Consider the following 121,603-nt stretch of genomic DNA (forward strand, 5'->3'; position numbering starts at 1 on the left):
TTTTTTAGAAACGCTAGCTAATTTGTAAAGTAGTAGCCTATGAAGATATACTGGAGGGAGGATATGGAGGTAATCAATTGCAGTCATCAATTCCAACTACGCAGAAAACACTGGCTGACATTCACAAAAAGTTCAACCATGGGACAAAAGCTATTTTTACAGAGCTATTTTAACTGAGTTGTGAGTATGGATGAGTAGTGGACACCCCAGTGCGTTCAGCTTCTTCCTATCCCATGACTCCCTCTGGCGGTTGCTTTTGTCAAATTGGTACTTCGTGTGTAGCATGCACGCTTGTTTAGATAAAAAAATAATCAAATGATTGGGAAATAGAGCTAATCTTTAGCTCTAAATAAAAGTACATTTAGGGCATATCACTACAAAACATTGACTGGTGCTCAAGTCTGGTTAGTTAGGGCGATTTGTTTGCAGTCTTATTAGAACAGCCTTTATCGGGACAATTTGAGAAAAATACTTTATGACTTTTAAGGTAAGGGGTGCTGCTAGCTCCACCCTTGGCCTCCCCAATGCGCCCCATTATTACAGCACAATTTAAAATGCTATGTAAGCTACTTGGCATTTGACAAAAGGCAAAATGGGGGACTCAACACACAAACAGAAAAATGGTCAACCGGATACCATTAAATTAAACCTGATGGTCTGTACTTTGTGTCATATTCATCTTTTTATCTCAAGTACAAATGTCTTAAGTTAAGTATATAGTGAAAATAACTATATATAAACCTGTATAACCTGTAAGCTCTCTTGGGTATGTGCTTATATACATATCTAATCTGATATGTCTTTTTTGTGGTTCAGTTAGGGTTAGGGTTAGGGGTCTTGTGATTTTGTTTGATTGCAGTGAAGAGCAAACAGGTTAAGATAAACTATCTGTCATACCACGAGGAAATGATGCCATATGAAGTATTTAATATTTTTAATTCTACTGTAGAAATACAAAACTGTTATTTCCATTGAACTGGATCTGGATTAGAGAGGCCCTATGTGATTTCTTTGGCAAAGGTGGTGGCCAAGTCAAAGTCGATATTTATTAAGATGTACCTATATCTACTTTTGGTCATAACTCCTTTCCCATCGCACAGTAATAAAAAATATCTGTCACTCACATCATATCCAGTTTCAGCATAATGTCATGTTAGTATCATAATTCATACCTTGTGGATTATTGCCTAAAATGCAACCAGAATAGGGAAACAGTTACATATGTTGCAACTAAAATTGAATTAGGTAAATCTGAATTTATATTTCATAATTTGAAATTGTATTGATTACATTGAATTTGTATTATATAAATGAAAATTGTATGTACAACTAAGGTTTTTAACTGAATGTTGTGATTTGAATCTGAATTTCAAAAACTTCAACTTTCATGGATCCTCTTGAAATTAAGTTTTTTCAATATTCATTTTCAGTTAAATTAAAATCTAAATTTCAAACTTGCAAGCTCTGTTTAGCCTTTCAACTCTTAAAAGCCATGATTTCAAATTAAAATCTGATTATGATAGTATATGTGATTGCACACTTGCAACAAATTATTTGCATGATACAATGTCTTTAGCTTTAACCTTATCATCTTCCCAGCAGTTTGGCATGCCATCAACATTGTTTAGAAAATGTCAGGCTTTTCCCGCTTATCTCAATAATGTTTGCTCATCTTGATGTTCAGTCGTGTTCCTCCCCTTTGAACTGATTCCCATTTTTGCTTCTGCCAGCATCTAGGTCTGGAAGGTGCTACTGGATGCTACAGAGTCCAGTCCTAGATACTCGCTCAGTGATACACAAGTTCACTCTGACATGGCAGTACAGTTGTTGTGAGGTAAAGCCTTTTGTTGAGTATATTGTATAAATCAGGAGGGATCTAAAAAATTATATTTAAAAAAAAATCCTTAATCAACACAATCCATGGCATTCTCTTGTTAAAGTGATAAAAACCTGCCATTGCCAAGATATATAATCTCAATCTTAACTGTAGCGTGTGGAAAATGCTTGTATTTTCCCAGTAATTGTTTGAGACAAAAAAAAGGCAACAAAATACTAACAAACATGGATGTGATAAGTATTTGAATGCATTTGAGAGTTCAGATTTCTGAAACCGCCAGTCTGTGGGTTTGTTTTCCTGTCGACCTACTGAGAGATGTTCAGGCCCTCATCTCTCCTCCGGAGGAGGTTTAGCTTTAGAGCTAGTGTAAGAAGCAGCTGCGGCAGAAGTTTCCACTCCAACAGCATCAGCGCTGACATATGATGCTGACGAAGTCATGGCAACTCCTTATTTTTATTGATTTATTTTTACTTCCTCACTGGAAACTGGCAGCTGTGTGTTAAGCTGTGGAAAGCACTCCAGATCCAACAGCAGTTGCACAGAAAACAGTGGCGTGAACGTTAACCTTAGCAATAGTGATAGGCACGCTTTCTTCACCTTCTCATTGCATACACAATAACCTAGCCAAATCAAGTGTTGATGAAATATGTCATTAATATAGACAGAATCAGTGGTAGCACTGGGTGTACAAATGCTGGCAGGTTTAACCGCAAAGAAATGTGTTTACAGCACAGTGTAAACACCTTTACTAAAATTCTTTATAAAACCATGTGACAGTACAGGACTGGCAGGTCATGATGTTACAGCAGTATGAATATAATTAATTAGCCTAGCAGGATTCTCTGCCTCTCTTAACTCCCAGTGCAGTTGCCACTGCTTCAGCCAAGCCCAGTGTTTGACCGCAGGGCTCGCTGAAGACATGGAGCACATTCAGGGCCCCAGCTGTTCTGGAGGCTCTCTGCTGTCTGCAGGGTCACTGGACTGAGTAAATGCAGGTCCCTCTGCTGTTTGACACCCACACACATGCATAGACACGCTGCAGAAGACACAACAGGACACCCATGCGCATACATGGCTTTTGTCACACAATAGCCAGTTAGCCTTGCACGTACATTACATACACACACACTGGACACTGGAGACAACTTGAAAAGAAGCACAATAACAACCAGGTCATTTGAAATGAAACTGATATGTTTGAAAAGACTGACAGAAAGTCTGCATGTGAAAATCATTCTGTACAGCAGACTGTGTCACCATGGTGACATCACTTGACCACTAGAACATTTTTTCAACCACAGACAAAAGTGGACAACCATATCAAGATAAAGCAAAAACAAGCTACAAAGTTTTATTCTGTGTAGCAGGCTAGCTGAGTAGTATATAGTTAGTACCAGTTTAGAATGATAGATTGATTTTCATTTTATCTGCATTTTATTTATATCTTTCATTTTTGGTTCTCAGAAATGTACCCTAGGATCTCCTATGTATGGACCTCCTATCATATTAGAAGTCAGATTCAAATTTGAAGATTTTTCTTTACGCCAGTGAACTTCATTCCTGGTCCTGGCGGGTAGCTGGGTCTACGGGTTTTGTTGTTTACTCGGTGTCTCATCAATCAATTAAAGCAGTTGATTACACAGTTAAGTCACCTCACCTGGTTTCTTGGGTCTGAATTCGTTGCTGATATTGAGGTGAAAACAAAAACCAGCAGACCCTGTGGCCCGATTGGACCAGGAATGCAGATCGCTACTTTACTTTATCATCCGAAACTCGCTGCTGATGTGTGAAAGCATCCCTGTTTTCTCATTGGCTACCTCTGCGTGTGGTGTGACAGTACACAAATATGTATTCAAAACAAGGTGTCTATAAACAGTGTTGTGGAATGTGCCTTTCGCCGAATATAGATTCTACTGAGCTGTTTCATTGTGTTGACGCCCTTAAGAGAGGTGCCACTCACTCCCATCTCTTCTTTCTCAAAACTAGCCCGGGGAGGGCATGACTCATAGCTGGGAATGCATACAATGAAGCAAGAGCGAGAGACATTGATACTCTCCTCGTAATTGCTGTAGCTGTGAAAAATCACTGCAGCCGAGAGGCACGTAGAGGCCCATACGAGGTCACAGGCAAGGCCAGGAACTGAAACTGTAGGGGAAAAAATCAGCACATAAAGGCTGCGAAAACAAAGCAATAACCTTAAACGTCCTCGTAACCGAGGTGTCCATATTGACAGTGGCTGCTTAGTCACAAGTGCATGCGGTAATTTTACTTGCTGAACAAATGCAGAACTGATAGACGTCTCCTGATATCACTGTATATTCTGTCTATCGTATAAACATGAGAGGGAGTTCCATATAGTCATAACAACACACAACAATGCATTATTAGGCTTTCATTGCCAATTTTTTATGTTTTCATTTAAAAACAGATACAAACTTAACACAGTTATCTGAAACAACAAATACATCTAAAATCATGAGGGGATGCCTACAGGTCTTTTATAATAATTTAATACTATATCAAAGAAAATCTTTGAATGCTTTTCAAATAAATATACGTGTAATTTAAAGAAAAAGATATACAACATAACACATTTAGGAAATTATTTTTAGTTTTTCCTGTAAAATCAAAGAAACTTTCATTTCCTCCACACCCTTCTTCAACCAGTGTAATGTGCTCTCTATAGCTAGTTATCCTCTACATTCCTGAATTCCACCTCCATCCTTCATTCTGTCCCTCACTGCCATTGCAGCCGGTTTCCTTGGTCTACTTCACATTAATTCCCACCCCCCACACTCCCTGCCAATGAAATACGTTTTTGTTGGTTATTACCATGTGAACCTCCCTCTGCCATGAAACTTTCAGATGCTTTGATTCAGTTCCATATCTTTTTATCCCAGGGCTCAGCCAGGAGTAAGAGGTCAAGTTTCCTTCAGTGCCAAGTTGCCTAGTAGTGGGCCTTTAAGAGCCAGAGCTGAAGACCCTGCTTGTGTAGTTTGCACCTCTTCCTGTGTGTGTGTGAGACATCTTCAGTTATTCACACTTTGAAATCATGCCTGTTGAGAATACGGTGCAAAACCACCACTCTTTCTCTGGCTCTTCGACCCTCTGAGTCGAAAGTATAGCAAAGTCATTTCTGCGTCTCCTCTTTAATCGGCTCATGAGTCCTCTGAGGTCAGAGGTCCAGTTCGTGTTGTCACTTCCCCGTTTCTCATTGCGGTCTGAAAGGCCGATTCAGCACCACGTCCACCGGACCAGGTGGAAGTTTCTTAATCAAGTTCCAAGCTTCCAACCGCCGCAGTCCCTGAATGGTCTGACCTTCAATTTCCAGGAGCTCATCTCCAGGAAACACATGATCCACTGGGCCCCCTGAAGGAGAATTAAGGGATAAGGTTCAGGATGTGGAGCACATGCAGCAAATAAAGACTTGTTCTATCCAAAGCAAAACTATGTGCATGTCCCCTGTGCTGAAATGTGTTGATAGCCTCGTTCTCACCTTGGAAGAGCTTTTTCACAGTGAGGGGTCTATCTCCTGTGTTGGAGCCCAGTCCCCCCTCCAGACTGAAGCCCAGGTCTGTGCTGAATTTGTTCAGCACCACTTGAATTGTCCTGCCTGATGGGGGAAAAATTTGGAATGAATCACCCCTGTCCAGCTTGTGAATGCCAGTGAAAACCGCTACACGCCCTAATCTCTTTTCAATGTGATTTGCATTAAACCGTGTGCAAGCCCAATCCACCCGACCCCCCTCACCCTTTTTTGCAGTGTGCTGGTCAACCGCTGCCTGACAACAATCAGCACTGTTTTTCTTTGTCTCAGTGGCGCCCCCTTTCTGCAGCACCACAACAGCCATGGGCCGAGTGCGAGCCCTCCTCAGAATGCGCAGCGCCTCCCAGTGGGCGGAGTCCTTCAGCGCCGTGCCATTAATGGACAGGACCTGGTCACCCTCCCTCATTGAGCCCTCTTGGGACGCCAGACCAGAAGGAAACACTTTGTGAACCTAGACAAGATTTTAAGAAGTTCAGCTTTACAAAGGCAATCTTCTATTAAATCTTCTAGATTATATTGTGTATGAAAAACATAGACTTCCTATTTGGTCAGTGTCTATTGCATAACTAAATTTTACAAATATATTTAAAAAAGGTCATTATTTAATAATATTTTAAGAATACAAAAAACAATTAACAGTTGCAGAAAACGTGACCATAATGCCTGACTGATACTGACATTTTATTTTGTATTTAGGAGCATATACAGTGCTACACTACTGCAGAGTAGACGCAGAGTGCAGGGTGCCAGACTCACGGTGATGGGCTTGTTCTGATCCACTCCTCCAGCAACAGTGAAGCCCAAACCACAGCCCACCTCTTTGTGCAGCACAACCACCTGCACGTCCTCATAGTTCTGAGTGAGCAAGGACCACACAAACAAGAGCGAGAGAAAAGCAGAACGTTAGGGGAGACTGGGTGTAAATTGGAGCTCGAGAGTGGGAGACTGATGCCTTCATTTTGTATTTTATTCCCATAGGATATTAGGCAAATACAGCAATTTATTATGCACATATTTATGTTTGAACAAACTAGTGTGCATGTGGGTGAGTGTGTGTGCTGCATATTTTTGTTACAGAACAGATGACGATGCATACCAGTAATAAATCTTTCCTGTAAAATATGTAAATTTAGACACAATAACAGATTTTTTGTGAGGCTGTGAAAGAGCATAATATTTAAGAAGGCATTTTGCACGTTCTGCTTTTAGAACTAAGGTAGAACCACTCATTGTCTGAAAGCAGGCCAGGATTTACCTGCAGAGTCTCCTCTCCTAGACCCTTGACTTCGTCCAGCAGCTGATCCAGCTCTTCCGTGGGCATAATGGAGATGGAGGAGAGCGCAGAGATGTCTGAGCTGAGCGAGGCTGTGCGGTGTGACAAGCGACCTTCCACTTCCATGTCGTCTGGGTCGTCATCCTGGCCCTTGTAATCCAGTGCTCCAAAATTACACAGGTCAGCCAGGCTGCGGGTGAAGAGGTGGATTATGGGAGGTGAGTGTGAAATCCATGCAGAATATGATGGATGAGCCAGCTGTGTATTCTAAAAGTTGTTCATACTGAAATCTTCTGAGACTTAACTAATTTTATAATTATTTAAATGCATAAATTCAAGATGACTCACAAAGCAAAAGGTTACAATGGGGGAGGATCTACTATTTATTAAAAAATGAAGAAACCCTGGGTAACATTGTGCACTGGAAATTTCTTCACGGAGTCGTTCAACATAGTGACAGTACCCACCTGACTGAGAAGCTCAGGCGATCCGATTGGCTCATGTTGCTGGTGATGGTCACCGATGATTCTCCTGAGTCTGAGTCATAATTGGAACCTTTCTCTGTTCCTTCATCATCATCATCATCGTCCCACAAATCTTCATCGGAGCTCCACCTGGCCAAGGCGGCACCGTAGGACTCCTTGGGGCCCACGGCCTGGTTTTGGTGAGTCACTTGACTGTAGAGTTGAGGATCAGTGGAGGAGGAGCTTGTGGCTGGGTGAAGGAGGGAATTCTTTGGTGCTGACTCTGGGGCTGGTGTGGAGGAGGCAGATGGAATGCCGTTGACCCTGCACACAGGAGGTGGAGCTGCTTCTGTGGTGCTTCGAGTGCTTGCTGAAGTTTGAGGTATTCTTTCTGAAGCTTTATCAGGACATGTGCTGCCAGAAGTGCCATAGCTCTTGTTGTTGGAAATGAAGGGTGATCTACTGGAAGAGTTAATGCGCGTCTTGTCCCCCTTGTCAGTCTCAGATATATTTTTTGAATCACAGGTATTCTTGCCACTGATATTTGTTATGCCAGTGACTCTGCCAACCCCATTGGAATTGGAGTTGTTGTAGTTGGTTTGCAGTGTGGGCATCCGGTCTTTTGTAATAACTGGCTTAGAAATCTCTCCTTGTTGTCCTGATGCATACTTAGTTTCATGTTGGCTGGCCCTGGAACTGTCTGGCTCATCTGAAGGAGCTTTGAAATCCCTCTGTGGTTCTGTATTGATTGTGGAGTTGTAAGAAGCATCTTTATAAGCACTCCATTTTGTTTGTTGGGGAAAACTGATCCCACTATCCAAGACCTCTCTTCCTCTGAAATCTCTCCTCTGTTCCCCTTCATCCACAGAAGAAGACCTCACCTCCCAGTTTCTTCTCACCCCTTCATCAGCCTCTCCTCTCCCTACTCTCTTAAAGTATTGCTTCTCTGCTGGGCCCACTGGTCCTGGTCTTCTTATCCCACCCAAAGCTTTGTCTGAATTACTCTTCGTAACCCCTAACACCTCCGTAGGGTGGTCAGGTACAGACAATGCCCTCCTAGACCACAGCTGGTGATAAGGAGGCATCGACCGGCTCTGTTGGGACAGCGTCTCAAATCTGTTGATCTTACTACGCACGTTATCCGAAGACGTGGAATCAACCCCTGTTTTAAACTCTCCATTTGGCCTGTTTCCCGGAACCCTGGGTGTACTGTTCAGTCTAAAAACATCATCCTGCTCTTCACCCTTTTCCTTATGTCCCCTCCAGTTTATTGGCTGGGATGATTTGAGTGTAGGTTGAATGACTAAGCTATATTCAGGTCTGCCTCCTGGAAAGTCTGCCAAGTCTTGTTTTGACTCTTTGTTCACCCCTCCCAAAGCTGAACTTGCTGGCTGTGATACTGATGCCAGTTTCATTTTGGGGAGCGAGTCCGAAAATGAGTCCGTTCCTTCACAGAATTTCACTGCAGGGCTTCTCTCAGAGAAAGCCTTGGCTTTGAGCGGTTTGGGCTCCTTGGTTTTGCTGCAGCTTTGCTTACTTTCCTCATGTTTTGTTAGCTTCCCTTCAGTCTTTCTGTCACAAAACCCTCCCTCGTGCCTTATCTTGTTCCTCTCCTCCTCTCTTTCTGGATCCAGATCTGACCCCATAACCTTCATTTCCCCTTTTCCTTTTTTATACTCCCTCTCTTTCTCCCATCCATCTGTGACAGCCTTGGACTGAATAGTCTGTGGAAGATCTTTAACAGTTATTGCTGCACTGTCTAAGGTAGACTGTACCTGCTGTTGAGGTGATGTGACCTTTGGTATGCTTATCACAGATCTGGGTTTAACTGAGAAAGGTTGACTGTTCCTGCCTCGGTCTAATAATCTGTAATCCTTTTCGTCCCTCTCAGTCAGTGAAGTCTGAGTTTGCTGTCGTCTCCTAGGAGATCTGTCCCCTGACCATTCAGACCATGCCATGGCTCTGTTTGAGCTCCTCAAACTGGAAATATTGCTTCCATCGTTACCATTTCTGCAAATCCAGGTACTTCCTGTCTCACAGTCTTTCTTCTCCTCTTTGCTGTACCTGCGAGGGAACGTTCCTCCCTGCCTCCCCTCGTATGGCACGCCGATCCACTGACGTGGCGGTTCTGACACCAGCACGGGGTCATTCGAAAATGAGCTGCGGCGGTGGCTCTGCTCGCCCCCCTTCCTGTACTGAGACAAGTCCTCAGCAGGCAAAGAGTTTCGCTTGATTTTCAGCCTGTCTGAACCAGCATCACGTTTTGTGCTCGTGTCTGATGTCACTGAACCAAAAATAAATTTGTTTGAAGACACATCCCCAGCTATCCTTCTTCCGCTCTGGTGAAGACCCCAAACACTGATGTCCCCTTCAACTTCACTGTCACTCAATCTTGGTTTTATCCGAGATGGCAAAGACTGACCTCTATTGTCCATCTGCAAAGGCAATGACACTGGTCTGCTTCTTCTTAAAATCACTGGCTGGTCAGCAGACACGATCCTGAGGTTCTTCAGTTCTACTTCCTCACCTAAAATGTACTCGTTGATCCTGGATGAAACACTTGTACAATTTTGGTCCAATTTTTTTGTTGTTGGGGTAGTCATGTTGTTTCCACCTCTGCCTCTCTCGAAACTTTCTGATCGTCTGGGTAAAAATCCACCACTGTTATCCCTGTATCCCTGTAGCCCTGTCCTTTCTCCCTTGTCCATGTGAGATACTCCACTTCCCCAGTCCAAACTCTTACTCCTGTTTGAGGAGTTCACTGTCTTCCATTCTGACCTCCCCCTCCTCCCTGTCCCCTGCCCTGATTGGCCACCTTGGCTCATGGGATCTGTTGGTTCAGGCTTCACTTCACGTGTGTAATCAGTCCGTCTCATTTGTTCAGGAGCCGTAATTTTTGGCTGGTTTGGGTTCTTTGGCCAGGGCTCACTTTTGGATGTAATCCAGGTATCTGGTATTTGTCTGTTCATCACCATGGAGACCTTGTGGGTGGGTGTTCCCACTGCACCCTCCTGACTGTCTGCTTTGCTCCCCCTGCTGATCTCAGTGCCAGTCCCAGGCTCAAAGATACTCACAAGCTTCCTCAGGTCCTTCTGCTTGTTCCGAGTGCCCAAGTCGAGGGAAAGGCTTTTGGCAGATCGAATTATAAACCTTGGAGCTGTAGACTGCACGAATCCAGCTGTGGGGTGGGTTTCAGTTTTTGCTGGAGAGATTCTGGAGACCTGTTCTGCATCTACAGGTGCTAGAGCATGGTTGCTGGATTCAGGCAACAAAGTAGATTCCAAATACAAGTCCATCTTTACAGGAATCACTCCCCTTGTTATCAGTAAATCCAAATTGATAGCTGTTTGTAACCAAAGAATAAAAGGGTAATTCAAAACCGAGTCCCCAACAGTGTGAACCAAGCATTGAAGTCCTTGTAGCACTGCTTAAATCATTCCAGAAGTTACAATAAATCTGAAAACTTTTTAGAAATTAAATTTTAAGTTTATTCCATGCACATACCAGGTTATTATATCGACATCGGCAGATCTAGTGCTCCTTCTGTGGAATTATGTTTTCCCTTTTTGCTTCTCCTTTGAATCTCAGGCTGCACGCAGTATTCCAGCCAGATTGGCTTCTCCTGAAGCTTGGATGCACATGTAATATGCTGCTGCTGTTTTTTGTACTTCTGCTCATTTCTTCCTCAGGGTGCCTTTAGTATGTAAGTCCCAACACAACCTCTTTCACTTTCTTTGTTGTTGTGTGTTCGCTTCTCTTTGGTTCTCGTCTTTAGGTTTTCTGGTAGAAATGTTGTGTTCACCAACGCCCACGGCCCTGCAAAAGATAGTCATTTTCTTGAAATCCCTTCCTTAAAATAACCAATTGATTCTCAGGAATGCTGGGATAATTATAGCCGGGTCACTCTGGAGCAACACCCCACAAAAAAACGAATTACTGTGCAGTTACAAAACAAGGTCGTTTCTAACCAATAGGCAGACATTACGGTTATGACAGCAAGAGAATCAGAGAAGAGAGGGAAGAGTGAATAGTGAGGCTGAGGGAAGGATAAAACAAAGTGTGACTGGTTACAGTATTAAAGGATCAAATGCATAGTCATTACACGACATCAAAAATCAAAATATGAAACCAAACATACCTCAAATTCTGGAACTGCTGCCCGAAACTGACTTTTTCAAGAGACAAAGCTGCCCAACAAGGGCCTAAGAATAGCATGTCAATAAAATAACAAAGTACTGCACATGCCTTAAACAGAAGCAGACAGCATTTTTTGGGCTGTATGTCATTAATACTTCCAACTAAACCTGACTTGCAAGGAAGGCAAAGAGAAAAATTACAGCATGCTACATGTAGAACTATGTACCCACTTCCCACACTGGCAACCCCAGCTCCACTGGCACACACCACTGAATCCAGAGTACATGGCGAAAAAGTGTGTAATTAAATGTGAGCATTTTCATACTGGAAAGGAATTCTGACTGAGTGATTGATAGTGAACAGTAGTTAGGCATTACATCAAAAACACAGCAAAGATTATTCACTTATTTTGATGGTTTTGTTGTTAATATATCCAAGTTATATACGAGAATTATGTAGGTGTATCAAATTGTTCCAAAAATTGTACTTCACCTTAAGTCAAATACAATGCTATATTTAAGCTATACATATATTCCATTCAAGATGACAGCATAAGCGTATTCAGTTGCGGAATTTGTATTCGTAATACATTCATCTATGCACAGAAGATTGATACTGTATTCATTTTAATTCCATCAAAATGAACAGAGGTATATTTGAAAGTTTGACAGCATGTTTTGTTATAGCATATTCAAGGCTGTCGTGCCTCTCATTAATGCACAGACACCAAGTGTTGGCTTACAAGGACACCTGTGCTCTAATCGTTACTTCCCTTCCACTTCAACTGACAAAATACGGTTACTCGACACACCGCCAAATTCTAAAAGGAAATGCACAGTACCTTTCAGCGACACCTCCTTGTGGGGGCTTGTTCCTTGGTTTCTGTCCCTCAGAGAGAGACAGCGAGAGAGGGAGAGCATATTCCCCTCATCCTCCGCTTTCTGAACTCTTCTGTCATTTTTGTACGGTGCATCCGAACAGCAGTGTGAAACCTGTCCCACTGGTTCCTCCTCTCTCCCCCCCCCCCCCCCCCCCGCTGCATTGTTTCTCCCTCCCTCTTGCTTAGTCTCACAGAACAGCATTCCTGACACAGGTCTCTTTGTGGTTCAGCTTACAATAGGCAATAGATCATTTCCTCCATGCAAAAACTGACACGCCAACTGAGAGCATGCTGTTCAAACCAGTACGTGACATTTAGGGCCAGAAATACTTGCGATAAACTGTTCAATCACGAGAGGCTGGCGTTTTTTTTCTTTCTTTTTTGTATCATCACGTATTTCTGCATCCAGTTTCAGACCTCATTTAACCCTCTTGCTTGACCTTAGCCAGGGGCAGGGATAATATGCATGCACTGGTGAGAGATTTGAGAGGGATGGAGGGAAGAAAGGAAAATAGAGGGAAGGGTAAAGAGTAGGACATGATGCAAGGGAAGACGAGGGAGAGAGAAGAGGGTGTGGAGGGCTGTGTGTGGGGGGGGGGGGTCGGTCCTGGAGGGCTGTGGTCTGGCAGGTTTGCCAAGTCTTCATCCATAACATGAACTGATACTGGGAGCAGTTTCTTACAGAGAGGGATGGGGAGTTTGTATTACCCCCTCTATGAAAAAGGGGGCACACTTAAAAGGTCATGGAAAGATAGTGGAGAAAACAGGTAGCAGGTGGGGGGGTTTACAGAATGAAATGGCAACTATCAAGGTCTCTAAGGAAATTTCATAAGCAATAATTATACAGTGTCTTCCTGAAGTTGTGGTAACAGTAGAGTGAAATTTCTTATTTTTGCTATAGAATTAAGGCATTCAGATTTGAGATCAACGGATGTATTATGAGACTAAAGTCCAGACAATCAGCCTTTATTTCATGGTATTTGCATGTGTATGTGTTTTACCATTTTACAGAAACAGTTGTTTTTGTGTTGAATCACCCCATTTTCAGCTGTGCAAAATTAAGCTAATGGATGCTTGACAGGTGCTAACTGATGCTCACGCATTTTCTTTTGCATGTATTTTTGACATATAAAAGAGCAGTTGGTATTATAGTCTTGGTTTTAGCCTGTTTTGATCTGTGGAGATTGCATTCAGTCAGAAGGCATGAATGACCAGAGAATTAACTCTGGCTGAAAAACAACTAATCTGTAAGAGGAGAGAACAGAAGAATTAATTTAGAAGGATAGCACAGAACCTGGATATATCAAGTTCTGCAGTTTGGAAAGTATTGAAAAAGAAAGAAACCACTGGCGAAATAAACACTGCACAGAATGGCCCAGGAAGACGACTGCAGTTGATGACAGACAAATCCTAAGCAGTGAAGAAAAACCCAAAAACAATGACCAGTGACATCACCAGCAGTCTGGAGGGGAAATGTCACGAGCCACAGAATACTTGGAGAGCAGATCTATAGAGGTTAGACTGCGAGATGCAACCCCCTCAGCAGCAAGAATTGAAAGGTCAGATTAGAAAAACACAGACATGAGTGCGTTTTATGAACCGATGAGACCAAAGTAACCTTTACCAAAGTAACCTTTACCAAAGCAACCTTTACCAAAGCGACGGAAAGCCGAAAGTGTGGCGAATGACTCCTCCTGGAGCAGGCTCACTCGTCGTTATTAATGATTAATGGAGGATGGCAGCAGTAGGACAAATTCAGAAGTATGCAGACATATTTTAGTCTGGCTATGTACAAAGTAATTCCTCCATCCTCATTGGTCTGCGCTTTATCTTGCAGACACACAGTCTACACAACCAAAGCAGTCATCAATGGGGAAAAGTGAAGTCTTGGACTGGCCTAGTGAGTCACCCGATTTAAATTTCGAGCATGCAATTCACTTGCTGAAGAGGAGACTGAAGACAGAACCCCCCCCCCCCCCCCCAAAAAAAAACAGAGATCAATTGAAAGTGGCTGCAGAGAAAGCATGGGAAGGAGATACCAAACCAAACCAAGTTACCAAACGTTTGGTGCCATGAATGGGTCATAATAATAACTGCCTTCAGGCAGTTATTACTTTTATGGCCTATGCAACCAAATAAAAGACTTCATTGCTCTGATTTACTTTTAAGTTCATCTGATAACTTAAATTTGTAGAAGCTGAAAATGGGGGGACTCAAAGTGAAAACAGAAGTTTCTGTAAAATGATAAAACATACAAGTGTAAATCCCATGAAATAAAAACAAATTCTGTACTTTTGTCTCATATTCATCTTTTGATCTCAAATCCAAATTCCTTAAGTATAAAGTAAAAACACCACATTTCACTATCGTTACCATACTTTGGGAGGGCACTATATATTTTTCACACCATTATAAAACTGACTGGCCCTCATGACTGACAATGTTGGTGATGGAAAGGCACTTCCTTCCTGGGGAGACACTACTGTGAATGATTCAACGTATCTTGTTTAACAAGGTCCCTGCACTACTAAACTGAACCAAACCTTAAATACATACACTTTACACTTTTAATGACAACCCAATGACATATAATTCCTTAACTCAGGAATCTCTCAATATAGACCATTACTACATATTAAAAAATAACCATGATCCATTTAGTTTATTTCCTACATCTATAGCTTTGGGGTTTAGTACAATCTTTCCAAAAGCATTAACTGCCAACTCCATAATCCAGTTTGTCCTCAGTTTAGGACATCTTTCACAAATCTCGCAAAACAAATGTGCACAATGTCCAGCCTGTCAATGTTCAATATAGCATTAACTATGAATTCATGCAGTTTTCATATGATATTCTTTTTGCTGGAAAATCTCAGTAACCGCAATGAAGATGTGACCTTAATTATCAATTGAACAATGGGAAAACTCTGAAGAAACTTTCTTTCAACACAAAATACTCTTCTCAGGATAATGTAAACAGGAAATGGTGTTGAAGATGTTAATATTAGGAGATGAAAGTGCCATAAGTGAGCACATTAATAGCACACGCCAAAATGAGATGCACTGGTGAAAACACCAAACGGCTTCTCTCATAACAAATTATTTCCTCTTAAGAGGTTTGCGCCATATTTTCACTTTGAAACTTCCCCCAGTTCTGCAACCGTTATACATGCATTTAACACTTTTCTACAAGACATGGCGCCCACAGTATGTTTTTTAATCATTTGGCGACGCTACTTCAATGCATTACCTCGAGCTCCATGGTGGTAAAATATCAATGTACCATTCTTCATTCTCATCTCACACTGCTGAAGTCAGCATGAACCTTGTGGGTTTAGCTAACGTTCGAACAGCGACATTTAAGGAACACGAAATACCAGTTCTGTTGAATAACTCCTGTATTATGATGTAGAATTTCACATTTGAGTGGATTATTTTTTTTATAAATGAACTAATTCATAAATACTACAATCAAAGTAGGCGGTACAAATGCAAAGATATAAAAGTAAAGCACTATACCTTTGTGCCTTGTGGACTTCTTGCATCTGCAACATCAACAGAAACGAAAGCAGCAGAGAACCACTTCCTGACAGCTTCACAGCAGTGCACATACATGAGGCACTGTGCTCACGAGCACCGTCTCTGTGGGTATCTTAAAAACAGGCCACCATCTGCAGAAGCTGATAACGGATATCCTGCCCCTACAAACGGTAATCTCCTCTTTATGTCACCTATGTGTATATCCAAAACCCTCATCTTAGGACGTTTCCTCAGGGAGGCTAGTTACTAATCGGAGGTGAATCCGCATTACACTGGAATCGGTCAGTTTGCTTTCTCATCGATTGACACAAGGAATGGACACTGAGAGGGCTGTTAATGAAGCGACCCTGTCATTGAATGCATGAGCTTACCTGTACAGTCAAAACCAGTTCAAACTGTATGCTTAATTACCTGGGGCTGGATGAATCATCTTGCAATTGGATCAGCAGAAAAAAGTGAATGCAACTTTAAGGCATCGGTAATATGCAAAGGTCCACTTTTCCAAGATCCAGGAGTACATGGATGAGTTAATGTTTTAGCAGGTTCATGCAAATTTTAAATGTTACAAATGTATGCAAATTTAATCATTTATTTTTCATGCAAGCACCTAGGAGTTGCATGAATTGCAAAACACAGATTCCGAAGTCTGGCATTCCTAGTTTCACTAAATTATTGGCAAAAGCGTGCTGTTGTGATTTACAAAACGCTTACATACGACATTGTGACTTGAATCAAACATCATAACACCCGATGCGACAGCCAGAAAGGAAACAGGCTGTGGTTTTGCGGGTGGCAGAACAGTCAAAGCAGCCAACTACAGCCCTTCCTCATCCTGACTGATCAAGAGTTTAGTGGAGTTTATTCATATCAGAACGGCACCGTGCAAAACTATGCAAATAAGATGAATGACAGCCAAAGGCAAAGTGAGCAGTTGTGTAGAAAAACAAGCACATGCCATGGTTTGATTTGTACGTCTCTGAGAATTATTCACTTTATTTAAATGTCTTAACCCTGCCCATCCCAACCTCCCTCCCTGGTGACTTTGACCATTTATGAACCCAAAACAAGGAAAATTACAAAAAACCTCAACTGCTTCCGAGATAAAAACCAAAACAAAAACGCCTGCTATAATTACAAGCAATGCAAGCTTTAAAAATACATTAAAAAACATTCACATCCCTATGATGAAAACGTCTTTTCTGGTTGATTTCCTTAATATTTATATAGATGTATATATATATATAAATATATATATAGTTTACAAAATAAAAAGGAAACAAAAAATGTAAGTTGTGAGAGTGAGGATCTGGAGAATACAAATAAAAAATATTAAGCCATCAAACAAACCAGGACTACAGTACTTCTGTGTGTTTTTATATATACAAGTTTATCCATTTAAATTCTTTTTAAACGCACAGTACAAAAAAGGTCACTGACAAAAATGCAGAAAAAAAACATTACAATTCTGTCCATTAATCAGGGCTTTTAAGTATCCTAAGTAATAATAAGAGGGGAGATGGGAGAGAGGGAGGAATAGAGAAGCACAACACGTTTACATGGGGTGGCTGCCGGTCGATTCCACTCGACACAGAAAATGCACAAATGAACAGATTAAGTGAAGGAAGCCCACCCTGCGAGAACTGATTCAAATGAAGTTCAAACTGACAACTTGATTTCAGGGCAAAGGGGGAGGGGGAGGGGTGAACTGGCTACCAGGGTAAATAAACACAATGAACAGGTGGAATAGAGAAGGCTGCAATGTTACCGCAGCCCAGTGAAGGTAAGCATATGGAAGGGGGGAGGGGGAGGGGGAGGGGGGGTGGAATCTGCCCGCCCACATTGGCTTCCATAGGAACAGTAAGAACACAGGAGCAGGACTCCACCCCCCAGCCCCACAAAGGGGAGGGGCCTGGAACAGTTGGTCAGCTCCCCTCCAAGTCCAGTCAGTTCACAGCCACAGGCACACATGCACACCACTTGCTTCCACATCGGGGTGCGTGCACACCATATAGATATACATGAGATATGCTGACCTTTAATGTAGAGAATCTCTCTGTAAAAAACAAAATCTGATAACATCCAAAAGATGAGAAGAAAGAAATTAAAATCATTTTTTGTTTTTTTTTGGGGGGGGGGGGGGGGGGGGGGGGAGAAAGGCTAGGAAAGAGAAGGGGAGAGCTACGGGATGGGGGTGTGAAATCACCAGACCTCCCCCCCCATCCTCTCAAGCCTCTCCTTCCCAAAATCAGTCAAAAACCAAAAAATAAAAACAAAATGCCTTCATAGAAAAACAAGGTCCAAGTGACATACAAGAGGAAGAGATGTTGAGGGCACCAATTTTAAAAAAAGGTCTGTGATTTACCCTCCTACCCTCTCTATTACACACCCTGCTCTCCTGCCACAACACCCACAGTGTGGGCGCTGCCGCAAGGCTGGCTCCCTGTGTACGGCGACACCTGTGGCCATGGTGGGAACTGCAGGGGAGGAAGTTGGCGGGGTTCAGCAGGGGACACTCCAGGGCAGGCGGGGGGGGGTCAGGCTTGCGTCGGGCTCGGACAGGTGCTGCTAGTTGGCCCCCCAGGTGTAGCTGTTGTAAGCAGACTTGTTGACCTGTGACTTCTGCTGAATGGAGGAGTTCTGGCTACGCTGGCCAGAGCCGCTCTGTGAAGTGGAAAGAGACAAGAGCGCGGTTCATATCCCAACTGCCACAGTCCCCTCCCTCAACCCACTGGCAAACAGTGTCTGCAAGGGAACAGGGAGAACACCGACACTCCAAGCCCAACTGTTCTTTATCCTTCTCTATAATGCAACACAGGCACGATCTCACAAGTTTGCATTGTATATAGACACATTAACAAATACACCACCAAATATGAGACCCCAATGTAACGGTCACACCTTTTAAAGTACAAACACAGAACTACAGGCAATTAAGTGCTAGAAGATGATTCAAATTCCTTGGCTATGACATCAGCAGGGACACACTGGGGAAGTACTGTATGCTGCACTAAGGATCATTCCAGGGTTTAGCTAAACCAGGTTCCAAACTCCCAGCAGATTCTCAGCTCTGTGTTCCTAAAGCTGAGAGTTCAGTCTCCCCAACACCGAGGCTGAAACGTTTCAATTTGATACGCCTCATGAATATTAATGTAAAGGGGTGTGACCAAGCACAATACCGTGATAATGGGAATGAACAATGTTTCCTAAAATGAGTTCACATTAAAGGGGCTTCACATGGTTGTTAATGTGAAAACACATTTTAGGACACAATGGAGACAGCACGTCCAAAATCTCCCGACACAGATCTAGCCCACTGAGCCTCACGGGTCACATCAGAGCTACACTCATTATACATGCTGCTTATAAAAAGAACTCTAAACTCAAATGACTACTACTTTACTTTTTCCAGCAATGTGCAATTATCAGCAATAATGAGCGCAATTAAATATGAACTACAGCTCCCCCCACATATCTAAAAAGATTTTTTTTGTCCTAGTATATCTATTTGCGGCTGAACTCTGCAAGAGCCAGCTTGCCAGTGGTGTCTTATTCACTAGTGAAATATCCCATTGTTAATGCTTTGCGCTGAAGAATAATGGGTCACCCGTCTCTCTTATTCGCAGACGCACACCTCCCCGCTACCCGTCAGGCTAACAGAAAAGCCGAAGGCTATGTGGATTACTTTTTATGATTCACTGCATAAAAACTATTTTAAACTTTTCTGTAGTGATTGCGAAAACAGTATTAGAGCAGCAGTGTAGTATGATGGGTAAGGAACTGGTCTTGTAACCTGAAGGTCACAAGTTCGATTCCTGGGTAGGACACTGCTGTTGTGCCCTTGAGCAAGGTTCTTAACCAGCATTGCTTCAGTATATATCCAGCAGTATAAATGGAAGAAATGTAAATGCTATGTAGAATGTTGTGCAAGTCGCTCTGGATAAGAGTGTCTGCTAAATGCCTGTAATGTAATGCAATGTCTGCTAAATGCCTGTAATGTAATGTCTGTGCAAAGTGGCTGGTACCTGGCCGTCCTGCTGCAGGTGGTGGTGCAGGATCTGGGAGTGGGGCTGCTGGTGCGGGGCCAGGATGTGCATGAAGGGGGCGGGGGCGTAGCCGGCGGCCGCGGGGGGGTTGATGGGGCCCGCCCCACCCAGGGCCGAGGGCAGGCTGAAGGAGGCCGCCGGGGTCCCCGCGTGGAAACCCTGCTTATCGAACGACTGGAGGGGGGGGACAGTAGGCACATCGCTCAGTCAAGGGGTCAAACTAGGGGTGTGGGGTTGTTTATTCTGCTTTTGGTCCAGCCAATTGCTCTGGCCTGCTTCTCCATTTTATACTTTTTTTCCCTCGTACTTTGGTTAAACGTTTTCACCAAGGATATGCGCGTGGTTTGCAGCTTTAACTCATGACTTCAAAAGTGGCAGACGGGGGAAAAAAAAGAAAAGAAAAGAAAAAAGTAACAGGTGAGCTGCACAAGAGGCACTCACTCAAAAAGGGAGAAGCATTTGACAGATCATTTTTTCCCCAAAACTTTCACATTTAAAAATCACCATTTCCATTTTTGGGGATGACTTAAACTATTTAAAAAAAGCATCAGTGTGATGAGCGAGTGAGAAATTCCTCTGGGTACTGGAGAAAGGTGATGAGAACATTTCTGGGCTGCGATTTCAGAGGGTAGTGTTCTTATTAGTGCCACAGCCTTCTCTCAAAGCTGCAGACCGTGTAAGAAGCGCACTACACAGACCACAGGACTCAGGGCATGCGGGTCGCTTGACTGCCCTTCTGCTAAAGGACAGAGGCGTCATACTGGCTACCTTCATTTATGTGGGCATAATTCAAGAGCTGATTATGTGACCTTACTTCCTGATAAGAATCAAAGCTTGTGTTCTATAAACACTGTGGTTGTGAATTGGCCTTACGACAGGGCATGTTGTACGCTTCCCTGTATTTACGGTTTATGGCCTGGGGAGGGGAACAGCCATGATTCAGGCTCTGCAATCGCACTGATTCTTCATTGCAGGCGACACATGTGAACATGAAAACAGGTGGAAATGGATACAGATCTGCCTGCAGCAGGCACCGTGTGTGTGTGTGTGTGTGTGTGTGTGAGTAATGCCATTTTGTTTGCTTATTTTAGTTTAAATCACTTATCCGCACTTCCACAATCCAGCTGCTCAGATCATATTGCTGATAAAGGCAGATCTACGCGTGTGCGAGATGACTGACATTCCAAAATACCAGGAACAGCTCACCTGTGTCTTTGTGTAAACAGACCCTGAGATGTCCGGAACCCCAGTGTTGCTGGACGTCACAGAAACTCCTGGAGAAACAGAAACGGGCGAGAGGGTTGGAAGGGAAGCGAATGGGAGGAATGGGGATTCTCACCTCATAAGGACTGCCCTATGACCTCTCACGATTCACACGCCCTGCACTCACCACCAGAGGGAGACAAAGCGCATCTAACTAAATGCTGCCAGTCTTGGGCAGAACATGGCATAAACGCGTGTGCACAGAACACAGAGGGTAAGGATGTGCGGGGGGGGGGGGCAAGGTGCTGTGCATGATCACCACAAAGGGGGAAGAGATGAGAATGAGGAGCAGGGAACAAACAGAGGCAGGGGAATTCAGTTCAGTACGCCGCTGCACATGCAGGCCTGACCCTATCCGAAAGCAGCTCCTGTTCCCGTACAGCCAGACCGGGTCAGCTGGTGTGTAAGAGTAACGCAGCGAAGCCCATTTCCAGCCCAAAACGACACCGCCCCCAGGCGGAATCCATTCCCCTGCAGCTGAGCGCTGAGAGTCTGTCTGTAAACCAGGAGGACCAGCAGACCCCAGAAGCACTCAGGCTGGCAGGATCCAGATCCCCCCCCCCCGGATAATTCCCTCATCCTGACATTCTGAACCTGATTACAGGAGTCTGCTCCAGCTGCACTGGGCTCAGCAGAGCCTGCAGTTTAACACACAGTGATGTGCAGAGGAGAAGCATCTCCTGCCCAGCCACAGCCTGATTTCAATTACCTTGCTGCAGCTCTGCTGAAGATTTACAAGCAGCGAGGGGCTCGCTCAGTAGGGAGAGATTTCATCACGTTCGGGGTGTAAAAAGAACAGCTCTTCCTCAGGTGGGATGATGAGAGCGTGACTGAAGTGCAAAATCAGATCCAGCCGTAAATTCTGTGAGGATCTCAGTCATGTTCTCGCTGCCATGGGGTTCATTCCAGGCGTGTGCCCGTGGGGCGGGCCGTGTGCACGTGGGGTGGGCCGGGGCGTGTGCACGTGGGGCGGGCCGTGTGCACGTGGGGCGGGCCCGTGTGCACGTGGGGCGGGGCGTGTGCACGTGGGGCGGGCCCGTGTGCACGTGGGGCGGGGCCGTGTGCACGTGGGGCGGGCGCACGAGAGGTGGGGCGTGTTTAAGAGGGGCGGGGCCCAGCCGGCAGAGGGACAGCGGGGAGAGGAGAGGGGCGTGTGCTGTGACTCTGTGGCAGGTGAGGGACAGTGACAGACTCACCCACTCCAGGCCCGGTGACAGAGCTGGCCGGCTTGCTTTGTGCAGAAGCAGCAGCAGCAGCAGCAGCAGCGGCGGCGGCGGCGACAGCAGTGCTATATCCACCCTTACAGAAATCCCCACTCCCAGAAGCCTGGCCCATATCCTCATACCCTGCAACAAGCAGACACACACAGCCAGGGCCCCCACATTACACACACAGCCAGGGCCCCCACATTACACACACACACACAGCCAGGGCCCCCACATTACACACACACACACAGCCAGGGCCCCCACATTACACACACAGCCAGGGCCCCCACATTACACACACACACACACACATAGCCAGGGCCCCCACATTACACACACACACACACACATAGCCAGGGCCCCCACATTACACACACACACACACACACACACACACACACACACACACACAGCCAGGGCCCCCACATTACACACACACACACACACACACAGCCAGGGCCCCCACATTACACACACAGCCAGGGCCCCCACATTACACACACACACACTCAGCCAGGGCCCCCACATTACACACACACACACAGCCAAGGCCCCCACATTACACACACACACACTCAGCCAGGGCCCCCACATTACACACACACACACACAGCCAGGGCCCCCACATTACACACACACACACACAGCCAGGGCCCCCACATTACACACACAGCCAGGCCCCCCACATTACAAACACACACACACACACACACACACACAGCCAGGGCCCCCACATTACACACACAGCCAGGCCCCCCACATTACAAACACACACACACACACACACACAGGAGAGGCAGGGGGACAGGGGCTCTCAGCACGACACTGTGCTGTACTCTACACTCCACTAAGAGTGAGGGGAGAACTGTGGGGGTTTCATTTCAATGAGCTGGAGAGGGAGACAGAGGGAGAGGAGAAATCAGAGATAGAGGAAGAAGAAAGGGGGGGAGAGTGACAGATAGAGGGAGAGAAGAGAAAAGGGGGAAGAATGATAGAGCGAGAAGAGAGGAAAAGAGGGAAGACAGACTCGTAAGCTCTACAGCATCAGCAGTGAGGGGAAGGATGTAGAGGCAGGAGGAGGACACACTGAAGAGGTGGATAAAAGGACAAATGAAGAGATGACTTCATAGCAGCACAGGAGGGGAAACAAGAGGGTGGAAGGAGTCGCTATGGGAACAGGAAGCACCAATGACTGGCTCTCTCTGAATAACGCTCTCCAGCACCAGTATCAACGCTTTGCACATGGCCTAATCGCCACTGAACGACTACAACTAGCTACCAGCAACTGAACCAGAATGGACAAAATCAGTTAAGGCCGTGCTCTCCCCCCCTGTCCCACACTGGCCACGTTCTCTTAGAAACACCCGGAAGCTCCCGTGCCAACATGCAGAACCCGAGGCGTGAGGGTGAAGTGGCGATGTGGGGCGGAAGCGAGTGACGTGCGGTGGCCCAGGCAAACCCGACCCCCGTCGGCCGCATCGTGTGCGGGGCGCCGCGTGCGGAGCCTCACCAGTGGTGTACCCGTGGGAGCCGTAGCCGCTGGCCTGCTGGAAGGGCGCGGCCGACGCGTTCACGCCCACGCCGTGCTGCTTCGATGAGGTAGGAGCCACCTGGGGACACAGACACACAGGAGGTCACTGAAGCTGAGAATTGCTGCTGATCTATGGTAGGGGACCTTAGGCCTAAGGACTGAGTGCTGAAGCATGAATCTTACGCATATCCTCACTGACAAGAAGAAAAAACAGTGTCCCAATTAGTTTTCTTGTTGTTATTTTGGGTTTTTGGCATGTATTGAAAGTCCTTACCAAGCTTCTATGTACCATCAGAGTTGCCTAATTCAAAAACTGATACAACTGGTTCAAAGCCTCAGGTGACTAAACTGAACTATAATACTAAATGTCGAAATTAGGATGTTTTTGTTCTTCCAGAAAACTGAGATCGCGATACTGAGAAACCTTGGAGATACGAGGTTTTGCGCAACACTTGCCACATACAATATGCTAAGTGAACACTAGGGGCTGTGTATGCCTCCTCAATGAGCTCACTGCTGGGCTCTCGGGGAGTTGTGCTAGCTGTGGGTGCGGCGCTACTCAGAAACACAGTGGAGCTGTACTGGAAGGTGCTGGGGTCAGGGGGTCAGGGGTCAAGGGTCAGGGGTCAGCAGACGGGCGCGTGGCTCACCGGAAACACGGCGGGGCCGTACTGGAAGGTGCTGGGCAGGCCGGGCACGCCCGTGTAGTAGGGCAGGCTGGTGTAGCTGTAGCCGGGCGGGAGGGCGGGGTTGAGGAAGGGCTGCTGGGCCGTGTGGTGCGTCTGCGTCTGGCTCTGCTGCGGCTGCGCCAGCGTGGTGGCCGGAGCCGGGGAGGGGGCGTCGCCCCGCCCGAACTTCGACAGGTCGCCCGCTGCGGGAGAGGGGCGGAGACGTTAGAGGGGGGGCGGAAACAGAACGCCACACACACACACGCACGCAGGCGGAGATGTGAGAGCGATTCCGCTCGGGCTGACCGCAGCGCACGCAGGCCTGTCCGTACGAGGAAGCGGCTCCTGTGTCTGTAGCACACACTGTCCCCCTGCACCGCCACGGGCAGCCAGACAGGGTCAACTGGTGTGCAGGGCCTGGAGCCCCCAGAGTTACACTCAACTACTCTTATATTCAGCCGTCTACCCCAGGGGTGTCCACTCGTACCCGAAACAGGCCACAGTGGGTACAGGTATTTGTTTTAGCCCAGCACACCAAGACACACGATTCTACATACCAAGGTCTGGACTGAACATCTTGATTAGTAAAGTGGAATCGTGCGTTTTCGTGCTGGGCTAGAACAAAAAACCTGCACCCACACCAGCCCTTTTCAGACAGGACTGGACAATCCTGTTCTACACAAGCACTGATCTGAAATCACTTTCATGCCACAAAAACCAGCTGTAATTCTGCGAGATGGAGGACCCATCACAACGAGGTGACGGCACAGAATTTCCAACCAGGAAACTCCAGACAGAAGAGCAGAAATGACCTGAGAGGAGGGCAGCGTGCGCTGAGCGCTCACCGGAGTAAGGGTTGCTGGTCAGACTTCCCTCTCTGCCGGTCAGTGCTGTGGTGGGGGCGGCGAAGGGGATGCTGTAGTAGTCCTGATAAGAACACAGCACAGAGACAGCAGTTAGCACAGGGGCATTTAAAACAAGCCGCTACAAACTATGAACCAAATAGTGTGTCAAACCCTGGAGCTTCTACACCCGAGTAAACCCACCAGGGGGATGGATTTGGCTCTTCAGCCAAATACGAGCTGAGCTGAGCTGAAGCTGTCTGTAGCATGCTGAGATAGAAGGACCTCACACTGCAACTACAGACCCCACAAACTAAACATGAGCTCTGCACCCCAACACCGAAAGTTCCGTCCACTGAGCGCTGAAACTGAACATTACCCAGGACAAAACCATGGCACTGATACTCTACCACTGTACATCTACACACACATCTCTACGTACATCTCTCTACTCATAAACTCTAAAGCACCAGTAGCTCCTCCGACCAGCCAGCAGCGGCCTGCCGTCAGGATGTAGTAGTTCGTAGGTGACTTAGTTAATGCACTGGTGTCTTTAACTACTGCTTGTATTTTTGCATAGACTGCGTTGTTGCTGTTCTTGTTTGTGTTAATCAGTGTAACCTACAGGGTACAATTTAAACTATGCGGTTGTTCCCCGCACGTGGAACGGTACAACCCTCCAGGGTTTTCGACACACTTGTTCCTGGTTATGTTTATACACTTTGTTGTACGTCACTCTGGATAAGAGTGTCTGCCAAACGCATTCAACACCGGGCTGTGAAGGTCGCCGGTAGGTCAGAGGGGACGGGGTTAGGGACTCACCAGCGGTATCCTGGTCTGGAGCATCTGCAGGTCATCGTAGCCGTACATCTGGGGCTAAGAGACAGCGAGAGACCACTGAGCTTATTTACCAACCGACAGACACCAGCATGACTGACACGGAGCCTTTCCCAGCATGCTTTGCAGCACACAAGCGATACAGTTAGTGGCTAGGCCTAATTACGTTACTGCAGTAAAGGAGCAAACCGCCATGGACTGCTAGGCAGTCGATACATTTTTAGAGCAGCACATTTTTACCACAGAAATAGCAGAACTGACCTTTGTAAAGCAAGCTGCTAAATATTACACAGAATATTTTTTTATTTTTTAAAAATGTGGCTTCACTTTGAAATAGATTTTGCATTTATTTAGCTGCTGAAGGTGTAGACTTATTTAGACTAATGTTAGCACATGGGAGGAAAATGTTCATTTATTTGAAGGAACGCAGAGCAACAGACGTGCTAAAGGTCCCCCTCTCCATCAGTTACTCAAAGAAAACATAGTTCCATGTTTCAGAGGCTTATTATAATGAATGTCTGGGTATAAGCAAAGAGTCCAAAAAATACCCTGCGCATGTAACTGGGTACACCAGTACTCACTGGGTAGGCGTGTAGTAACCCAGGGGTCATGATGTAAGGGTTTGGCAAAAGGGGGGGCACTCCAGGGGGCAGGTTCGGAGGTGCTTTCCCTGCAGAGACACAAGAGAGGCCCAGAACATTTCAGAAACGTTCACGTTTCCATCTCTAACCCGAAGTCCAGCGACGCACAGAAGGACCCGTGGAGCTGACCTGACAGCGCCGCCGAGCCTCGCGACAAGGAGGACATGGCGGTGGCCCCCGAGGACGAGGAGGAGGAAGAGGCGGCGGGACCCGCCGAGCTGGAGCCGCCGAGGCCCATGGCCAGGCCGCTGACGGGGCCCAGGCTGGGCGGGGCCGAGGCCATGCTGGCGGAGGGGGGCGGGGCGCTGAGCGAGGAGGCGGGGCTGGAGGAGGCCACCGTGACGGAGGAGGGGAAGGAGGACGAGTGAAGGCTGGAGTCGCCGTCCACGCTCGGGTGCTGGAGAGGAGGCGGAGGAGTCGGGGGGGAAAAGGGCGGGAGGACAGGAGGAGACGCAAGTGTTGACAGAAAGAATAAGATTGAACACTGAACAGCGAATGAGTAGGGTACTGTTGACAATTCAGGGCTCCTGCAAATAGCAAAATGTGCCCCTGCTCTGAGCTACACTCACCAGTAGACTGGAGTTAGTGGTGCGGACTGTGGAGGAGGAGACCAGGCTGTTCTGTTGAGTGGAGAGGGAGCTGGAAGAAAAGAGGAAAAGCATGTCAGTCATCTCTTGTCGTCCAATCCTCCTCGTGGCCCAACCCCCTTTTAGCCATCAGCCAATCGCATCTTACTTGCTATGCTGGGGCTGGGTGACTGCGTTGGAGGCGAGATCGTCGCCGTGTCCCAGGGCGCTGAGGGCCGACTGGCTGGGCGTGGTCAACAAGGAGGCGGGGCCTGTGACGCTGTCCATGACTGGCATGGAGACGGCGCCGCCCGCGTCGGCGCCACCTGCAGCCGCGGAGGAGACCAGCAGGGTGAGTTTCACACAGACGCCACACAAACAAGCAGGGGCTCCCGTTTTAAATTTCACACTGACCCCAATCACTCACTCACTCACCTTCCAAAGACTGCGCGGCCTGCATTGAGCTGAAGCCATTCTGCAAAACAGCAACAGAAAAGGGCGTCACACTCGTGCACTGTCCCCATACCAGCTCAACACGGCTGCAGCCAAGTGCTATTTTACAGGGGGCGGGAAATGCAAAGTGAAACCCTAACGGCCATTAAAATGTATCCTCATCTTACTTTCTCAACCAGGCTAATCTTTACAACCTCGTTCAAATCGTAAATGAAATCGTAAATTGTTTAAGGTGTCTAAAACACTGGGTTAGGCTGCTGTGCCTGATAACCGAAGACAAGCGTTTAAACTGCATTAACGAGTGACTAGGGAGTTCATTTGATTGGCATTCATTTGAACTGTAGAGTTCTACAGATCTCAAGAGTTTCACGCCAAGGAATTAAACCAATGAACAGAAAAGACAATAAAACCTGCCATTATTTTAATTGGTTTCGCTACCCTTCGAGCAGCTTAGTTTGGACACCAGCGATCTGCAACAAAGCAAAGCGGTACACACCCGTCAGTGAGAACTACCCTCAGGTAAAAGCAGAGAAGGCGGCGGTGTTAAATGACTTCTCAAACATCAACAACAGGCAAAATGTTACACCCAGCAGCCCTGGATCTTAACATCTACCAAAACTCTGTCACAGCATTATTCATGCCTTTTCCACCTACAGCCAACTAAAAACTCAGTTGCACTCTGGGAAAATAAATTCACTCACAATAGACAAGAGAGCTTAATTTAAAAAGCGGGGAACAATTTAAACCAGCAAAGCAGATTTTCAGCTTAATGAAAGCAACTCAGTCAGGTATATGCCCAAATGGCCTACACAGCACAGTCACAGGAGGATTTCAACACACCCGTTGCTCTGCTAAATTTCCATTGGAACACCTTCAAATTGGGGGGGTTCAAATTGTGACCAATCACTGAGTTCCAGCTCATGTAGCCACACCCAGGAAAGCACGTGCTCTCATTTTACAGACGGTCTTATCCTGGACTGGTACTCTGTATGAGCCAGTGATGATGGGCAGCTGTACGGTTTTTCTCCAGGCCCAGGACGGGAGACCACAGAGAGACACCTCCTGCACGCACACAATGGATCCCCAAATCACCTCCACTCACACCACTGCTGCTCCACTGATTTTACATTAGAAGTGAGGGAGGGGAAACAAAAAAAAAAAAAAAACAAGTAGAACGTCTCAACACTCTTCAGTGGCCAGAATCCCAACCCTTTTCATCTGCACCCACTCCTGGAGCGCAGTGAAGACCACACTGATGGATCCATTTTAACTGTACTGAAGGCTGAAGAAGGAGGGTTGCTACGATACACATTCACAATCAACACAAAAACCGAAGGGGAGCCAGAAGCTGCGAGACTGTCAGGGAAACACTGCAGTTCAGAAAGCCACCGCACATGCAGGCCTGTCCGCGCGAAGCAGCAGCTCCCCGTAGCACACACTGTCCCCCTGCACCGCCACGGGCAGCCAGACAGGGTCAACTGGCGTGCAGGGCCCGGACGGGCGATCCTAAAAACAGTACGGCCAGACTGAGCTCATTTTCCACGTGACTAGCCATTAGCCAATCAGGGGAGCTCATTTAAAATGGGCGCAGGTTAAAGACGTTCAGACAAAGCGTTCCTTTGAAACGAGCCACACTGGGTGTCGGAGGTCATGCAAAGTCATCAGTGATGGGTAGCTGGGCGCTCAGCTCAGACTCACCTTGCTAGGCTGCATGTCCTTCTGTGGGGAGGAGGAGACAGAGGGGGGGTACCGGCGGGTCTGCGTGGCCCTCTGCTCGTACAGCGTGGGCTGCCCCACCCCGCCCGCCGGGCCCGTCTGAGGGGGGTACGAGGGCCCGCCCCCGGGGAGGGAGCTGCCCTGATACGCTTGGTCCTGGCTGGGGTTTGGAATGGTTGGCATGGACTCGCTGGAAAGAATGATTGACAGGTGGGAGGCTTAACACACACAGTATGCTACACAGTGCACACTACAAACAGATACGTTTCAGGCTTGGCCTAATGTAGTTCCACAGCCTGTAACATTACTGAAACCACATAGTAAGGCAGTGTATTTGATGGGTAAGCGGTGGTAGAGCAAAATACTTCACTAGCCAACAGTGCAGAGATCAGGGTACACCTAAGTAACTGTAATAGAGAAGAACAGCCCAGAGAGGAATTGCAGGGGCAAAATGACTTCTTTTTTGTAGGAAACAGACAGCCTACCTGCTCGTGCTGGTGAACAGGCTGTTCTGTGCCTGGCTGGCAGTGGCGCTGGTCACCGGGGCGGAGTCGTACTCTGGCAGCACTGGTTCTGACCCGAACTGCAGGGCCCCGAACTGCAGGTTCAGCCCAGACATGTCTGCAGAACCAGGCATCTCCACCGCAAGCGCTGGGATCTGAGCAAGCCAAAGTGTGTGTGTGAGGAAAAGGATTTTCACATCACTGACACAGGCACCCATCGGGCAGCTTTTTAAATAATGATCATTATGTTCTGTCACGCCTATTTTGATCCGGGCTGCAAAAATTATCCGGGTGACGCAATGACATTCTAAAACAGTTGTCACACCCATTGTGCTGTACTTAAAGTTTCATTGCAGCCATAGACGGTAGCGTTCGTTGCTATGCCGACGCTGCCAGCCTTGCAACATTCTTTGGCGATGAAGATTCTAAGACAACTCAGCAATTTCTCTGGTTAATGGGTTATTTTCCAGCCTGAAATGCGATTGTATTAGTAAATGGCTACACACGTCATCTAACTTGCAAGTAGTTAGCGATCTCTCTGGATATGAATTAAATGTTTTAACAGAAAATAATAATAAATGCGATTTTATCCAGGGAAATGGCTAAGCAAAAAGGCTAAATAAAAGTCGTGGTCGCGAGCGCCGTCATAGACGTCAGAAGAAAATGTCACTGACAAAAAATTTTAAATTCTTTTTGTAGTGGTTTGGGCTGGACACGAGCTGTAAGAGCGGAATAAGCCCCCGAAGTGAAGCACAACACTGCCTACTGATCGTAGATGAGATCGCTGTGAGGTTGATTTCCGGCGTAGAGGATTTCAGCTGCATGCTCCCATATTCCTGAAAATGCTGCAGCCTTGGCTAGCTGGCTATAAGTGCATACCGCCGTATGAGTGCTGTGTGCAACAGCGATCGCGACCACAACATTTATTTTGCCTTTTTGTATAGTCATTTCCGTGGATAAAATCGCTTTTATTATTTTCTGTTAAAAACATTTAATTCATATCCAGGGAGATAGCCAACTACTTGCAAGTTAGATGACACGTGTAGCCATTTACTAATACGATCGCATTTCAGGCTGGAAAATAACCCATTAAACCAGAGAAATTGCTGAGAGTTGTCTTACATTACATTACTTTGGCGATAATGATGTCTTAGAATCATTATAGCCAAAGAATGTAGCAAGGCTGGCAGCGTCGGCATAGCAACGGACGCTGCAAGGAAGCTTTAAGTACGGCACAATGGTTTTAGAATGTCATTACTTCACCCGGATCATTTTCGCAGCCGACAATTCCACTCGGGAGCGGCTGAGTCACCTAGTGGTAGAATTCGGTATTACCGGCCCGGTCCGGCATTTGGCTTAATATCAAACCGGTTTGAAAATGATTACATCAGCCCAACCCAAGCCCTCAGTGAATCATTCAAAGGAACCTGTCAGATATGGGTGGGGAAAACACAGTCTGCTTTGATGAGCTTAAGCCATTCTCGCGCCAACATGGATGAATACAGGAAAACTATTAAGAATGAGGTTGTGCTATTCCCTGCGTAAACTATAATAAATGAAGCGAACTGGGTAGGAATGAGATTATGCTATTCCCCGTGTGAACAGAAATAAACAGAGTGAACTGGGTGAGAGTGAGGTCAGGCTGTATTATGTTGGTTGTGTACCTTGGAGGCGATGGCGGTCCTCTTCCTCTGCTGCTTGAGCTTGTGCTGCTGCAGGGGCTGGGGGCTGGAGGACTGGTTGTCGGAGGAGGCGGGAGACATCTGCTGCCCGGAGACGGGGCCCGCGGGCTTGGGGAGGGGAGAGACGGGGAGCGCCGGCGTGTGCAGGGAGGAGGAGGCCGAGGACGAGGAGGGGGCCTTGTCCTGGAGGAAGGCCTCCATCATAGAGGAGGCGGAAGAGGAGGCGGGCTGGTAGGGCTGGCGCTTGGTGAAGGGGCTGTGAGCTGCAGCCTCAGGCTGGGGCTTCCGGTCTGGAGCCGGGGGAGGGAGGGAGGGAGAAAAAGGGGGAGAGAGAGACAGACAGAAAGAGAGACGAGGTAAGAATGTAATCTCCACAAAATTAAACAACCTCCCCAATGGTAGTACAGCATTAGCCATTCCCCTGCCATTAAACATCACAGCTCTAACTCAAACAGAGAAACATTATTTCCGAACACTGAAAACAACCTCTATTTGTAAGATTACGTTTCTTTAGACCCTTCAAAATGTGTCTTCCATTTAACCCCCATAATAGGTAAAATATAATTTGTCCAAAATGCATTTCAGATAAACATTTTTGGAACGCACAAGATTTCTAATAAAAGTATAAATGAACAATTTCCATGAAGTTGATCCCAGGGGTCTACTGACCGTACTGCCCCAGAGAGGCGGGGCTTGTGTCCCAGGAGGAAGAGGGGGGGTTTTGGGGTGCGGTCTGAGAGTGCTGAGCAGCCAGCTGGGCCAGCGCCTGGGCCGTCTTGAACTGCTCGAGGAACTGCGAGCCGCTGGTCGCCCCTCCGTTACCCCCCTTGGGGTCCACGACCTCGCCGAAGCTTTTGCTTAGCATACTGGCCTGTGCAGGCAGGGGGGCCGAGGGGGGATAAAGAGGGACAGACAATGGAAAGGGTGAATGAAAGAAATTAAGAAAAGGACAAGGAAAAATCTTTTGTTGAAAAACCTAAATAATCTAAACATGGACTGAAAGACACGCACAGATAGACAGACACACACGCACAGACACACACACACACACAGACACACACACACACGCACACAGACACGCGCGCGCACACACACACGCACGCACACGCACGCACACACGCGCACACACGCACACGCACACACGCGCACACGCGCACACACACACAGACACACGCGCACAGACACACACACATGCACACAGACAGACACACACGCACGCGCACACACGCACACACAGACACACAGATAGACACACACACAGACACACACACACACACACACACACAAACACGCACAGACAGACACACGCGCACAGACACTGACCATGCTGTGCTGGGGGTAGGCAGTGCTGGAGGGGGGCTGGGACAGGGAGCTGCCCTGCTGGGGGCTGCTGAAGACCAGTGACTGTGACAGGGCGGGGGGCTGCGAGCTCTCCAGACCGCCGGCCTCCGGCTCAGAGGACGAGGGGGCGGGCGTCTTGCCAAGAAGCACCGCCAGGTCGATCCTGCAGGGGGCAGTACTGAGCATCACCAACAGGGCCCGAGAGAGACAGACTGCGGAATCCAGCAGTCTGAGGCCTCTATTCACACTCCATTTAAAGATGGAGTTTTCAGAGACTCCTGAAGAATGAGGGGAGTGAGAGATGGGGGGGGGGGGGGCACACCTCTGTCCTGCAGTGATGGTGACACTCTCCTGGGCCAGGGGCACGGGCGCCACACTGGAGGCTGTGAAGATCTTCGTCTCTGTCAGCTGAGGATAAACAGGCAAGGGCAATGAGACTCCACCTCTAAAAGTTCCTCATTTCAAAGCCTTTAACAAAGCAGTTAACAGCATTTAAATAAAGGACCTGCAGCCTTGCTCCCATCATTACAGACTGCCCACACACTACTGCATGCAGCGTATTAATCACACATTTCCCACTGCTGTACTCACGTCTTCGTTCCAGTCCTCAGTGCCCCACTCCTCATTGGCTGTCCTCCAGGCACCTGTGGACGCAGGCGACACCGTCACACAACCTCACCAGCAGAGGTCACCGCTAACTACCGCCACAGGCACCCAAAGGGCCAGACAGAACTCTGCAGACTGAGCTGGTGCATTGGTTTAACTGGGAAAACCAAAAGTGCAAGCAGGTTTCACTAATTTCATAATGAGTTTGCATAGAGGAAACACCTGAGTTTGTGTGGGTCTCAACCTCCAAACCTCCCAGAAGCGCATCAGAAGGGAGAGCTTCTGCTTTCCTCCATTACAGCATGTAAAAGCTCTCATATCGGAGGGCTATATAAAAGCTACATAAATCATGATTCCTGGAGAACTGAAGTAAGGATGAGTCTGAGTGAAGATAAGAATGTGATGGGCCTGCAGCAGAGAACCTTGACTGGCTGTGCCGCTTCGCTAACCTGGATCAAACCCGCACACTCCAATTCCATGCATTACACAGAAAAAGGTATAAATGGAAAGGGGGTCCCTGGTGTTATCCCATAACAGTAGAAATGAGATGAATACTTCAACAGATATCCTCAGAATGTCAAAGGAAAGAACAGAGAATAACACAAAAAGTCTATCACGAATTAATTATGAATTAATAAATACTTGGGAGTATTTATTAATGAAACAACTGCTTCAGAATAAGAAAATAAAAAAAAATGAAATTAAACGAAATGAAATGAAATCATACCATGAGCAGAGTCAAATTTTCGGGGATAACTTGTTCCCTCAACCCCAGGGAACTCAAGCCCTGGAAGGAGAGAGAGACGAGAGGATCCAATGAGGCGCAAACAGAAGCCTCGCAATCGCAGAGAGAGAACTGAGCGTGCTCAGAGAGAGAACCGAGCGTGCTCACAGAGAGAACTGAGCGTGCTCAGTGAGAGAACCGAGCGTGCTCACAGAGAGAACCGAGCGTGCTCACAGAGAGAACTGAGCGTGCTCAGTGCGAGTCTCTCTCCCTCCCGCTGAGCAGCCATGGAACCCCGGCGCTAGAGACTCAATCCAGCAGGGCTCAGCCCCTCCGGCAGCTCCAGGGGAGCCCAGGTGGCCGAGGCAGGAGAACAGGGCAGGAGGGACATCACCACAGACACCACCACATCACCACAGACAGTCTAACACCTTTATTCTTAGACACAAGGACAGGTCTCAGCTTGCAGCTTTCCCGCTGCTTTAAAAACACAAGAAGGTTGCCCCTTCTCTGAACAGACTTTATAGGTTTGATCTTAACAGCTACAATGGAAACAATGGAAACAAACCATTCACTGTGTGTGGGAGGAAAGTGGTACGGCAGCCCCCCGAGTCTAAATGAATTCAGCAGGACAGGCACAGCACAGGGAAAGACACGGCAGAAAAGCCAGACTACAACATGCTGGATTGAGCTCTAGACTTTTGTTAGTACTCCTCCCTACACACACAGCACACCTGTGGATATACTGCAATTAGACAACCAAAAAAAACAGAATAAATGACTCAAACCCTAAAAAAGATGCTTGTGAAAGCTACGCATGTTAATGAGCAATGGGAAACTAATAGGGATGCAAGGAGGCTTTTAAAACTCGGCCATTATGCTGTGTGTTGCAGTTCTACGTAACAGGAACAGTTCTAAGCTCCAGCAACAGCCGTCTGACTGAAAGAGCAGGGAAACGGAACAGCCAGTAAACACCGAACAGTGCGTCAGAGAAAAACACTGACAGACAAGCACGAGACAAAAAGGAAGTAGGGAATACGGGAGATGAGGGACACGCAACGTCCACACAGAAGAATGTTGTGCAAGTTCCACAATTACATACATCTGCACAGAGACAGAACGAGAGAGAGAGAGACAGAACGAGACAGAACGAGAGAGAGAGAGAGAGACAGAACGAGAGAGAGAGAGAGAGAGAACGAGACAGAACGAGAGAGAGAGAGAGAGAGACAGAACGAGAGAGAGAGAACGAGACAGAACGAGAGAGAGAGAGAGAGACAGAACGAGAGAGAGAGAGAGAACGAGACAGAACGAGAGAGAGAGAGAGACAGAACGGGAGAGAGAGAGAGAGACAGAACGAGAGAGAGAGAGAGAACGAGACAGAACGAGAGAGAGAGAGAGACAGAACGGGAGAGAGAGAGAGAGAGAGAATGAGACAGAACGAGAGAGAGAGAGAGAGGGACGCACATTATAAGTCACAGGGCAGGAATGAATGGATGATGGACAGACGAGAGAGAACAGAGACGGATCAGAGGAGAAGGACGGGGGGGGGGGGGGGGAACAGTGAGCCAAGCGGGGGTGGCGGGAGCGATGAGAGACGCAGCAGGGCGGCGGAGAGGGACACTGACTGGTTCCGTCATCGGGCTCCAGGCCGGCCGTGCTGCTCCAGGCGCTGCCCCCCGCGTAGCCCTCCTCCGCCTGGGCCGGCTCGGCGTAGTCTGCCGGATTAAAGATCCTGGAGACGGGGGGGACGGGGGGGGGGGCAGAAGAGGGGGCGGGTCAGCCTGATGCGGGGCGGGGCGTCCCTGGATTAGATTGTGCTCTAATCTCAGCAGTGCCCAGCGTACGGGCAATGGGGTGGAAGGGGGCAGCAGTTTCCCGAAAGGTTCGGATTAGGACTCATTCAGAGCCGCTGCGGTGCTCCGAACAACTCTGCCGAGACAGAGCGGATTCACAACGCAAGGGCAACGAGCCGCTATATCAGCGTGAGACTGATGGGACACCGCGATTCAGAGTCACAGAGCAGAACTCACACACACTTGCTCTCACTCCTCTACGGCTGTCTCTCACACACACACACACACACACACACACACACACACACACACACACACACACACACACACACACACACACACACACACACACACACACACACACACACACACACACACACACACACACACACACACACACACACACACACACACACACACACACACACACACACACACACACACGCGGGTGCGCAATATGGTGATCTTAGATCGTGAAAGATCAAAACTTCTCCACGATCTTCCTTTACAGAGAGGTCGGAAGTATCCTGCTTCAGGGCTCCTGTACATTATATGTCAGAACACACATGGAAGGCGGTCACTTTAAAAATGCAATACTGGATTGGGTACCCGTTTACTTGATTGCCATTCTTTTCCAATTCCCCTCTAACTTACAAACATACCCGCGCCATGGCTGACACAGACGAAGACTTCAGTTTCCATAAAAAAGGTCCGGTTCAGTAGTGTGGAACTGGTTTGGATTCGCGAAGTCAAACAGTGTTCAAAGTTATTTGTACAGTCATCTGTAGAGTTTACAGAGATAAGGTTTGTACGTCGGAGGGCAAACCTTCTTAATCACCTGAAAAGAAAACACCCCCAAAGCGCATGCGGAAAGTTTAACATGCGCAGATCCCACGCTTGTCCATCTAGCTCAGCCACTTCTTTTTGTTTGTCTCTGGTTAGAAACCGGATGTTTTGAACAAAGCGGTTTCGTTTTGAGTGCACCGGCGCCCGCACAGTCAAAGGACTTCAGAGGACTTGCAAGTGTCCAGTGCTCGTTTGTCATGGCACTTTTGGGTGCTGCTTTTACGCACAACACAGCTGGGCTTTACTGAGCACAAAACGTACGAATCACATCGTAACAGTTCAGTAGCCTCACCAGTGTAGCTAGACGTGCGACACTTGTTTCCTTAAAAAAAAATAAAAACAAATCTCAACAGGTACCAGACAGAAAACTAATCATAAGACACAAAAATAGAGTCTGCACACTGCACATGTAGCGACACTGTCACCCTGGGAGCAGAATACAGTGGGCGGACTCCACTTTAACACTTGTTTCATAAAGCAGGTCAAAGAAGCTGGAGGCTACTTCCTTCTGCCTGACTTCAGCTACTGATTCAGCTGACAGTGTTCACCCCCACCACCCACACATACACTGCCCGACACACAAGTCACAGTCCACACAGTCCATTAATTTCTCTGCCTTTTACCAACCAGGCTTTAGAGGAAAAACAACTTAAACGATTACCGCAGCCAGAGGTATCAGTGGGACAGCAATACAAGCACAGAGGGGCAAGGAGATCTGCTGGGGCACATGAACCATGTCAAGCCAGTCACTGAAAGATCATGCGCAATGGAGATGATGCATATAATGCATACCGACTGGCATTCCTTTGAGTGGTTATTGTAAAATGTAGGCGCTTGTGCAAAGCACACAGGGCAATCAACAGTCGAGAAAAGCACTGTCTGGCAATGAGAGAGTCTGAGTATCACACGAAGGAAGGAAGAGCCGTTGGTTTAAAGGCATGAAAGGGAATGTACAGTGGTTCCACCTTTGTGCACAGAGAATTCATTCAAAGAGAAGTCATTCAAAAGCGGCTCAAAGCTAAAAAGTGTAGGGTATAATGTGGCCAAAGCCAAGGAGCACAATATATTAGACATCAAAATGCACTACAAAAATCCATTACTTCCACACGTAACAGTGAAGCATATACTTGCATTAAAATAATTTTACATTTCATATTTCATGTAAGAAATAAAAAATATTAATTGTACTGCACTATACGTGCTATAAAGCCATTTCATTAACAGTAGTGGGTCGGTTCCATTTTTAGGCAAGAAGCTGTACAATGGTTCTCTCAACAATGGGCCAGTATGAATTTCAGCGATACATATAGAACAGGGATACAATTACAACTTTGAGCAATCAGTAAAAACTATGCAAAGCTAAGCTGAACAGGGACTATTTAGGCCAGCACACCCAACTCAGACATAGTATATGTGCAACAAGCTCTATTGTCCCAAACAGACTCCTATTACACCAGAATGTCCACTTAAATTTAATCAAAATTACAAAACACAGACATCACCAAAGCTGCTGAGCAACAACACACAACAAACCATCTGGGAGCTTCAAAGCCCCATACCATAGAGTTTATCGTGAATGGCGCCACTAAAGACCAGAGCTCAGACACGCCACCACTTCAGACCCCGATCGCGGGGAGCCTTGGTGCAATTAAAGAGCCAATTAGCGGACATTTTGCATTTTCCTTCCCCGCGCTTCTCTACACCGCCCACGGAACGCAGCAGCCAGGTCAAGGTTCAGTCATTAATATGCGCAGCTCGTCACCACCGCTCCAGTGGCTTAACCCATCGCTTTAACGAGCCCCTATGACAGCCAGATACGCCACGTAAAACCGCACACAGATTCATGAGCTCGTTTGTTTAACCTCACTGCTCAGCGGTTTCAGCGCTTTGAGTTCATCTAAATGACACACAACACGTAAACAAAACACATTATTCTTATTACTATCCTAGCCCCCAGCACTCTCATTTTGTGGGCAATTAGACCACCGGTGCACACAAGACACACAAGTAATTTGAATTACAAATGACTCTCGTAACAGATGCATGCTGACAGTCCCGCGATGACCAATGAGAATTCGGAACGCAAGCGCTCCAGGACGAGGGTTAGAGACAAAGCAAACCAGGCTTCCTTTTTAACAAACAATTAGTCTGCAATTGCCCTCCACGGTCAGGAATGTGTGCTATTCACAACCCAAGTCATAATAGGTGTTTTTTCTTAGTCTACCATTTCTCAAAGTGCCAATTTGTTAAGTTATTGTGACATTTGAACAATATTTTCATTCCCCTCCCCCAGTCCATGGCTCTGACACAGCTCACACATCGTTCAGTGGTCAGGAACCTCCCCGCACACAAAAGTTTAAAAAACAAAAAGGACAGCAAAAAGAACACAAGGCTGCCACTACTGCAGGCACAGCGGGTCACACAGGGAAAATGAAGCAGCTATAGAGACAGAACAGGCTACCTGAACTGCCAATAAGAGCAGCTGAATGCACAAGACCTGGGAAGCAGCAGCAATACCAAAGTGATCCCGCATCGACTACGACGCCAGGACTTCAAGCCTTTAGGCTTTAAGCCTCCTCGCCACTGCACAGTCTGAGGTATGGGGTGCAGGCGTGCGCCACTGTGAATGAATCTCAGTATCAGAGGACGGGGAGATGCGCCCCACCGGGATGCGGACGGGTGAAAACTTACCCCATGCCCTGAGCCGAAAACCTGCCCCCACGCCTTCCGGAGGCTGCTGTGGACAAGAACACAGCAAAAACACGGATTACAAGGAAGGAACTTTGCTTTCAATGAAATATTGACAATATATCTTCACTTTAAGTTACAACAGCAGCCAAAATGAAACCAAAAACAGTATACGGTTGTGTGTGTAATGAAGAAATCATTATACGCACAAAGACTTCCCACACACATATCAGTAATGCGCTCCCCAGACATCACTGCACACAGGGTTGTCGTTAAAACCCCAAAGTGGTGCCAAAACCGGAGGATAACTGAGGCACTGACATGCTTACAGCTTCATGTGCTAACTAATGTACACCTTAATCACTCCTTGGGAGATTTCTGATCGGATAAATTAGCATCTCACTGCTTTCCTCTGCTGTAGTGAAGATTTGACTGAAGCACTTCTACAGCATGCATCAGCAGTGGGCTAAATCTGAGGAGGCTAATGACAGCTCCTAAACCTGAGGAAGCTAATGGCAGCTCCTAAATGTGAGGAAGCTAATGGCAGCTCCTAAATGTGAGGAAGCTAATGGCAGCTCCTAAATGTGAGGAAGCTAATGGCAGCTCCTAAATGTAAGGAAGCTAATGGCAGCTCCTAAATGTGAGGAAGCTAATGGCAGCTCCTAAATGTGCGGAAGCTAATGGCAGCTCCTAAATGTGTGGAAGCTAATGGCAGCTCCTAAACCTCAGGAAGCTAATGGCAGCTCCTAAATGTGTGGAAGCTAATGACAGCTCCTAAACCTGAGGAAGCTAATGGCAGCTCCTAAATGTGAGGAGGCTAATGGCAGCTCCTAAATGTGAGGAGGCTAATGGCAGCTCCTAAATGTAAGGAAGCTAATGGCAGCTCCTAAATGTGAGGAAGCTAATGGCAGCTCCTAAACCTGAGGAAGTTAATGGCAGCTCCTAAATGTGTGGAAGCTAATGGCAGCTCCTAAATGTGAGGAAGTTAATGGCAGCTCCTAAATGTAAGGAAGCTAATGGCAGCTCCTAAATGTGAGGAGGCTAATGGCAGCTCCTAAATGTGAGGAAGCTAATGGCAGCTCCTAAATGTGAGGAAGCTAATGGCAGCTCCTAAATGTGAGGAAGCTAATGGCAGCTCAAAACTACCAACCAGCGCTGGCTAAAGGCTGGTGCGCAGCCGGACGGCTGAACCCAGGGAAGTAAGAGTAAATGGTAAATGGTAAATGGACTGCATTTATATAGCGCTTTTATCCAAAGCGCTTTACAATTGATGCCTCTCATTCGCCAGAGCAGTTAGGGGTTAGGTGTCTTGCTCAAGGACACTTCGACACGCCCAGGGTGGGGTTTGAACCGGCAACCCTCCGACTGCCAGACAATCGTTCTTACCTCCTGAGCTATGTCGCCCCATCAGCCCCAAAAGTGCTGAAGCGTGACCCACCTCTGCCTCTACCTCTGCCCCGGCGACCCCGCTCCGCACCGCGCTCCACACCTCGCTCCGCACCTCGCTCCGCACCCCGCTCCGCACCGCGCTCCACACCTCGCTCCACACCGCGCTCCACACCGCGCTCCACACCCCGCCCCGAAGGCCCCGCGCTCTTAGCAGCGTCCAGACCGTTCTCCTGCCCACGAACTGAGAGAGAGAGAGAGAGGGGGGGGGGGGGATGTAAGAGACAGAAATTCAGCAAAAGGACAGGGAGGTTGACCAGAAAAGGGGGAGATGATAAACAAAATTGAGAGACGCAAAGAAAGAAAGCATGACAGGGAGGGAGGAAAGAGAGGTTTACCATGAGCAGGCAGAGATATGGAGAATGGGGAGGAGGGAGGTGAGAGAATGCATGCGTTAGAATCTGTGCTTACACTGTAAGCTAGTGTGCTACAGAGCTAATGGTGTTTGTCAGAGCTCAGTGTTGCCCCCGACTCAAACTGAGAGAGAGCATCTGGTAGCGGCTCCGGTTTGGCTTTGGCACACGCTGTCCCCCCTTCCGGGCTACGGCAGGAGCAGGGAAGGGTCTACAGGCGTGCAGGAAGCGTTCCTTCAGCAACACGGCCGCTCAGCCTAAATAAGGACAACCAGCAGCGAGGCCAGCAGCTCCTGAACTCTACCCCTGTGAGTGAGAACTATCCCTGTGAGCTCTACCCCTGTGAGTGAGCTCTACCCCTGTGAGTGAGCTCTATCCCTGTGAGCTCTATCCCTGTGAGAGAACATTACCCCTGTGAGCGAGCACTATCCCTGTGAGCACTATCCCTGTGAGCTCTACCCCTGCGAGTGAGCATTACCCCTGTGAGCTCTATCCCTGTGAGCTCTACCCCTGCGAGTGAGCATTACCCCTGTGAGAGAGCTCTACCCCTGTGAGCTCTATCCCTGTGAGTGAGCATTACCCCTGTGAGCACTACCCCTGTGAGTGAGCATTACCCCTGTGAGCACTACCCCTGTGAGTGAGCACTATCCCTGTGAGCTCTACCCCTGTGAGTGAGCACTATCCCTGTGAGCTCTACCCCTGTGAGTGAGCACTATCCCTGTGAGCTCTACCCCTGTGAATGAGCACTATCCCTGTGAGCTCTACCCTTGTGAGAGAGCACTACCCCTGTGAGTGAGAACTACCCCTGTGAGTGAGCACTACCCCTGTGAGTGAGCTCTACCCCTGTGAGTGAGCACTACCCCTGTGAACTCTATCCCTGTGAGCAAGCACTACCCCTGTGAGCTCTATCCCTGTGAGAGAGCATTACCCCTGTGAGCTCTACCCCTGTGAGTGAGCACTATCCCTGTGAGCTCTACCCCTGTGAGAGAGCTCTACCCCTGTGAGTGAGCACTACCCCTGTGAGCTCTACCCCTGTGAGAGAGCTCTACCCCTGTGAGTGAGCTCTACCCCTGTGAGTGAGCACTACCCCTGTGAGCTCTATCCCTGTGAGAGAGCACTACCCCTGTGAGCCCTATCCCTGTGAGAGAGCACTACCCCTGTGAGAGAGCACAACCCCTGCGAGCTCTACCCCTGTGAGAGAGCACTACCCCTGTGAGTGAGCACTACCCCTGTGAGCTCTACCCCTGTGAGTGAGAATTACCCCTGTGAGCTCTACCCCTGCCGGTGAACCTGAGGCGTGGGGTATCGCTGCGGTACTCACACTCTCTGCCCCGGCTGGTCGCTCGGCCTCTCCGAGGGGCCCCCCCTCTGCGCCGCGTGGCATCCCTGTCTCCCCCTCTGTCCCTGTTCTCCTTCCCCTCCTCCCCCACCTCCGTCTGGCTGCTCTCCTTCTGGCCAGACACTCCCTTCTTTTTCCCCACCATCTCCCAGGAGTCCTGAGGAAAGGAAGAGGGTGAGAGAGAAAGCAGGGGTTAGTTCTGCTGTTTCTTCTAGTATAACCGACACAAGGACATCCCCTTAGAGACAAGCCTGCTAAGGAGTAACTGCTCTTTCCCTCCAGTGCAGTCTCCCCGTGCAGCTGGCCACAAACTGCGCTGTTCTTCCACGTGAGCAGCGTGTGATAACACACCTCTCAGGCCCTGTACTGCTTCTTCAGAACGCTGAGCAATGCGTGTCTCCAGTACGCTCTCCCATCTCAGCTCAATATCACTTTCCTTCAATTACACAATGCCAGCACCCACACCTCCCACTCCATGTGCCAAACCCACTGATGATGTTACACCATCATTACCATGTATTAAATGTCATTCACTTGTCCAGAGCAACTTACAATGCAGAAGAAACACAATCATATTCACCCCATTATTATAATACCAGGCCTGGCCAACAGCATTCCCGAATCAGGGAGGACAAACACAACGTGACTAAAGAGCTAATGCATGTTAGCTACGCTGATCAAACTACAAACACACGCACGGCTGTGGGAAGCCAGCCTGGCCCCCCCGCGCGCCCCGCCGCTGCACTCACAGTGTCGGGGTTCCCCTCCAGCAGGACGTTGATGGCTCTGTTGACGTCCCCGTTGCAGTCGTGCAGCGCGATCATGGACTCGTCCTGGTCCTTCCCTGTGATGTCGATCAGCTGCCGGCGCGGGGAGAGACGGACGGACACACGGACAGCGTGAGCGCACCCGGACAAACAGACGCAGCGCAGGCCTTTACAGAGCCAGTACATGATACCGCCAATGTGTAGGACCATACAGATCAGCACTGTGACTGCGGGTCTCCCAGCGTCGGGCTGAGGACCTCATGGGAGAGCTGACAGTGGGATGTCAGAGCTGGGTGCTGCCCCCAGACTCAGACAGCGGCTGAGAGAGAGAGCATCTGGCACCGGCTCCTGATTGGCTGTGGCACACGCTGTCCCCCCTTTGAGGCTACAGTGGAGCCTACCAAGGGTCTACGGGTGTGCAAGGAGGTAACACGCAAGGGAACTTTGCTCGCAGTGGCACGTCACTACCTACAGACCACATGAGATTACTGACAGGAACTTTTTAAAGCACTTCAGAGCCGTTAGAGAAGGGGTTAAATGATTCTAGAGTGGATGCTTTCATAGCAGTGATCTAAACAACAGGAACAGCTTCAATGAGTTTCTCAGATGCATATTTAATCACGCATCACACTAATGCAAACAGGACTTCGCTGTCTGAGCAGAGCGGTATCCGCCCTCTGACTGAAAAGTAAGGCCAACGAGCGGCTCACCTGCTTGACCTTCTCTTCGAAGTCTGCATCGTTGTGGTCCGAAATCATCTGTGCAAGTCGGATCTGCTCTGCGGTGGCCTGGGGGGGTGGGGGGGAATGAGTGAGCGCTAAAAACACCCACTGCCTCTGTACAACCAGCCCACACAGAACAGAACAACAACACTGGGCTTCCCACAGCATAACGCTCTTTTTACACCCAACAAAGACTGCAATATTAGGCTTTGTAAAAGTAACCTTTGACAACACATGAAAATTAACTAATGACAATTCATTACAGTACACTTTACACTACGATCTGTTCAACCCAAATGCACATCTGCAATAAAAACACAACAAACAAGACATTGCCCAGGGAGCTACAGGCAGTGCAGTGTGAGGATGGTGTGACAGTCACTGTAAAGGCACAGGGCAGTGTGAGGAAGGTGTGACAGTCACTGTAAAGGCACAGGGCAGTGTGAGGAAGGTGTGACAGTCACTGTAAAGGCACAGGGCAGTGTGAGGAAGGTGTGACAGTCACTGTAAAGGCACAGGGCAGTGTGAGGAAGGTGTGACAGTCACCGTAAAGGCACAGGGCAGTGTGAGGAAGGTGTGACAGTCACTGTAAAGGCACAGTGCAGTGTGAGGGTGGTGGCAGTCACTGTAAAGGCACAGCGCGGTGTGAGGAAGGTCTGACAGTCACTGTAAAGGCCCAGCGCGGTGTGAGGGTGGTGGCAGTCACTGTAAAGGCACAGCGCGGTGTGAGGAAGGTCTGACAGTCACTGTAAAGGCCCAGCACGGTGTGAGGGGGGTGGCAGTCACTGTGAAGGCGCAGTGTAGTGAGGGGGATGGGGTGGGGGTACAGTACCTGAGGCCTCTGCTTGTGCTGTGTCTGGCTCTGTGTCTGGCTCTGCGTCTGCTCCCAATTGCCCCGGGTGCGGCTGCTGCCCACCGACGTCATCATTTACAGTATATACAAATAACAGTATTTACAAAGGAAAACACCTGCAAAGGCAGACGGACAGCATTAGCCAACAACCATTCCCCTCTCCATCGTTGCCAATCTAGAATAGAGACCAACCAGAAACAGGCCCACTGACTCTCTCAGCTTACACTGACTTACATACATACCTAAATATTACACATTACAGAGTCAAGAGAACATAAATTCTGAAATGATACGCTTCAAGGTTAGTTTACCATGAGCCCCTTGGTTTGAATGTTGTGACTACTCCCATCATTGGACAGTAAACAGCAGTTAATAAACACCTATTACCAATACTGTAGTATCAAGCAAAACAGAACAAGTTGATATATAATGAATACTATTCCTGTATATCGGTGGAAACAAGTGCAGTACAGTAATATACTGCCGACTCCTTTCCATAAGATTCTGCCTCTTGCAGCAAGATAGATAGACAGAAATCAAACAAAAGGGGGACATGTTCACTGGCTAGGGGGAAACCTAAAGGAAAATAATTAAATTTTGCAATAATTTTGTTTAAAAAAAAAACTGATTTAAGGGGTCCCTTCTCTTTTGCACTTGCAGGAAATAGGCCTGTTATTACCTACTTATCACCCGACGGACAAGAGCAAATACAACCTCTCTTACACTATAGCCTATTTTTGCAACGTATGCCAGAACAATCAAAGTGCATTATGTACCACAAATGAGAAAATGGAGAGATAAATACATTTCTGCTACCTGCGCAATAATGGAGTAGCAAGACTGCAAACTAAACCACAAGGCCCACAAATCACCAACAGGGTAGATGTCTATGGGGTCGCCTAACAAAGTTATCCAGCTTCCTGTTCTTAGCGGACATTGTTAGTGGAGGCCAGCTTAGACGAGCTTTCGACGTGGAAAAAACCAAAACAGCAGTGATTTCATGCAGCGAAGATCGAAGTGGCGAATGGTCAGCTAGCTAGGTCTAGCACCAGCAGTTTGGGAAGTTGTACATTTTGAATCAGTGGTGGTGACTGGCAACTTCAAACTTGTTAGCTAGTCAATACTATTAGACTAGTTACGTAACGTAGTTGACAGATTTGTTTAATTGACTCAAATTTAAACGTTAGCGTGATAGCTTGTTAGCAAAAAAAAATTACCTAGTCTAGCTAGTTATCACCAAGACAGCACATTAGCTAAAGACCTGCTAACGACTGACCTTACAAAGTTAGTCTAACGTTAAATTGCGAGTACGAATTGGTTTGATAGTCCTAGTTATTAGCTAGCGAACTAACTCACTAAACGAACTAGCTAGCTAATGTTATTAATGCGCAAAATATTAGGAACGTTAGACTAGCTAGTTATAGTACTACCTTGCCAACAGCAACGATACAATTACTGACTAGTTTAGCTAGCACGTTACTAAAAGGTATAGTCTATGAATTGCGAGCTTTGTGCAATTTATAGAGAACGAATCCAGATTAGTTATAACTTTACGTTAACACCTTGGTATTCGCTCATTCGTTATTTTCCTCACTGAATGCAGAAAACTATAAGTAAAGACAGTATGTTGGCCAACGGTGTAGAGGAAACAACTTTTAATTATTAAAAACACCATCTTTATCTTGGATGGATGTTTTCTGCTATCGTTAGACTAGTAATAAACTTAACGTTGACCGGCTATCGTATAGGCACATTCAATTAATTTAGATAGTCTAGCAAGCAAATCTAGCGAAAATGTAACTTAAACTCAGAATAGTAACTTAGACTAATTATCATACGTCAGCTAGCTGCATCCCTTCGTTTACTTTCACAACCAGTAGCTAGCTTGGTAACGTCCTAACGTTACTTCTTTAACCCCTCAGCATCTGTAGCCTCAGCTTTGGCAGCACCACGGCTGTGCAACACAAAAAAACTAACTAATTAAGTTATAGCTAGCCATTTGGTTTGGATTCCTCCAAAGAGCCCTAGAACTTTAGCAACCAAGCTAGTCTAAAAAGTTAGCTAGCCGACTTACTTAGCTACCTCATGGTCGATACAGCAGCCATTGGACGCTTAAAACCCATGGCTTTGCACTCGGTAACAATTTGCAGTAATCCATATTAACAAGCACCTACCCAATCAATCGAATTTAGACAAATACAAATGAAAGACAACACATAACATATACAATCTCCTCCGCCACATTCACATTATGTCCCTACATAGTGCTCTAGAAAGAGCTACCGTACACTGCTGAGCCCACGAGTCACCGCAGCTCGACAATGCCCTCTGCGAGCGAATACTAATAAACTTGAAGCCGTGGCTGTGGCTAGGCCACAAGGCCTTGAACAACCGGATACAAATATCTGGCGATATATTCACCAAAAACTGCCAGGAGCCCATGTTTTTTAACGTTTATCTCAACCACGAGACGTACATGTTGACGTCGTAGTCGTGCTAAACAAAACTGAACCCAGCAAATTATCGTCGGAAGCAATAAATTACAGACTGCTACATACAATAAGCGAGACGCTCGAGTTTACCTGTTTCTCATCCACACTGACACTCCGACAGAGCCCCGTCACGTGGTTAAGGGAACGCAAGTGAGTTCAGCGGGGATACTCCGGTCAGATCACGTGACCTTAACCCAAACCCGCGCCGTAAAATGTTTTTGCAAGGTCCGAGCACGTACTTTTCAACTATGCACATGTTCTTTTTTTAAATGTTCATTTAGATAAAAATACTGATTCTAAAATGACTTAATATGGTTTATGTTGTAACAACAGCAAATTGCTGAATGACAAATTACGGAAAATATCATATCAATATTTTACGGTTAGTTGTAATAGTTTGTTCCTTCAGGCTCTCATGTACTTGACATGCTTATGGCACGTTGCATCAGAGACTTGGGGGAACATTGCCAATTGATGACCTAGTTTACCCCCTTGATATTCCAATTAAGCCGTCGTATCGCAGTCAGTAGTACTATTGTGATATGAGCTCCCCCTGTAGGATGAGCCATGTGCCTCGCCCTGATCAGGCTAAATAAATCAAAATGAAACAAATGACTAATCAAAACAAATGAAGTGTGACTCGACTTTAGTTGCACACTGCCATCATTGGTCTATAGACTGTAGGGGCAAGGCTCAGACCAGTCATCAGCTGAGATGGGTATCTTTCTAGCCAACAACCATGCCACCCTGTGGCTGTATGCACCTTATATCAAACTACTGAATTTGGGTTTGGGCAGGTTGGATGAGAAATCTCCAGGAGATGCTAAATTGTTGCTGGATGCACAGGGGGCACTATTCTCTCTTTGGATCAAATAAAACCAAATGCCCCAGCACAGTGATGAGGGTACTGTGTTGTACACATTGCTGTCCTCTTGATGGGATGGAAAACTGTGATTATTATAGTCCCATGGCACCTGGGGTGTTAACTCAAGTATCCTGGTCAAAGTCCCACAAAATCGAAAGTCTATCTGGCCTTCATCATCCCCCTGTATCAGGTTATATAATCCCTTACGTTCCTGACCCACTTTTCAAGGTCATCACTTATTTGCATTTGACCACCAACCTGGTCAAATTCAGGTAAAACACTTTTTAAAAAATATATATAAAAAATGGACTTTGATAAATCTGCCTATGACTGTCAGCTAGTTTGGCAGTGTTTCATTTTTGAGCAAAACTGGAAAAGGAGTAATCAAGCCATTCTTTGGTTTTTAATTCCATATTCCATACTTATCTTTATGCAATATGGATTGGTTAATATTGAACTCAAAGCATGATTGCTGCTTCTTCACTGACATCAGCTACAAGCAGATATTGCGTTGATCCACTGATTGGAAGGTGATAACCTGCCAACCGGTACTTACACTGACACATCGGGATTCGTAGCACTGAGTAGCTACCGTAAACGAATGCGCGTGGATGTTTCAGATTAAACAAATATTAGACTCCGATACAGTAGGTGGCAATATTGCACAATTGAGCTGCTGAATACCTACTTCCTGGACAAAGAACAAGTGGTCACATGACAATGCGATTGTAAATAATAGGGTTTGAGTCTGGATGGTTTGTTGGTGACGTTCCCGGGATAAAACTGAATGTTAATCTGCATATTTTTAGACCTACAAAGCAAATGAAAGGAACGGTTTCAAATGAATAACTGATCAAACCCTACAGGCTCACTGTTTTTTTTATTTTTGGGTTTTCAACATGGGGTCTGACTCGCCAACGACACTGTCAGGTGTGAACGTAGTGCTCGTTATGGCCTACGGAAGTCTGGTAGGTTACGACTAGCTAGCTACTACATACCTAGCTACCGCTAGGAAGCTTGATTTTCTTATGAAATAACGTTAATTCTAGCCTGTATCGATGTTGCCAACACTTAACTTTATTATATTAAGTAACCAGTTAGCGATTGTGTTAGCTTAAGGATATTGGTTGTCAACATGAACATAATTGGAAAGCATTTGCCTAGCTGTAATCGATGATGCACCCGTAGCTTGCTAAATAATATGATTAGGTACCAACAAGCTACCTACAAAACTTCTGATTAAATTCGAATACACATTATAGCTATGCAACGAGTAGTTATCGTTTTGAAATTAAATAGATATTCGGCAAACGTTTACTGTCTGTCCAGCAGGCATATTTAGTGATGCTGTGTGCGATACCGGAGTGCACAGTTTACTCTTATCTTGGAGCTAAAAGATTCATTACCAGCTGTAATGTACTCACACATTATTGCACCCTGTATGGTAGGTTTGACTGGCCTGCAATTGCGACCCGTAGACTAAGTCACTGGTACATTTTTATGTACTAGACTGGAATTCTCGGTCTACTGACATCTTACTTATATGGCTGTATCTCGGTGAGCGCTGGAGGTCATTGTCGTCGTTCTCGGGTTTTATTCCCGTTGTCTGTCGCCAGTGTTCGCACGGAGATGGTTAAAAGGACCTTAATGTATTCTCCTCCCTCTACATTGAATATGCTTTACGAAATGATTTGAAACTTGCTGAGCTGGTCTCTCTTGGCGTTTTTAAATCTGTGATTAAGGATCCAGGGGCCATGTCATCCCTGCCATTTCTATGTTCGGTCTAGATTTGGTGGCACGTACCATATTTATGATGTTGATTTTAACTAATTTCTTGTATTTTGATATCTGTTTTCTGTCTGTAACTTAGTGTAATTTACTTGCTGCTACCTGTCTTGGCCAGGTAGCTCTTGAAAAAGAGATTGAAAATTTCAATGAGATATCCTGGTTCAATAAAGGTTAAATTAATATCAGATATCATAGTTCATTCGTTGACAACTAGCTAACATTGCCGTTAGCTGGCATATTGATATTACCGTTACCGTTCTTTCCAACTGCTGTGAGTCACTGACTTTAGCTGACGTTGTCATAAAATTTTTCCCGAAAACTCTTCACGGTAAAAATAAATTTTAGGATAGCGCATCCGATATTGGGTGGGACAAATGCAACTGTTTCCAATATATTATATTATAAGCTGGCAGTGACAAGAGAGAGTTATAATATAATATAGGCCTAATATAACTATAAAAATGTTTTCTGTGATTTTTTTGCTTTGACATTGTGTATTGTATGTAATTCACACAGGAGTGAATGTTAATATCTAACCGTGTGTAGGTGTTCGTGTTGCTGTTCATCTTCGTGAAGAGGCAGATTATGCGCTTCGCCATGAAGTCTCGCAGAGGACCGCATGTACCGCTGGGACACAACGCACCCAAGGCGAGTGCTTCTGTTTGTCTTGTCAGTGGCTGACGCAAAGACCTCCCGAAATGGTCCCTTGTCTTATAGTTTCTAGTAAAATAAGTGGAAGAAATGTATCACGTTTCCCACCCATTTCGCTGTTTTTGAACGGTGCAGGCCGTCTGCTTGTCTTGTCCGTGTTGGTATTTTTGTATGTGTAATAAGTGCCTCTGCGTTCCCCAGGAATTGCGAGAGGAGATTGATTTGCGTTTGTCGAAGGTGCACGAAATCCGGTATGAGCCGCGGCTGCTCTCGCCGGATGACGATCGCTTGAAGCACAGAGGCCAGAATGGTGAGATGTCCGCACCACAGCTGATGTCGGCTGATAATACGATTAGGTACAATGTTGAGGCCCGGAAATACTTACTAATGTGTACTGTTTGTCTTCAGGTTGTTATAATTACCTGTACAGAATGAGGGCCCTGGATGCCATCCGAGACTCTGGTAAGAAATTGTCCGTCTGTGTAATCCCTTGGCAGTGCTTCTGAACGTGGATCCTAGGGACCCCCCTGTGTTTGCTGATTTCCATTCCAACCACAATAGCAATCCCAGAATTTTAACAATGTTACATCGTGCTATATTGCAAATGATTACCTGAAGAGAGGTAAAAATTCAGCTGATCATATTAACCATTTAACCAGTAGATAATGATGAATTCAAAGAGCAAGCCGTTGGAACAGTGAGGACTGAGTAAAATGTGTTTATGATAATAAGCCAAATCTGCATTGCGCTGTGATGCTTAAGGATGAAATGATGAAAGAACGTAAACGCGTGTTGAACAACCTTGATTGGGCAAGAAATTGGCTGTAGCAACTGAAGTCGAGAACCACTGCCCTATGCGATCCCATTAGAACTCAGTCCCTGTTTTTGTAGTCTTTGTCAGTGCGTAGCGCTTGCCTCCATCTTGTGTCCAGCCCTGGCACCCTGACTGCAGTTCTCGCTCACTCTGAGTTGCCCCCTCCCTCCCTCCCCCCCCAGACATCCCGTTCCAGGAGATGGGGCAGAACCCCAGCGCGGTGACGGGCCGCAGCTTCCGCACCTGGCTGCTGGAGCTGCGCAGCTCGCACGCGCTGCTGAAGAGCCGCGCCGGCCTGATCGACGGGCTGCTGGAGGGCTACGACTGCGCGCGCCACGGCACGGGGGTCAGTGAGGGGCACGGGGGGGTCCGTGAGGGGCACGGGGGGGGGTCAGTGAGGGGCACAGGGGGGTCAGTGAGGGGCACAGGGGGGTCAGTGAGGGGCACAGGGGGGTCAGTGAGGGGCACTGGGGGGGTCAGTGAGGGGCACAGGGGGGTCAGTGAGGGGCACTGGGGGGGTCAGTGAGGGGCACAGGGGGGTAAGTGAGGGGCACGGGGGTCAGTGAGGGGCATGGGGGGGTCAGTGAGGTGCACAGGGGTTAGTGAGGGGCACGGGGGTCAGTGAGGGGCACAGGGGGGTCAGTGAGGGGCACAGGGGGGTCAGTGAGGGGCACGGGGGTCAGTGAGGGGCACGGGGGTCAGTGAGGGGCACAGGGGGGTCAGTGAGGGGCACAGGGGGGTCAGTCAGGGGCACAGGGGGGTCAGTGAGGGGCACTGGGGAGTCAGTGAGGGGCACTGGGGGGGTCAGTGAGGGGGCACTGGGGTTAGTGAAGGCCCCCTGGGGGCTTCTGCTCCCCTTTTAATGTTCCCTTACTGATGTCCTTTATATAGGAAACTATCCTAAATATCCATCCAGTTGAGATTTCTGAAGTAGTAAAAATGAACTTTAATGGAATGGTTACTTAAATTTAAACTAAATTTAAGTAACCATTCCATGGTTCAATGGTCAAATGGTTCAAATAAAAATTTTGCAAAGTTCTGAACAACCCCCATTCTTGAAGGGATTGTGTGGAAGGTTCTGCTGTATTTGTGTAGTGCAATATATAAAACTTTACCACTGAATGTCAGCTGGTTAGGTCTGTTTAAGATAATGTTCGACTGATAACTTTCGGTTAAGATGCTAATATTTAAACCACCAATGAACTCTCTGACTTCATCTGTGATGTCTTGCATTGAGTCCTAAGCATATATAGACTTATTATCATTGTTGATGAAAATAAAAAACATGCTGCGATGATAATTTTAGGCCATGTGGCCAAACCCTGACTGGTATCAGACTGCCTTTCCCGTCGTTTCTTGCAGGTCTTTGGGGAGGCAGAGTTTTTGAAATACCAGGAAGCTCTGACTCAGCTGGCTGCTGTGTGAGTATATTGAGCTGAAACCTCCCTCTATCTCAGACCGAATTCCCTTAAAGTCAGCTCACTCTTCCAGTATACTGCTGGTTCACTTCTCCATTTTCTGGACAAAGCTATACTTAGGAGGTTCGGGAAGCCATTGTGGTGTTCTGCTGACACAAGGGCCTGAAATAGTTTGGGTCAGGGAGGAATGCAGGCTGCGTTAGCCAGTCGTAGAGCACAGCTGTGAATCCCAGCCCGTTTGGAATGTGAAATGTTGAACAGGGTAAATGAAGAGCTTTGTGCACAGCAGATCCTCAATTTCTAAGCAGAACTTGCATGCCCTGTTTTACCTAGGTTCGTGTCTACTCTAAATACCATGTCTTTCATCTCTTTGTCTACTTTAGAATAAGCTTGCTATATATATATATATATATATATACAATTGCAAATGTATGTGCTTTTATAACACTGAGCTCCCATTCTATTCTCTCTCTCTCTCTCCTTCCACAGTGTGAAGGCCCACTCCAGCTCCACCAGTCTGAACCAGCAGCATCAGTCCGCAGCCAAAGATCTGACCAGCTCCCCAGGCCCACCCGCCTCCTCCACCATCCAGGTGACCTACCTGCCCTCCTCCGGCCAGCGCAGCAAGAGACCCAAACACTTCCTGGAGCTCAAGAACTTCAAGGACAACTACAACACGCTGGAGAGCACGCTGTGAGGCTGTGAGGCTGTGAGGCCCAGAGCCTGGGGCGTGCTTGGCTGGCGGGGGGAGTGTGACGCGTTGTGTCGGACGCGCAGAGCTTTAAACGTGGAACGCCATGGAGAACCACATGGACGGGTACTGCTGTGGGTCACGCACACACAGCAAGATTCCTTAAGTGTATAACTGCACACTGCAGCCCAGTTCAGTTTAGATGTGAGAATGACATTAAATCCCCAAAGTTATTGAACTTCAGGAGGCCCCTCCCCTTCCAAAATCTCCTGTGCTTCATGGAGAGCTACAGAGCAAAGCGCTGCAGAGAGCTGCGTCTCAGTAGGGAGTGAATTGGGTAACACTCGAGCGGTCACAGCACTGACTGAGACAGAACCGAAATGTGTGACACTGTGATCCAGTAGGGGAACAGGCACAGAGTGGTCAAATGTAGCATGCAGAATAGCACCGGGCCCAATTCATCCTGGTATAGACCAGCCGATGACAGAGATGTGACATTCACTTATAGCCCACTTCAGTATCCTATGGCCATTAAATATGCAGTAAATTGCAGTGTTTGCAACACCTGTCACTGAACTACTGAATGATGTTTTTAAGTGAATCAAAGAAACCTGAATTCTAATGCGATAAGTGCCCTTCTTGAATATATTTTATATTTCAAATGTACATCTGTAAATAGATGCAAGAATGTATTTTTAATTATGTGTGAAACATAGGTTTGTGTGAACTGTGTGTAGCTTGACCTTGGTGTAATTTAAACTGCTGTATGTCAGGAGTGTCTTACCGTTGTTGAAATTGTACCGTTTCTTTTTTTGGGCAGAATTAATCCGAGTAAATGGAAAATTTGTCTATTATTTGGCTGGACTGCATGGTACTTTCCAGGCATGTTCCTCGTAGAATTTTAATAATCTTGTGAGGCCACACACCCATAATGCCCCACAACTATTTTGGTGAAGTGCCCAAGAACAAAACACAATGGGTGAATCACTGTCAGACCTTAAAGAAGTCTAAGCATCTTGTAGCACTTAAACTGTTTTGTTGTTGCCTCCATTTTGTTGTTTTGTGCTCCATGAATGAAGGCCTGAAGTATGCAGCCTCTGTGGTGGCTAGCAGTGTGTGCTACAGCAGAATACAAACCTCAGGCTTTATTGTATAAAATTTTCTGTTACAACCCAGTCTCCCCTATTGATGGAATATTCCAGAAGGTGGTAAATCTAGGGAATATTTCAAAACTCAGCTTCAAGTTATCATGGTAGATTCCAGCATGCAAGTCACCATAGGTGAGTTAAGTAGTTTAGGTTTTTAAATAAAGCAGCTGATAAGCCAGGTAGTCTGTAGGACGGGTTATTCATTTCACCGTGTGAGAGGAAAAAACATTCACAATTAGGAGGCTAAAGGAAAATTAAAGTGGTTTTGATGAACAATGGCGCAAACTAAAAAGCAGCGTTAAGAAAACCGGCCTGTAATATGCCCTCGGGTCTTGAGACATTCAAATTAAGTACATTACAGACTCCAAAAAATAACTCATGGCTCAAATGAATCAAGCCAAGCTGGGCTGGTACTGCCTGCTGACTGGTTCAGAGATGACATCACAAATAGACCTGGTCTAAATAGTTTGGAACATGACTGATTAACAGCAGCGCATTATACTGCACATACCTGCTTGAGATGGGAAAGCAAATGCTTTCCTGAGGCTGCTGTTTGATGTCACAGCTCATGAGGATGGATTAGGGAGCCTTCCTGCACATATGGCATTTCTACTTGATACCTCCAGATGTTAAGCACCAAAGGGCAGTGGTTTTAAAGAAGTTTGTGTATGTGAGGCTAAAATATGATCCCCGAATATCGTTTCTCTTTCATGGGAGGCATACATTTTGATTATTCTTCTGAAAGTGGGAAACTGTGAAGTGAACTTATTGTCAGTTCTGGGATCTCACCACTAGAGGGCAGCATCAGCCAAGTACAGCATGTGAAAGCACAGTTAACTCTTCGATACATCCAAAGGCAAAAATGGGCTCAATATGACCGTGATATTTGACACTCCATTAATATTCATCCTCATATTTTGATCATATTGAGTAATCAGGGCTACTGTCAAGCAGAGGGTAATTTTCCTGTTTAGAATTATTACATATAAAACATACAAATGTATATTTGTTTTAACTGTAGCATTCTAATAAGATTCTGAACTGTGGTTCTCATATCAGGATTACAAGCTACAGCACAAAAGAAACTGTAGACAAAAAATGCATTTTGTCCCTTGGGTTAAATATATTTATTCAAAAACCAAAACATAGTAAGGAACACCAGTCATCGTAAGCACACTAAAATGTATACTTGTTTCCTCCATCACAATTTTCACAGCAAATGGTATGCAGTTTCCTTCAGGTAAAGCACTAGGCTAACATCTGCTACGGATATGTACTGTCAAAAAGGAATCTTTTGGAAAAGAGAATTAGATGACTGAATATTCTACAAATTAGACAAATTCTTTTCATAAAATGAGGACATTGAAAAATCAAAACATACAAACATAAATATAGTATATGGGAAAGGAAATGAAATGCTCTAAGTGAACAAAATTCAGCTACTTTCTACAGACAAGTGTACACTACTACACTAGTGTCTAATTAACATCATTCCCAACATACTTCATTATTGTGATAGATCCAGTGAGTAAATTGACTTCGCTGTTGTTCCTATAAGTGCTTGGGTGTGGTCTCTCGTTGCCCCCCCATCAGCTCAGTCGCTGTAAATCTACTGCACTGGACTGCAAAGAGTGGGCGAGAAACCCTCGTTCACAAAACCGCTATGTATCTGAATGAGTGGAAATGGAAGGACGTGTCCAGCTGTAATGAATGAAGTCACAGCATCATCATCATCTGATAATTTACATGCGAAAGGACAGTGGCCAGCCTACCATGGCACAGGGGTGTCAGACTCCAGTGTGTCCTGGAGGGCCGTGGTGTCTGTTGTGCTCTTTCAATAAGAAGCCAGTTTAAGCCTTAGAAACCAAGGATGTGTGGACCTCTTGGTAAAGCGGTGATTTAAATGAATCAGTTAAGCGCTGGAACACGCCGATAGCCTACGGACCGCGTGGACTCCCAGAACTGGGGAGTCTGACACCCCTGATTTAACATGGAAACCGCCACACACAACTCCAGTCTGTCATGCTCTCCATCTCAAGCCATTCCAGTGGTGATACCTGGACCACAGAGCCAAGGCGGTTGGGCCAGTGCGTGTGAAAGTCAGCCCGCAGGGAAATATATAATTGCTCCTTTAACTGGATCCATTGCTTTAGGGACACCAGTTTCCTCAATGCAACAGGTTACATAAAGCAGACTGTGTCACACATATGTATGCTTGGCTGTATGCACAGTGAGAATAGTATCACTGTACAGTGTTTCTGTCTGACCACCTTCATCTTCCTGGTTTTCTCAGCTCGGCACTGCTTGTACGCCATTGGTTAAATCACCGGACTGACTGAATGAATGAATGCGACTGATTTTCCTGGGTCTCAAATAACACGGTGTGCTTTGTGCCAACAGTACATTATTACGTCACTGGCGTAGTGCTGTGGTTTTACACCAGGGCTAGTCTGCAGTCACTCCCACTTCTCCTTCCCCTCCCCCCCCCATCTTGGCAATGACCCAGACCAGACTCCCAAAACCCAATCGTTGTAGGTGCCTCTTAATCAATTACCCGAGTTTTCTTCCAGGAATATTCTACTCAATGAAAAGATTTACGGTCTCTCGGTCGCAGGGAGAAGGAGGAGGCCTTGACAGTCTGCATTATATCCGCTGACCCAAACACGGCTATCATCACTGACAGCCCTAATACAGACTCCATTTCCTCTGGGCTGATCTAATGGAGGTATTACGCATCCGCTACATTATGTGCTGAAGTCTGACTCAGACCGGTTCACTCAAATGGGATGGACTCTGATAGGATATTGGAAAATATTTTTTAAAGGCGAATCTCTGCAAGCTGATGCCTATCTCCACGTTCGCTTCCATCCGTGTTGGTACCTACACTGACGCCAGTGTCCGCGCAGAGATGAGTGTGAGCCATGCAGGGGGAGTGTGTTCCAGGAACAGGGGTAGATAATACTATGAGGTGTTTCCGTGGTGACTGTGGCCTTGAGCCGGCCCCTCCTCCCTCTGAAGGGGCTCAGGTCTTGATTTCGACGACCTTGATGAAGGGCAGAGACTTGTTGCCATGACTGGAGGGCCTGAGTGGTTTGCTGTGGACACAAAAGAGGCACAAAGTGTTCAAGCTTGAGAGCAGCTGACACAAAGGAACTAAGACTGACATCTTTTGCAAATAACTCGTCCTTGTCTGGTGTCTGAGAAGTGAAGTCTGATGTCAACACTGACAACATCAAGACAAGATACTGTGAGGAGGCAAATATGAGCTTAGGTTGTGCGTTTGTGTGTGTGTGTGTGTGTGTGTGTGTGTGTGTGTGTGTGTTTGTGTGTGTGTGTGTGTGTGTGTGTGAGTGTGTGTTTTTACCTGTAGACGATCTGTGGGCTACGCTCTGGTGACGGCTTATTTAAGTTGGGCCTTTGGCCGCCGAGGAAGTAATCCATCTGGTCATGCAGCTCTCTGTTCTAAAGGGAGGAAACCAAACACGAGGTCAAAGTTCATCCAGGAAGACAGAAGACCAAGAAATACAGTGAGGTGGTAGAGAGAGGGAGAGCTCCAGGGACATGGCTGCACAGGTAGGGCGGACAGACGCACAGACACGTACCTCCGCCTCCAGGTAAGCCACCTTCTCCTCAAGCTCCCGGATCATGTGGTCTCTCTCCTGGATGACCGTGCGCGAGTTCTCCAGCTGCGTGAACACAAACACGCACAGCAGGCAGCAGGTTACGCTCTGACCTCAAACATACTTTCACACACTAAATAATTAACATGAAATCAGGACACGGCTCATAATAATTTATTAATACGCTACACTGATATCTATTACAGCGCCTGCATGGACTTCAAAGCACAGTACACTATGTGCTGGGTGAGCCTCACAGAACCCAGCATTCCTGATCATTTCACCACTTCCACCTCAGCTCCTTCCTGCTTATACGGTTTTAATCCTGGCTCTCTCTCACCTGTTCGATCATGTGCCGGACCTTCCTCTGCTGGCTCTTCAGCATGTCATCCAGGTGATGGATCTTCTCCTTCATGATGGCCAGCTCTTTCTCCAGCTGCTCGGACCTGCGACACAGCAGCACAGTCTCAACTTAGGCTCACACCCTGGCCAACGGTGGGGATGGGGAGTGACACTGTGTCTGATGCAGACACTGTGTAATGGACAGTGACACTGTGTGAGGGAGAGTGACACCATGCGATGGAGAGTGACACTGTGTGAGGGGGAGTGACACTGTGTGATGGAGAGTGACACTGTGTGATGGAGAGTGACACTGTGTGATGAGAGTGACACTGTGTGATGAGAGTGACACTGTGTGATGAGAGTGACACTGTGTGATGAGAGTGACACTGTGATGGGGAGTGACACTGTGTGATGGGGAGTGACACTGTGATGGGGAGTGACACTGTGTGATGAGTGACACTGTGTGATGGAGAGTGACACTGTGTGATGAGAGTGACACTGTGTGATGAGAGTGACACTGTGTGATGGAGAGTGACACTGTGTGATGAGAGTGACACTGTGTGATGGAGAGTGACACTGTGTAATGGAGAGTGACACTGTGTAATGGAGAGTGACACTGTGTGATGAGAGTGACACTGTGTGATGAGAGTGACACTGTGTGATGAGAGTGACACTGTGTGATGAGAGTGACACTGTGTGATGGAGAGTGACACCGTGGGATGGAGAGTGACACCGTGGGATGGAGAGTGACACTGTGTGATGGAGAGTGATACCATGCGATGGAGAGTGACACCGTGGGATGGAGAGTGACACTGTGTGATGGAGAGTGATACCATGCGATGGAGAGTGACACCGTGGGATGGAGAGAGACACCGTGGGATGGAGAGTGACACTGATGGAGAGTGACACCGTGGGATGGAGAGTGACACTGATGGAGAGTGACACCGTGGGATGGAGAGTGATACCATGCGATGGAGAGTGACACTGATGGAGAGTGACACCGTGGGATGGAGAGTGATACCATGCGATGGAGAGTGACACTGATGGAGAGTGACACCGTGGGATGGAGAGTGATACCATGCGATGGAGAGTGACACTGATGGAGAGTGACACCGTGGGATGGAGAGTGATACCATGCGATGGAGAGTGACACTGTGTGATGGGGAGAGCTGCTGCTGTTCCGGAGGCCTGTGCCTCAGTCAGGACCTCCTCACCTCTGGGTGTCCTCCTTCTGTTCCCGCAGCCGCAGCAGCTCCCCCTCGCTCTTCCTCATCTTGTCCAGCAGGGTGGCGCTCTCCTGCTGCATGCCGTTCAGCAGTCGCTGCAGCTCGTCGATGCGCCTGTCCCGCGTCTGCACCCCCTCCTCCGCCCGCAGCAATTTCTCCGCCTGCTCACTCAGCTGCTGCCGATACTGACCGCTCTCCGCCTGGGAGAGGAGAGGACAGGAGAGTCAGCACATAGAGCACACACACCACACACACACATACACACACGCACCCCACACACTAACCCAATCAGCACACACACACACACGCATGCGCAAACACACACACAGACACACACATACACCAACTCAGTCAGCACATCCACACACACACACTAACTCAGTCAGCACACACACAGACTAATGCACACATTAACTATGATTAAGCAGTCATCACGCAAGCATACACATGCTATGAAACCTCAAAATTGCACAAGAAAGGAGAAAGACAGAAAGTGAGCTGCACAGAGAAGGATTATCACGAAGTAGCACTTAATACCAAGTTAATCTCCCAACACTATTAATATAAAATTACTTTTAATGTCTTGCGCCATTATAGAACTGCTCCTACTACAGTTTACCTCTTTACTACTGAATACAATATGAACCGTCACACTCTTTTGAAAAAGAAAGCAGGCAAACAGGAAGAAACGCATTACAAATGCGATATAAAGAGAGTATGAATCTAATCTTAAAACTAAACTGGCAATGAAAGCGATGTGAGAACACAAGGGGAGGAGTGTGTAAACACACACACGGGAGGTTAAACAGCCTTGGGTACTGACCTGCAGCCTCTCTCTCTCCGCCTGGTGCTTCCTCTCGGCCTCCTGAAGCTGCCCGTATAAACGCTTACTCACTTCCCTCAGCCGAGCACTCTCCTGCTCGTCCTCCCAGTCCTGACAGAGAGAGGGGGAGAGGGGGAGGGAGGGACAGGGAGAGAGGAGAGAGTGAGGGAAAGGCAGAGAGAGAGAGAGAGGGAGGGAGGGACAGGGAGAGGGAGAGGGAGAGATGAGAGAGTGAGGGAAAGACAGAGAGAGAGAGAGGGAGGGACAGGGAGAGATGAGAGAGTGAGGGAAAGACAGAGAGAGAGAGGGAGGGAGGGCAATGGAGAGGGAGGGAGGGGAGAGGGAAAGAGGGAGGAAGAGAGAGAGAGAGAAGAAGAGAAAGAGAGAGACAAAGAGAGAGGGGGAGAGAAAAGGAAAGAGAGAGGAAGAAAGAGGGAGGCAGCAGAGGGCCAGTGAGAGGGTAGGTGGGAGAAGAAGAGGATAACAAATTGAGGCAATCGTACTGAAATCCTATTGCCCTACTGAAATCAATACATAAATCAATAACTATACAAACTATCATAACCCTGTATTATTTTTCCCCTAGGAGTGGAACCAAATAGATATATTAATCTGTTGTTCCATCAATTCATTTTTACAGTTGCATTTGACAGTTATTTCATTTGTGAGGCACTGCCTTTTATTTGTTTATTCACTTAAAAACTGAGAGAGAGAGAGAGAGAGAGCGCGAGTGAGTGAGTGAGAGAGAATTTATTTGAATGTGTATCAGGCACAGGGTGTGGCCTGGGGCAGGTGCGTCACTAGTCACTCCACTTCTCTTCCCTCTGTTTTTCCTGCCCAGGTACAATACAAGTCTTTCCAGAACATTCTGTTTGCTCTAATGTTTCTATAACGCTTGGAAAAAAATGGCACAATGTGCCTAATGCCTTCAGCCCAAGCAGCATGAGGAGGTCGCTTTAATGAAGTAACTCTCGGCCTCGCACCTCGAGGCCTCGGGTGAAGGGCCTATCGTCTTACCTCACTGGGACGGCTGCATTGTGGCCGTGGAAACGTGATATATGTGCGAAAGGCAGCCAGTGCTTCTGTGTGCGCGGCCTTTCACTATCGCTGCCCAAGCGATGATGAGACAGGCAGCGCACGTGCGCGCGAAGACGAGGCGTATGAAGAAGCTCTCACCTGCTGTTCTGCGGCAGTGCCGTTCTCCTGGTGGCTGGACACACGCGGCTGACTGCTTGGCACATGGACCGTGTAGCCATTGGGGGGGAACTGAAGAGACAGAGGGGAAAGGGGCCGTGTGTTAGGAACCAACAAAACAGGCGGGGGAATTACAGCATGTTTATGAGTACAGTAATACTTATATGTATGCTTGTGTACTGCAGCCAAACATTCATACGCACACACACCCAAACACATGCACATGCGGTCACACACACACCCACGTGCACACACACACCCAAACACATGCACATGTGCATACACGTGCACATACATAAACACACACACACACATACACACATACCCGATGTTCTCCATTGTTGTTGTTCCTAGCTGCCATAACCTCCCTCAGGGTCTTCAGACAGTACCTGACCTGGAGAGACATAGCACAGTTACACTGGAGCAGAGAGGACACAGGGAAGATGGAGAGACACAGCACAGTTACACTGGAGCAGAGAGGACACAGGGAAGATGGAGAGGGACAGACAGGGTCGGGAGGAAGGGAAAGTATGTTGGGTAATAAGAATGAAAGGAAGAATAGAGAGACAGTGAGGAAGCGAGGAGGGAAGGTGATGTTCTCACCTCCTGTATTTGAGACACTTCATCTGACAGCATCTTCAGGTTCTGCTGGTCCCTGGCCTGCTCCTGCTTACGCCCCTCCAGGTACACCTGCAACACATGGGATTCAGTACAGTATAGGGCTACACACTCACACTTATTCATTATGGAAAAAGTCAATCACACACACGTACACACCATACACCTGCTACATATGTCCCCACAGTACTAACAAACACATAAAACATCTTTATTACACAAACCTTACCGCACACACGCGCACACACACTTGGGTACAGGGTGCGAAAAAAAAACATGTATCTCGAGATGCAAATGTATGCACTATAAATACGCTATAAAATGCATGCTGATTCAACGCAGCAACACGTACCTTAATGATCTCCACCTTCTCTTCTGTTGGCTTGATCGATTCGACCTTCAGCGGCGGCCTCTCGATGGGCGGCGGCCTCTCGGTGGGCGGCTGCACCAGCGCAAAAGCTCGGCCAATCGGCTGCATCGGTCAAAACCAGGCCGGTTAGCCAACATGTACGGCACACACATACACAGTACAACTCAGCTCACTGCGCACAAACGCCATATGGACATGATTACATAATGCTAAAAAAGGACTTTGTTCACTCAATGGTTTTGCACACATTAAGTAAACATAATTTATAGTTCATAGTTATATATTATACTGCATATACACTAAACAGTGTTTCATTCACTACAGTGAGTTTCACTGTGAGGAGGAAAGTACCATAACAGGCTCTGGTTGTTATGTAACTGCTACGTTCTGCCATTTCTCTCTCAAATTAGGCCCTGACTTCTGCCTATTATGATTTGCATGAGACGCTCACATTTTGACGGTTAACACGCCGGTGGGGAAAAGCTTACTGTACCACCTCTGAAGAGAAAGAGTACTGCAGAGACCCGATTAGCCTCGATCCCAGGGCTAAAACTCACATGCGGCTAATTATGGGAGTCAGCCCGAGGTAATTCAGCTCTACGATGTGCCCTGTCCTCATGCTCTCCAGTAAATGTTCTTTTCTTAATTTATTCCTACACTAAAATAGCATGACTGCACATCCATATCAACTCTTGTGCCAATACCAAATTTGATGAAATGTCCATTTCTCGAGTAGATTGAATGGGTTATATGGAGAGTCAATTTCCTTTGTGTATATATATTTTATTGCTTTGGCTTTGAACAAAACATTTAGTTCCTTCAATATTAATAACATTTCTGTTTTAAGGACAGTGTTCATAAGTGCCCACTATATGATACTTTTTTGAGTTTAAGCATTTAATCTCATCCTTCGTGAGGATATTTCTACATTACAACAAAAATAACAATCACCATGATGATCGTGATTCAGATTGTGCAGTCCAGCTGTAAAGTCACTCCTAACGTGAGTGTGCTGAGGATTTGGTGGGGTGTGTGTGTGTGTGTGTGTGTACAGGACGGGAGGTTACCCTGCTTCTGGGCTGGGCTGGGCTCCGAAGTGGCTGGTTCTGCTCGTGCAGAGTGAGTCTGAGCCGCCTGCATCCATCCTGCAACACGGGAATCATGGGAAATAAACAACGCGTGATGAGAACGGCGAGAAAGAGGCTGTACCTAAGAGGCGGTGTCCCTCCATTTGAATTGTATTGTATTGTATTCTTTTAAAACTCACAAGGTCTATAACTATATCAGTTAGCCTAAAACAATCAAAATTTTTAATTTTGGAGGACACTAGAGGAAAACAGTCATAACTGGCCTTCTGAAAATAGGGCGGAAAACCCTTTTGGCTCAGAGTCACTCAGCCATTATAGATTTGTTTCTATAGCAACACAAACATGGGAGTGTAGACTGCCGCTCACAATGGCGAGCGTGACCATCGGCGGCAGCGCTGGGGCTCCGGCAGCGCTGGGGCTACCCGCGGACAGGTGGAGCGGGAAACTGGGCTATTATTTCACACGTACTGTGAACTTTGGAATGGAGACTCCACCCTGTAGAGCTCAACTGTCAGACCGAGTAGCCACACACACACACACACGCGCACACACACGTACACACACTCTTTCCATGAGTCACTCTGTCTACAACCTTCTGTCCAGACAGAGACCCCCACTGTGTGCTGTGGTGATGCGGGTATTTGACCGGCTCAGTGAGAGAGAGAGGAGAGAGAGAGGAGAGAGAGGAGAGAGAGAAGAGAGAGAAGAGAGAGAAGAGAGAGAAGAGAGAGAAGAGAGAGAAGAGAGAGAAGAGAGAGAAGAGAGAGAAGAGAGAGAAGAGAGAGAAGAGAGAGAAGAGAGAGAAGAGAGAGAAGAGAGAGAAGAGAGAGAAGAGAGAGGGGGAGAGAGAGAGAGAGAGGGGGAGGGACAAGGATTACATAACATGGAATTCAAGCCGTCTAGATCCTTGTTTACTTATTCATTCTTCTGCACACTGCGTGCATTCAAGTGTGTACAGTATGTGTACAAGCTCAATATCGCTCCTTAAAATAACATACAATGTTCAATAAACTGATTTTTCAAGCTTCTGTAAGCATTATAACTTCTGACCTGCAGTATGATGAATGTCTAGACATTATCTCTAAGCACAAACGTATGACTATTTCATCTGTTCCCACCTCCCATGCATGCCCCAGCTCTATACGTCTGACTACAAATACTCTATATATCAAATGTATCAGATAAGAGCCAGTGCATGTGTAGAAACATATGCGTGTGTGTGACATGCATCAAACGTTCGGAACAAAAGATATAACAGGTTCACCAGCCATTTAAAACAAAAGACGGTGTCATTGTACTGTAAAATACAGAGCCTGAAAGTGTGTGCATTCGTGTGTGTGTGTGTGTGTGTGTGTGTGTGTGTACACACGTGTGTATAACGTACACCGTGATATGTTCCCGTGCCTGCGATGATGCTCACTCAATCACAGCAGAGATCCAGCTGTGCTGAAGAGCAGTCAGTCAACGCTGAATACGGAACGCTGATAACGATCATGTCAGTGAACTCGGTCTGTTCTGAACAACAGACCTAACGCCCTTCACTTTCTCCCAGTGTTGACACAGGAAAAAAAAGAACATGTATTTAGAGAGAGAGAGAGAGTGAAAGAGAGGGGAACAGATGAGAGGCATTCCTGGCATAACTCCGCCGTCCTTGACAAGGTTTCGGACTCTGGGCCCCGGCGGCGCGCAGTTACTGATCAACTCGACTGCGTCTTCCACAGAAACGCAGTCCGCGCACAGGAAAAGGCTTTACAGGCACAGCGCACAGACTGCCACTCACAAACGCTCCAGCAGACTGACTCCAGCAAAGAAAGTGTCCAAACGATCCTCATTCACCACTGCCTAGGGAGAGTTAACGAGGATGGAACGGAAACGAGCTCCGTTTAAAATTCATAAATATGCATTTGTTTTTATTAAAAAATGTGCACACACTTGGAATCCGTTCACTTCACTTCCTAATCTACTTCACGCAATCCTCATCCACATCCCACAATGCACTGCTCCATTGTTTTTCCTCTCCACAAATTGTATTATGTTGTTATGTATTTAGTCCAGGCTTCGCTTAAGCACGGTTAACACAAATACAGATAAAATAAACCAAAATGCTTTCCGAATTGTTGATGTTAAAAGTCTGTTCTCTGTACTTCCTTGTGTGTAAGCTATATCTATTTTATATCTGTGCTTTATGTGTAAGCTATATCTATTTTATATCTGCGCTAGCTTTGTTTTAAGAAGCAGATGTAGCCTTATCAGCAAAGCTGTGTATTCTTAAGAATACCTGAAGTGTAAAATAGTATAATTCAGGCATACTTTAGCAAGCCATTTTTTTCACATGCAAGACGGAAATGGAAAAAAATGTTTTGGTTCAACAAAAATGATTTAGGAATATTAATACTTAAAAAAAATGCTTTGACAGACAGCCGCTTGTACGTGCTTTTGAAAGTTTCAGGAAGTTATAAATCAAGAGTCTATTCATTACACTGGCGTGAGAAAGACAAACTATCACATGCCCGTATCAGAGCGAGCAATTTCTGCGGAAGTGGAAATTTTTCCCAGCACCAAAACCGGTTCCTTGGTTGTAAAAATATGCATATCGACTGAGAAAGAATGGAGCAACATATTGGGACACATCATCTTCACAGTGATTAGGGTACTCACACATTCTAAAATTAACCGGAATAGACCTTTGGTTGAATGTGAGTTTTTCTAGAGTTTTCTAGTGTTTTATTTATGAAGAGAACAATCCTCCAGCTTATGCACAGAGCCGAACTGCATGCCACAGCCTCTGACTGGGTGGGGGGGGGGGGGGTGGGGGGAAGAAAAGCCCCCGGCAAGAAAAGCCCCCGGCAGCACCCACGCACCCCTGCCCCCTCCCTGCCCTCCCCTCTCACTCACGGCCTAGCCTGGTCTACTGGGCACTACCGTAGTGCCCAACTGCCCTGCCGTTCACTTCAACAGAAACTCATCTTTCCCAAAATGGCTCTCACACGCCCATCGTCCTGTTGGCGCCCTGCGTGAACTGCTGTCACGGAAAAGAGGCGAATGGAACAAAACAAAACAAAACAAAATAAACAGGAGGAAATGTGCCTGTTGAAAGTGATGTACGGACAACCTGGAAAAGCCCAGCAATCTCTCCCAGAAGCTCTCAAATTTCTGAATGCATTTAAAAAATGCACACGGAATACACACAGACGCACACATGAATGCATACGTGTACACACACACACACACACAGAGAAAAAAACTGCATATGGACGCTACAATTTTACTAAATTTACATTTATGGATTAATACAATTCAGAGACTGCTGAGTACACCTTCTGTGGTTAGCATGCAGGTGGTGGTGGAATTACCTTGAATTAGTACTGCCAGAGCATCTAAACACTGGGAGCTGGGTTTAACATCCTGTTCCTGTGGTGCGTGCCCGAGCACATGGCCATTATCTTATCTGATATGAGAGCGTGCATGAATAAGACTGCCCACAGCCAAAACACCGCCATGCAAAATAGTACCGCTCACATGCACCACAGTCTCCCACAGACAAAGCAGTGACTCACAAAGGCACACGGCATTACTGCCTCTCACAGACAAAACAGATTCACATTGCATAAATACAGGACGTGCAGATTCATACAAAAACCGAAACCACCACGCACAGCACACGGTGATAAAGACGAGGGAGGGCTGTGAAGGTCTTTCCGTGAAACGGTGCTTTGCTAGGCTACATCAAGGGGAGTGAAATGTGACCGTGCGTGATTAAGATGACATTAACTTGAGACTGTGGGTTTCACAATGCTACACATCTTACAGCCTTCTTACACTACACTGAGGTTTCCAGTGTTTCTCCAACATTTCTGAATGATGTCAGCTGTTAGTAGTTCATCAGCAACACAGGCCATCGCTGATACCACAGTGTCACGCCACGACAGGCAGCCATTTCGGTTAACGTTTAACTAAAGCGGACGGCTTTACAATGAAGTCACTGGACTTCATTCCTCTCCCTAATCTACTTTCATTACTTGAAACCTGATAATGATTGACAGCCCTGTGTTCTTAAGAAGTCATCTGCAACACAATTCAGATAATATTTAAGCAATGTTTGCTTCAATCAGTTGTCTTGCCAGCAGCACCCTAACCTTTACACTTTTCCTCAAAACACACACGGTAGCCATACAGTAATCAGCACTGGTGTTGTATCACCTGTGTCTGCCTCATACAGTAAAAACCATGAGAACCGTCACACTACTAAGCCATTATAAATATGTGAATGGCCTCATATGAAATTCAACATTGTATTTACTGTAAACAGTAGTCCAGTATACCTGAGACCATGCAGTTGCTTCAGTGTAACAGGGTTTGAGTCAATGCAAAACTCACCTGCTGATTTCCATACAAGAGTGTCCGCCCTCTCTCCACAACCCAACCCAACCCAGCCCAAAGCAGAATTTCAGCACTTCAAACGTGCCTTGTGCCTCCACACCTCTCCCTGAGGGAATCTGAGATGTAGCGCTGGGGCCCCAGTTACTGGTGGAAGAGGGGGGGGGGGGGGCGGATAATTCAAACAAAACAAGCTCACTTTAAATGATTAACTCCCTTGTGTCATTATCTTGTCTGCAGGCAGGCCCGAGCATCGTGGCTTTAGGGGTGAATATTTTCGATCTGGATCTCTGGCAGGGCAGTTGAAGGGTGGGGGTTAGAGGTTCAGGTGAACAGTGACGATTCATGTCAACACCTGGAACAAGATATTCCCTCACAGGACTAAGCAACACAATGAATTTGGGTTTGTGTGCGCGTGTGTAAATAGAGAGGGTCGGAGTCAATGGCAATGTCAGCAGGTGAAAAACTGTGAGGAAAAAGGTAAACTGTTAGCTATCAATCCGGTGAGTTCCTCTTCAGTTCTGCAATGCCAACGAGAAGCAGCAAGGTGCCACGTCATTTCAGCATGATTAATGAATAAGTGCTATATACCAGACCACTGTGCAGTAAAGCATCTGCAAATTTTTTTTTTTTTTTTTTTAATTACCTGTTTGGTCTGCAGTGTAAACAGACAGTTTAACAAACACAGTTCGGCAGAACAAATAGAGCTCAGATTGGAGGGAAGGAGGGAGGGAGGGAGATAAAGGGTTGCCCGGGTTACCTGTACGGACAGGGGTCTTGGGGATTATCCATAATAATGAATTTCAGGATGTGAGTGCTGTAGATGGGCGTGTATATGCGAGTTTGAGAGATATTATGCTTTCTGGCTGATCCCATGACAAATAGTATTCTTTAGGGTTACAGGCTCAGTTGAAGTGGAAAGATGTTTTGCATGCGTGAGTGTAAAGGTGTGTTTGCGAACGTTTAGTACGTGCCTGTGTGCGCTAGATGTTTAATGCAAGTTCATCTAGCGGTGACAGTGGACGTGCGCGAACGCACTGCCACACCGTTTTATGGTTTTGCGGGAGTAAGGCTTGTTCAGACCAGATCAGGCAATGCGGGGAGAAACGGCAGGCCTCCCATCCATTTGAATGGGGGTAGTGCGTTTAGGGTGCGGGAGTGGGGACCGCATGGGGTGCAGAAAAAAACCGTAGCGGCCGTGCGGGAAGTAGTAGAACCAGAATCAACTTTTGCCGTAACGCAACCCTACGTCACGCTGCGGTGACCAATCACGTAAGCCGGCGATCGGAGCGGAAGACGCCCACGGGAAGAAGAGCCTCGTTTAAATTACCATGTAGCATTCTGCCGTTTACCGAGCCATTGTGAAGATATGGAAGAGAGACTGAAATATAGCTGAAACCGGGCGCTATCCAGGCGGAGTTCATAGACCAAACGATGATACTCTCCCAGTTGTGTCCTCGTTTGGTTTATTTTGTGTACCCAGCTTCGACGACTGCGTCTGGCTTACGGTCTACGCTGCAAAATAACGATAGTAAGAAGCTTCCTTCGGTTTGTGTCCATTTGTTTGAGTTAGCGGACAGGAAATGGAGGGGGGGGGGGTTATAGTTCACAACATGACGTCACACAAATGGGCCATGTAGTGACACGCCCACACCTCCGCACAACCCTGCGGGAAGGTGCCGCATTGCCTGATCTGGTCTGAATGCAGCCTAAGGGTGTTTTTGACTCGCTCTGTAACTCTAATATGTGCTCAAACTGTCCCTGGAATATCTAAAAATGCGGTGATTCACATACAAGCTAACCCTCACATAAACGTACGCACCTGTGTATGTAGGCTACTTCCTACTTTTTGCTGGTTTGGAATACCCGGGCAAACTTGTCGCAAGTGTGCTGGAATTTTGATAAACTCCCATAATCCTCCTCTCCGTAGTAGGACCATGGCTCCTCCACTTTCGCTCTCCAGACCTCCTCTACTTTTAGAGGACAGACACAGGGCAGAAGCCCGCTTAATAGACCCGGCCGCCAGTCGAACCCGCTCTTTCCCCCACAAGCACCCATCAGTGCCTGTGAGTGCGGCCCTTTTTCCACCAGAGGGACCACAGAAAGGGGATCTGACGCTGAAAGAGGGCCGTGTGCAGAACACGGGCCTCTAAGCTGTGATAAGAAGGGTGGCAGAGAGCTGGCAGCCCACACTGTATACACACAACTAATCCACCCACGATTACAGAACATTCCTGTGGCCCAGTCACTACTACGACTGATGACAAATCAAAAATCTAAACGTGCTCATTTTAGCATTTCACCTACTTCTGCTTTGAGAAGGAAAGAAATGAGTGAGTAATTGAATAAGACAGCGTGTGTGTGTGTGAGAGAGAGAGAGAGAGAGAGAGGGAGAGATAGAAAAACACATGAGGTCTATATAAGTCTGAGAGTGAGAGACGAATTGCAGATCCAGCACTGTGTGTGCGTGGCAGAGTTTGGCACCACGGGCACAGCTAAAATATTTAGCTGGTAATCGAGATGACTAAAGATAGCCTCCAGCCGTTACAAAAAAGATTATTGTAAAACTAAAAACAGCTGGCCAACTCTGGATATGATATGTGATCTGTAATGATAGGACTTGTAGCCAACATTACCACAGATACAATAGTCCTTTTGCTTATTAGCGGTTTCTATGATACACAACTAAATTGACTAGTTTCTCTGAGTTCTGTATGGTGGACCTTTTTAAGAAACAGCTACATAATTCATTTAAGACTGAAGAACAATGAATGTAGGCTATTTGAAATTAAAGTAACTTAAAAATAGCTTAATACTTTAGTTCATGGTGACATCCAAATTAAATATGTGTTTTCTTTGAATATAAACAGGATTATAAACTGCCCTTGAGCAATGCAGTGAACCTGAAAAGCCTCAGCAAAACCCAGCGGTATGAATGGATTGTATATAAAGAGAAATGACAGCAGTGCGTGTGGAAGTTACTCTGGAAGGGAGTGTCTGCTAAAGACCTCCTGGGGCTAACAGCTATACTTCTGGATAGCTGTGTATATGACACCTCGGTTCAGAACATCATGTTACGGGCTGGTACAGTAAAGTTCTCTGTCCTTTCCCATTTCGTGACCAGAACATGCACTCGTGCTCCCTTTAAGACCGAGAACACAAAGCATTCCACTGCAGGGCCAGAGATGGAATGTCACCATTTTCAGACAATTGATCCTTCCCGCCAGCACTGCAACAAAAGCCACCTGACAAACTGACCTGAATAAATCACCCCATTAAATATTTTAAATAACTAACTGACAATTGAGCTAACTGTAAAAAAAAAGAAAAACAAACTGAAAAGTCCCATCTTCCCATTACTTCCACACAGAAAAACGTCCTGTATTACTTCAACTCAAATGGACTTTCAGTCAAATAGGACTTAAGTGTATATTACAGAGTAGATTTATCAGTTTGACTTTGGACCATGCTCAGATGATAAAATACATGAGAATATCAAGTTGAAAACATTACTCATAACCTGGTATTATGCCCATCACACAAATATAATCCCCAGTAATGTCTCACGTTATATAACCAATTGGATCGTCCAAAATAACAACAATGGAGGACTGACGCATCCAAAAACAACAAAGAGAACATTACATCATGAAAAAACACACTGCAACTTCTGTTTGTGAGCTATGCAATGGCACTTATTCAGTAAATGTAGCTGCACTGTACAACGTGTAATTTAGGGACACGTAACAGTTGATGTAATAATGATGTGTGCATGATGTGTGCCCAAAACCAACGCAACTGTGCAGCACAAGCCTCAGGTTTTACCTTCTAACACATGACAACCCCCCAAGAATAGTATTCTATCTAAAGACCAGCACTGGACATATAATTACTCAAAGGGCTAAAAACAAGGACCGATAACACCTAGGCATACTCATTACAGCATACTAACATCTCCGCACATATATCATTTACCACACTAAAAATACACTGTTAAGCAATTACAAACACCAAGTTACACTGTATACAGTCAAGCACCCTATGCTAAACCAAGTCTAAAGAGACTTTATTTGAAAACTATCAGGACTAAATGAACTGTTGATATTATGTAAAATTCCTCCATGAGAGTAAATTAAAATGTCTTAATTTGTCCCATTCCATTAAAAAAAATATTTTTGGCAAGTACAAAAGTTTATAGAAACAATAAAAGGAGAAATCTGAATTTTATCAATATTACAGATTTCCAATGCAAGAACATGGATTACTCACTGATCAATAATGAATAAAATCAACCAGTACAAAAAAAAAGTACTAGTTCCCCCTCCCACCCCACCCTCCAATAAAACAAATTAAGACATACGTGATGAGCACATCCAGAAGAACAAGAGTAAAAAGCCCAAAGCAACTCTATCATCTCTCTGGAAGTTTGACTTCCAAATAAATGCAAGTCTTAGTTTGCTTTAAAAACACAAGGGGGTGAGTTCTGTTAGGTCACTGCTGTATTTGTCAGGTAGTGAAGAAGAAAAAAAACAGCATTTATTTACAAGTCAAATTTAAGAACAAATGTTGACTGAATCCAGCCCAATGTGCAAAACACTAAATTCCATTAAATGTTTCCTCAAATATACAGCCAGATACATATTCCAAAGCCCACAAGTACACACTGTCTTAATAAATGTACAGTAGGCCTATCTAGAAATATAGGCTAGATCTTTATGAGACAAATTAGAGCAGAGCTATTATATAACGCATAAAATCTAAAAACAATGCAAATTGGACATTTTGAGCCAACTTCAGTCACTACTGCTAGTTGTTGAAGTATTTCTGTTCAAGGGAATCTTTTAAAGCCTCTTTCCTTCTTTGTTACGCATTTACAATGGCTGAGTTATGGAATGGACAAAGTGTTCTCGGAGTAGTACAGACGTTTGACTGTGCATACGCTCAGGTCTATAACTGAAAGAAGATGAAGAAGAAATCGTCTGCGGACAGTGACGTAGGCCTATCTGTTGCTGGTCTTCTGTGGTATTTTTTGCGAAGTGTAATGTGTAGGCTACTGACACACCTACCTTTCTGATCAAATATATTTTGAAACAACTATTTGTCTACCTTGTAAACAAAAAGTAGTTTATGACCACGCATTAATGAGTAAATTGTGAACCGTAATTCTTGGGATGGTGGGACGCTCCAACGCGGTCAGAAGAAAATAACTGCATCTCGGTGTTAACAATATCCGCCTTCATCAACGAACGGATAGTAAAATGGATCTCTGGTCAATAATTACAAATGTCGTGGCGGAAATGAAACTTTAGAAATTGGACAAAGCGGAGCACTGCAAATGAAATAAGCATAACAAAACGTTCTATTTAATTAACCCTTAAGCAATTACCTGAGTCATACAAGCGTAGGCCTATGGCATACAATGTGGTATGGCATGAATGTATGACAGATGTCGCCTAACAATGATAGTCTAATATCATAATTATTATAAGGAAAAAATTGGTTTTGTATAATATTACCACTCGACCACACTCGTTTTGGTTTGCAGTTGCCTATTTCAATAAGCTCCATCACTGCGAATTAAATTGGTGTTACGATTACAGGGCACCATTCAACACGTCAACAGGTTCCAGAGACAAGCGAACCCTGCCGCGCAGTTACACAACATAACCCGATTACTGCGGCCGTCCGAAACCACTGGAATTCAGTACTCATATCTACCAACCATACAGCCTGGGTGCTTATAATAACAAAACAAGTTTAAATGGGATTATTAATAGGTTGCACTATTGCATAAATCAGTGTGTAGAAAACAAAAAACACCGTTCTTTTTTTCTGCGAACAGTTGCCGAAATACTAGGACAGACTGAAACTTTCCTCTTTGCTACCTGTCTCTTCCAGCATCTCAATTGTCCGTCTCTGTACAAATGAATTAGCCTACCTACTCTAAAACTGCTTGGTTTTTGTACAGAAGTCGTTCGTTAGGCTATCACCAGAAAAAGCACATAATGCAACTTCCACTAACATCAGCAACGAGGCAAGTCCGGTGAACTAGTCAAACTCACCTTCGAACCGTCCGTTCTGATGTCGTCAAATGTACACATGCTCCGCGTAATCCCGTTCATCTTCCCGATCGAAATGGGTGAACTTAATAAATATCTAATAAATAGCCTATCAATAAATGATCAATTAAGTTTTTCGACCTTTCGAATAAATGTTTCAATACGTCTTACTTGCCTTCAAATGTAAAGGCTACGTTAGTTAACCTGCTGTTCGATATAGTGACTTGAGCTATAGCCTGTATTTTTCTGCAGCCGATATAGGACTGCTGCTCTTGCTGAGACTTATTCTCAATTTTAAATGAGGCTAATGAGCTACGACTGAAGTTGAACGGTGAACGGGGTGTTTCCAGCCAATTCCCTCCCCTTTACCTTTCCTCTCTCCTTACGTCAATCCAATACAACTAAACTTGTACGAGAAAATCTCGTGACCTCATCACCAAAGCAGCTGTCTTTCCCGGCACGCCCCGCGAGAGTTACCTACTCTCCTGCGAGTACTTTCACAAATATAATTGCGTCAATAACCGTGAAAATTGGGTAATGAGCTTGAACGGAAAGGGGGTGTGGAATATCGCACTTCACACATGTAGCTATTTCACTTCTGGGACACAACACGGACAATAATTTCGACAAATTAAGCTTTCAATAGGGATCAGGGATTCAAAAGTTTCTACAGAAATTGCATGTCAATCGACCCCCAATAATATACTGCATACACAAGTACGCGTTATAATAATAATAATAATAATAGCTAAAATATTTTTTAAATAAAAATAAAAAATTTTATGGCCTCTGAAAGCGATTGCACTAACAGTTAGTTGTAAAAAAAAATTGATATTTTAATTTAAGAGACTATTCCCAGTTTTTAAAGTTTGATTATAACCTGTTATTACATATTGTTCTTCTTACTCAGTTTTTACTCAATGAATGTTTCTTCAATCCAACTGCCATGTGGTCTTGTTTATCTGTCTGCTAGCATTGATTCCTTGTGTCTTAACTGAAGGAATGTTCAGTGTTAGGAATACTGCTCTAGCCTGCCTAAAAGCTCAACCTTGATCCAGGGCTCAGCACACTGTCAGCACGAAACTGGATGATGGCTTAAAGGTAAATAATGGGGATTTTGCGACTGGAGAACAGATGGACGTAATAAAAACACGATCTGTAACAAAGCACACGGCACGTGCACCTGCAAACCTATAGTGGAGATGTATACCATGACATCGCTTTTAAAGAGAATAATGTTGCCCCTACGTGGGCATAGGAAAAAGTGGGAAAACGTTTTACCTTATTTTGTGCCACAGGTTGGATATCGCTGTCATGAAGATTTACCATACAATGCATTTCCCAGAAAAACACTGAGGACAGTTACCCACTCCTAGGGAGAGTAGCAACATTACTGAATGTCCTCCATTTGAAGACAACTTGTCTTATTGTGGATTGATGAACACCCAGGCCTTTAGAAATGCTTTTGTAAACTTTTCCAGCTTTATGTATCACTACAATTTTTCTAAGGTAATCTAGGTAGTCTTATTCAGTGCATGGTTCACATAAACAGATGTTTCTGGGGAAGAACAGACTGTCAGAAACCAAAATTTGTGTGCCTTTTTATAGGGCAAGGCACGTCCAACCCACACAATCTCATTGATTGGAACAACTGACTCCAATTAGCTTTTTGAGAAGTCATTAGCCTAGAGGGTTGCATTTTCCCAAGGATTTTTCCAACCTAGACTGTGAATGTTTAAATGATGCATTCAGTATTGACAACAAGTACGATTATTTGTTTGTTATGAGTTTAATCAGATTGTGTTAGTCTATTATTGTGACTCAGATAAAGATTAGACCACATTTAATGAGTAATTAATGCAGAAGTCCAGGTAATTCCAAAGGGTTCAAACTTTTTCTTGCAACTGCTGTGTAAAGCCAATTATACTGGAAAACATTGCTTTCAAGAAGGCGAATATGTGACTCAGTTTAAAAGATTACATTTTAGCCAAACTTCTTGAAAATGATAAATGTGACCACAAAATTCCTTTGCTGAAAGCACAGGGACAAAAATCTTAATGACATGTAGGTACTCAATTTTTGATTACGGTTACTTTGGCATGAAGAGGCGATCAATCCCAAGAGGAGCAAAGTCACTTTTAATGAAATGCAGTAAAAGTCACACCTCATCCTGTTTAAAAGTAACATTTTCCCCCTTAGGCTGCGCTGCTTACGTATTTGTGCCTTTGACACAATCGGAATGGGCAAGGGTTTGGAATGAGAGTCACATGAGTAAGCGCTCCGCTGGCACTTAAAAAATATCCTGAGTACTGCACTTCATTCAGTTCAGTATATTCCCGTATCATCCTGAAAAGGCACACAATATTCTCGAGTAATACATTTACACCGTCACAGTTATACAATTAAAGCGGTTAATACACACATGCTCGCATACGCATGCCTCAGACAATGGATGGGGTGGTGGCGCGGCGAGTATCACTGTCGTCTCACAGTACGCGTGCACCGAGTCCCGATCGCGTGTGGGGTTGGCGTGTTCTCCCCGTGTCCGCGTGGATTTTCTCTGGGTACCCTGTATTTCCCCCCCCCCCCAGTCCAAAGGCATGGACGTTAACTGGAGTGTCTAAATGGTCCTTGGGGTACGAACGTGTGAGTGAGTGGTGTGTGTGTGGGGCCCTGCGATGGACTGGCAACCTGTCCAGGGTGTATTCCTGCCTTTCACCCAATGCCTGCTGGGATAGGTTCGAACATTACCCTGATTAACCCCCATTACCCCGAACAGGAGTAAGCGGTTTAGAAAATGGGTGAACAGACAACTACAACAAGAAATACCTGGGCACATTCAATGCCAAACACGACTACTGACATATCTGATGTTTAATTAATGCTCTTGGTAAACACCCTTGTCCCGAGGGATGTATTGTACAACACTCACATTCTTACACCGGCACGTACACGATCAATTCTGCAATTCCCAGCCATTGCCCAAGCCCAAGCTCGTAATCTCAATGTTTTTGGAACTAAAACCCCTTTGACCACTTGTAAGTTTCATACGTAAGCAAACGCACAAATTCATATTTTAATTTCAGATCCTCCCTCCCTCGGTCACAATGAACACCTGTGAAACACCAAAAAAAAAAATGTTTTACTGATATTTAGCTCCTTCTTTTATATTTTTACGACGCTCAGTTCAGTGAAATGACACTGGATGATGGGATTTACATTAAGCCCGTGGTGAGCAGAAAGGAGGAAAACACTGGAATGCAGTTTTAAAAAAAAACAAATTGCCTCAGCTGTTGTTGTGACTCAGGCTGTAATAACGCCAAGCCCATGCGATCAGAGGCACTTGCGACTGCAGCGTTTGTGAAGGTGAAAACACACCCGCGGTTAGTTACACGTCATCGTGTTTTGACCGGCGTGTAGAAACAACAGCCGTTTCAACACGACAGCTATTACCCTCTGCAGAGACGATACTGCAGCCCACTCAGAGAGGATGTCCCAGGTTTTATCATGGGAAAATGGAGACACGGGAAGCTGAATTTTCCACCTTGTCACAGTATGAGACTCAGCGATGTAGCACAGATGCAATCTGTATTAATACATAGCGTTCCACTACAGCTATACAGTGCTCGGATGCAGTACAAAAATGTAGGCCTAAATATCCTCCATTGTGAGAAACTTTTTTCCCCCACAGGGGACAAATAAATACCAAGAAGCAGGATGCGCTTCAACCTGCGTTCCGGCTGAATTGCTACAGCGGCTGGACTTACACTCGGCCGGACTGTGCAACGTTACATTTTTCGAAATCATACAACCAAAAAAAAAAAAAACAAACGCACCATACTTCATCAAAAAACACGATGCCGTACACGCGCCTATTATTTTGCCTAACGCACAGGGGTGAGGCGATGGCGGCGAGGACATCTGAAGCGTGACGATAAAATAAATTTAAATCCTTCACAGACGGCACGCTGAAGCTCGATGCCACGAACGTTCGCGAAGCCAAATGCAGGCTTACGTGTGCTCGGAGAGCCGGGGTGAGCTTACCAGCGTGTCTGGCGAGAGCCAAAAAGTAATAAAATCGTGATGAAAATCAGGATGAGCGGAGTGCGTTCTTGGCACGTTTGTAGTATGCAGGTGCACCGTGAAGCACTCCGACCGGTTCGGATGAAAACGCTGGTATTAACCCGGCATTGCTGCTTGCTGCCCACGTGAATACTTGCTAATTGTTTCTGCTCATTAACTCAGGTCACATGGAACGTCGAAATGGGGGCAAGAAGCCAAGATGAGCGCGGAGCGTCTTCACGTGGGGGGTAGAAACGGGCCACGTTCACGTATCTGATTGTTTCAAAGACAAAGGCCCGAGCGCTCTATAGTCAAGGAACTGACACTAAACTCCCTCCCCCAGCCCAAAGTGCAGAACTTATCTCAAACGACCTAACAGCGGCCCACCTGCTCCCAGCAACTCCTTTTCATTTTTTATTTCAAACGCAGCACGTTACTGACCGGGCCGCTGTGCGTCTGCACCAACACGCCCCAGCCAATCGCTGCTGGTGGGGCCAGCGGAGCGTGTCGCTGGGGCATTATGCTGGGGGGGGGGGGGGGTGAGATGGCAGACAGGTAAATGGCAGTCTGGAGGAGGACAGAGCAGAGGCAGTAATCCGCCGTCTGCCTCTCCGCTCCTCCTCAGGCGACAGAGGGAGGGGAAAAATGGAGGAGGGGACAAAGAAACCGCCAACAGAAGGGGGAGACTCAATTAAAGCGAAGGTGAAGACGCGTAATAAGAAGGCAGAGAGACATTACAGCGTCTCAACGTATAATTACCGGCAGCACGGAGACGAGGTACATCTTGCTGTACGTGAGAAACGCCGTGCAATTTTACATCCAGGCGCATAATTACACTACGGCTTATGAGGGCTCGCTCAACACACGCCGAACGGCTTTCTGTCCTCATTGTAGTAAAAGAAAGCACCCATAATCCTCCTCTGGAAACCCGTGCACATTTCCCTAAACGAAAAAAAAAGAGGAAGAATGAAGAACTGGATAAGCGGGTGTGCGTGTTCATAATAGAAATTATTTGCATTATTAACGCAGACAGAGACTTGAGGAACCTGACTGTGTGGGTGCACATTTTTCTGTGGTTCTCCCCTGAAAGAAACTCCCAAGCCCACACCGGTTCCCCCGCGCCTCAACGCTGCCCGCACAAAAACACAATGAAGGGGCGTGGTTGTTTTGGGCGAAGGTGCCAAAACATTCCAGAGACGTACGCTCAGACCGCGTCGCCATAGCGAAGGCAGCCCTTCGCGCTGCGAAACCCGCCGTTTCCACGGCGGCGGGACGAACGCGTGCGAGCCGCTACGGAACGCCACGAGCTCCCGCCCGGCCGTCATTACATAAGAGCGCCGGCTCGGAGGAGCGCCACGCCGCGCAGCGCGGACAGCGAGGCCCGGGGAGGCCCAGCGAGGCCCAGCGAGGCCCGGCGAGGCCCAAATTTTTTTACAGTCTCTGGCCCAGACGCTGCGAGCGTGCCCGCCGGACCCAGCTGGAGACGGGCCGGTTCGCATGGCGCCGGCGTCTGGATTTGCGTGTCGGAGGCGTGCGTTCACGGCCCAGGTGACGGGCGGGCCCTTTGATGCGCGCGGGCAACGTGCGAGAGGCGCTCAGGGAAAATGCAAATTCAGCAGGAACGTGCAGGTCGCGCACGCACAGCGCAGACTCTCACACACGCACAGTGCAGACTCTCACACACGCACACAGCGCGGGTCCAAGGCCCGCAGGTGGGCAGAGTCTGACCTGCTGCTACACAAGTCATGAGTGCTCGCCAAGGAGGACATAACCAGGTATCTGAATCTGGGAGGAACAGACGACTGACAGAGGACACTGATAAATAAATACATACACACACACAGCGCTTGGAAGTGGAAAAAATAAGCGGGGATACTCATACGAGCAAAATGTTAGAAGTCCTGTTGGGGTCCACTAGCAGAAAAGCAGTAGGAGAGTAAGAAAGCAGTAACGTCGGAGTGGGAAAGAGTGAAAGAATAGGGCAGCAGCGTGAGACTCCAGAACCTGCTGCAGACCCTTCTGGCCTGCGAAATGAACACTACAGACAAAATGACATTGATGCATTTTTGGTTGTTTTGTTTGCTGAGTTTTATAAGAAGGAAAATGCAAACAAAGTTGACGGATTGCAAAAATACCAATTCACAGTTGAAATGATCTGATCTAACAATTTTGTACCTTTCTCCAGCATAGAATCATTAAAAATCACATAAAAAAGGATTACTTTTCACATAATTGCATATGCACAAATAGTTTTTTTTCCAGAGAAATGAACCAAATTATTGCAGCAATTGATTAAATCTTGTCCAATAATTTCAGTCTTTATCAATCAGCTTAAAACTAGCATCATTTTACATCCGAAGAATCTATTTAAATAACATCATTGTTTACAAAATCATTTTAAAATACATTGGAATAATTACTATAAAAATAATCTTAAGGCATTTGAGTGAATATATATTTACAAGTAAATGTTCCACTGAGGAGAATTATAAGGAATGCATAGAAAGTGTACTTAGACTTGTAGAAAGGGTTAAAAAAAAAAGACAGGCGTCAGACAAAGTGAAAAGACACAGAAACCGTATATAACACACTCCATATAAAACATACACATGATATCCATACTGAATGTGTTGTGCCGACAGCAGACACTTATGTCAGAATAAGAGCAACACAAAGCCGTCTCTCCTGCGGTGCTATTTTCAGTCCGTGATAAGACCTGCTGTTGTACAGATTACATTAGCTACAACACTTGAATACGGTGCGCAGTACACAGATAATAGTTTCTAAATAGTATTCTGTATTCATAACACATTCCTGACCTTCCCAAGCAAGGACATGTTTAAAAAATCCAAATACAAGCATATGATACTGAACCAACTTGTTTGACGCCAATTGTTCAATGCGCTTGCAGTATTTCACTACAGCAAGGGCCACAGCTGGGCTTGAACCGGTTTGAGCCGAATGGCGGATTTAGGCAAACCCGACAGCACGCTTCATACACGGCAGATACAAAACAAGCTGCGTGTGACAGAGAAACAGGGAGAAAGAGAGAAAGAAAGAGGGAGAGGGAGAAAAAGAAAGAAAGGCAAAAGAGACAGAATGTACATACACCTGCTCCATACGTTGCCCTAATGGAAACGAGTGTGGGCGGTGGTCAGGTTGTGTGCTGCTGGTTCAGTCATACTGTACAGACCCTCTGAGTGCACTGCTAATGCCAAGTTACGCAAGAGGTCTGCCCTCAGAATTACTAGCCTGTAGAGTATGGAGCAGCTCTTGATGGTCAGAACTGTGTTGGGACTCTCTCTCTCTCTCTCTCTCTCTCTCTCTCTCTACCCCTCCCTCTCTCTCCCTTAGTGCAATGTTCCTTTAGTAAAGTATCCACTGTGCCTTCCCCCAGCCACCTGCCCTTTCAGTCTCTCTAAAGGTGCTGTACACCTGCAGCATAATTAAACACAGTTCCAGTGCACTTCATATACCCCTGATCCATGCGTAGTGTACTCAGTACCTTTAATCCCCTCTCCCTCCTTCACTCCCTCAGTGTAGTGTACTCTGTGCCTGATTATTCCCCCCTCAGTGTAGTGTACTCTGTGCCTGATTATTCCTCCCTCAGTATAGTGTACTCTGTACCTGATTATTCCCCCCTGTGTAGTGTAGTGTACTCTGTACCTGATTATTCCTCCCTCAGTGTAGTGTACTCTGTACCTGATTATTCCTTCCTCAGTGTAGTGTACTCTGTGCCTGATTATTCCCTCCCTCGGTGTAGTGTACTCTGTGCCTGATTATTCCTCCCTCAGTGTAGTGTACTCTGTACCTGATTATTCCCTCCCTCAGTGTAGTGTACTCTGTACCTGATTATTCCCTCCCTCAGTGTAGTGTACTCTGTACCTGATTATTCCCTCCCTCAGTGTAGTGTACTCTGTGCCTGATTATTCCTCCCTCAGTGTAGTGTACTCTGTGCCTGATTATTCCTCCCTCAGTGTAGTGTACTCTGTACCTGATTATTCCCCCCTGTGTAGTGTAGTGTACTCTGTGCCTGATTATTCCCTCCCTCAGTGTAGTGTACTCTGTACCTGATTATTCCCTCCCTCAGTGTAGTGTACTCTGTACCTGATTATTCTCCCCTCAGTGTAGTGTACTCTGTACCTGATTATTCCCTCCCTCAGTGTAGTGTACTCTGTGCCTGATTATTCCTCCCTCAGTGTAGTGTACTCTGTGCCTGATTATTCCTCCCTCAGTGTAGTGTACTCTGTGCCTGATTTTAACTCGCCTCAGTGTAGTGTACTCTGTACCTGATTATTCCCCCCTCAGTGTAGTGTACTCTGTACCTGATTATTCCTCCCTCAGTGTAGTGTACTCTGTGCCTGATTTTAACTCGCCTCAGTGTAGTGTACTCTGTACCTGATTATTCCTCCCTCGGTGTAGTGTACTCAGTACCTGATTTTAACTCGCCTCGGTGTAGTGTACTCTGTACCTAATTTTAACGCGTCTCAGTGTAGTGTACTCTGTGCCTGATTATTCCCCCCTCAGTGTAGTGTACTCTGTGCCTGATTTTAACACGCCTCAGTGTGCACTCTAGTTTGTTCCCCTCTCCCCATCTCTCTGGTCAGCTCATTAGCAGGAGCTGGTCTGCAGATGGCTCTCAGTCAAGATGGAAGTGATGCTGGAGGGGTCATAGAATCCGTCTTCGTCGTCATCTTCCTCGGAGCTCAGAGCGGAGGAGTCCAGAGCAGGACGTCGTGACTGCTGTACCTTCCGCCTGTGAGAAAGGACAATGGTGACATCAGCTTTGATACTTTCACATGCTATGATGCAACATACATATGACATTTCATAAGCATTTCTTTTAAAACCCACTTCACCTACTTCATATCCCATGAAATGAATGTCTGATGAAAGTGTTCACAGTGTAAAGGAAAATGGTGCCCTCTGCTGGTGAATCTGGCAACGCTTCGGCAGAGACGAGGACACAGCCCCGGTTTCATACTCAACCTAAATATTTTATAACGACAGACTTTTCATATTTTCTGGGCTCATATAGTAAAACAAAATCCAATTTAGCAGTTGTCTACCCAATTCTGTATTCTTTTTGTATTTTCTTGGGTCGGTTCAGTAACGTCTTGTCCGTTTTGTGCAATTTGCACATGTAAACACTATGTCACAAATAGCTTTATATCAAGCTAATTTAGGGAATAATGACAGTTCAAATACTGTTCCCTGCGGGACTCCGTGTTCCTTGGCACCATGCTCAGACTTGATCCTTCCCCACAACTACAACTGCACCTTGTAATCTCCCCTGAAGCCAACTCATTCAGCTTTGAGGCAACTACTTAATTTACTACTGCGGTAATTGGGGTTTAACGAGTTGCTTATGTGGGACTTTGCCAAACCCTTTTTTTAAATTCAGGTTTTCAACCATTCCATAACATCCACCGTAGATCAGGAAATGTATGTAGTGTAACCTTTCCCTGGATTCACCTTACACTGGCTAACTGGCCTTCAGTTTCCTCGATTGGGTTACTGGCCTCTAGTTTCCTTGTCTAGCTCACTGTCCTCTAGTTTCCTTGTCTGGATCACTGTCCTGTAGTTTCCTTGATTGGTTTACTGTCCCGTAGTTTCCTTGTCTAGCTCACTGTCCTCTAGTTTCCTTGTCTGGATCACTGTCCTGTAGTTTCCTTGATTGGTTTACTGTCCCGTAGTTTCCTTGTCTAGCTCACTGTCCTCTAGTTTCCTTGTCTGGATCACTGTCCTGTAGTTTCCTTGATTGGTTTACTGTCCCGTAGTTTCCTTGTCTAGCTCACTGTCCTCTAGTTTCCTTGTCTGGATCACTGTCCTGTAGTTTCCTTGATTGGTTTACTGTCCCGTAGTTTCCTTGTCCGGCTCACTGTCCCGTAGTTTCCTTGTCCAGCTCACTGTCCCGTAGTTTTCTTGTCTGGGTCACTGTCCTGTAGTTTTCTTGTCTGGGTTACTGGCCTGTAGTTTCCTGGATCCTCCTATATTTTTTAGCCTGTATGCTAGTCAGCAGGTATGTCTCCATTCCCAAACATTTACATAAAAACACTTCTTGGCAGTTACTCTGTTGCCAGCCTTGACTCACTCAACACCACAATATCAGCACACATATGCTAATGAATTAGACCGGAATGTCTAATCATTGCCTCATATCCTCATACAAACAAGGTTCTGACATAGCAAATGCCAGAAAGAACACACATTTGAACTGATGGGGCAGAGATTTCTTAAAAAATCAGCGATGTGTTCACAAAATGCAGTTCAGTACCAGTTAAATGCAAACACTCCACTTGGAAAAAAAATAAAAATAAACAGGACAGAGAATCCGAACCGTTTGGCACACGGCCTTCTTCGGTGAAAGGGTGTGAACACACACACACCCACACGCACGCACGCACGCACGCACGCACGCACGCACGCACGCACGCACGCACGCACGCACGCACACACTCTCACGCACTCACGCACTCACGCACGCACGCACGCACGCACGCACGCACGCACACACACTCTCACGCACTCACGCACGCACGCACGCACGCACGCTCGCACGCTCGCACGCTCGCTCGCTCACTCACACACACACACACACACACACACACACACACACACACACACACACACACTCACACACACACACACACACACACACACACACACACACACACACACACACACACACACGCGGCGCTGGGACAGTCCTGGATCAGCGGCTCAAGCTGATTTCGGCGTTTTGAGCGACGCCGATAGCGCGCCGGGACAGGAAGAGGCCTTTAGGCCCGGCTCCAGCTGAGCCCCGGCCCGCGCCCGCCCGCGCCCCTCTGACAGGCCCCCAGCGTTTGCCAAACTCAGCGATTCTCTCGGCCAATCGATCTTCAAAGCGGGGAGGACCAGCGTTCCGTGCCGCACGCGCCCCCCCCCCCCCCCCCCCGTCACATGACTCTGGCCCGGCCTGGTTTCGCTCACGCGCACCTGGGCCCTGCTTTGAAACGCGCTCGGGCGCTGATGGGCTCAGCGTTCCGCGCCGCTGAGTTTGGCAAACGCTGGGGGCCTGTCAGAGGGGCGCGGGCGGGCGCGGGCCGGGGCTCAGCCGGAGCCGGGCCTACAGGCCTCTTCCTGTCCCGGCGCGATATCGGCGTCGCTCAAAACGCCGAAATCATCTTTATCCCGTCTTAAGATAAGAGACCAATCTGCCCTCATCTGCACTTTATCTGATCGTGTGTGTCTGTATTCCGTTCACACCCTTCAGGGGCCTGATAAGGTTCCGCCCCGTGGATCTGCCCTCCGGCCACTGCCAAATAATCTGGTCCAATCAAAGGGGACAGACGCAGGAGAAGAGAAATACGACGGGGATGCGCTGCAGAGAGAGGGGGAATGTACGGGGAAAGAGAGGCACATGGGGAACATAAACTGCAAACGTTGTGTATGCAGCTCTAGCAGGGCAGTAATGTGAAGAACTGACTTGCGGTAAAGGTGGAATCCCATGACAGTGCCATTTTGAAAGTCACTGAGCTCTTCAGGACAAACCCATTTTACTGCCAATGACTGTCAGTGGAGATTGTGTGGCTGTACGCTTGATTCTATGCACCTGTTGGCAATGGGTGTGGCTGAAATAGCCGAAACCACTGATTATACAGGGTGTCCGCATAGTTTCGGAGCACTGTAAAAGGGGAGATGCACGGCAGCACTGACACTGTGTTCATATATGAGAGAGGAGCACTGTAAAAGAGGAGATGCAGGAGCAGTACTGACACTGTTCATATATGAGAGAGGAGCACTGTAAAAGAGGAGACGCAGGAGCAGTACTGACACTGTTCATATATGAGAGAGGAGCACTGTAAAAGAGGAGACGCAGGAGCAGTACAGACACTGTTCATATATATGACAGAGGAGCTCAGTAAGAGGAGACGCAGGGGCAGTACTGACTTGAGCTCAGCCTCCAGGGAAGTGAGGCGGGCCTGCAGCGCCTCCTTCTGCTCCAGCTGCTCCTCCATGTCCCTCACAGCCTTCCTGCGCAGTCCCTCCAGACGCTCCATCTCCCCCTCGCCCTCATCCACCTGCCTCTTCAGCGCCTTCACCCGCAGGGCCAGCTGGGGAGAGAGGGGCACAGAGAGGGACAGAGGGGGGACAGTGAGGGATAGAGGGGGGACAGAGGGGGGACAGAGAGGGACAGAGAGGGACAGAGAGGGACAGAGGGAGGACAGAGGGGGGACAGAGAGGGACAGAGGGGGGACAGAGAGGGATAGAGGGGGGACAGAGGGGGGACAGAGAGGGACAGAGAGGGACAGAGGGAGGACAGAGGGGGGGACAGAGAGGGACAGAGGGGGACAGAGGGGGGACAGAGAGGGACAGAGGGCGGACAGAGAGGGGGACAGAGGGGGACAGAGGGGGGGACAGAGGGGGGACAGAGAGGGACAGAGGGGGGACAGAGAGGGGGACAGAGAGGGACAGAGGGGGACAGAGGGAGGACAGAGGTGGGGACAGAGAGGGACAGAGGGGGGAAAGAGGGGGGACAGAGAGGGACAGAGGGGGGACAGAGAGAGGGACAGGGGGACAGAGGGGGACAGAGGGGGGACAGAGAGGGACAGAGGGGGGGACCGAGGGGGGACAGAGGGGGGACAGAGAGGGGGACAGAGAGGGGGACAGAGAGGGACAGAGGGAGGACAGAGGTGGGGACAGAGAGGGACAGAGGGGGGACAGAGGGGGGACAGAGAGGGACAGAGGGTGGACAGAGAGGGGGACAGAGGGGGACAGAGGGGGGACAGAGGTGGGGACAGAGAGGGACAGAGAGGGACAGAGGGGGGGACAGAGAGGGACAGAGAGGGACAGAGGGGGGACAGAGAGGGGGACAGAGAGGGACAGAGGGAGGACAGACAGGGGGACAGAGAGGGACAGAGGGAGGACAGAGGGGGGACAGAGGGAGGACAGACAGGGGGACAGAGAGGGACAGAGGAGGGACAGAGGGAGGACAGAGAGGGACAGAGGGGGGACAGAGAGGGACAGAGGGGGACAGAGGGAGGACAGAGGGGGGACAGAGGAGGGGAAAGTTAGTGCATGCCTGTTTGTGTGTGTGTGTGTGTGTGTGTGTGTGTGCAAGGTGTGTATGTATGTGTGTACCTGGTCTCTCTGATCAGTGTGCTGTTGTCTCTCTTCATCCAGTGTGATGCTGAGCTCCTTCAGCTTCCTCTCAGCACGCCGCTGCCCCGCCAGCATGCCGTTCTTCTCCCTGCGACACACACACACACACACACAGCACCGTCACACACTTCAGCTTTGTCATCACACACAGCACCGTCACACACTTCAGCTGTGTCATCACACACAGCACCGTCACACACTTCAGCTGTGTCATCACACACAGCACCGTCACACACTTCAGCTGTCAACACACACAGCACCGTCACACACTTCAGCTGTGTCATCACACACAGCACCGTCACACACTTCAGCTGTGCTGTATGCGCTGTGCACTGTGTGCTGTATTGCTCTGTATGCGCTGTGCACAGTGTGCTGTATTGCTCTGTATGCGCTGTGCACAGTGTGCTGTATTGCTCTGTATGCGCTGTGCACAGTGTGCTGTATTGCTCTGTATGCGCTGTGCACTGCGTGCTGTATTGCTCTGTATGCGCTGTGCACAGTGTGCTGTATTGCTCTGTATGCGCTGTGCACAGTGTGCTGTATTGCTCCGTATGCGCTGTGCACAGTGTGCTGTATTGCTCTGTATGCGCTGTGCACAGTGTGCTGTATTGCTCTGTATGCGCTGTGCACAGTGTGCTGTATTGCTCTGTATGCGCTGTGCACAGTGTGCTGTATTGCTCTGTATGCGCTGTGCACTGTGTGCTGTATTGCTCTGTATGCGCTGTGCACAGTGTGCTGTATTGCTCTGTATGCGCTGTGCACAGTGTGCTGTACACGCTGTGTGTTGTGTCTCAGTGCACTGGTACCTCTCCTCATTGCGCAGACGCTCCTCCAGCTCCTGCACTTTGCTCTCCAGCTGGGAAACCCCTGTAGAGGAGCGCGACTGGCCCTCCATGTCCGCCAAGCGCGACCTCAGCTCCTTCATCTGCAGGAGACCCAGGGGTGATCAGTACCATACACACACACACACGCACGCACGCACGCACGCACGCACGCACGCACGCACAACACGCACGCACGCACACACACACACACACGCACGCACACACACGCACGCACGCACGCACGCACGCACGCACGCACGCACGCACACACACACAACACGCACGCACGCACACACACACACACACGCACGCACACACACACACACACACACGCGCACGCACGCACGCACGCACACAGGCATACACACACAAGCCCACGCACACACCCACACACACGCACACAAAAACACGCACGCACACACACAGACACACACACATGAACGCACGCACACGAACGCATGCACACACACACAAGCCCACACGCATGCACACACACAAACACACACACAAGCCCACACATAAATGCATGCAAGGGGCACAGTGGACCTGTCTCTCCAAGGCGATCTTGTCCAGCTCCAGGTCCTGCTTGGACGACTTCTCCTGCATCAGCTCAGAGCGCAACTGATCAATCTGAGAGAGAGAGAGAGAGAGAGAGAGAGAGAGAGAGAGAGAGAGAGAGAGAGAGAGAGAGAGAGAGAGAGAGAGAGAGAGAGAGAGAGAGAGAGAGAGAGAGAGAGAGAGAGAGAGAGAGAGAGAGAGAGAGAGAGAGAGAGAGAGAGAGAGAGAGAGAGAGAGAGAGAGAGAGAGAGAGAGAGAGAGAGAGAGAGAGAGAGAGAAGGTATGAAGGGAAGACAGAAAGAGAGACTGTATCAGGTAGGGGACAGACTGCTGTAGAACACTGAAGAGTACAGTCAGTACAGACACTAATACAGACCGCTGTAGAACACTGAAGAGTACAGTCAGTACAGACACTAATACAGACTGCTAGGGAACACTGAAGAGTACAGTCAGTACAGACACTAATACAGACTGCTGTAGAACACTGAAGAGTACAGTCAGTACAGACACTAATACAGACTGCTGTTGAACACAGAAGTACAGTCAGTACAGACACTAATACAGACTGCTGTAGAACACTGAAGAGTACAGTCAGTACAGACACTAATACAGACTGCTGTAGAACACTGAAGAGTACAGTCAGTACAGACACTAATACAGACTGCTGTTGAACACAGAAGTACAGTCAGTACAGACACTAATACAGACTTCTGTAGAACACTGAAGAGTACAGTCAGTACAGACACTAATACAGACTGCTGTAGAACACTGAAGAGTACAGTCAGTACAGACACTAATACAGATTGCTGTAGAACACTGAAGAGTACAGTCAGTACAGACACTAATACAGACTGCTGTAGTACACTGAAGAGTACAGTCGGTACAGACACTAATACAGACTGCTGTAGAACACTGAAGAGTACAGTCAGTACAGACACTAATACAGACTGCTGTAGAACACTGAAGAGTACAGTCAGTACAGACACTAATACAGACTGCTGTAGAACACTGAAGAGTACAGTCAGTACAGACACTAATACAGACTGCTGTAGAACACTGAAGAGTACAGCCGGTACAGACACTAATACAGATTGCTGTAGAACACTGAAGAGTACAGTCAGTACAGACACTGATACAGACTGCTGTAGAACACTGAAGAGTACAGTCAGTACAGACACTAATACAGACTGCTGTAGAACACTGAAGAGTACAGTCGGTACAGACACTAATACAGACTGCTGTAGAACACTGAAGAGTACAGTCAGTACAGACACTAATACAGACTTCTGTAGAACACTGAAGAGTACAGTCAGTACAGACACTAATACAGACTGCTGTAGAACACTGAAGAGTACAGTCAGTACAGACACTAATACAGACTGCTGTAGAACACTGAAGAGTACAGTCAGTACAGACACTAATACAGACTGCTGTAGAACATTGAAGAGTACAGTCAGTACAGACACTAATACAGACTGCTGTAGAACACTGAAGAGTAGTCAGTACAGACACTAATACAGACTGCTGTAGAACACTGAAGAGTACAGTCAGTACAGACACTAATACAGACTGCTGTAGAACACTGAAGAGTAGTCAGTACAGACACTAATACAGACTGCTGTAGAACACTGAAGAGTACAGTCGGTACAGACACTAATACAGACTGCTGTAGAACACTGAAGAGTACAGTCGGTACAGACACTAATACAGACTGCTGTAGAACACTGAAGAGTACAGTCGATACAGACACTAATACAGACTGCTGTAGAACACTGAAGAGTACAGTCGGTACAGACACTAATAGACTGCTGTAGAACACTGAAGAGTACAGTCAGTACAGACACTAATACAGATTGCTGTAGAACATTGAAGAGTACAGTCGGTACAGACACTAATACAGACTGCTGTACTTAGGGTTCCGGAATGTTCCGGGGGTCAGTACCTGGTCTCGGCTGCGTGTCATGCGGTCAGTCAGCAGCTCCACGCTGTTCCTCTCCTCGTCCAGCTCCAGCTCCAGGTGCTTCACCTTGTCCTGGCACACAGACAGACAGACAGTCAGAGACACAGACAGGCAGACGGACAGGCAGACAGACAGACAGATACACAAACGGGCAGACATACAGTCAATCAGACACAGACAGAGACACAGTCAGTCAGACAGGCAGACAGAGACACAGTCAGACAGGCAGACAAACAGAGACACAGGCAGACAGAGACACAGTCAGACAGTCAGACAGTCAGATAGAGACACAGTCAGACAGACAGAGACACAGGCAGGCAGACAGACAGAGACACAGACAGAGACACAGGCAGACAGACAGACAGACAGACAGAGACACGGTCAGACAGACAGAGACACAGGCAGACAGACAGAGACACAGACAGACAGACAGAGACACAGGCAGACAGACAGAGACACAGTCAGACAGACAGACAGACAGAGACACAGTCAGACAGACAGAGACACAGGCAGACAGACAGAAACACAGTCAGACAGACAGAGACACAGGCAGACAGACAGAGACACAGGCAGACAGACAGACAGAGACACAGTCAGACAGACAGACACAGGCAGGCAGACAGTCAGACAGACAGACAGACAGAGACACAGGCAGACAGACAGACAGACAGACAGGCAGACAGACAGACAGGCAGACAGACAGACAGTCAGACAGACAGACAGACAGACAGTCAGACAGACAGACAGAAACACAGGCAGGCAGACAGACAGTCAGACAGGCAGACAGACAGACAGTCAGACAGACAGACAGAGACACAGGCAGACAGACAGAGACACAGGCAGTCAGACAGGCAGGCAGACAGGCAGGCAGACAGATACACAGACAGTCAGACAGGCAGACAGAGAGGCAGAGAGGCAGACAGAGACACAGTCAGACAGTCAGTCAGTCAGACAGAGACACAGGCAGATGAGCCGGAAGGTGAAGCCCGCCCCTCTGCAGACTCTCTCTCTCTGGGTCGCCCCCGCAGCGCTCACCTCCAGGCCCCGGATCTCTCGGCTGCGGTCAGACTGGGAGCCCCTCTGGCTCTCTAGCTCCCCCTCCAGGTTCTTCACACGGTTGGTCAGCATGTCCTTGTCCAGCTGGGCGTTGTCCCTCTCCTCAGTGCAGGCCAGCAGCTCCTTCTTCAGACGGGACACCTGGGACACAGCGCATCGTCATGGAGACGTACGTTTGGGGGGGGGGGGGAGAGCACCAGCTGAAGGCCGCTCAGCTAAATGTATGCCTCTCATCCAAAAAGTGCACAACCTGGAGTTGAGCGTGCCCAATAAAAAAACTCACTTGTCCAGCATGCTCTTGAGCAAAACAGAACTACTGAACTACAACTGCGAGGAAAGCACGTTGGCCTCCTCCTGGCAGCGTGTAAGAGCGCGGGTGAGTAAGAAAGGAGGCGCTCACCTCCTCCTGCAGAGTCCGCAGGCTGGCCTGCGCTCTCTCCTGCTCGGCCTGCCGCTCCTTGCCGTGCCGCTGCGCCTCCTGCAGCTCCCTCTTGGAACGCTCCCGCTGCTCCTCCAGCTGGGCCTGCAGAGCCTGCGCAGACTGCCGGCTCTCTGAGGACAGCTGCTCCATCTGCAATGCAGACAGAGGGGTCACGCAAGGGTCACGCAGGGGTCATACAAGGGTCAGAGGGGGGTCAGACAGGGGTCACACAAGGGTCAGAGGGGGTCAGAGAGGGGTCACATAGGGGTCAGAAAAAGGGCAGAGAGGGGTCACAAGGGTTGGAGAGAGATCAAACAGGGGTCAGAGACAGGTCACACAGGGGTCGGAGAGGGGTCACACAGGTGTGTGGAGAAGAGCCCCTCCACCCTCCTGCCAGTTCACACTCACGGTCATCATAACAATGTTACATAATACCCATTTGTCATAGTTACTATATATATCCAGCTGCCAAGCAATACATTGGGCATCAGTCAAACCTGTATAACGAGCTGTATAATGAGAGGAGAAAAAACCCACTCCACTGGAATGGGTGAAACAGTTCTGCATGCACTGATCCGGTTCATTTCATGAGAAATGTTAACAGTCAGATAAGACTTAAGTGGAAAAGCTCTTCTGTGAAGAGTACACCGGATGTACAGGAAGTACCCTGGAAGCCTCCAGCAGACCTGTGAAGGCAGATTCATCTCTTTTCTCTCTCTGTCCAATAACAGCCTTTAATGTGGCAGCACGGTAAACCTCTGCTTCTCAGTGAGAGACAGACTGAGCGAGAGACAGACTGAGCGAGAGACAGACTGAGTGAGAGAGATTGAGAGACAGACTGAGCGAGAGACAGACTGAGTGAGAGAGAGACTGAGTGAGAGACAGACTGAGAGAGAGACAGACTGAAGGAGAGACAGACTGAGGGAGAGACGGACTGAGTGAGAGACAGACTGAGTGAGAGACAGACTGAGAGAGAGACAGACTGAGTGAGAGAGAGACTGAGTGAGAGACAGACTGAGAGAGAGACAGACTGAGAGACAGACTGAGCGAGAGACAGACTGAGTGAGAGACAGACTGAGGGAGAGACAGACTGAGTGAGAGACAGACTGAGCGAGAGACAGACTGAGAGACAGACTGAGCGAGAGACAGACTGAGCGAGAGACAGACTGAGTGAGAGAGAGACTGAGTGAGAGACAGACTGAGAGACAGACTGAGTGAGAGACAGACTGAGCGAGAGACAGACTGAGCGAGAGACAGACTGAGTGAGAGACAGACTGAGCGAGAGAGAGACTGAGCGAGAGAGAGACTGAGTGAGAGACAGACTGAGAGACAGACTGAGCGAGAGACAGACTGAGCGAGAGACAGACTGAGCGAGAGACAGACTGAGAGACAGACTGAGCGAGAGACAGACTGAGCGAGAGACAGACTGAGTGAGAGAGAGACTGAGTGAGAGACAGACTGAGAGACAGACTGAGTGAGAGACAGACTGAGCGAGAGACAGACTGAGCGAGAGACAGACTGAGTGAGAGACAGACTGAGCGAGAGAGAGACTGAGCGAGAGAGAGACTGAGTGAGAGACAGATTGAGAGACAGACTGAGCGAGAGACAGACTGAGTGAGAGGGAGACTGAGGGAGAGACAGACTTAGTGAAGGAGAGCCGGATGGCGGCTGCAGCCTGTTCTCTATGCTCTATAATGTGCAGGGTCAGTGCGGAGCTGAAAGCCATCTCTCTGGAAAACTCCCAAAACCCACTCAAAACCCCTCATACAGACAGTATGCACAAAGACCCTTTTGTCCCTTTGGACACCAAGGGTAGAATAGTCCCTTTGTCAGGGTGCAGGGAAGCACGTCGTGTGGAATAAGATCCAGTAGCGACCTTTCCTAAGAAATTCTTACTTAGGATGGAAGACATACATGGAGACATGGCTGGCTGTGGTTGGCTTTGCCGCCTTAATTATGCCTAAAATAACAGCAATGGTATGATTGCTGGCCTTCATTAATCCACCAAGCTCGGTTAACTCTGTCAATGAGGGTGCATTGACAGAACAACAAGCTATCCGGTAAGCACTGTTGCCAGCAAGCTGCACAGAAAACACTACACATGCAGCAGTCGCTATATTTAGCAAGCTGGCAAGCAATCAAAATATCTGTAAGTCAAACGTGTATAATGAGCCAGAAAGACAATAACATTCCATTGAAATACGTGAAATTGTTCCGCGTGCTCTGATTGGGCTCATTTCACAAGAAATGTCAATACAGTCAGATAAGAGTTCAGTGGAAAAGCTCTTCTGTGAAGAATAAACAGGAAGTAGAGCCTCCTGAAGACCTGCCCTTAAAGGCACCCTGCTCTCTTTCCTCTCTCTGTCCAAGAACAGCCCTTACTGTGGTGAAACAGTAAACGTCTGCCTCTCATTAAGAAAGCATGGAGCAGCATGAGTGAGTGAGAGAGAGAGAGAGAGAGAGAGAGAAAGAGCAAGAGCGGCCTGGACAAGGAGACAGATCAATGACAGGTGAGAGGAGAGAAAGGACGGAAGAGGCAAGTGAAGACATGAAGGAGGGGTGAAGTGCAGAGGGTGCAGGGACAGGGTTGTTGAAATGATCTGTACGGCAGTGAATGTAATATGAAGCACTTTAGTGTATATTTCCCAACAAAATGTGTGTGAGTTACAATAGCCACTGCATCTCTGCAACAACTGGAGGACAGGATAAAGGACTGAGCTGTTGACCAAATGAACAATAACTTTCTTGAAATAATCCATACTTGGCAACCCAGCAAACAGCCCTCAGCAAGATGAACAGACTGTGCGCTGCTGGAGCGCAGCGCCCTCTGGTGGACAGTAACGTTAGCGCAGGCGCACGTACCTCCTTGTTGGCCTTGTCCAGGGCGCGGTCCAGCAGCCTCTTCTGCTCCTCCAGCTCGTTCAGGCTCCGGCGCGCAGCCTCCTTCTCCCGCTCCCTCTCCTCCAGGCGGCGGGCCAGCTCCTCCTGCTCCTGCCCCAGCCGGGCGGAGGAGCGCCGCGCCTCCTCCAGCTGCAGCCGCAGGCTCCGGTTCTGCTCCTCCAGGACCTGCTCCGCCTCCTGGCTCTGGGAGGCGCTGGACTGCAGGCTGGCCTTAAGCACGGAGGCAGCGGAGACTCATCATTTAAACCCGTTTAATACCCCCTCTCTGGCCCATCAGCATTCAAATGAGAAAGGGCTGTCGTGAAAATATTTACACGGTGGTGAAAAAAGCAGGAACAATGTCTAGCAATGCATTTTTTAACACATTTAACAATCGACACATTTAATCATTTTTATTAGCACCATCATTACAGCACTAAACCACGGCATGGTACTTAATGAACAGAGGGCAACAGTGAAAGTGACACAGAGCAGTGGCAGCCCCGCCCCAGTGGGGCCCCGCTCCAGCGCAGCCCCGCCCCAGTGGGGCCCCGCCCCAGCGCAGCCCTGCCCCAGCGCAGGCCCCGCCCCAGTGAGGCCCCGCCCCAGCGCAGCCCCGCCCCAGTGAGGCCCCGCCCCAGCGCAGCCCCGCCCCAATGAGGCCCCGCCCCAGTGGCAGCCCCACCCCAGGTCCCGCCCCAGCGCAGCCCCGCCCCAGCGCAGGCCCGCGGCGAGCGTTACCTCCAGACGGGCCGCCTTCTCCCTGAGCCTGGCGCCCGAGTCCTGCAGCTCCTGCTGCGCCTCCCTGAGCGCCTGCAGCTCGGCCTGCGCGGCGGCCAGCCGCTCCTTATGCGCCTGCAGCTCCTGCTCCGCGCAGCCCTGCGCCTCCTGGTGGCGCTGCGCCTCCCTGCGCGCCTGCAGCAGCTCCTCCTGCAGCTCCTGCACCACCGTCGGAGCCGGCAGCTGGACACACACACAGGAGACAGGTCAGAGTCCGTCGCGAGCGTCTGAGCAGCCGGGGTAACCGACGCGGACAACCGACACGGACAACCGACAGCGCCCGCCGCCACACACCTGCTTCACTTTCTCCTGCGCCTTCGCCAGCTCCTCTTTGTCCCGCCGCGATTGGCCCTTCAGCCTGTCCGTCTCGTACTTCAGCTCCGCCTCCCGCTCCTGATTGGATTTCTTGAGGGATATGATCTCCAGCCCCCTCTTGTCGAAGTCCACCCTCAGCTTGTCCAGCGCGGACTGGGCCAGTTTGAGGTCTGCGAGGCAGGTCTGCATCTCCTGCAGGAGCACGCGTGGGTGAGGGACAGGAAGCTGACATTTCCCACAGCCCGGTGAGGAGCTTCCAGTTTATTTTTATGATTGTTCCACTTTTCCTCCCCAATTCGGAATGGCCAAACACTCTTCACACTTCAACGCTCATCACAAACACCGTTACAGATTCAAACTAGTGTGTCCTCCATACACCCGAGAGAAACAAGTGATGCGACACACATATACCTGTGTGTGTGTGTCCATCCATCTCTCAATGAGACTGGTGGGACGCATCAGATCTCAGACCTCTAAGGGTGTTAGTGCGGCTGCATGTATGTATGCAAATGTATGAGACAGTACTTACATGAGGACCTCAATGTGTATATCCCTGCATGAGTGAGAGCACTGGAGTGTGTATAAGTGATTAGTGGAGGGGTGTACGTGTGTACTGTACCTGTGTGAGGGCGCTGGTCTGTGGGGGGGTGTACGTGTGTACTGTACCTGTGTGAGGGCGCTGGTCTGTGGGGGGGTGTATGTGTGTACTGTACCTGTGTGAGGGCGCTGGTCTGTAGGGGGGTGTATGTGTGTACTGTACCTGTGTGAGGGCACTGGTCTGTGGGGGGGTGTATGTGTGTACTGTACCTGTGTGAGTGCGCTGGTCTGTGGGGGGGTGTATGTGTGTACTGTATCTGTGTGAGGGCGCTGGTCTGTGTGTATGTGTGTACTGTACCTGTGTGAGGGTGCTGGTCTGTGGGGGGGTGTATGTTTGTACTGCACCTGTGTGAGGGTGCTGGTGTGTGTGTGTGTGTATATATACACAACTGATTAGTGGGGGGGGGTGTATGTGTGTACTGTACCTGTGTGAGGGCGCTGGTCTGTGGGGGGTGTACGTGTGTACTGTACCTGTGTGAGGGCGCTGGTCTGTGGGGGGGTGTATGTGTGTACTGTACCTGTGTGAGGGCGCTGGTCTGTGGGGGGGTGCATGTGTGTACTGTACCTGTGTGAGGGCGCTGGTCTGTGGGGGGGTGCATGTGTGTACTGTACCTGTGTGAGGGCGCTGGTCTGTGGGGGGGTGTACGTGTGTACTGTACCTGTGTGAGGGCGCTGGTCTGTGGGGGGTGTACGTGTGTACTGTACCTGTGTGAGGGCGCTGGTCTGTGGGGGGGTGTATGTGTGTACTGTACCTGTGTGAGGGCGCTGGTCTGTGGGGGGTGTATGTGTGTACTGTACCTGTGTGAGGGCGCTGGTCTGTGGGGGGGTGCATGTGTGTACTGTACCTGTGTGAGGGCGCTGGTCTGTGTGGGGGGTGTATGTGTGTACTGCACCTGTGTGAGGGCGCTGGTCTGTGGGGGGGTGTATGTGTGTACTGTACCTGTGTGAGGGCGCTGGTCTGTGGGGGGGTGTGTGTGTGTACTGTACCTGTGTGAGGGCACTCGTTTCCTTGGGGTCAGGAATCTGCTCCTTCATAACGTTCACTTTCTCCTGAAGCTCTTTCAGCTCTTCCTCAAAATCTTCCTTCTCCAGACGAGTCTGCAGCAGCCTATAACACACACACACACACACACACACACGCACGCACACACACACACACACGCACGCACACACACAATACCGTTACAAAACATGCAACCTGTTTCCCACCAAACAGGCAGCTGTTAGACAATGCATACACCCACTGACTAACAAGGTTCTTACAAATACACACACACAAAGACAGATTAAACAACACAAATTTAAACCACACCCAACGCACAATCTACTCGCAGTTCGACACTCATACACTCTTATCCGGTTGGAGAAATCTGCGATTAGTACTAAAACGTATGTGCAGAATCAAAATTCAATCCTTTTTTTCCTTCTCATAAGCAATCAGGGCTACGTTCTGACACTCCCTTTCAGGAAACTGGCTGTAATCTTGGTGGTGAGGTAAGATTACAAGTCAGACAAAAGCTCACAAAGGGTTTCGCTGATCCTCGGGGTCAATGGCAGTTAAAGCTCTCTGTCCCAACGCAAATAAAGCGAACTGAACGCTGAAGGGACACAGGTTAACATTTAACAGAGCGTAATTCCTCCACAAACAGAGAGATACAGGCCCGTGTTTAAACTTTGATTCTGTACTTTTCATTTCATTATAGTATCAGTTCAGTGATTCCCTTCACTCGGTTCAATGGGTGGGGGTGGGGGGTGGGGGGGGACTGCCACACTGTCTACAGGATTCACATAATCACAGGACAAAGCTCACAAATGCACAGTGATCATCACACATTACATCTCACTGAATTAATCATTTTCAAGACCAAAGCAACTTCAAAGAAAACACTGTCAATCAAAACGTTTACTAAATAATCTCCTTAGTTGACGAAAAGCGATTGGATGATTATCAACGACCACAAAGCGAAACAGAACCAGAGAGGCAAACGAGCTCTACGGACTACGCGACTACGACTACGCGGCTCAGACAGCAGGAAGTGCGTGACCCTCACTGTGGCGCGCCGACGGGGGGGCGGTCCCTGCCGGAATGCAAGTCAAAAAAAAACAAAAGGAACATTCATTGTGGGGGGGGAGCAAACATCAGAGAGAAGGACTGTCTGAAAAACCAGGTCACAGGTCAGTTAAACACATCTCAGATTGTGTAAGTATTAAAAAAGGTATTAAAAACTATGAATACAATAAAAAAAATTAAATTAAAAGAAAGGTTTGTTCTGCATGGGTTCTTTCAGTGAAGACTATTTAATTTGACCAGACAATGGGAGATTGATACCAAAATTGACAGGAAGTACAATTAGCTGTCAACCTGACTGGTCTGAACCAATCACAGGCTTCTGCTGTTCACACTGAAACACAAAGGCTGGCTGGTATCGGTGTGACCGGTAGCACACGTTAGCTGAGCCCATTGTCAGGGCCCTGCTATCTCGCCCTCCCAGCAGTACTGTCACCCTGTTGGGGGGGGGCGGGGGGTTTGGGGGACTCACTGCTGCTTGGTGGAGCGCAGCTCCTCCCGGGTGGACTGGAACTGCTCCCTCCAGTGGCCGCCCTCCTCCCTGCAGTCCTCCAGCTGCTGCTGCATGGAGCGCATGCTGCTGTTGACCCGCTGCCGCTCGGCCTCGATGTGCTGCTGCGACTGCGCGGAGAGAGGGAGAGAGGAGGAGAGGGGAGGAGAGGAGGAGAGGGGTGTGTGTCGGAGCAAGGGAGGGAAGGAGAGAGGGAGACAGGAGGAGACGGGTGAGTTCCAGAGAGAGAGAGGGAGAGAGGAGGAGAGGGGTGGGTACCGGAGCGAGGGAGGGAGTAGAAGGGACACAAGCATTCATCCCAGTGTCTGAGTGAGTGCATTTAGACTTGGCTGCGAAAGGACTGCATCATTTCATTATCAGTTATTCTAACTGCCGTGTGTAAGCTGTGCAGAATTTGCAGCCCATTTGCAGCCCATTTGCATTGTGGGATAGACGCTGATTTGATGCTGGAAGCCCTTTCATGTGCGGCCGTTTGAAGTGACGCTGGATCAGGGCCCCGTGGAGACGGGGCAGGAATCAGAGGCGGGGGGGGGGGGAAGGGCAGGTCGCCGGGGCGCGTGTCCCGCTGCCTCTCTGATTCGCTGCCCTGCTGGGACACTGGCCTTTCATCATCACAGCGAATCGCAGTGAGTCACTGCGTGTCACACCCCCCCCCCCCTCGCCCTTTTCCTTTCCACAGCATTCTGCTCACTGTAAATCAGGGTTACACAGCACTGCGAGCTCGCCTTAGAGATCTGCTGATGATGTGTGTGTGTGCGCATCTGTGTCTGTGCTCATGTGTGCGCGCTTGTCTCTGTGATTGTGTGTGTGTGTGTGTGTTTGTGCGTCTGTCTGTGCCGGCTCATGTTTGTGTGCGTGCCTGTGTGCGAGCGTGCGTGTGTGTCTGTGTGTTCCTGAGTGTGTGTGTGTGTGTGTGTGTGTGTGTGTCTGTGCGTGTGTGACTGTGTGCGTGCGTGCGTGCGTGTGTGTGACTGTGTGTGTGCATGCGTGTGTGTGTGTGTGTCTGTGCGTGTGTGACTGTGTGCGTGCGTGCGTGTGTGTGTGTGACTGTGTGTGTGCATGTTTGTGTGCGTGCCTGTGTGCGAGCGTGCGTGTGTGACTGTGTGCGTGTGTGTGTGTGTGTGTGTGACTGTGTGGGTGGGTGTGTGTGTGTGTGTGTGGTTGCGTGCGTGTGTGTCTGTGTGTGTGTGTGTTTGTCTGTGTCGGCTCATGTTTGTGTGCGTGCCTGTGTGCGAGCGTGCGTGTCTCTGTGTGACTGTGTGTGTGTGTGTGCGCGTGTCTCTGTGATGGTGTGTGTGTGTGTGTGTGTTTGTCTGTGTCGGCTCATGTTTGTGTCTGTGCCTGTGTGCGTGCGTGCGTGTGTGTCTGTGTGTGTGTAATGTAATGTGTCTGTGTGTGCGTGTGTGCGTGTGTGCGTGTGTGTGTGTGTGTGTGAGTGTGTGTGTGTGCGTGCGTGCGTGTGTCTGTGTTTGTGTGTGTGTGTGAGTGTGTGTGTGTGTGTGTCGGGGTGCTGGTGCGATCGTTACCTGGGAGACCTGCTCCATGCTGCTCCTCAGTCTCTCCATGTCCTGGCTGTACTGCTCCCGCAGTGCCTCGATCTCCCGGTCGTGTGTGGCCACCTCGTCCTTCAGCGCCCCCTTCAGGGCGGTCAGCTCCCGCTCCCGCTGCCGCAGGGCGTCCTCCTGCCGCTGCCGCAGCATGGCGGCCTCGGCCAGCTCCGCCCGCGCCGACATCAGGTCCTGCAGGGGGGACAGGACAGCGCAGGTCTCAGAGGAGCACACGGGTGAACAGAGAGAGAGAGAGAGAGAGAGAGAGAGAGGGACAGACAGGGAGAGAGAGGGAGGGATGGAGAGAGAGAGAGGGGGAGAGAGGGACAGACAGGGAGAGAGAGAGGGACGGAGAGAGAGACAGGGAGGGAGGGAGGGAGGAGGAGAGAGAGAGAGGAGAGAGGGACGGAGAGAGGGACAGACAGGGAGGGAGGGATGGAGGAGGCGAGAGAGAGAGGGGAGAGGGAGAGAGAGAGGGACGGAGAGAGGGACAGACAGGGAGGGAGGGATGGAGGAGGAGAGAGAGAGGAGAGAGGGAGAGGTACCGCTTGCAGTGAGTCTGACTGAGCTCTGCTCTCTGACTCCTTCTTCAGCTCCTCCTGCAGGCCGGACAGTTGGTCCTCCAGCTGTCGAACCCGAGACTCCGCAGACTCCCTGTCCATCCGCAACTGGGTCAGTCTGGCAGAGGGAGAGAGCATGGGTACCTGCCACAAACTCACAAACACGCACACAGACCCCAACACAGAGACCCCAACACAGCAGCCATACGTACAGACACACACACAGACTCACAAACATGCACACAGACACCAACACAGAGACACCGACACAGCAAGCATACGCATACAGACACACACACAGACTCACAAACACGCACACAGACACCAACACAGAGAACCCAACACAGCAGCCATACGTACAGACACACACACAGACTCACAAACACGCACACAGACCCCAACACAGAGACCCCATACAGCAGCCATACGTACAGACACACACACAGACTCACAAACACGCACACAGACCCCAACACAGCAGCCATACGTACAGACACACACACAGACTAACAAACACGCACACAGACACCAACACAGAGACCCCATACAGCAGCCATACGTACAGACACACACACAGACTCACAAACACGCACACAGAAACACAGGTACATACAGACACACACAGATACACACACACACACGTACACACTATCCCCCCTCGTCCTTACTCAGTGTGTGTCTGGTGCATCTCGTTCTTCTTCTTGTCCAGCTGTTCCTGCAGCTGCAGGTTCTCATCCAGACAGTCCTCCAGCTCGGCCTTCAGCTTGAGGTCAGCGCTGGATGAGCCCTGAGACACAGAGCAGCAGCAGTAGCAACAGCTTTCTTTACTCATTTCAAAGAGATTCTAAAGGAGAAATTTAACAGGACCTTCCTTGGACTTCTATTCATTTAGGAAATGAGGCCTTGGCATCAAGGCTTTTTTGAGGAACTAAAAAGATCTCAAGAAATACACTAAGGAGAGCTGCATTGCTGCTTCAAGAGACATTTGATTTCTCAAGATAAGAAATTAAAATAAATTAAATAAATTATTGGGTGAACTATCCCTTTAATGGAGAATATTCATGGTTAATAACTGGCTGAAAATGAAGGAGGAAGGACTATTTGAATAAATCCCCTGAGCTAAAACACAATGCATTTTTAACACGCATTGCCTTTCTGCTGGTATTCAGCTTTCCACAGGGACACACAAACTGCTATTTACGCCGAGCAGGTGTGCAGTAAGCCTGTTATCACAGCGGGGGCAGTGCAGGTCTGCCTTGTTCCAGGGAGCAGGAGAGCCGTACCTCTGTGTGTGTGTGTGTGTGTGTGTGTGTGTGCACTGTAATTAAGGCCAGGGTAGGACCCAGGTCAAAGCCGGCATGTTTTTTTCCCCCACAGTGAGTCGATACGGGCCCTGCTGTACCGGTGTGGCGACAGACAGGCTACACTAACAGGGCTCCGGTCCAGGGGGAGCGCCGCGTCCACAGGTGTTCGCTCCAAACGCGCAATTAGCCGCCCGCAGTTACGGAGCTCTTAAGTAAATCCTCGGGTCCTAATTAGGATTTGGCTAATTAGCTTTTCCCCCGGAGACGGGATGCTAATGCCCGCGCGGAGCAAACGGTGTTTGGCTGAGCTCTCCATGCTAATTAACGCCCCGCACACGTGCGGCGACCGTGCCGTACGGGAGGGCCGGGCTCCTCAGGCTGCGTGTGATTGGCTGGTCAGGACGGCTCCAGAAGGGCGTTGAATGCTCAATGGAAGGCCATTCTCCGATAGCCTCTTTTTCTCATTAAGAGCGGGAACTAGTTTTAATTGAGGTCGAGGAAACGGTTCGATCGGAAGGCCTTGTGGAGTGGGCCTACGCTGGATCAGAGGACGCACTTCAGGGCTCTCTGCGGACTGGAGCTGCTCAGAGGCACTGACGGACAGCGACTGACACAACTGCAGAGCCACTGACCCATAGGCAGCACTAGAGTGACTGACAGACAGCACTGCAGTTGTTTTCTATGAGCAAGAACGTCCATGAATCGCCGTTCAGTACTCACAACGATAAAACCATGACATCATCTTTATTAACAAACAAAAGCGAACATCCATGTCATGCAAACAAAATAAATCAGCAATAAACATGCGGCCGTCAGCATCTCACAACAACTGCAGATAGTGCTGCTTCAGCATCTGACTCCACCTACCGTCTTTACCAGCTTTCTTTACGCGTCTGGCTACCCATACAGAATCTCTCCATGAGTCACAGTATCATCAGAACTCCTCACAGCCAGTTACAGTTTTCCTTCAGCACGTCACTGCACAAGCCAGTGTTACTTCAGCATCTCACTGCGAGTCACAGTGTTGCCATAGCATCTCAAAACCAGGGTCATAATGTTCTTTCAGCATCTCGGTACACCTAGAGTCACAGTGTTCCTTCAGCCTTACACTCAGTACACTTTGGCTCAAAAGTGTTCCCTTCAGCACCTCAGCACATCATGGCTTCTCCATAAATAATGACTGAACATCCTGTCCGAGTTCGCAGAAATGGACTGATTCAGACGACGCCAGCAAATAAAGTCAGCTAAAGAGCTGCCCTATGAGTAATTTAAAACCTCAAATGATTCGGTCATACAGTGATACAGAGGCAGGAGAGCGGGACAGCAAGTCCAGTCCTGAGTCCTGATACGAAGGCAGCAGTGTGGCAGCATTAGGACCCAAGGGGGCCCCTGTGCTACACTGTGTCAGACCTGTGGGGGACTCTGTGCTACACTGTGTCAGACCTGAGGGGGCCCCTGTGCTACACTGTGTCAGACCTGAGGGGGACTCTGTGCTACACTGTGTCAGACCTGTGGGGGACTCTGTGCTACACTGTGTCAGACCTCAGGGGGACTCTGTGCTACACTGTGTCAGACCTGTGGGGGACTCTGTGCTACACTGTGTCAGACCTGAGGGGTTCTCTGTGCTACACTGTGTCAGACCTGAGGGGTTCTCTGTGCTACACTGTGTCAGACCTGAGGGGGACTCTGTGCTACACTGTGTCAGACCTGTGGGGGACTCTGTGCTACACTGTGTCAGACCCGAGGAGGACTCTGTGCTACACTGTGTCAGACCTGAGGGGTTCTCTGTGCTACACTGTGTCAGACCTGAGGGGTTCTCTGTGCTACACTGTGTCAGACCTGAGGAGGACTCTGTGCTACACTGTGTCAGACCTGAGGGGTTCTCTGTGCTACACTGTGTCAGACCTGAGGAGGACTCTGTGCTACACTGCATCAGACCTGAGGGGGACTCTGTGCTACACAAACACACTGACACAGCGCAGAGTACACGGGGACAGAAGTCTGACCTTTCTCTCCACGCTCAGAGCCGACTGCAGCTCAGCAAGCCTCCTCTCCAGATCCCTCTTCTCCGCCCTCCATGCCTCACTGGCGCCCTCGCTGGTCTGGAGAGAGAAGCGCAGCCATCAGCACACACACTTTCACACAGGCACACCTTGTACAAGGCGGTTACAGCACGGGCAGAGAGACACCAGGGGCCATGTCACAAAGTGTGAGTGAGGAGCTAACTGCCTAACTCATAAAAATATTTTCAGTAACAACAGAATCTTATTGGACAAAAGCCTGAGCCATTTCAAAATATGCATGCTATCTATCCAGCTAAATCCTTAATCCTGCTTCATAATATAAGTGTCACGCAAGTGCACACAAACATCCACGCCCAATATAATGGTAAAAATAAACACACCATTACCCTCAGGCCCTGAATCTTCTCAAAGACCAGGTTGACTTTCTGTTTGGTGGCAGATTCATTCTCATTGGCCCTGAAAGAGGAAAAGGGACAGGATAAGCAGAGCAGTTACAGACAGCACCGGACACACCTCGCCCTTACTCAGCACTTAACGCATCAGATCATCCACCGTCAGCTCCACTGCTGCTACCCTTAATCCCAGTGCCAGGCACTGCTCTTACCTGCAGGCCTACCTGCCCACTGGATATGGAGCAGTGTCCAGTTAATGCATGGTTTCACTCCAATCACAATTATACTAAAGAGACGGAGGGCAGTCCTGTGGAGTCGTACTGAAGTTATGGAAATGCGGCTTCTTTCTGACGTGAGAAGAGAACAATCTTTCAAACGTTTTTGAGAATAATCTATACCCCAATCTCAGGATGTTGTAGACGGCCTGTTTGGTTCGTTCCTCTTCGGTCATGACCTCCGAACCTTGACCCTGGTCCATCAGCAGCAGGTCAGGCGTCACCTTGGTGCAAATCACAGGACTTAATGTCAATGAGGTCACAATACCAACAAACAAAAACCATTCACGGATTCACTGTATGGAAAGATATACTACAGCATGTTAAGTTACAGCTCTTTCAAACACAATAGCTAGCTGAGCGCTCACATTAGGTGCTCTAACGCAGCCTCATCCCCCAATCAAGGCATTCCTGCAAACCATCAACCAATCACAGAATTCCACCAGGCCTCTTACCTGTGTTTCTGTTTGACTGACGGGCAGCGGCTCCCTGGCAACATAGCTCCCTGCTGACCAGTCGCTGGCTGATGAAGGAGCAGAGAGGGCCGCCACCCTGGCGACGGACCCGGGGCCCCGCCCCAAACTGCTGTAGGAGGAGGCGGAGGACGACGGAGGGGAGCTGTAGGGGTTGGAGATGGACGAGGGGAGGGGAGGGGCCACCGGCGCGTCCGGCGCCCTGTCGCCAATGTCCACGCTGCGGGAGCGCTTGTGCTCCTCCGAATTCATCCGCCCTCCGGCTCCGGAGCGCCCCCTGGCTGGACCGGCGGGACCAGCGGGAGCGCTGCCGTCAAACCTGCTGATGAGTCTGTTGATGGGGGCCAGAGAGTTTCTGTCCACAGCCTGGGGGGGATCCTGCACATACGATATGGGGGGCGGGGGGACTGGGAAGGGCTCTGTAGGCGCATAGTTACCCCGCTGTAGCCCTCCCTCGCCCCCTAGCGACCCGTTCACCCCAGCCTGAGGAGGCCCTCCCCAGCTGCCCCTCCCTCCCCTGCTTTCGGGCGGGGGCCGGGGTTCCACACTCCCCCTCTCCCTCTCCCCTCCGATCCCGACCCCCCCCGTCCAGAGTCCCATAGCTCCCGGAGCGGCCGTCCCCAGGGGGCCTCCCCAGGGGCTCGGAGAAGTCCCCCGCGGCCTCCCCCTCCAGCAGGGAGCCGTGGGACCGGGCCCGGCGCAGGGCGCTCCCGCCCCCCTCCCCGGCCAGAGAGCCGGGGGCCCCCCCGTCCTCCCTCCTCCTGGGGAGGCTGCCGTAGGCCTGGGGGGAGCCGGACCTCAGCTGCACCCCGTACGAGTCGCCCTTCTCCCCCTCCTTGAGGACCACGTAGGGCTGCCCCGCGATGCCCTGCACCCGCACCGCCACGCCGTACTTGTGGGCGCCGGCGCCGCTCTTCCCCGCGCTCCGGGCCCCGCCCCCGCCCGTGTCGTGGAGGTCCTTGATGAACCGGATCTGGACGCCGTAGTCCAGGGGCGTCCTCCTGTCCGGGGACGGGGCGCTCATGCTGCGGGGGGCGGAGAGAGAAGCGGGGACAGAGTGAGGAACCGAACCGAAGACCGCAGAGGTCCTGCGACAGGACCACGGACACACATCAAAGTTTAAGTGGCGGTTCAGCCAGCATCAGCATTTTTGCCTTCCAGTGCAGTGCAGTGAGTATTAAGCAACATGCAGTATGTACAAAAAGAAGAGTTTATTCAGCATTTATTCAGTCAGTCTGCATCCACCAGCAGCTAGCAATGTTAGCATATAAATGTCCAGAAACAATGGGGGTTTATGTACCCGCAGGTAGCACACTAGAAAATGCGTACCAAAATCAACTTCTAACCAAGTTACTCAACTGTGCGGTTCTTGTGGAAGTTCAGCACGCTGTACTGTCATTTTTTTTGCAGAGTTGTGGTTCAATCGAAAGTAATCTGCTTTCAGAACATACTACTAGCGTCGCTGATGGAATCAGATTTGAATGGTTTGTCGGTGGAATGGAAGGATGAGTGTTTTTTTAAAACGCCGCTGGGTGTCTGTATGAATGAATGCGCCCGTGCTGCCCCCCATAAGGGTTTGGTAAGAGTGGGGCAGGACCCCGCCCCAACACCAGAGAGACACGCTTATTTAACCGGAATAAGCGGGGGGCGGCGTTTGGACTCCGGACGGACTGGCATTTGGGTCTCGGTGTTTGTGAAAAGAGCAGCGCACACAAGGAAGCAGTCATTTCTCTCCACCCCAACAGCGCAACAGCGCAGCTGCAATTGATATTCAAATGAGGCCCCCGTGGCCGCTGTGAAATGCTCTTTCTGAAAGGAGAAAGATCACGGCGGCCATTTCCCAGAAGCAGACAGCACAACACAAGCCTGAGAGTTAATCGCATGAGGTTTATGTTCCGGTTAGCTAGCTAAAGTCCATTATGAAGTTATTTAATTGACGTATAGTTTTTCACTGGGCGCATGGACTCGTCAACTGTTACCGTTCATATAGACTGGCACACTAAGGAACCAGAGTGAACTTGGCATCATTCATTCTGTTATTTCTGAACGCTGTGTGTGTGTGTGTGTGTGTGTGTGTGTGTGTGCACGTCTGTGTGTGTCTAGTCTGACTTAAACGACAGAGAGACTGCAGGCTATATTTCTAAGCACCTGCCGGTGGTATAGGTCAGACCTGCCATTATCTCTGCATGAGATGCAGCGCTCGAGCCAACACAGAGACATGGACCCACGGGGCAGCAATGCAGGACAATGTGTAAGGAGCTGGTCTTGTAACCTAAAGGTCACAGGTTCGATTCCCAGCAGGGTACACTGCTGTTGTACCCCTACTACTTAACCCCAGCATATATCCAGCTGTACAAATGGAAGCAATGTAAATGCTATGTAAAAAGTTACGCTCTGGATAAGAGCGTCTGCTAAATGCCTGTAATGCAATGTAATGTAATGTATTGTAATGGCTCTCCCTGCCCTGGTCCTCCATGTCTACCATTCCGTTTCCTCCATCATCACCGCCCGCCCACAGCAGCTCCACCTTCAGGGCTGACTGAAGCCCATAGGAACGGCATGGCCTGTCTTCACCATCATGCACTCTCATGTTCTCCCTCTTTCCTTCCGCAGGTCCCTCCCCTGTTCCCTCGCTCTCACCTCCGCTTCCTCTGTGCACCCAGGAGCACACAGCGCCAGCCTCCGGCACACTCCCTCCCTGCACTCTCCAGCTGTAGTACACGAAACTACGTTTCCCAGTGTGCTAGCGTTGAAAATCTCGTTATCTCGCTTTAACACAGGGAGGCTGTGCACATAATCACAACGCTGTGGCAGGATAAACACAACCCACTTACAACTGACCGCATACCGACATTGGCACTTGACAGGCAGATGATCGATAGCCTCGATCTACTGATACCGCTCAGCAGAGCAGGAAAGAGCTTTCCCAATAAATCCACAACAAGGCCTCACATACCAGAGCAAAAACAGCCTATCCTGATTCTATCTGAAAAACTATCTAAAGGGCACCACCACCTCCAGCAGTTTCTGTCAGTGTGAATTTAGGAGACAGTGGAAAGTGGGTTCCCAGGTTTCCTGAGTCTAATGGAAGCTTTGCTCACAGCTCTGCAGAAGGCCCTTAAAGCACCGCTGGAGCTCAATAAAGGGAGAAAAGGTCAAGAGGAGGAGGCTGGGAATGAGTATCATCTGCTCATCTGCGTCCTCCCCCAAGCACAGCCTCCCAGGTGAGCTCTTACCATAATGGGCATCATTAGTTAGTAGTGGCCAGCAGCAGCAGCAGCTATAGCCTGGACAGTGGAGTGTGCATTAAAGCCAGTGCTGTCTTCCCCCAAGCACATGATTTATAAAATGCAAATCATGCCAGCGCATGATTTTGGGAGTGTCCAGTGTACATTTTTAAAGATAAATTAACTTCAAAGTTAAAATGAAATTCCCCAAAACACACCATGTGGGGGTTTTCCACACACACACACACACACACACACACACACACACACACAGACGCACACACGCTCTCTCGCTCACGCGCGCACACACACGTACATGCGCCCAAGTGGGCATGCACGCACACACACACACTTCTCTCCCCCACATGCTGGGTATGGAATGAGGAAGTCTGGGAGCTGGCCCAGTGGATTATGGCTCTTGGCTCTGATGGTATTTACCTCATTGCCTGGGGTGCTCCACTGTTCTGGCATTCTTTACTTGTGACCTTGATTAGTTATTAACTTGGACTATCTCGCTCTCTGCCCCTCCCTCCCCCTCCCTCCCCCTCCCCCTCCCTACCTCCCTCTTCCCCTTTCTCACTCTCTCTCTGTCCCCCCTCCCTCCCTCCCTCCCACCTTTAACTCTTTCTCGCCCACTCTCTCCACCGCTGCACCTTCCTGTCCGCGGTGCAGGCCTGAAAACACGTTGGTCCTGTTTCTGCCTGTTTGCACACAGCGCTGGAGCTGCCACTCGCTTTGTCACTTCCCGTTACTGCTCCAGCGCTGATCCCGGAGCAGCGAGCAGCCGGCGGCTGCGCCTTCTCCCCCCCTGCAGGGCGCTGGCTGAGCTGCGCAGTCACTGCAGCACAGGAGCCTGCGCTCCCAGCGGACACAGGCACACACCAGGCGTCCAACTCAGGAGGAGGAGTTAGCTTAGCTTTGCGCCACAAAGAGGGAGAAATCCTGCCCACTAGTGCCCCTCCCTCCCTGTGTAATGCTATGAGCCCAGACCACTGAGCCCCTCCCTCCCTGAGTAATGCTATGAGCCCTGCCCACTAAGCCCCTCCCTCCCTGGGTGATGCTATGAGCTCTGCCCACTAGTGCCCCTCCCTCCCTGTGTAATGCTATGAGCTCTGCCCACTAAGCCCCTCCCTCCCTGAGTAATGCTATGAGCCCTGCCCACTAAGCCACTCCCTCCCTGAGTAATGCTATGAGCCCTGCCCACTAAGCCCCTCCCTCCCTGAGTAATGCTATGAGCCCTGCCCACTAAGCCCCTCCCTCCCTGAGTAATGGTATGAGCCCAGACCACTGAGCCCCTCCCTCCCTGTGTAATGCTATGAGCCCTGCCCACTAAGCCCCTCCCTCCCTGAGTAATGGTATGAGCCCAGACCACTGAGCCCCTCCCTCCCTGTGTAATGCTATGAGCCCTGCCCACTAAGCCCCTCCGTCCCTGTGTAATGCTATGAGCCCTGCCCACTAAGCCCCTCCCTCTCTGGGTGATGCTATGAGCTGCCCACTAAGCCCCTCCCTCCTGGGATGATGCTATGAGCCCTGACCACTAAGCCCCTCCCTCCTGGGATGATGCTATGAGCCCTGACCACTAAGCCCCTCCCTCCCTGGGTGATGGGATGAGCCCTGACCACTAAGCCCCTCCCTCCTGGGATGATGCTATGACCAGATGAGTTTTGCTTTGTGGTTATCCTGGCCACGGGTGCACCTTGCAAGTTCAGGTTTTTCATTCTGTCCTGTGGGGCGCGTCACTCCAAGCACTTCAGCTGGACATTGTAAGCAGTGGCCCCATTTACTACTGCATTGCATGTGCGTCAGTTTCAGTTTTAAATAACTGTACAATAACCTGCCATTACTACCGTTAGCAGCAACAACTAAAACTGTTCATCAGACGTCCTGATCGAAACGTACTTCTGTTCATATCTTGATAACGTCACCTGGCCTGAGCAAACTCTCCATCTTTAGACTTTGTGCCACTTCAGTTTTTCCTCCCGCATTCTTTCCCTCCTCTTTCCCTCCTGCGCTCCGCGCCCAATTTCAGTCAGGAGAGCTTTATTGGCGTGACTAACAGTGACACTGCTCCCGAAACGATTTCACAACACGCTCCATTAAACCAAAGGTTGTGAGCGCTGCTGAAGCAGAAGGGCTTCAGTAAATACTTTATCTCATTTCTCTGCCCTTCCTCGGTTTCTCCCGACCCATTAGCACACGCGCCTCCCCCTGGCGCCTCCCCCTGGCGCCCTCCCCCCCCCCCCCAGTCTCAGCCTCTCAGTTCACAGTACCTTTTCAGTTTGCACTGCTGATAACGGTCACGTCACGTCCGAGCCACACCTTGCACCAGTCCCCCCCCTTCCCTCTCAGGAACTGTCAGCTGTGCCTGGGAAGACAACTCTGGCTCTGAGGGAAAGGTAAACTATGTGCTGCGTGCGACGCAAAGCACACAGACCTGCAGCACACTGCAGAACTGCACACTATCGCTATCGAACGGCACACCGGAGGACTGCGTATCCCAGAACAGCTTATCTCAGGCCTACGCACCACAGAACGGCATGTCTCAGAGCGAGGGCTATCAGCGGTCACGCTAGCTCACGGAATGCTGCGTCTTTGGAAGACAGGACTATTCAAAATCTGCGTTTTACGCCAATTCACTTGTACGCTGATAAAAAAATAACTGTTTCTGCCCTAATATGCCAACAAACAATAATAACCTGTATGTCGTTCTTAATTTAATTATGACACGTGCAACAGCAGTAGGACGAAACAGCAGGATTAGCAGAAGAAGCTACAAAATAATGTTTGGCCATACAAATTCTTGTCACACAGGCTAATAAAATAAAATAAGGAGTGATTTCTGTTCTAATTTACTCGTGCTGAGTAAGCAGGCCAGAGCACGACATCTCGCTTTCGAGTTTTCATTCAAATTAATGGCTTTCTTCAGAATCTCGCAACGCTATTAACGGCTCTGCGATTATAACGATCGATAAATGACACAAATTTAGGAGCAATTATTTTGTTGTGGTTCAAGTTTGGGTCAACGCCCGTTGCCATCTTAAAAAAATGACCATGGGATGTCTGTGAATGCAGCGCTCACCCCCCCCCCCCCCCCCCCCGCAGCCCCCTGCATTTTGGCTCTATTTTTCTGCATAGAAAACTCAGGACCCCACGCTAACCCGACCGCTGGGCTACGCACCACAGAACAGCTCGTCTCAGACAGGCAGTGCGCCACAGAACAGCTCATCTCAGACAGGCAGTGCACCACAGAACAGCTCATCTCAGACAGGCAGTGCACCACAGAACAGCTCATCTCAGACAGGCAGTGCACCACAGAACAGCTCATCTCAGACAGGCAGTGCACCACAGAACAGCTCATCTCAGACAGGCAGTGCACCACAGAACAGCTCATCTCAGACAGGCAGTGCACCACAGAACAGCTCATCTCAGACAGGCAGTGCACCACAGAACAGCTCATCTCAGACAGGCAGTGCACCACAGAACGACACAGCGCAGGGACACGTCATTAGTTATTAAGAGGAGACCTGAGGACGCAAGCGAGGTAATGTGCTCAGTTAGGCGAAGTAAAGGATGACACAGCACACAGCACGCTGGGGTCAGATGACACTAGCAGGCCAATGGTCTGTTATAAAGTAATGCTTACTCACCTATGAGTAGTGCTTATCTTCCCTTATGAGCTCTGGGGATCTGACTGTGCACAAGACTCTGTGGTGCCATAATAAAGGCAGACATGAGGACAGGCTCCGTCAGTCCATTAACCCCTACTCTGCATCTGGGGGACTATTTGTTTCAAAACATCTAGGCCTGAACAAGCCCCTCCCCCAGATGATGATCTTTCTCCAGGTGAGATGACAGGTAAAGCAGACGAGTCACAGTTAAAGATCTGTTATGAACGCAAATCCCATCGCCAATCTGTGATCTGAGAGCGGTATTTTGTTGAAATGATCCAAACACACGGGTTTGCAAACAGTAGCCTTCATTTCAACAGACCCTCTGTTGAAAGATTTTCAACGCGCAGTTTTGAGAGTTACAGTCAGGTAGCCATACCTTCTTCTGGCCCAAACAACAGAAGTCACACTTACTGGATAACTACTGGAGTATACATATGAATACACATGCATTCATAATACACTTTAATTACTTGCGTTTTGCATACAGCACTGTTTTTCAGGCTCAATACGTGGTTGCCTTTGTGTCAGGAACAAATCTGCCTCAGCGCATAAGCCTTTAGTATTTGGACAATACGGCGTTTGTGGAATTTCCCATTCCTGGGAAATCTCTCGAACGCGTCGGCGGGGCAAAGGTCTCCTGTACGCCGCTTTGTCGACCTCCTTTAGAAATGCCAGCGCCCCGACAAAAGAGCCCCTCCAGAACAGGGTCAAGGGGGAGCGCTGGCTGCAGGCGGGCTGTGAAGGGCGCTGAGCGTTCCTCTGCTCCTCCAGAGCACCTGGAAGCCGAGCGCAGTGCGCTCTGGTGCCCCAGGTCTGAGTGGCAGAGCCCCCCCCCCCCCCCCCCGGGTCTGACTGGCAGAGCCCTCTTGAGCAGAGAGCAGCCGGGCCGTTCTCTTTGTGTGTCAGTGTGTCAGCGATAAACAACAGTACAGCCCAGTGTCTCTCAGTGCGAGCCCTGCAGGGAGGGGGGGGGAGGGGGGGGGCTGAGCCCCGTCCGATTGTCCGAATGATGTGGAGCAGAAAACGAGGGCAGCAATGCTGGGAACGCATCGCGTCCTCTCCCTCGCCTGTCTGTCTGACTGTCTGTCTGTCCGCGGGTCTGTGTCTGTCCGCCTGTCTGAGGGTCTGTGTCTGTCCGCCTGTCTGTGGGTCTGTGTCTGTCCGCCTGTCTGAGGGTCTGTGTCTGTCCGTCTGTCTGAGGGTCTGTGTCTGTCCGCCTGTCTGTGGGTCTGTGTCTGTCCGCCTGTCTGAGGGTCTGTGTCTGTCCGTCTGTCTGAGGGTCTGTGTCTGTCCGCCTGTCTGTGGGTCTGTGTCTGTCCGCCTGTCTGAGGGTCTGTGTCTGTCCGTCTGTCTGCGTTATGCACACAGGGACTCCACAGGACTGGCTGACGAGCGGTTCCCTCTTACTTTCTCAGTTTGCCCTCGTTTTTCCTCATGACCTGCTCACTCCGACCCTCCTTCACGCCCAAGCTGATGTGAAAACTGCACCGGTGCTTATCTAAACACTGCTGCCGGAATGACAAAAACGGAAGAATGACTGAGGGGGAGGGTCTGGCTTTGGAAAGTCAGCACACTGTACTGGACTGATCCGCCTGAGAACACTGACCCCCTTGATGCCCATTCCCTCACCCCTTCTCCTCCAGTGGGGAAAAAAACCCCCGAAATTACGGTAGGTCACGGCTCAGGAATACCCCGTGCTGCTGTGGCAGTGGCTAACGGTTGTTCGTGGCTCAGGATAAAACTGCGTTGCTGTAGAACAGGTTAACACGGTCATGGCAGCCCTCAAAAGCGTTTAATCGTGTGGCTGCTGCTACTGATGTTTATGCACCCGGCTCTAAAATGTATTAAATAAACGGTCAGGGGAGAGTGAGCTTGACAAAAGCACAAATTAAGCAAAGCACCACAGATAGAGACTGACTGAAAATGCATTCAGTAGAATACATTGATTTAGCATAAATAAAATTAAAATGGTGGAAAAGAAAACAGACTATTAAACTATTAAACTGTAACCTATGGCTCAGGATTGTAAGCTCTTGACAGGAACGCATAAATGGTTCATAAGCAGCGTTTAAACAGCGAAACCGCAAGCCCGACCCTTGCCAAGAATTTGCACGTGTCCCTCTAAATTAATTTGGCATGCACCTTGGTTTGAGTCTGAGAAGGGAGCCAGCTTGTCCTGGTATGACTGAGCAGCGGGCGCTCTACTGCAACGGTGAGCGATTACAGAGTGAATTAAAGGGCACTGGGAGGAGGGCAGAGCAGAACCTTACACCACCTGGTTCTGCAACCGGCACAGCCCGGTTCTATGACTGGCACACCCCTCTTCTGTGACTGGCATAGCCCTCTTCTGCGCCCGGCACAGCCCGGTTCTATGACTGGCACACCCCTCTTCTGTGACTGGCATAGCCCTCTTCTGCGCCCGGCACAGCCCGGTTCTATGACTGGCACACCCCTCTTCTGTGACTGGCATAGCCCTCTTCTGCGCCCGGCACAGCCCGGTTCTATGACTGGCATAGCCCTCTTCTGTGACTGGCATAGCCCTCTTCTGCGCCCGGCACAGCCTGGTTCTGTGACTGGCATAGCCCTCTTCTGCGCCCGGCACAGCCCGGTTCTATGACTGGCACACCCCTCTTCTGTGACTGGCATAGCCCTCTTCTGCGCCCGGCACAGCCTGGTTCTATGACTGGCATAGCCCTCTTCTGCGCCCGGCACAGCCTGGTTCTATGACTGGCATAGCCCTCTTCTGCGCCCGGCACAGCCTGGTTCTATGACTGGCATAGCCCTCTTCTGCGCCCGGCACAGCCCGGTTCTATGACTGGCATAGCCCAGTTCTGCGCCCGGCACAGCCTGGTTCTGTGACCAGCACCGCCCGGTTCTGTGACTGGCATAGCCCTCTTCTGCGCCCGGCACCGCCCGGTTCTATGACTGGCATAGCCCTCTTCTGCGCCCGGCACAGCCCGGTTCTGTGACTGGCATAGCCCAGTTCTGCGCCCGGCACAGCCTGGTTCTGTGACTGGCACACCCTGGTTCTGCGATCAGCACCGCCCATTTCTGTGACTGGCATAGCCCTCTTCTGCGCCCGGCACCGCCCGGTTCTGTGACTGGCATAGCCCTCTTCTGCGCCCGGCACAGCCTGGTTCTGTGACTGGCACACCCTGGTTCTGCGATCAGCACCGCCCATTTCTGTGACTGGCATAGCCCTCTTCTGCGCCCGGCACCGCCCGGTTCTGTGACTGGCATAGCCCTCTTCTGCGACCAGCACCTCCCAGTTCTGCGACCAGCACCTCCCGGCACCGCGGCTGCCCGGCTCAGAAGGCAAACTGCCAGTACGAATTAGAAGCCTGAGGAGCTGTGCCGTGCCACTCTAATCCAGAACAGGAAGAGTGCAAATGAGGCGGGACACGGAGGAATGCGCAGGGGCTCTGGAATGTAGGGTTCTACAGGTTTCCCACTCACTGCACGTTGCCCAAATGAGTGGCAGGAAAAAAAAACGAGCGCGGGGCATGTGACCGACATTCTGTCCGTCCTCCTTTCATGTTGCCCTGCCGGTCACCGCAGAAAACTTTCCCATCATCGGTCAGAATTCTTTTTACTGTTTTTTTTTTTTTTTTTTTTTAGAATAACAGCCTGATAAGGGACCAATAGGAGCGCGCGGCTGTTCTATTCTACCCTGATGCCCCAAGGCCCTTGGCAACGGGGACAATATGGAAAAAGGGTCCCAAGACACAGAGGCTCTCATTCAATTCAAAATCCCTCACTTTTCAAAATGGAATTTTCCTTCCTTAACGATAATTGAGCTCTAATTATTTTCTATGACAAGCAGAACTCAACGTGTGATTAAAAGCGGACAGAATTGGGAAGTAGCAGAGGCACAGAAAGATTTCATCTCTCCCCGCAGTAAGCTCTCCCACTGCATCTCTAACCGTCCCCAAATCACTCTCCAGGTCTCCCCACAATCACTGCTACTCGCATAAGAAATGGCCATGCTTCTCCATACAGAAATGCCATCAGACAATAACATCCATGGCACTGATCTTTCTGCTTCTATTCCTTGACACTGAGAGAAGAGCCCATTGCTATTTTATATGACACTGGTGGCGTTGACAGTGTGTGTGACTTGAGCATTACATTGAGGAAAAAGTTTTTTTTTATTTTTATTTTTTCTTTGTTTTTTCTAGAACCCTGTTTCTCCATTACACTTAGCTCTCAATCACTTACGCACTCTCCATGTACTCTAGCTCTCGGAGACTTACCATTTCACTTTCTTTCACACTCAGACAAACAAGCATTTCTTTTGCCACTCCAATTCAAATGCGCCTCATTGGCATTACAAAAGGGACCCTGGGGTTGCCAAATAGTTCAAAACAGCACCATATAGAAATGTGGGACGGAGCAATCGTGCAGACCCACACATTCCACGCGACACTGTAAACACCTTGCGGATACTGCCATACCTGCACGAATGAATTCTTTCAAGATGAAAGGTGACATTTTCACAATAACAAAACCTCATTAACTTTAACGTGGTAAAGATACGCCCCGAGCATGAAATAAACACTCACTTTGCACCAACTACATCAACATAAATAAATAGGCCGTGTAGTGATAAAAAAACGTTTTGAAAAAAGCTGAAATTAAATTGAACGCTTTTATATATTAACGTTCCGGACTCGTTTACAAAAACTTTAAGCTGTCCAAGTAGTCTACATCACGCCACAACAGACTTTACTGACAGGTCTGGAGCCAGCTAACGTTATCTGGGAAAATGTTACAGTGAAGAATGAGCTGTTCTCGGTATCGTGTATGCGTCACGCTCATAGCTGACCAGTATCGACCCTGCTAGACTACAACTGAAACTTGGTAGCTAACTCTGGCTCGCGTTACCAGGCTCGGTTGCTTGATACGGATGATGTGTTCTGGCACAGTCAACCTTTCATCTGAAGCTGACAGAAATTAAATGATCTTGGGATTCATCTGATTTTTTAAAAATCGTTTCCAACACTTTTTTTTCAACTGCGAGACAATGCAATGAACCTTGCCGAATTCACTAGGAAACATTAGCTAGCTATGTCAACAGCCAATTTATGATAAAACATCGTGTTCTGCCCATACAGTTAACCTTAGCGATCCAGCTGGCGTCATACATAGCTGGAATCATGCTACTGTGTAAAATAGCCAAGTTAATTACTTTTATTAGCTGCATAACGAGTACGTTCGCTAGTCTACCGTTAACTTAGGCTAGTACTGACATGAACACGATTTTCTTTCTCACAGTTCCCCAGCGAAACTATGCTAGCAATGCAAACTAAATTCCTTCTTCAAATCTAAATCAAGGTTGCTAGTTAGAGGCATCTCGCGAGCGCCACAGGTGTTGCACCTGCTCTGTTGCCTAAGCGCAGCACTCTTTTCCTACCAGTCTGTTACTAGCTACTTAACGTTAGCTAATTTCTGGCAAGGCATCTAACCAACTAGCGACTAGAGGACGTTAGGCAGCTAGTCAGCTAAAACATTCCGTGAAACACCAGCCATATAAACATTATTTAAAAACAGATCATTTGAAAATACCAAAAAAAAACTTTACACAATAAATGAAGTGAATTAAAAGTTAAAAAAACAAAGACCACTTTCGAAAATAAATTACCGGCAACCAGGTTACCGACTAGTGATTAACGTTAGCTGGCTAAACGTAATCGGCGCGCTTGTGTAGTGCTGGTAGCCAACTAACGTTAGCTAGGCTGGCTAGCTTCAGGGTACATACCTGCTGCTGTCAAAGAAGTCTAAATCCTTTTCTAATTTCTTTATTGCTGCTTGGTCCGCTTTAGTGATCCTCCGTCTGGTGAACTGTACGTTTAATAATACTCAGTGTTACTCAATAAAGAAATAAGTCCACTTGAGTAATTTTTTGTGTTTATTGAACGGACCCAAATTGCTTCGCTCGTACAACCTGTTACCTTTCAGACCGATACGGAATTATCCCGCCCATCGGTGCCTCTAGGGACTATTCGATTGGCTGAGAACAAATTTGTAGGTGGTACCTCCTAAGTCATGTCTGCTATGCATATTGGTGTGGCAATTATGTCAATCTGTTATAACTGACGCTAGGGGTAGGTCTCCGGTTGGCGTCTGGGCCATTAATAAAAGCCATCATTAATTATCCTTCATAAAATCTTCAGGAATTAATTTAAAACGTTTATGTTGTTCCTCTCTTAAAATGTAGCGAAACATTCTTTTTTAGCAGGAGCCCCTCGCTCTATAGAAATATATATTCAATATACATGTCAAAGTCAAATTATTAATTTTAACATTCTTTAATTATTCATTGTTTTGATACATTCCTTGGTATGGATGACTACTAAGAAGTAAATATTAAGAGAGTACCTGTAAAATGCGTAGCTTACAGCTAAAATAAACAGTATGTCTCAAACTCAACTTCAGATGTTATAACCAACGCCACTATTCAACACAAATTAGCCGAATGAAAAAATTAAAACGCACATGCAAAACAAGGAATGTATAATTACTATCTTTAAAAAAAAAAAAAAACACAGAATTCATTATCTATTCCCCACTGAGGACTGTTCCCTACAGACACCACTAGAGGGAACCAGTTTAAAAGATGCTGAAAGGACTGCTTCTAATCAACCAGTACAAATGACCAACTTTCAAGAATTCAGTGCTTGAATACAAATTCTATTTAAACCTTTACCAGGAGGTCCCATTGAGATCAAAATCTATTTTACAAGAGAGACCTGGCCAAGGTAGCAGCCATATAACATCACAACAATATTAAAATCCAACATGTACAACATGATATACAAAAATCTACAATAATACAGAAGAACAGATATTCAAATCTCAAGATAAACAACCACATAGATCGCAGAAACAAAATAAATAGCTCTTCAGCCTCAGGCCATTGATTTATTCCAAAAACAAACAAAAAAATACATTTTTAGTTATTGAATTTCTATTATACTTTTGAGAAATACTGTATCTGCACATGCTTGCATTTTTTTATACAGCCATATTTTCATTAGATTGGGAGATCTATCATAAATTAAGCACACAGCGGAAGTATTTGAGTGTGAGGTAATTAGCTGATCAGTGCACAGGGCACCTGTGCATCATCTTGAAAGTCATTGCTTCAGCCTGCCAGCCTACATGCTGTACTGACATACTGTAATACCATCAAGAGCCAAGAGTCACTTCAGTCAGACAGGTAACGGACATAGCTGACAGCCAATCAAAGCTTGATTACATGCTTTTGAATTTAAGCATAAAATGAGTGCCTGTGGTGCTGTCCCCAATCCCTCTGTGGACTGTCTGAGATGTGATGTGATGATATTCCTGGTCATGTTGTTTCAGCTTGACCTGAATGACCAGTTGAACATGTAGACAGTAGAAATTGCAGCACCATTTATACATAGCTCCCATTTCAGGGCACCATAATATTTTGGACATATTATTGTTACGTAAATGAAAGTAGTCATGTTTAGAAATTTGCGCATATCCTTTGCATGCAATGACTGCTTGAAGTCTGTGACCCATGGACATCACCAGCCCAGGTACTGGGTATTGTCACTGACAGGTCTGAACTGCAGCCATCACGAGCTAGATGCCTTAAGTTTTCTCTTCAGAATATGAAACTCATGCTCAATTGGATTCAGATTGGGCGAATGACTTGGGTAACTGAGAATTTTCCAAATTTTGACTTTGCAAAATTCCTTTGTTGTTTTAGCAGTATGTTTGGGATCATTGTCTTTGAGTAGAATGAAGTGCTGTCCAAAGACTATGCTGGCATTTGGTTGAACTTAATGAGATAAGATGCTTCTGTACACTTCAGAATTCATTCTGCTGCTGCTATTAGCAGTTACATCATCAATGAAGACAAGTAAGGCAGTATCTGTGGCAGCAATACATGCCCAAACCATAGCACCTCCACTACCATGTTTCACAGTTGAAGGAGGGGGGGAGCTGCTTTGGATCTTGGCCGGTTTATTTTGGCCTCTACACTTTAATCTTGCCATCACGCTGAGAGAAGTGAATCTTGGCCTCATCTGTCCACAAGATCTTTTTCCAGAACTGGCTCCTTTTTGGTACTTCTCAGCCAAATGTAACCTGGCCATCCTGTTTTTGTGGCTAACAAGTGATTCGCATCTTGCGGAGTAACCTTGGAAGTTCTGTTCATATAGTCTTCTGCGGATAATAGTCACTGACATATCCACACCTGTCTCCTGAAGAGTGTTTCAAAACTGTCG

General features: G+C 48.2%; 5 protein-coding genes and 1 long non-coding RNA gene across 15 annotated transcripts; 1 reads left to right on the forward strand and 5 right to left on the reverse strand.

The window, feature by feature from the left end:
- Positions 1 to 4,216: 4,216 nt before the first annotated feature.
- On the reverse strand, positions 4,217 to 15,764 carry si:dkey-92i15.4. Of its 3 annotated transcripts, XM_035404645.1 has the most exons (8): positions 15,658 to 15,764; positions 10,626 to 10,937; positions 7,125 to 10,464; positions 6,640 to 6,847; positions 6,141 to 6,239; positions 5,589 to 5,835; positions 5,334 to 5,450; positions 4,217 to 5,206 (listed from the first exon to the last, which is right to left on the reverse strand). In XM_035404645.1, the coding sequence occupies exons 3-8, from the start codon at positions 10,415 to 10,417 to the stop codon at positions 5,049 to 5,051; spliced, it is 4,122 nt and encodes a 1,373-aa protein (XP_035260536.1). In that variant the 5' UTR covers positions 10,418 to 10,464; positions 10,626 to 10,937; positions 15,658 to 15,764; the 3' UTR covers positions 4,217 to 5,048. The 3 variants fall into 3 exon arrangements, with proteins under 3 accessions (XP_035260536.1, XP_035260525.1, XP_035260544.1); XM_035404634.1 differs by having other exon boundaries at positions 7,125 to 10,937; XM_035404653.1 differs by lacking the exon at positions 15,658 to 15,764 and adding an exon at positions 12,100 to 12,287 and having other exon boundaries at positions 7,125 to 10,937.
- An 874-nt stretch (positions 15,765 to 16,638) lies between these two features.
- On the reverse strand, positions 16,639 to 47,773 carry LOC118220644 (ubiquitin-associated protein 2-like). 4 transcript variants are annotated; one of them, XR_004763990.1, is made up of 30 exons: positions 47,692 to 47,773; positions 45,089 to 45,225; positions 44,245 to 44,322; positions 43,517 to 43,627; positions 42,750 to 42,924; positions 41,068 to 41,259; positions 39,633 to 39,678; positions 35,928 to 36,034; positions 34,306 to 34,365; positions 33,564 to 33,616; positions 33,295 to 33,380; positions 32,955 to 33,135; positions 32,301 to 32,502; positions 31,614 to 31,921; positions 29,932 to 30,104; positions 29,429 to 29,636; positions 27,713 to 27,752; positions 27,447 to 27,603; positions 27,281 to 27,350; positions 26,841 to 27,108; positions 26,652 to 26,740; positions 26,056 to 26,109; positions 25,237 to 25,318; positions 24,374 to 24,594; positions 23,703 to 23,802; positions 22,181 to 22,330; positions 20,928 to 20,995; positions 19,701 to 19,895; positions 18,127 to 18,339; positions 16,639 to 18,088 (listed from the first exon to the last, which is right to left on the reverse strand). XR_004763990.1 is itself a non-coding variant. In XM_035404678.1 (29 exons), the coding sequence occupies exons 2-29, from the start codon at positions 45,182 to 45,184 to the stop codon at positions 18,244 to 18,246; spliced, it is 3,663 nt and encodes a 1,220-aa protein (XP_035260569.1). In that variant the 5' UTR covers positions 45,185 to 45,225; positions 47,692 to 47,773; the 3' UTR covers positions 16,639 to 18,243. The 4 variants fall into 4 exon arrangements, 3 of the variants coding, with proteins under 3 accessions (XP_035260569.1, XP_035260557.1, XP_035260579.1); XM_035404678.1 differs by having other exon boundaries at positions 16,639 to 18,339; positions 39,633 to 39,675; XM_035404666.1 differs by having other exon boundaries at positions 16,639 to 18,339.
- A 1,390-nt stretch (positions 47,774 to 49,163) lies between these two features.
- c1h1orf43 (chromosome 1 C1orf43 homolog) lies at positions 49,164 to 54,842 on the forward strand. Its single transcript, XM_035409836.1, has 7 exons — positions 49,164 to 49,434; positions 50,801 to 50,902; positions 51,107 to 51,215; positions 51,314 to 51,367; positions 51,902 to 52,065; positions 53,082 to 53,140; positions 53,627 to 54,842. The coding sequence occupies exons 1-7, from the start codon at positions 49,366 to 49,368 to the stop codon at positions 53,832 to 53,834; spliced, it is 765 nt and encodes a 254-aa protein (XP_035265727.1). The 5' UTR covers positions 49,164 to 49,365; the 3' UTR covers positions 53,835 to 54,842.
- A 1,233-nt stretch (positions 54,843 to 56,075) lies between these two features.
- tuft1a (tuftelin 1a) lies at positions 56,076 to 76,208 on the reverse strand. 2 transcript variants are annotated; one of them, XM_035390412.1, is made up of 12 exons: positions 75,975 to 76,208; positions 64,237 to 64,314; positions 63,152 to 63,271; positions 62,785 to 62,871; positions 62,507 to 62,575; positions 62,164 to 62,253; positions 60,988 to 61,098; positions 60,153 to 60,364; positions 58,937 to 59,042; positions 58,579 to 58,662; positions 58,341 to 58,438; positions 56,076 to 58,071 (listed from the first exon to the last, which is right to left on the reverse strand). In XM_035390412.1, the coding sequence occupies exons 1-12, from the start codon at positions 76,029 to 76,031 to the stop codon at positions 57,999 to 58,001; spliced, it is 1,185 nt and encodes a 394-aa protein (XP_035246303.1). In that variant the 5' UTR covers positions 76,032 to 76,208; the 3' UTR covers positions 56,076 to 57,998. The 2 variants fall into 2 exon arrangements, with proteins under 2 accessions (XP_035246303.1, XP_035246292.1); XM_035390401.1 differs by lacking the exon at positions 75,975 to 76,208 and adding an exon at positions 74,697 to 75,105.
- Positions 76,209 to 80,810: 4,602 nt separating this feature from the next.
- Positions 80,811 to 83,207, reverse strand: LOC118211899. 4 transcript variants are annotated; one of them, XR_004762117.1, is made up of 3 exons: positions 83,190 to 83,207; positions 83,045 to 83,153; positions 80,811 to 82,788 (listed from the first exon to the last, which is right to left on the reverse strand). It is a non-coding gene; the product is annotated as an uncharacterized LOC118211899 (long non-coding RNA). The 4 variants fall into 4 exon arrangements; XR_004762118.1 differs by lacking the exon at positions 83,190 to 83,207 and adding an exon at positions 83,154 to 83,174 and having other exon boundaries at positions 83,045 to 83,116; XR_004762119.1 differs by lacking the exon at positions 83,190 to 83,207 and having other exon boundaries at positions 80,811 to 82,749; positions 83,045 to 83,178.
- Positions 83,208 to 83,263: 56 nt separating this feature from the next.
- LOC118211893 (cingulin) lies at positions 83,264 to 119,312 on the reverse strand. Its single transcript, XM_035389460.1, is given in 22 exon segments — positions 83,264 to 83,511; positions 86,691 to 86,854; positions 87,882 to 87,990; positions 88,709 to 88,827; positions 89,273 to 89,356; positions 91,227 to 91,316; positions 92,280 to 92,441; positions 92,701 to 92,871; positions 95,584 to 95,832; positions 96,343 to 96,564; positions 96,676 to 96,888; positions 98,281 to 98,401; positions 99,834 to 99,982; positions 101,399 to 101,611; positions 101,965 to 102,097; positions 102,648 to 102,766; positions 105,290 to 105,385; positions 105,694 to 105,763; positions 106,098 to 106,198; positions 106,430 to 107,032; positions 107,034 to 107,472; positions 119,104 to 119,312. Coding segments are annotated over 21 exon segments (3,771 nt in total). The 5' UTR covers position 107,472; positions 119,104 to 119,312; the 3' UTR covers positions 83,264 to 83,366.
- Positions 119,313 to 121,603: the final 2,291 nt, after the last annotated feature.

The sequence above is a fragment of the Anguilla anguilla genome, chromosome 1, assembly GCF_013347855.1.
Source record: "Anguilla anguilla isolate fAngAng1 chromosome 1, fAngAng1.pri, whole genome shotgun sequence".
In the NCBI taxonomy this organism is placed as follows: Eukaryota; Metazoa; Chordata; class Actinopteri; order Anguilliformes; family Anguillidae; genus Anguilla; species Anguilla anguilla.

What these genes read in the sequence shown, in the direction of transcription:
- tuft1a (XM_035390401.1), bottom strand. Translation starts at nt 74,756, where the DNA reads ATGAACGGGATTACGCGGAGCATGTGTACATTTGACGACATCAGAACG. An exon ending in CGGAGAGAGAGAGGCTGCAG is followed by an intron (nt 60,365 to 60,987) that starts GTCAGTACCCAA and finishes CTCCTCTCCCAG; the next exon opens with GCGGAGAGCGGTCAGTATCG. An exon ending in CAGAAGGAGGACACCCAGAG is followed by an intron (nt 59,043 to 60,152) that starts GTGAGGAGGTCC and finishes GCTGTGTCGCAG; the next exon opens with GTCCGAGCAGCTGGAGAAAG.
- LOC118220644 (XM_035404666.1), bottom strand. Translation starts at nt 45,184, where the DNA reads ATGATGACGTCGGTGGGCAGCAGCCGCACCCGGGGCAATTGGGAGCAG. An exon ending in CCTACCCCCAGCACAGCATG is followed by an intron (nt 32,503 to 32,954) that starts GTCAGTGTCTGT and finishes CTGCCTGCACAG; the next exon opens with GCCAGTATGCTAAGCAAAAG. An exon ending in GACCAGCAACCCTTACTCCG is followed by an intron (nt 24,595 to 25,236) that starts GTGAGCGCTCAG and finishes CCTCTCCCGCAG; the next exon opens with CGGGCGACCTGTCGAAGTTC.
- si:dkey-92i15.4 (XM_035404645.1), bottom strand. Translation starts at nt 10,417, where the DNA reads ATGGACTTGTATTTGGAATCTACTTTGTTGCCTGAATCCAGCAACCAT. An exon ending in CGCCTGAGCTTCTCAGTCAG is followed by an intron (nt 6,848 to 7,124) that starts GTGGGTACTGTC and finishes CTTCACCCGCAG; the next exon opens with CCTGGCTGACCTGTGTAATT. An exon ending in TAGGAGAGGAGACTCTGCAG is followed by an intron (nt 6,240 to 6,639) that starts GTAAATCCTGGC and finishes TTGCTCACTCAG; the next exon opens with AACTATGAGGACGTGCAGGT.
- c1h1orf43 (XM_035409836.1), top strand. Translation starts at nt 49,366, where the DNA reads ATGGGGTCTGACTCGCCAACGACACTGTCAGGTGTGAACGTAGTGCTC. An exon ending in GAAGCACAGAGGCCAGAATG is followed by an intron (nt 51,216 to 51,313) that starts GTGAGATGTCCG and finishes GTTTGTCTTCAG; the next exon opens with GTTGTTATAATTACCTGTAC. An exon ending in GCGCGCGCCACGGCACGGGG is followed by an intron (nt 52,066 to 53,081) that starts GTCAGTGAGGGG and finishes CGTTTCTTGCAG; the next exon opens with GTCTTTGGGGAGGCAGAGTT.